This window comes from Chinchilla lanigera, unplaced genomic scaffold (assembly GCF_000276665.1).
Source record: "Chinchilla lanigera isolate Chin_1 unplaced genomic scaffold, ChiLan1.0 scaffold00005, whole genome shotgun sequence".
Taxonomy (NCBI): domain Eukaryota; kingdom Metazoa; phylum Chordata; class Mammalia; order Rodentia; family Chinchillidae; genus Chinchilla; species Chinchilla lanigera.
The window spans coordinates 11226434-11370612 of NW_004955406.1; the positions used below are offsets into that span (position 1 = coordinate 11226434).

The 144179-nt window shown below is 38.7% G+C and overlaps 2 protein-coding genes across 3 annotated transcripts in view; one reads left to right on the forward strand and one right to left on the reverse strand.

The window, feature by feature from the left end:
• Window positions 1-19526: 19526 nt before the first annotated feature.
• Grem2 (gremlin 2, DAN family BMP antagonist) lies at window positions 19527-117244 on the forward strand. Of its 2 annotated transcripts, XM_013520576.1 has the most exons (3): window positions 19527-19880; window positions 22652-22778; window positions 114293-117244. In XM_013520576.1, the coding sequence occupies exons 2-3, from the start codon at window positions 22774-22776 to the stop codon at window positions 114798-114800; spliced, it is 513 nt and encodes a 170-aa protein (XP_013376030.1). In that variant the 5' UTR covers window positions 19527-19880; window positions 22652-22773; the 3' UTR covers window positions 114801-117244. The 2 variants fall into 2 exon arrangements, with proteins under 2 accessions (XP_013376030.1, XP_005374884.1); XM_005374827.2 differs by lacking the exon at window positions 22652-22778 and having other exon boundaries at window positions 19533-19880.
• Window positions 117245-132151: 14907 nt separating this feature from the next.
• Window positions 132152-144179, reverse strand: part of Fmn2 (formin 2) — a 307518-nt gene continuing 295490 nt past the window's right edge. The window contains exons 19-20 of the mRNA XM_005375457.1: window positions 134806-134887; window positions 132152-133674 (exon numbers count right to left, since the gene is read on the reverse strand). Of these exons, the coding sequence (XP_005375514.1) occupies window positions 133648-133674; window positions 134806-134887 (109 nt within the window). The 3' untranslated portion in view covers window positions 132152-133647. The remainder of the gene's footprint in view (window positions 133675-134805; window positions 134888-144179) is intronic.

Here is a 144179-nt window from a genome sequence, read left to right on the forward strand (position 1 = left end):
AAAGGCCTGAAAGTGAGACTGAGAAGTCTAGGGAATTGGGCACATTTGTACAGTAGGCTTTAGCTGTGCCTTGTAATGGGACTTGTGGTTACGTGGTACAACTCATATTCTTCTCTATACTTTTAATACCCAAGAACTTTTTCATAATAATAAAACACAAATGGAAAAATGAGGAAAGTACTGAGTGCCTTTATATAATAAGGATGAGCTATAAAAGAAGAATGAGACATCTGAAAAGAATTTTATGTGCAGCATATCAAGTTGGAAGCTTTAAGACCCAAACATCAGTTATTTTATGGAAACCAAAAGCTTATTTCTCAGCTATTTTTCCCACATTCATTCCCACCCTCCTCCAAGAGATATAATAGTAGCTAATAATGTTAATATAATGCTAATAATATCTACTATGTCAATTACATGTTATGTGTCACAGATTATATAGATAGTGTCACCTACATTTTCTTGCTTAATCAGTATACCAACCTTTAAGGTTACTCTTTTCCCCATTGTACAGATAAGGAAAATAGCAGCAGGATTGTCAGGTAACTTAAGCAAAGTTATGTACCCAGGAATGACAAACAGAGGCAGGGATCAAATTTACAGCTCTTCCCTTAACTTCCAAAGGCTACTGCCTCCCAGAAGACAACGATGAAAGAAGTGATTTACTATTTAATTTGGGCCCTTGTTCTGATAGATCACCTGTGGAGAATGAATGCATTCCACCTTCAGAATCTTTCACACCTGGTCATTAAGGAGTCAGACAGAGATGGCTGTGTTTATAGCCCCTGGGGACTTGGTGAGGGAGAGTCCAGCAGATAGAGGAGATGGGGGAAATCTGGCATATTCTAGACAGTCTGCAAAACTGAGAGACGTTATTAACCAGCCACATATGTCAGGCATATGTGTGGTACAGGCTGCTGTGATAGCAGCTGCAGGGCCTAGACTGGAAGATCCCAGCCCCAGGTTTTACAAGGAGTTGGTAAAGAATTGGAGCAAGTATACAGTAGCAAGTTGTCCTCATGGGACAGCTCCACCCACTGTATTTTTATTTTTCAATTTCTATTACAAAACCACCTACTTCTTTGGCTTTCTACCCCAGTAAAGTAAGAGAACAATTTAATACAGTATCCAAATACCAGAATCTGTAAGAGTCATTCTGGTATAGGGAGAGGTAGTGAGGTTCAGAATGACTTGAAAAGAGCTGTGGAGGAGTTGTGTGAGGGGTGTATCAAGTAGATAAGAACATTAGGTTCGAGCTTTTGGAATCCTTTATCGCCCATGTGTCCTGCAAACACAAGTCTTTAGTGAAATGCACACTTTGTGCACACTAACTTGCAAAGTCACTGGGCAGCAGAGGGGCTGGAGGACATGAGGATCACTATGGTTGGAGTCTGGTTCTCAGAGGGTTCACACTCTGGGTAGTGCATATACTCCTGCCCACATATAGGCCCAGGGAGTGTAGGGTTGGGGAGAAGTGCTTAGGATGAATATCTAGGACTTTCAGTCTCCAAGAGGCACTCACTAATCTAATGAGGAAGCAGTTCACATGTATGAGTTTCTGAGTTCTTCCTCTGATGAGACTTTACTTTTAGTCCTCTACCATGCTTCAGAATTTGTCTCCTTAATGAATAAAATATAAGTAGTGGGGTTTTTTGTTTGTTATGGGATAAATTATGAACTCCATACTCACATGCTGAAGTCCTCACTTGAAGTACCTCATAAAGTGACTGCATTTGGGTTGTAAAAGAGGCAATTACATTAAAATGAAGTCACTAGGATCACAATCCAGCATGACTGATGTCATCGTAGGAAGAAGAAATTAGGACACAGACATGCACAGAGTGGACACTGCGTGAAGATACAAGAAGACAGCCATTTACAAGCCATGAAGAGGGGAAGCAGGCCTGTTGACACCTGGAACTCAGACATCTGCCTCCAGAATTGGGAGAAAATAAATTCCTACCACTTAAACCATTCAGTCTGTAGTATTTTGTTATGGGAGTTCAAGCAAACTAACACATCTCACTCCATTAAGAAATCAGTGTCATCAATAACCAGAGGAGTCCTATTCAGAAAATCATGAAGCTGGATGAATGCTGAGTCACTCCCCCGCCCCGTGTGTTGCAGTAGGCCAAGTACTACTGTAGACACTAAGAAGAGAGATCACAGTAAAGCCTATGGACAGTAATGTTATCCTGGTTTTCCAAGTTAGAAAACAGAGAACCTAACAGCTCATAATGCTTGCTTAGAATTACATGGCTAACAAGTGGTAGAACTAGAATTAGCACCTAGAGGCCTAATCATTGGGAGATTCTCTAGATTCTGCAAGAAAAAAGTGCTCCCCAAAGGTAAGAATAAGAATATATATAAGAATACACATTATATATATATTGTGTGTGTGTGTGTATATATATATATATATATATACACCCTTCCTGTTCATTTCTTACCTATTCAGCCTGCATTAAGATCTTACTACCTTACTAAAACTAGTAAGAATCCAATGCAACCTCTTAACTCCAAAGCATCGGGTAGGGTCCAGTGACACTTGATATACCTTCCTTCTCTCTTCTCCAGTGCCCCCTCAGTATTGCAAGGGATAAAAGGATTAAAATTATAATCTCTAGTATTCATTGCCATTGGGTTCACTTCTTGCTTCCAGCCTTTGAGTGTGTCGCCCAAGTCTCTGACCTTTATTAGTGCCGTGGCTGGGGTGTGATTTATCCCCCAAGGTTTTGTGTGTTACAGACTTGATACCCAGTGTCCTGGTGTTGAGAGGTGGTGGGTGACCTTGATGATGTGGAGTCTAGTAGGACATGGTTAGGTCTTGCTTGGTGGTGCTGCATTTGGGAGGGATTAAGATAATTCACAGGGGCCGCTCAGTTTCTCCGAGATTGCATTGTAAAAGAGCAAGACTGGCCCATCCTTGGTCTCTGGCTTCCACTCTCATCATGCTACTTCTGTCTTTTACAGAAGGTCCTCCCCAAGATTGATACCATGCTATTTGGACTTTCAGCCTCTGAAACTGTGAGCTCTAGTAACCTCTTTTTTTTGTGGTATCCGGAATTGAACTCACAACCTCATGCTTGCCAGGCAGGTGCTGTGCTGCTGAACTGTTTCCCTGGCCAGCCTCTTTTCTCTATAACTTACTCAACCTCTAGTATTTTAACATAGTAACAAAAACCAGGATAATATGGTTATTTTTTCCCCACATCTTCTCTCCCTTGATCTCATCTTCTTCCTTGGCTTCATCCACAAATTTTACATAATTGTTTCTGAGTATTATTCAGGCTCCAAAGTCAAATGTTTGTTATCTGCTGGAAACTCCTACAGACACTGCCATCACCTAAGACCTAACTAATCTCAGCATCTGCCTTTGCCTGCTTCAGCTCAATTTTCCCAACAGTTCTACCTTGCCCCCCATATCCAGGATCACCATTTACATCCATCATATATACTCAAAGGGCCCTTTGGTCCTCTGATTTCTTATTTCCTCTGTATAAATCCTGAACTAGGTCTCCTTTTCCATTGCTACTATTCTTTTGACCCCACTTGTACCTTCATTAACTTACTGAGGATCTCATGTGTTCTACTTGTTCTAAGATTTCTCTTTGCATTCAGTGGACAAACATTTATGGCATAACCACCATAAGTAAAACACAGCAGAAGCAAAAATGGAATCTATAGGATCATGGCCTAAAGGAGCTCATATTGTAGCACGGGAGGCAGTGCATGTGTCTCTGTGAAGTACCCACATTTGAATGTGTACATGGCACAACATGAAGCAAGCTGGCACAAGAGTTCTGTGAGTGAGCTGCCGGGGGACCCACCATAGAGGAGCGACTGACTCAATCTTTGATGACAGAAAAGGATTAAGAGTGGAAATGATACTTGAACAGGACCCTGTTGAATGATGAGGTTTTAGACAGGTGAAAAATTAAAAGCAGGGCATACCAAGCTGAGGGCAGAGGCTGAGGAAGAGGTAGGAGCGATGTGCATGCCTGTATAAGAGGAGGTCAGATTGTTTGGGGGAGCTGGAGAACGGATGGATGTGTGTGGTCAGGATGTGTCAGGAAAAAGAGCTGGAACAGTAAGTTAGGTGATATGGAGAAAAACCTTGGGTATAATATTACAGAAACATATCCCTCACCTGTAAGCAATGACATATTTATTCAATATTTTAAGCTGTGATCATGACATTTTTATACTTGTTTTTTGAACAGACTTGTCAGAGAGCTACGGAACAGAATAAAGCTATAGTATTCTACCTCAATTCCACCAGTCCTGAATAAGGTAATGGACATCAACACTGCAATATATATTTACCTTATGTGATAAGAAAGGGTGAATGCCCACACTGCCCAATAAAAAATATAATGTGAGTCATATGTGTCATCTTTAACTTCCTGTTAGCCATTTAGAAACTAAAACAAAAGGTGGAATTAATTTTAATAACATTTTAATAGCTTGTTGAACCCAATCTATTCAAGGCATCATCATTTCAACATTATTATTTAAAAGTTAATGGCTTGCCTTACACTCTTTTTCCCCCCTTGAAATCAGGGGTGCACACGTCAGTAGACCTCCATTTGGATGAGCCATGGCTCAAAGGCGCTAGAGCCATGTGCCACAAGCAGGGGCCATGTTGAGCAGCTCATGGCTGCCTATGCAGTCAACTCTTCAAGGGGTTCATGGTCACCAAAGGATTAAGAACTGCCGAAGTGGGGGACAGGAGTGGCTGAAAGGATTATTTTTAAAGTGTATGGGAGAGCTAGTCTGAGCTAGAGTAATGGCGCTGAGGACAAAGATTTAAAATGGGACTTAAAATCATCCCAGTTGGACTCAGTCACCAGCTCTACAGGAAGTTAAACTGAGGGCGAAGGAGAAGGCAAAGGTGATGACATTGTAAGGGTTGGTGGGTGGTTGAGAACGCCGTGCCCATCTCTCGCCCAATACATCTGCAGCTTGATCAGAGTTATCATCCAAATGCAGTGGAATTCTGTCGCACATCCCGGCTTCATGGTCATCCCCTGCCTGTTACTGCCTAAAGGTAGTTATTCTTGTTTGTTCCGGGTGGCTGTGCCATTTGTTGCTTTATCCATCGGGTCTCTAATCGGGGTGCTCTGCTCTCCACCTGCAGCCCTCGCTCTTGCGCCCGCTCTCCGTGTCACCCGGGGTGGGCACAGCCCAGGTGGCCCGCGGAGCCTCCTCTGCCTACAGCCATGCAAGCTGCCACTCAGAGGATAAGATGAACTCTTGACTCTGCTTGCCTTCCTGCGTTTATCAGGATGAAGCGCAGCGCCCTCCAAACTCAGGCTGTTCAGCCTGGAAAGGGAACTGAGGCGTCTGCTCCAGACCTGTGCTGAAGGGTACTGAGGTGTCCCGAACTTAACTGCTTTCCTTCAGGCTAAGCCTGCCTCTTGCCAGTTTGGAGAACACTTTTCTCTCCTTCAATGGAAAAACAAATTCTCACATTTTCATGTGTTGTTCCAACTTTATTGTTCACAGGTAAGGTCACTCTAATCCTTTCAGTTTATCTGGAGACAATTCAGGTTTATGCCTGCCATCCCAACACAATTTTTTTGTTTTGTTTTGTTGTGTTGTGTTTTTTTTTTTTTTTTTTTTGAAACAGAGTCTTGCTGTGTAATCCAGGCTAGTTTTGAACTTGCCAGGGACCCCAGGATGACCTTGAACTCAAGGGGATCCTCCTGCCTCAGTCTCCTACATGCTGGAATTTCAGGTGTGTGCCACCAGGCTCATCCCATCATAATTATTATTGTGCCTCCTTTCCTAATCAGAAATGTCTTAATTTAGAAGGCAGATAAAAGTCTAATTTGAAACTCAAAAGCTGAGCACTGAATCAATTCTTTCTCTGTTTAACCTGTTGTTACAACTATATATGAGGAGTATGAGAAAGAGATCATATTGGCTAAGTCTCCAATCTATTTTTTTACCCATGGAAACAGTTTTCCTATAATTGAAAAGTACTACTTGTATTAAACCAATAACCCATTCTACACTAAATGGGAAAACACTATGTAATGGTAATGGATTATTACCATTAAATCAGGAAGAAAATAACCAAAATTGTGTACTAATGTCAATGTTGCTGTGAAAGCCACTGTAGGCAGCAAGATCAGGACTAGAATTTTGTTAATTAAGAGTTGATTAATCCAGAGAATCATGTATGCATGATATGATTATGTATGTATGTATGTATGCATATATAAAGAGATATATATAAAATCTAAATATATGCAAACTCTAACTTAAATCAGTGGTGAAATATTATCCACCATACACCATTTCCTTTACTATATAATAAAATACATCTCATCTAAATTAAATTTAGTCCATGTGTACTTAATGTCATGTAAAATTTACTTTGCATTAAAAATTACTTTTATAAAGTTAAAGTGCTAAATTTTATGGTTTTTACTATTGTTTTTGTTTTGTGTTATTTTTTGATACAAGGTCTTGCTATGTGGTTCAGGCTGGCCTTGAATTCACTATGTAGCCTAAGCTGGCCTTGAACTCACAGTGATCCTCCTGCCTCAGCCTCTTGAGTGTTGGGATTGCATGCACCACCACACCTGGCTTACAATTTTTACTATACTTAATAGAAGAAAATTCAGTAAAAATCAACTCTATGTGTAAATGGAAAATGGATCGGAAATTGTAAAGCTATGGAAAAAGTAAAGAAAAATGTTGATAGATCAATAACATATACTTTAAAACATGAATCTTGTATTTCCCAGATAGTGCAGGTAAGGTTATAGGAAAACAATATACTGAGAAGGTATTTTATGATCAGTGTGACAAAGAGTTAATAGTACAATATCCATAGCTATGAAATTAGACTCAGAACAAATATTAAGATCTTAAAAGTTAAAGAAGTAGGACATATACAAATAAACTGTTTGCAGAATAAGCACAGATAGTTCCAACAAACACAGGAGAAAATATACCAGTCATGCCAATGGAAACACCATCTAACTTGGGGCATCAGTCCAGGATCTCCCGTTGGAGTGTGTGTGCATCTGACCCTCAGAGTCCCACACTCCCCTCCCCGCCAGATGACAAGAGGCAACTGTAACACCTCAAATGGTAGGAAACATCCATAACTTTTCTTTTAAACACACACTCTTAATTGTTCAGTCATTCTCATTAAAAACAGAGAACCATAAACAAACACGAACTCCAGCCTGGGCACAGGAAACTGCCACTCAGTGAAGGGCCCTGCTAAAAAGAAATGTCATCTCCCATGTTATGGAATGGCCATGTGTGAAAATAAGTGCTCTCCGGATCTGTACAAGACTAGCCTTTCACAGCATTGTACCGGAACCTTTCCTTGACATTATCACACATTTTTAAAAACCCACTTAATTGCCAAACATGCAAAGCCTGGCCAGTAGGAAAAATAAGTTTTAAGGGCAGTTACTGTTAGATTATAAAGTGGTTAAGGTTCTTCTGAAGAATTTGCTTCAATGTCATTACATTGCCAGCTGTTATCTCTGGTTGAGGCAGAGAAATTCACCTTATTGAAAAGCTCTCCAGTTTTCTCTGATGCAGACAGGCCAGAGACCACATGTTAACAAACAGTTACAGAGGAAGTTTCTGTTAATTTCATCATTAGATTGCAAAATACCTCCAACTACACTTCAGTTTTTAGATCCTATCTTTTATAATACATTTTCATCATTTCACACATGTGTTTTAATTTCTTCCTTTCTGATTAAGCACAAATAACTGGAACATGGGGAAAGATCAGAATAAGGGCAAAATTTTGCTATTTTGGCTATATTGGATAATTTCCATTTTCTATTTCCCAGCGATCACTATTCATTTCTGTGTATTCTTTTCATTTTAGTAAAATAATTAAGATAAATGTCATAAAATATTTACACTGCTCACAAAACTTCCTGTTATAAAAAAAAATCTCTCGCAGAAATAAGCTTGAGTTTGGAAAATATCTGGAATTTTCTTTTCAGAGCAAAGAAGATGCACAATGGTATAATCACTCAGGCTTGTAGAAAAAAGTATAGATTGAATTAGTTGATTGACAGAAACACGGGGTTTCTCAGTGTATTTGACTCTGTCTTGAGCATTCTTCTGATGTTGATCAGCAATTAATAAGAGAACAGGAAAACAAAGAAATAAATTTTAAACAAGGCATTGCCAAGAATTAGCGCTTGGAAAATTTGTCAGTTGACACATGAAATCCTAAATTTTGTTTACAATAAGTGATGAAGGACCTCAGCGTGAGATAATTAGTACTACCTAAAAGTTGCCTGTGCAACCATCTACAGCCACCTCTCATAATTTACCTTTAAAAATGTCTGTACTATGCATATTTTCCATGGTGAAATATTTTATATATTATTGTGTTAGTCACTTCCTCACTAGGATAAGATACTCAACACCAGAACTAAAAGGAGGAGAAGCTTGTTTTGGTCTCACCGTGATTTCATACTCTGCTGGCTCCAGGGCAGGAACTGGATGGCAGAGGGGCATGGTGGACGGCAAGGTGTTCCACCCGCCTCAGGCAGGAAGCAGAGAAGGGAGGGCATGCCCCGATACCTCCTCACAAACAGCCCGACCCCCTAGCAGCACGTTCAGCTACTGAACTCCTTAGTGGATGACTCCACTGATAAGCATAGAACAACATAATCCAATCACCTTCCAAACACAAGCATCTGGGGGATATTCTATCCGAACCACCACATTCTTAACACCAAAATTATGACGATAATTTAAGTGTCTAATGGGAGGAGTTGGATAAATGTGTCCATGATTTTCCAAATGTGGTGGCACAAGCCTATAATCCTAGCACTGTAGGAGGCTGAGGCAAGAGAATTGCAGTTTCTAGTACCACCTGGGTGAATTAGTGACTTAGAGAGCCACTGACTCAAAAACATTAATTGCTTAATTAAAAAACTGAGGATATACCTCAGTGGGAAGGCCCTGAGTTGAGTCCCCAGTATACCAAAAGAAGGAAAAACTGTATCCATAATTGTATAATCACTAATATATTTATAAATGATTTCATTTACATGTCATTGAAATGTTGTTATATGAAATAAAAAGCAATATGGACATTTTATACATACTATAACCTCAACTAAGCACAAATGAAGAAGCAGCAAAGCTAATACTAGAAAGTTATCAGCGGTGGAATTGTGACTTTAAAATTAAATTTGTCCTCAGCTTAAACCCATACACGGAGTTCCTAGCTAAGAACTACAACTAGTTTTAGTGTGTAAATGCACTGAAAACCTAACAGAGTTATATGAAAACATCTGCATGTCACAAGTAGCCAAGCTTTAGCCCGTGATGGCAACTAGCTGATCATACCCTGTCCAAATGAGGTGAGCACCTTGCTGTAACCAATCAAGCCATTTGGGTTCTTTACTTCCAAGTTCTGTCCGGAAGCATTGTCCATGTGTCAGAGCAAAACTTCCCATACATCTGGCTCTGAGTGTTGGCCAGGTAGCTCTTTGCTCAAATGAACTCTTAACAGAATTTAGTTATTTTTTTTCCTTTTATAAAAGACTGCTGTGGAGGCTGGGGATTTAGCTCAGTGGCACAGCGTCTGCCTGGCAAGCGCAAGGTCGTGAGTTCGATTCCCGGTACCAAGAAAAAAAACAACAACAACAACAAAAAAAGAAAAACAAACTAAAAAAGACTGTTATGCTTTCTTTCAACTTTACATTTCTATATTATCTAGTGCTTAACAGTAAGAATGCCTTATTTTTCTAATAAAAAAGTTTATTGTAAAAGAAAGCATGAATTCCGGAGAATGGAAATCTTGAATCTATAGTTCTTCAACTTATAGTCTGTGTGACTAATTTCTTTACCTATAAAATGGGAAGAATTACATGAAGGCCTATGTGCTGAGCTTAAGTGAGCTCACTGAAAACACATAAGGCTCAATAGACCCTTTTAACACATGCGTTTTTTTCTTAATCGTGTTATTTCTTTCTTTAACTTACTCCCATTCAAGCAACTATGCACTGAGATATTCTTCCATAAATCTCCCTTAACATAAAACTTTAATAGACACTGAGTCCGGGTAAATATCAGCTAGAGTTGGAAATACAAAGTTTGATTCTGTTTTCCAGCTGATAAACTCTAGGTTTAAAGTGCATTTCGTTAACAAAATACCCTGCTGGGCATTTGATATAAGAGTGGTGATGGTGAAAATGCCTGCTAAATATCAAAGTCAAACACACTCACTGAACATCTCCAGCTGTCTATTTGAATGTTTTTGAAACTGGAGAAACTACAAACCGAACACAGATCTCGAGACGTCAGAGAAACACAGTGGAATCAACACAGGGCTGACCAATCTAAAGATAGCATCTTTCGGCACTGCCTTAACAGAAAATAATCTCACACTATAACAGGCTGAGAAGAAAGACAATCTTTGTGTCTTTGCTAATATATTTTTATTAGTGTATATTTGCGGTACATAATGATTATGTTTATTGAGGGGATTTTGTACACATCTTATTTTTGTCCCTTTCCTCTCCTATGTTTCCCTGCTTCCTCCAAATACTAATCCCCTTCACATTTGAAAAAGCTCTACTTTCACGTTTTTTCTTTGATTCTTTTTAAAAACATTTCCTCTTCCTTCCCTCCTCCCTCTCCTTCTCTTTTCCCTTTTCCCCTTGGAAAAAAAGATCTCCCTGCTTCCTATTACATATCCTTTATTTTGCCCTTTCCTTATATTTTGCATTTCTCATATAAAAGAGATGATACGATATTTAAACTCATGTGTCTGGTATATTTTACTTAATATTAATAGTATAGTCTTGAGATGCATCCATTTTCTTACCAATGCCTCAAGTTTATCCTTCTTTACAGCAGGGTAGTACTCCATTGTGTATAAATGCCACATTTTCTTTTTCATTCATCTGTTAATGGACATATAGGCTGCTTCCAAGATTCAGCTATCATAAATTATGCTGCTATAAACATGGACACACGTAATAGGATGACTTTAACCCTCTCAGGAAGACTCTTAGAAGGGGAGTAGCTAATTCAAATGGAATTTCTATTTTTAGTTTTTCAAGGAATCCCCATGCCGATTGTTGTAATGGTGTACTAGTTTATATTCCAACCAACGGTGTAGAAGGGCTACTTTCCCCCTGCAGCACCAGCATTTCTTGCTATTTGATTTCTTGGTGATGGCCGTTCTTTTTGGAGTAGGACAGAGTCTCAGCATTGTTTTTATTTGCATTTCTCCAATAGCCGAGGAAAGACAATCTTTCTCACTGAGAAATGTGTTGTCAGTGGCTCCTTGTGACCATCACGGTGACTATTAGGCCAGGGGTCAGAACTCTTTTCTTCACCTTAATCTTTGCCCCATCCCATCCTACATTGCTAGCCCCACTGGTGGAGTTAACTTTGTTATGGTAATCTACTTTCTCTTCCCAGACATCCTCTAAGATGCATCTTATCAGAGGAAAAACAAGGTCCAGAAACAGCTAGAGGATTTGCATTTCCTAAAGGTCTGGGAGCAGATGCAAGGGAAAGATGGTAGGACACTGGAGAAGGCCTTGGGAAGAGCCAGGGAGACATGGTAACAGAACGGCAGATACTGGCTGGTAGGCTTGAATTACATCCCCACAAACACATGCTGAAGTTCTAACCCCTGGTTACTGTGAATGTGACCTTGTATGGGACCAGGGTCTTTGCAGATGTATCAAGTTAGGAAGAGGTCATTTGAGTGGACCTGAATCTAATATGATTGGTTCTTCAAAGCAGAGGAGAAGACAGGAACATGGGGAGAGCAGCATGCCACATGGCTACAGAGACAGAGAATGAACTGCCAAAGCGGAAACTGAGGAGCATCAAGGATCGACAACCGGCACCTGAATTCAGAAAGAGGCACAGGGGGATTCTGCTGGGGGTTTCAGAAGCAGAGAAGCCCTGCCAGCACCTTGATTTTGGATATCTATTCACCAGAACTGTGAGCAAATAAAGCCTTGTGGTTCAGCCACCCTGTTTGTGTTATTTGCTAGGGAAGCTGGGAAACATCCAACGGAGAAAGGAAGATGGATCCCTGGCGCTGATTTAGTGCTGCCGTACTCAGCGTCCTATGGCAGCTGGTATGGTCTCAAGCTTAGGGAATAGGCTTATTAATTTGTGTCATGGAGACTCCACCTGGCACGCGAGGCCATGGCCTTCTGGGGGTCATTGAATACTGGGATAATAAGGCAGGTGGGGGTTGCATACTAATATCAGGCTTATGCAATAGCAAATATTTAAAAATAAAATAATACCAAGACACAGGAAATAGTAAAATGCCAACTGCATACATATAAACAATGAGTCCAGAGTGGGGAGATCAATAAGGTCTGAAATTTTTAAGAAAATCTGCACAGAAATAAGCCAGGGCTTGGAAAGGAGCTAGAATATTTCGCTATGTTCAAAATGATGCAGAATGGAGAGGGACCAAGGTGCTTGGGCTTCTCATGGGACTGAAATGAAGACTGGAATTTCACCTTAATTTGGACTGGCTTACATCCTTTAAGGCTAATCGTCAATAAGTGCAAATATATCTATGCAAATGAGTAAATTTCAGAGTCTTCTTGAAACTATGAAACCAAAGAAAACTCTGACTTCAGAGCTAGTCAAGGTCACAGGCTGTTTTTCCTGCTTTTGATTTCTTTACCCATGCAAGGTCTCATTCTGCTGCCTGAGTTAGAAACCAATGTTACCTATCAATGTAGTTCACTTTATTAACCGCTAATATGCTGACACTTGGTTAGAGAAGTTTAATCAATATTTTCCTATGGTGAACCACATGCATTTCTTTAATATTCATGAATTTCTGAAATAATCTTATTGTTACCAAATCCCCATGGATCCGTGACTCTGTGACCCTGGCTATGTAACATCGCTTGATGAGAAAAGCCCTGCAAAGGCACCAGCTGGGGAGGAGCCCCTCACCCTTGCTTTTGTAACAGGACAGCCTTGCAGTCCTTATGGGGCCAAGCTCGCTCTGAGGCTGGCCAGCTGTCCCCCTGTCACTGATCCCACAGGGAGATATGTCACTTTCGGAAGTTCGTGCAGGACAGCCTAAGATTCACATTAATAGAAGACAGAGGTCAAATGCTGTTCCGTACTAACTTTTGTTCTCTTCCAAATATATCAGAGCGTTTGCTTTGGGTCCTTCCAGAAGGCAGGAATGTGTGTGTGGGAGAACAGAAGCTGCACTGAGGATTGTTTTATTTTAATTCTGGTTCTGCGCTGGAGGCAGGCAACCTGACCTACTTGATAAATAACCTGGACTGGAGTTTAAGAAATGGTAGCATTATGTGTTATCATTGTTTACAAGAGTTGATTAAAAGTTTACATTTCCTATTATTCAAAAGCACAAATGGTAAAAAATTTTTCTTCAGAGCGTCTTCCCGCATGTCCACAACTGCTTTGAGATATAGTCAGTGCATGTGCCGCAGAGATCAGACAACTTGACTGTTAGAAGAGAGAGGAAAGTAGTGTTTCTCACTGCAGTGGGACCCTCAACCTTTCTTTCACTGAACAAAACCAGTTTTCATACCCATTGCCAAAAACTATGCTGAGTAAAATAGTGGTGCTACTTAAAAAAGCCCGTTCAAACATCCTTAAGAAACCCTGATAATCCTAATTTACAGAAGTACAAACTGAGGCAAAGAGAGGCAGAGACACTGATGGAGTCAAGCTTTGAACCTGGGCCATCTGAGTCTGGAATCCTCTGATTTAATTGCACAGCTACTCTATCTCCCACGGTGATATCAACCCTGTTTCCTAGGGAGCTGACAAACAGGGGGTGGCAAACAGATGAAGTTCCCTGAGAACAACAGGACAAGGGAGAATTTCCCTGCAGAGGGCTGGGGAAAGAGGGAGAGGCTGTCTTACTGGAGACGTGGCAAGGTGCAGGGAATGCTGGTGCTGGTTAAGCCTACAAGGAATGATAAGTATTTTCAAAGAAAAAACTACATCAAAAAAAGAAAGGAAGCGCGTGTAGGAAAACACGGAGGCATAAATACACATAACTGTGTGTGCTGCTGCTCACCATTTTGCTTATGCATTATGACTAATTCCTTAACACAGTTAGATGGTAGATGGTTGTATCCCTGCTCCCATTTTACAGATGTAGAAATTGACTTATGGGAGAAAGCTGAACAGACTGATAAATACGAGTCTACTTTGTTATTGGACTTCCTAGGGGTTAAAAGTCTATTTGGAGAACTCGTCTGAAGAAAGAAAGGGGTGAAGCAAGATACACCCACAGGGATCAAAGGTTGGATGTTCAGCCAGCCACAGGCTCCCTCCACTGTCTCACACCTCGGTGTTATCACCCCAGAGCATCCTCTGTGAGTCCTTTTTGGGAAATTACCTTTAACAACAGTAGCCAAGTGATTACCAGGTGCATATTAATGTTCAGAAAGATCTGGTTCTAAAATGAGGCAAGATTAACCATGGAAGAGAGACTTAGGAGCCCAATTTGAAATATTTTTTGTTTGCATTTGAATGGGAAATTCATTGCATAGTATACTACCCAGTATAACTAAGGTGAATGAATATTTACCTGTTCATTATCAAGTTGGATCTTATCCATGCAAAAGCCCTCTAGTCCCTGACAAGTGATCATAGGAAAGTGTGCTTTCACTCAGCCTAGATGGTGTTGCACGGTAGTCAAGAAATGACCAGAGATCTTCATAGCCCACTCACCCCTCCCATTATACTGTGTCAGTCTCAGAGGGACTACGGCTCTGCTTTATGTGTCCTCATTCGGAGACCTCAGGACTTTCTGAACTCCTGGAAGAGAAGAAGGCGGGATGTGGTAGACCACACAAGGACTCTAAAAGCTTTGCTTTGGAAACACACATGTAAATTTTGGGCTCACTCTCATGGCCAGAGTGAGGCAAACTGCCAACCTCAGTCAGAGGAGGAGGCGGACACAGCTCGGTCTCTGTATTTGAACTCTACATCTGTGGATTCAACCAAAGACTGACGCAAAGTATGTTTTTAAAGATCACGCCTATAATGAGCATGTACAGACATTTCTTCCTTGTCATGACTCCCTACACAATGCACTATAATAACTATTATCATGACGTCTATGTTTTATTCAGTATTACAAGCAATCTAGTGATGATTTGAAGTGTCCAGGAGAATGCAAATGGGTACTCTGCTGATAATATACCGTTTTGCATAAGGGTTTGAGCAGCTTCAGATTTTAGTATCCACAGGGGTCTTGAAATCAATCCTTCACAAAGAGAAAGGGATGATTATAATCCTTTATATTTCTTTTGGCAGTGTTGAGGACTGAATCACCTAGGACCTGCTTCCTGAACTACATCCCCAGTCCTTTTTATATATATTTTTTAAAAAGTTTGAGACAGAGTCTCACTAACTTGCCAGGCTGAGCTCAAATTTGCAGTCCTCCTGCCTCAGCCTCCGAGTACTGAGATTATAGGCTTTGAGTTCTCTCTGCTCTGATTTCACCTTCTTTGCGTCTTTCCATCCATGTCTGAGAGCAGAGGCCTTGCTGACATCTAATAAGCATGGGTTAATGAATCACAAAATCTCACCACCACCTGCTCCCTGGGTCTTAAGGGAAAATATGGGGCTTGCGCTGAATATGTGGTCATTCCCTTTCCTATTAATTTCCCAAGCTCATCTGTGGGTTGTGCTCTCTGCTCCACTGGGGTGACACAAACATGACAGATGGTACTCTTACGGCAAGGAGTTTATTCTGCAATGCAGTAAAGGCCATATTTTTTCCTGTAAAACTCTTATAAATCATTCTTGTACATTTTGAGCAAGACTGCTGTGACACAAGGGAAGTAAATATTATTCCATACAAACAGTTGAAATTTGTGAAGGATAAAAGTATAGATTAATATATATAAGTGAGTCATAAATATTCCATTTTGAGACTCTGGTGTAAATTTAGAACTTTAACAATAAAGTTTCTGACTTTCTGTAAAATAAAGGTTAATAGCTGAAGGAGGAATAATTAATAACCAGTAAATGAAACAAATTTATCCTGTATATATATATCAGAATCATTCAATAATTTTAAATTGAACCTGTTATGATAATCCTAGGAAGACAATGATAGCTATAAAAGGACTAAAATTATAAGTTTTCAACATGTGGATAAGTTAGAGGGGAAACACTTAGATGAGTAAAGAGGCAGCAAAAGGAAGATACTAGCATTAGGATGGCATCTAATTGAGATTGGAAAGAAAATAAATGAAAGGATGCAGACACGATCAAGAAGATGTTGTTATAATGGTGGAAATGCTTATAACAGTTGATCTTCAGCATGCTAGTCACGTGGAGAGAGACAGAATTACAAGCTTTTTTGCTTTTTATTGCAAGTTATATGTACTCACCATGGAAAATGTAGATATGTCAAAACAAGGGCAAAAAATCATCTATAAACACCCTAATGCATACCAAGATCATAACCATGATCTTTTTATGCTTTACTAAAGATTAGTCAATAAAATTAGAAATTCTTTAATCATATTTTAAAGGCCAATAATAAAATCAAAGATGTTTTCACATTTAAATAAATATTGCACCATTTAGTCTAGCCTCTCTATATTACTAGTTTAATAACCTCTTTAGATGATTGTATTTTCTTGACCACTTAGGTAACTTATGTTAAAACTCCAAGTCATCAGTTTGCCAGGAAATTGTTTCAATTGCCAAAAAACTTTAATTGTAAGAAGTCCTTTCCCATGGTGAATTTTTCTCACCTACTTTATCTTCTCCCCCTAAAAGCTCGAGGTTCGGAATCCACTTCTTAGTCTCTCACACTGTGTACGTGACTAAATAAGGTAATGTTATTAGTCAATATTTCTTTATCAATAATGTTAACTCATCAATAATTATAAGAAATAATATTGTCTTTATCAACATTATAATAAATAATATTGCCTTTATTAATATCCTCTGGTTCTCCTACAGCCATTTAAAGATTGAACTGTGACAGTATTGACAAAAATGACCAATGTTTGAAGCATTATATCGATTAAAGCATATTTTCTTCTCCACATTTAATATTTGAGAATATGTAGTGAACTTCACTCCAAATTCTCTTTCCAAGATCAATTTTCCCCAGCAACTCTCAGAAATTATAATATCCAGAATGTGTCTTACCAGCTCCCCTAGATACATACCAATTTGTGACTATTTCCTGTGGAAGTGCTCCATAGAGGTAAATGGGGTGATATCGGTGCGACTGAAGAAGTTAAACATAAGATTGTTTGTCATTAAACTATATTGCAGCCCATTACTATACATTTTTAGATGCAAACGTTTTTATTATTACCAAAATCTATGTTGTTTATGGAGGGCTTAATGAAGTACACATAGCATTTCAGAAATGTCTCTGAAAAAGTATCTTTAAAGTAATAAATGATCAAAAGGATATCAAATATATACCCATGATTTATTTCACCCTAATCATGCAACTGATTGGGTATAAGAAAATGTCTCTTAAATCATCTAGTTTTGCTCTTCATTAACTGGAGGAAAGAACTTGAATTATTACCTAAAACGAAGTTTAAGATTTATCTGTAACTCTAAGTTATTCATGTCTGTACTTACATTGTCCTTCCAAGAGATATGGAGAGCTATAATGAACCCTGAAAATAAGAAACAGAAAATATAATGACCTGGCTGGCTATGCTTTATTTTAACCAGTCGCTGTCTATTTTCTAGAAAGGTAATTCTGAGGCAAATTATTGGTCACTTATCTGAAAATATCATGGCTTGTTCTGAACTACTATTTTAAATGACTATTCGTCAGGTTGAACAGATGATCTAGTGAATTGTTAGCTTTTCTGTGCAAAGGAGGTAGGAATTAAAATCTGCTGCTTTTAACTCTTTTCTTTCCTTTGGTTTGAATAGTTCATATGAAAAAGGTAATCTCTAAAAGATAAAGAGGACAGTCATCCAATCTCCTGGCTTTGTTTGTTGTGTACCGTAAGCAAGTCTCTTTATTTTTCTCTGACTCTTTCTCCACCTGTACAGTGTGGAAAATCTTACCTGTGAATCCTTCCTTCTAGAACTATTGGACTGGTTAGAAGAAGTGTCAAAGACATATGACAGTACCACCAGTTTTTAGCTGCTTCCCTGAAGAGAATGGATGGACTGGAGTTGGTAAGTAATAAGGATTTGCCATTTGAAGTTGTTCTTGGGGAGCAGGAACCACGAGCCAAATACGGTTCTGCTTTGCATTTCTTTTGTCAACTTCAGCTGATTGTAGGTTGATCCATTCTGGAACTAAGACAGCATTTCAGAATTCCTGGAACGAGTTCAAGTAAGAAAAGAAAACAGGTAGTCTGTTTGGTGTTAAGAAATTTCAAAAATTAATTATTATGTCCTGTGATTTTGTAACAAAATGTGCCATGAATTGGCTGGAACCAGAGTATCAAATGAAAAGTAGGGTACAAAAAGAATAACGCTAGGGAAAAAATTCAAGTAAAAAAATCAAAACAGAGCTCTGTGATTTCAGAAGCAATGGCTTCTGCTCAAGAAGAACTGTCATTAAAATTGCCAGGAGCACCAGTGAGATGGATTTGGGGCAGGGTGGACTAAGGGAGGCTCTGTTTTATCAAATACAGTGAGACTTCATTGTATTCTAAATTTTCCCTGCCATGCAGGTAAGATCTTGGAAGATTTTTCTTGGGTCCTTTCCCCACGGAGGAGCGCAGTGTTTATCTCTGTAGATGTGTACAGATGACAGTTTCACATCCAGGAACCCTTATCACGCAGAATATGAACAGTCAGTCCTCTTTGGCTACTGAATAACAATAAGAGTCTCAGTCCGGAGATGGCCAGGGGAGAGTAAAGACCGGAAAATAAGGAAGCAGGGAAGCAAGCAGGCTTCTCTGTGTTCTGATAGAGCACACCAAGCCTGCTGGAACACAAAAACTGGTCTCACGTCATTGTCCCATGTTCTCTGGACACGGAGGAATCTGATTTGCATTAGAACCCTCTGCATTCAATAAACAAAAATAAGGATAATAATGACTGACACGCTATTTGGGGCAGGGGACCAACCTAAGCCATGACTGTTTTGCCCTGAATTCATTCAAGATTTTATTAGCTACACTCTCACTTAGGTTAAGAGGCTCAGCTTGCTTTTAATTTCACTGGTCTCAGTTATTCACAACAAAAGGAACTTGGGGTGTGTGCGTGCGCGCATGTGTGTGTGTGTGTGTGTGTGTGTGTGTGTGTGTGTGTGAGCTCACACACAGGTTTTCCACATTCTGTACATTACAAGCGGTTCTGCAAAAAAGAGGAAGAAGCTCTGAAGGCAGTGAGCGGCTTTTGCGGGTTTAGGAAATGGAGAATTTCTCTACATAAACAAGAAGGTTTGGATTGGAAGTCTGCTAAAAAAAATGTTAAGAGCTGACCACAAGGTTGTAAATCCACAGACTGGAAGGAGGAAAAGAGAAACACTGCGAGCGACTGAAGTGTGTGCGGCTGCAGTGTTTGTGGGTTAGATGAGAACCAAGCGCTGAGTGAAACAGAGAAGGCGGGGGAGGCTGGTGTGATTTGTTTGGTGTTCAGAGCCAATAGAAATCCCAGACCGTGATAATATCCCCATGCAGCGGCCAGAGGAGTCAGAGCGAAGTCTCCCGGGCTGCGCTCGCATCTGCAGGCGCGGCCAGGCTGGGCCCGCGCCTCCCCGCGCCCCGCGCCCCGCGCTTCTCCTATGGGCGTTTGCTGGGGTCCGTCTGCGGTGCCACGGAGCGCGGCCGCGGGGGGCCCAACTTGGAGCCCGCTGTGGACTATATCACCCCGAGGAGAGGCAGAGGGAGAGAGCAGGGACCCGAGGAAGAGGCTCCATCACGTCATTGCAGGTACGAAGCTTGTCAGGACTAATCTGACACAGACACGCTTTCTGATTGCTGCCTTCAGCAGGCGGTTCCACTGAATTGACATTGTTCCCTGGCGGGTCCGGGTAGGAAGCACTGAGTGATGGGCTCCCCGGATTCTCCTCGGGTGATTATACCTGCTAGCGTGTGTTCCGGGGGCCACAAGGTTTATACACCTATTGGATTATGCGTGGGTGGAAAGCAAGGACCTTTAAACTTGACTGTGTGCTCTTTCTTTCCAATAACACCAGTACCTGCGGGAGGTCAGGCGACCCAGAAATACCTCCTGCTGACTCCCGTTAATAATGAGGACCTATAGCAAATCTGACACCATCTGATTGTTAGAAAGCAGTCTTCACACACTTCCCGCTTTCCTAGCAGGATAACGCTTTCCTTTAGGAATGCAGCTACTGTGGACGTGGGCATGGTTTTGATTTTTAAGATATAAGGCCACCGTGGGCCAGTATCGCTGGATCATTTCGCTGTGGTGAAAGCGGACAAGACACGGGAGATAGACACATTTCAACGTGACTGTGGCGATTTTCCCTGTGTACTTTTTTTTTTTTGCCTTTTTTTATGAGTGAAAAATGCATTTCATGATTTACCACCAAACAGGATGAGTTTCTAGCTCTCATATGTAACTCAGTTAAAAAGTTAGGAATTGGAAAACTATGTAGTAAATTTGATGCTTGTAAGGAAATGTCAATTTTTAGTTTGATTTTGTTAAACTGGTAGAGTTCTGCCTGTTGCTTTATTTCTTTTATCTTTGAGGTGAAGATTTTGTTAAAAAATTTTAAAAGGGAAAGAAAAGCAAATCTTTTCCATGGGATTTCACCATGTTCAATGCATAATTTTGAAGTCAGTTATATAACGTTTCTCCCATGATCATTGCTTGTGATTAAATTGATATTGCTTAACGAGTTCGATCTTTCCCTGGGAGAAGCCAGAGGAGACGGAATAAAGCTCAGTTAGAAGATTGGTCTTGCTTTGGGCGATCCCCATATCCTGGCATTCAATTGCTCTGAAACTGTATAAATAGCACTTTTTCTGCAGTGGAGACTGTGCCTAGATTGGGATTCTAGTTCAAGAAGACAATTCTCTGCAGCAGGTGCAGGAGAATCAAGCACAGCATCTTCAGTCTGGATTTATACCATTGCTCTCAGTGGATCAAACCCACACCATTCATTGACTCAGAGTCAACTCACCATTCAGTGCTACCAGATTTCCAGAGCAATTTTGTACCTGGCCAAGGAAGACAAGGTATCACAATGGAAGATTTATGTTGACTTACTTTTTGCCAGTTTAATATGTTCTTTTGTCATTAAGGGAAATGCAAAACAGGTAAAAGTAGCTAGTTCTACTAATGAGGCACAAAAACATCATTTTTTTGCCCATTCTCGGGTGTGAATTATTTTGCAGAGGGTATTTAAAAATTTGTCCAAGACAAGACATGGCAACTACATTATATGTAGGAGAGAGTGTTTTAATTTTATAAAGGAATGCTTTTTTCTTTTTCTAACAGCAAAAAGGAAACTGTTTGTAATGCATTTACCTATTCAAATAAATAAAAATCAATTGACCCTACCAAATTTTATTAGCAGTAACAAGAGTAGTTTTGTATTATTATGAATAGTTGCCAATCTTCTATAAATATCTGAAGTACACTGGAATCCACTTCTCTCTTACCATCCAAACTCTAAAGCAATGTTGGGCATGTTGGTATTGACTGAGTGATTGTAAGGCTAATGTATGTACTTTGTATGGACTACACAGGGCTTTTCAAGGGTAGATATGAACCATGATTATACATTGTATTTTGGTATCATTCTTCATTGGCAGAAGTAGGTTCATTCTCTACATATCTTAGTATAGCCAGCCAGAGCTTTAAGGCTATAAGTTTGGCAATGTTTAAATGCAGTACATGCCTTTAAATCTCCTCTAGGTAAATAACTCTTCCTTAAACCTCTTCTAATGAAAAGGGACAGTGGGAGCCTGAGTCTGGGCCCTGAGTTCTTGTTGATACGGAAAGGACTGCTCTTCCTGGGTCAAGGGCAGACGCTGGGAGATTGCAGAAGGGCAGGCACGCAGCAGATTAGGCCAGCCACATTTGTACTCCAGAAGTTGTGCCAGGCTGGAGACATGATCTCAGTATGAGGGCCCTTGAAGGATTTAGGAGAATAAGTAATGAATTATTTCAACCAGCAAAAGTGTGCCTTGTATTGAGCTTAAGACAAGTCCCAAAAGGACTAACATAAGATAAATTGTTCAGAGGAAAAGATGCACAATTGTAAATCACACCTATGGTGTCATCCAGTTCTTCGGTTAGCTGCTTTTCTTCCTACCTCATAGTTCCCTTGACTTTGTGAATAGAACAGCCTGACCTAATAGTGTGTAGAATTAATTTTGATCAGGCTAAAATAAAGTCTTCAGACCCTTTGTCTCAACACGGATGCACAATTTCAGCGTAACTCCTGTCACCACCATTGCTAGAAGGGAAGATATCTTTGACTGGCCAACACATTATGAGGACCCAGTCCCTGGGGGAGCACTGGTTTGTATAGATGGTTCTCCAGAACAATGGGTTGGTTATGAGAGGTTTGAAGCCCAAAGATCTGAAGTGGGATGGTATTGTGATGGATGGGTATCCGTAAATCCTGGAGCCAAAGGAGTAATGAATTGACTTCCTCAAATTAGCTTCAATTACAAACTTTTGCTGAGATGTCCAGGGTATTTCAAATACATTCCTGTGTTCACAGGTACACGGCACAGAGATGTGGGATTAAAATAAATGCCTTTGCTGTGATGTCACGCTCCTGCACATATCGGCCAGCAGAGGGCAGCATGCAGACTTTGAAAAAGTGATGCCTCCTCATTGACCATGAGGCGAGTCCAATTTTCAAATGACTCAAAAATGTCTGTCCAACTGTCTGTAACCTCCGCTCTGTGCAAAGCAGAGTCCAGGGTTTTAGAAAGGGATACACCATCCAGAAGGATTTACTTCTAGTTTATGCCTGGCAAAATAATGAAAACAGCAACTTACTTAATACTGATGAACTCTACTTCCCTTTCTTTATAATGAGCTTCACTGTTTGACCCCATTCAAGCAGGCTTCATCTTTGTCAGGAGATGGGTGAGAGGGGACATGGAATATAGGGAAAACAAGAAAAGAATGGGGTTTCTTGAGTTGCTTCTCCAGGGGGAATTGTTTATGGGCTACTTTGCCAGTAAATCTAGCCTTGAAGCGTGTCTCAGACGCAAATTTACGGACACCAGAATACATTTTAGCCACCAGCCATCAGTTATACCTTCAGAATCCTAACAAACTGGATGTCAAAAGAGGAGGGCTGGCATAGTTTCTCCTAGTGGTATCTGGAGTCTGAGATGTGCTGAAAAATAAGAATAAAAAGTCTACCTCTTAGGAGCTCAGAGATGATTAAACTTAGTCCATCTTAAATCCAGTCCACCTCTCTTATCATGGCTAATGGGTTGTTTTCTTGTTCTCTTGTGATCTTCAGAGGTGAGTCTCTGAAGTACAAATTGTAGTGTTCACAGAAGTAAGAATTAACACTCTTAAGGGCGAAGTCCTTACAGTGGCAGTGATAGCTTCGGAGAGGTCCATTCTCACTTAGCTGGTTAGACATGCTCGCTTCAGGGGCGCCCTGGTCTCTGCTGTCTTTAGTCCCACTGCCTCACTTCACACTGTGGAATGTGAGGCCCCTAGGAGAATGCTCAGAGCTGGGCTCTGGAAACGACATCTGAGAGACCCAGAGAAACAACTTTCTTGGGGGAGGGAGAGCTGAGGTTACACCTCGAGAGGAAAAGGCAAAAGGGACTTTGGGCTGCGAGTGGTCACTGAGGGGAGAGGGAGACCAGGAGGACTGTGTCAAGAAAAAGAGTGATTTGGGGGTTTATGGAGTAGTGGATTCCAGGGCTCTTAGGGAGCTGCCCCCAGGGGTCAGCGGCTTGTCTGCATGAGTGAGGCCTTCAACACTCTGATCTCTCCTTTCTCTGCTGCTACTGTAGTCTGCTGGGAGGAGTAGTGTCCTTGACTCGAAGAAAAGCGTTTCTTTTCCAGGACAAAGTCAAGATTCTTTGGTGTATGGGAGGAAAGGGAGGCCTGTGTGTCCCCCTCATTTTCGGCCAGATTAGCCTCCTCTGCCCTCCCATTCTCTACTATCTAGGACTACACAGGCCCCAGTGCTGGGAAAGCTGGGGCGAATGTGAGAGATGCACCCAAGGTCACCGCTGAAGCGACACTCTGCTGTAATTGCAAGATTTTAGCAAATAAGAGCGAGAAAAAGAAGTCCTACAGCCTGGAGCAGGGGAGAGTTGGGGCACTGTACAATGTATCACCTAACGTGTAAGGCCAAGCATCTCCTCAGCTAGTTTTCCGTTTTTGTTGTAGTACTTCTGAACTCTTTTCCCATAATCAGAGTAACTTCAGGTTCTATCTACCTTTTTTTGTGTTTGAAGATTTCTTTCCAATTTAAAAAAAAATCTTATAGGTGAAGGAAAACTCCATCGGAAAGTATGTTGCTGATGGAGTATCAAAACAGGGTAAATTAGATCATTGTGTCCCGGCTGATACAATAACTTTTATAAGAAGATAAACTTGAGGTCATGTTTCACTCCCAAGCCATTTTTGAGTTATATGAGTGTGAGAGAATTAGAAACAAAGGAAATAAATGACTTCTGGAAAAGTTCTTTTGGATGGGGAGTTTTGAAGGACATGAGGCTAAGAACACAAACATTCCCAAACAGGACTTTCATGGTATGGGTTAGCAGGAGCTCCCAGCTAAAATTCTCCTCGCGTACAATTTATTTAAACAATGAGAGATGGGGAGGAAGACAGAGGGCTGCACAGGGGAACACTTGGCCAGCTCATGAGAAATGCTAAGTTGACTTCGTCTAGTACAAACATTGTCTGCATTAAAAATATTATTCAACCTGGCTGTACAGCTGGAACTGCAAGGCCAGGGGGAAGCTAATCTTATCATCCATGGAACACTAGCCATGCCTCTTTGCTTGAATGCAATTATAACATGAACGCTGGTTAATGTGCTCTGTGTTCTAATTATAGTAGCCACATTGGGGGAAAGATGACAGATGTGAGACGTAGTATGTAGAGTTAATAAAAATCCAGCAGCTCTATAATGAGATTTCTCTCCCAACTGTCTTTAATAGTAATCTAAGTTTTAGCAAATTTTCAAGTGATCTTTAATTATCTCTTATCAGTTATTTGAAAAGCTAAGATTCATCTAGCTTTCGTTGAATGCATTTCATGCACTAAATTATAGTAGACACTTTTTAATTATTAGTTGCTTCAGTCTTTGCCACAACCCTGAAAGTTTTATTTTGAGACTTTGTTATAACCATAACATCGCATAGCTGAGAATATAACCATTCAACCATACAAGCATATGTTAATATGACTGAGCCTCTTTTTGTGTCATAATAATAAATATCGTGGTTATTTCTAGCATAATATATAAAAATATAGTCATAATCACTCTTACATTTAATTCCAGTGTAATCATCATTCCCATATGCATAAATAATAATAATAATAATAATAATAATAATAATACAGCAACCCATCACAAAATGATTAAAATTATGTATGTAATTTCAGTCCTGATCGATTGAATATTGTTTGACTTAGGTTCATATTCAGAGAAGTATGAATGACCAATTGTTTTTATCCATATGATAGACAATAGACACATAAAAAGGCTTCTTTCTACTTGAGAGCAAAGTGGGTCTGCATCAGCTTTTGCACCACTGATAATGGCATGCTTGATGTCTGGAGCCATATCCACCCCCCAGAGAGACCACCCCCAATTGATCCTTATGAAAATTTTTGAGCAATACAGAAATGTGGAGGTTCAACATACATATTCAAGTCTTCAACCCAAAAAATAATATGGAAAATACATTTAACGTATCTCACTTCTGTCAACTCAGATAATATAAACTTTAGAGGCAGCAGAGTAGAAACGTTGCTTTGCTAGAGACTTAAATACTACTATAATTTTTTTTTTAGCTAGAAGAGTTATCTGATTACTATGGAAAACTCTGAACCTAAAAAACTCAGCCACTTAGGACCTATTTCCATATCTCTCACCCTTCAGGTGCTGCCTTCCCTCCCCAGTTCACTCTTTGCAATGAGAAGCTGGCAACAGGTCACTGTGTTTCATTCCAGCACTAGCATTAGGTCTGCACATTTCCACGTGTGAAAACAGGGGACTCAAGGATGACTACTTGCCAAACACTTATAGTATTATCTAATCTCTACAAAAATCTTAACCGATATCATCATTCTTGTTCCTGCTCTACAGGTGAGGTTACTAAGATTTAGAGTTTTCAAAAAGTCACACAGCCAAGGATGTTGCAGAAATGGGTTTCTTTTCATGTTCTTTCTTTCTTTCTTTCTTTCTTTCTTTCTTTCTTTCTTTCTTTCTTTCTTTCTTTCTTTTTCTCTTTCTTTCTTTCTTTCTTTCTTTCTTTCTTTCTTTCTTTCTTTCTTTCTTTTCTTTCTGTCTTTCTTTCTTTCTTCTTTCTTTCTTTCTCTCTCTGCTTCCTCTTTCTTTCTTTCTTTATCTCTCTCTTTCTTTCTTGTACATGTGGAGTTGGTGAATGTACACAACACATCTTAATTTTTTTCATCCCCCTTTCCTCCCCTCCTACTCCCTCTAATTCTTGACTTTCTCCCTATTTAAGAAAGATCTATCTTCTTACTTCCTATTGTTTATCTTTTATTTTACCCATTATTTATAATTTGGGTTTTTCATATAAGAGAAACTATGTAATATTTAAGCTTGTGTGTCTGATTTATTTAACTTAACATTATGGACTCAAGGTGTATCTATTTTCCAGCAAATGACTCAAGTTTTTCTTTATGGCAGAGTAGTACTCCATAGTGTGTAAACATCACATTTCTTTATCCATTCATCTGTTGCTGGACGCAGTCTGCTTCCAAAAGCTAGCTAATATGAATTATGCTGCTATAAATGTGGATGTGCATGCATCACTGCAATATGATGACTTTAACTATTTCAGGAAGATACCTATAAAGATAATAGCTTGGACAAATAGAATTTCTATTTTTATTTTTTGAGAAATCTCCATACTGATTTCCATAGAGGTTTTACTAGTTTGCATTCCCACCAACAACGTAGAAGAGTTTCTTTTCCCCTGCAGTCTCACTAACATTTGTCATTATTTGAGTTTTCATGATTACCATTCTTTCTGTAGTAAGATAGAAACTTGGTCTTGTTTTAATTTGCATTTCTCTAACGGGCAGGGATGTTGAGCATTTCTTCATGTACTTACTAGCCATTTGTACTTTGTGTTCTGTGAAGTGTCTATTTCACTTGATTAGGAGATCTTTTTTTTTAGTTCTCTATATATTTTAGATATTAGTCCTCTGAGGAATCAGAGGTGAGTTTCAAACCCATTTCCCCTTTCCTTTCTATGACATAGTGTGCCTTCATTCACCTATTCATAAATATTTATTAAGAAAATGTTGTACAATGTGCAAAGTATTGTGCAATATTATAGTTATAATAGTAAAGAGGACAGGCTATCTTAAAGAGCTCAACACTAGCCAGAAACACCAACAATAACCTAATAATTAAACAATGTTGGAAATCTAGATTATCATTTTTACCCTACTGTCACCTACTGTCATTTTACCCTACTGTCACCAGAAGTCTTGGTGACACCATTGTTCATTACAATGGCCAAAATCTTTACATCATTTCATGAACTTCCCCCCTTCAGTTTGGTGTGGTTTTACTCTTCCTTGTCTAATTATTTTTACATTTTTCACTACATTTCACACTTTTCCTTGAGAACAGATTGTTTCATAGTCATATTTTTACTGCTCAGCACAAAATTAGTAGATAATGAACTTTATCATATCTGAATCTGCAGATATCCAGCTATACCTAATTTAGAGCTAAAATTGGAGACTCTTATTACCTGCTGGAGGATATGATCTTCAACAAGCTTTAAACACACACACACTCACACACACCTATCACAGGCTAAACAAATAATGAACTCAATCATTTATCCTAAGAATTTTTTTCTTTTTGCCCTGTATTACTTATCTCTTGGGTCATGTCCCTTCCACTATTTTAAATGGCTGTTTTGGGAATAAAGTCAATTTATTAAAATCAATTCTCTTTTAAAAGTCTTATTGTTTAGGCTTTAAAATACTCAAGCAACTATGTTGACAGATTTTTTTTTTCCCAAGTGAAAGAAAATATATTCATTATTAGAGGATGCCAAGGTGTCTCTGCAAGTTTATTTTTCATTCCTGTGAGATTATGTGGGCTGGTCACAACAATCTGGAATGTATGCTAACCTTATGGGATCATTGAAAATCACCAAATTCCTGCTCATGCAGAGCAAAGTGACAAGGTTATTTGTGAAGCAAGAGAGTTTAACAGGAGTAAAGTTTCCTCTATGTGGTTTTCAGAAGGCAGACTTTTAAAAAATCCCTCTAAAAATTGCTCTTTATTTTGAGGGTGAGATCTATAAGAATTCAGGAGAATCTGTGAATTTAGATGTGGAAAAAAATTGCATGTTGCAGGTTCTAATAACCTGAAACTGAAGTGTCACTTTCCCTGCAGGTATAAATGAAACAAACTAAGTAACATTAGCAGAACTGTGGCTTTGTCATCAATGGAAACTAAAGCTATGTTTGTTTCACATTCCGGTTTATGCAGATATCTCAAAATATCACACTTATTACAACTTCAAAATTATGGCAATTATCATATTGTTTCAAGATGTTATTATTTAGTACATTGAAAACCCCACATAATTCTATATCGTACTTTTCTACACATACATGAAAAATTCTTATTCTTATATATATACATATATGTACATTTATATCTTTGTAATATCATATGCTGTCTAGTTATTTTTTCAAAAAACATTATTTTGAGGGTTGATGATGCAACTCAGTGAAAGAACCCATGCTAGCATGTGCAAGGCCCTGGGAACAATCTCCAATACCGCAAAACTAAACATTAAACATTATTTTGAGAAATCTAGAGTTTTCATCACATCCAGAAGGTGTCCGTCCATGAGGTATAAAATGTAAACAACCTCACTGAACAAGGTAGTAAATTTGGCTTGTTAGATGGCAACCTTTATAATACCTGAGGTTGCCCCGAATGGAATGGGTCACCATGTAAGTCAATAAGGTTTGTGATAGAGAATCAGATGAATGGATCTGGTTGAAGAGAGTCGTCCATCTGTTATAAAGTGGAGCTGTTACAGTACTACCCAACACTGAGGCTCTCTCTGGTCATGACAAGAGAAAAAGAGCTTGAATTTGCATTGGGTTGAGACACATGGCTTCCTAAGGAAGGAAGAATCCCTTGGGGCATACCTTATGCAACACATTTCTGTATTTGTAACCAGTTGGTCTCAAACATCAGTACTTATTGTTGAATCAGTGAATCAGATGGCTGAAGGCAACAGTAGATCAGGTGTAGATGGCATCTTGAAGAGTCAGAACCTGCCTGCATGGGATTTCGTTCATACCTTCATGCTGTATTGGAATTCTCTTTCCACGTTCTTTGCTTCTCTTTTGTGCTGCGAGATCCTTAACATTTGGTGAATCAATGAATGAATGACTTTGTGAAGGCTGCCATTATTAGGAAATCAATGGATTTATGCATTTTCAAACAAATTAAGGAAGAAAGATGTGAGGAATAATAGTTCCGACTTTATTCAGTTTAAATATCATCATGGGGTTGGGTGAAGGACAGCATTAATCCTATGCCATAATGTTGCCTTCCAGACTACCAAGTACGCAAATAAAAACCTCAGAAAAAAATCCCATTGATGATAAAACAAGCAGCCTCTCTCCCATTCAACTTAATGGAAATGTTGACAGCAAACAGCTTTCAGCATTTCTGGAGTCTTGGCAGCCTCTGAAGATTTCTAGGTAGGTAAAGTGTTTTAATTGTGACTTACTCTCACAGGGAGAGAATATCTCCTTATAAAAGGCTGCTAAGAAGTTCCTACAACCGTCTCCTTTATTCTGGTCTCATCATGGAACTTGTTTTGAAAAGCATTGGTTATGCTAGAAGGGAGAGTAAAGTAGGAAGTAAGAGAGGACTTATGATCACCTACTATTAGCATAGATATTTTAATGCATTTTATTATATTTCTCCAACATCTTCAGGACGTAAGTTCTACTATCCACGTTTTACCAACAAAGTGAGGCTCACTGTGGTTCAGTTAAATTTGTAACTTCACACAGCCATTAAGTGGCTTAAAGCTCATGGGAAAGGCAAGACAGCTATGTAAACAATAAGCAAGGGAAACACTCGAGAACAGTGGTAAAAATGTGGACACAGAAGATACTTTGAGTGTGGGAGGAGGAAAGACTTCCAAGGAGGATTCCAACATGCTTCTGTAGGGCCTGGGCAATCGCAATATGCCATTTTTCATGATTTTCTTTCTGGCTTTTGTACCCTCTGACACTTGTTATGTGTTTGATGTCTTCTAACTCCTAGAGTGTTAAAGGTCTAAAGAAGTAATTTATTTAATACCTTCGTTTTACAAAGCAATAGCACAAAAAGCTAGCTGAACTAGTTTATTGAACTAGCATTAGAACCAGGCTTTCTAATTCCTCCTCAAGCCTTTCTGCTGTGCCATGCTCCTTTAAATCATCTGCCCTGAGGCCGAGCCTAAATCAATAATACATAAACTGTTGCAAGACTGATTTCACAAAAGTCCAAGGTGCAGGCTACAGGATATGTACAAATTGGGGGAGAAATCACTTCTCTTTGGGAGAACAGAACAATTGCGTATGAATGCAGCAAAGTTTGTTGTTGTTGTAGTTTAGTTTGAATAATTTTTCCTGTTGCTCACTGCAATGCCAAATTATTGCCCAGCTTGGATGACTGTGACTGAGGTCCATTAAAATAGTCTGAATCACTTCTACAAGGCCAGCATGATCGAGTCTGTGTGACTGATAAAATAGCAGTTGTAGTATTTGATTCTCCTTCCCTGATTTCTAAGTATTGTGGTGCATTTTGACTGATCTATGTAACAGCAATGACTCTCCTTTCCTTCCTTTTGGAACAAGAGATTGGTATGGACTTAAGATGGACCATCGCTGTGATACATGTGCTCAGATTTTTCTCTACCCCCAAACTAGTGTCTCTTCTAGTCCAAATGCCCCATTTGGAGTGGTCCATTTGGTCATGCTTTGAATTCTTTTAATCAGCAAATGCAGCCTTTGGAAAAGATTCAGGGATAGAAATGAGTCTGTATCAGGACACATCCAGAATTTTTCCTCTCCATTTGTCACAGGAAGGTCATTCTTTGGAAACATCCTGCCCCTAGCCAAATCATGTTGGTCTGGTGCTCCTTCTGAACACTGTTTCCTGCTTTTAATTTCTAGAAATATGCATCCACATAACCAGATCTTTTACCTGGGATGATTCCCTCACAAATTGTAGATACATCCTTCAACTACTCTCTATTGGATGGATGGATGGATGGATGGATGGATGGATGTATAGAGGAAGGAGTGGATGGTTGGAGGGATGGATGCATGGGTGACAGTATCTTCACAAATGGTGTCCCTAGAGGACTATGAAAGTTAGTAGCCAGATGGACTATTCACTTTGGAGCAAGTATTATTCCCTACAGAGATAAGCAGACATTTGCCTCCAGAGGAGAAAGCATCAGGGAATAGGGCATACATCAAGCAAAGAGCATCCGTGGCAGAAAAGCTATATTCCATGGGTACTTCATTTTTGCTTGCCAGCCTAGTCCTGTTGAGTTTATGTGTCCCTGGCTTCAAGTGATTGGATGGCAGGGGATAAAAACAACTTCTAATACCAAGTTCTTTTTATCCAAATTCGGAGCAAAAATTCTGATCTCTATTCTTGGAGTTGAATGAAAGAGCACTATTGCTGACTGATGTCTGAATAGGCTCTATACATACACAGACTTGCAGAGAGGGAAGAAAATAATCCTCAATTGCAAAAATATCTTTGGTATTCATAAAGGTGATACATACCCACAGGTGGTTTTACTATAAATGATTATTCTTGGACTAATAGAAAATTTCCTTCTATAGGGATTGTACATTTTCCCAGATTATCAGTGTAGCATGCAAAATCCCATAACTTTACAAATTCAAAAGATCAAAGGCTCAGAGCCCCTTGGGGTCTTTAGACTCACTACATAGTAAAACAATAGTTTGACTACCAGAAGTCCCTTTCATGACAACTGAGAAGTGTACTTTCATTATCTCCAAATTGCACTGTGAAAATTGATGCATATTCCTAATTCTTACACTAGATATTCCTGCTGTTTCTTGATGGCAGTAAACCTCAGATTGCATCCATATGATTAAAACATTGGCTGGCTGAGGCTTGGAGTTGTATAGCTAACATTAAACTGCAGGGGTGTTGAATTGAGTTTTAGTTGCAAATGACAGCCAGAACTATCAAATAAACTCCGAAGTATTTATTGAGGTGGCTTCTGAATATATTAATATGATGCACGACATAGACTCAGCAATAGCACTAGAGGACAGGAAAGATTTTTTTCCATCTATGTAATTCCCTGGGTAGCTGGCACTGAGTAATTGCCTAGAAAATGTTCTGAGGGACACATACACAATCCCAATGATAAATTACAGCATGTAGATTCGAAAATGAGGATCTCTAATTATTTAGATATCACAAAGTCAGAGGTGGTGCCCATGTGTTGGTCATCAGCTTAGAACATGTTTCCTATTTTGTCAGAGTTCTGATTTTTATACGTTCAACAAACTTACTGAGTTTCTACAGTAAACCTGGTACCGGGAATATAAAAAAAAATAAGGTGTAGCCACTTCCTTCCAACAGTTCCCAGACCAGTAGGAGAAATAAACATGTAAACAAGCAACAGCAACATTTAATAGTGAGGTCCACCTCCGAGCAAATGAAGTGAAAACAGGGATCTGAACGGCTCGTTTGATTTTCGCAGGAACTGTGACGCACATGTCGTCCTGGAAGACACGCGGTGCCTGTTATCCTTAGAAATTTACAGCTCTCACACATCATGCTTTCAGCAGTTAGGTGTTTTGGTTGTGACGGTATGGCAGCTCTGCAGTGCAGTTTTCTCCCTCTTCCTTGAAGTATTAGTACATGCATGCGGTAGATGGCAACTAGAATATCCTTCTAACTTGCTTGCCTGGGGCTCAAGAGTTGCCTTTGGCACTGGACCCTGTAAGCTTTGGCTTCTGCGTTTTGTTGCACACCAGAGACTCTGGTCTCATTCCTAGATTTTCCTGAAGGATTGTAACTATAATCATAAAAAGAGATTCTTGGAATCCAGACAAGTCACATTCAGGTGCTGCTCTTTGGAAAAATAGAATCTGAGGGAGGGAATGTGCCGCAGTAGAGCAGTAATACTCTTTGTTTCTGGTCTCGTAGCTGGCATTGGCTGAATTTTAAGGTCACAGGAAGGAATGGCAGAGTAGGCTTGTAGTTCCCAGCCTTTATTTACTTGTGTACCAGCCAGAACACAGGATGGAGAAAGTGACTACCGAAAGGTTAGTCTTTATTTTTCTGATTTTTTTCTCTCCTCCAAATATGCACAAGGAGATAACCAAATGTTTGTTTTCCAACCAGAGCATACGTTTGGGTACATCTACGTGACTAGAGGAGACTGAATTGAAATCCTATTTCACAACAGGGGCTTACTTGAGGGCTTTCCAGTGTGCTCAACAGCCGGAGATGGCATTAAAAATAGGTTATCACCTTGCTATATTGGGCAGGTGACCTTTGCTAAGTAGAAAATGGGACAGTAAAAGTTAAGTTAGCCTCCTATGGTTTTGCATTTTCCTAATTTGCCACTGGGGGAGAAAGGGTATCTCTCAAACATTGACTAATCTTTCCCCACATGACAAATATTATATGAAATGATTGCATTCAGGATTCTACCTGTAATTAAATTTAAAAAGGATCCATCTCCCAAATGAATTCAGGAATGTCACTGATGCAGCAGTAACAATGACAGCAAAAGTAATGCTTATCATCAAGTCAGAGAGAGGAAAACAACCTAATAATAACTGTTGTCATAGTAGCCAAAACATATTTAGTGTCTATGATACCAAGAACTGAGGTAAATCTTTTAAGTGTGTGTAAACCTTAACAACAGTCCTGTGAACAATGCGTTATGATCCCTGCTCTTTAGAACACAGGGTGTCAAGTTATTTCCCCTTAGGCAAAATGAAGTCCTTTGTCTGTCTGCCACCAAAGCTCTTACTCTTCAGCTTCATGCTACCCTGTGACCCGGGCAAGCCACCAGGTGTTTATTGCTTGTTTGTTTTTGTTTTTTTGAGGCAGGGTCTCACTATGTGGCCCAAGCTTGCCTTGAACTCACAGTGATCTTCCTGCCTCAGCCTCCTGAGTGCTGGGATTATAGGCTTGAGCCACCATGTCCAGCCCATTGGGTGTTTTATAGAGATGATCTCATTTAATTCACAAAGCAGGCCTGAGGGTTGGGTATTATTATTACCACCTTCATACAGATGAAAACCCAAAGCCACACTGTCAATAGCGAGAGCCCGAATTCAAGCTCAATTCGGCCTGACTCCAAAGCTTGTGCTTTCCGTCCACCCCATGTGCCACCTCCAGACAATGCCAGGACATTATCCTCATTCCCAGGTTGCCTCCCTAGTGGGCTTTCTGGTGCCTGAAATTCCCTCAGTAAGGAATAAAACCTTCATTCCATACTGTGGAATCTAACCTGAAAAGAACACAATGCTGGGATATTTGAACGCTGGCCCAAAGAGCTTCATGTTGCCAAGATCTGCAGAGGAGGAAGTGGGTGCCAGGAAAAGGGCACACGGAAAAGGAAAGGGCACAGCCTTAGTAAAGGAAGGAAGTTAAGAAGAGGACACTAGAGGTGATGATGAAAGCATCAACGTCACCTTGGTCCAGGGCTAACTCAGTGCATAGTAAAATCCCTTATGTGTGTGGCTAGATAAATAGATTATGCCATATAAACATTATGGACCTATGATATATAATATATATTCTACTTAATCTCATATATATATAATAGGTTATGCCTTATATATGCAATATATACTACAACACACACACACACATGTATATCAGAATCTACATGTAGAATTTTACTGTAGTGTTCCCTGATGATATGATTTATTAGTTACATCGCAAAGAACATATACAATATTTGTTTTTTTCTTGTGCTCTTTCTGTTATACCTTGGTTTGGATTTATTGCTAAATTCTCACCTCTTCTATAATCCAGGATTATTCCAACACTCATTGTAGGTGGGAGGCAGAGTTTTCCATTCGGTTTTCCTATCCTTTTAGACTCATACACAATACTCAACCTTAGCTATTTTCAAGGGAAAAAAGGAAATGAATGACCCACTTTTCCTCTTTTCATTCCTTTATCAGCTGTGTTGATAGAACATTTTCTCTGTACAAAGGCCTTCCATTCCATGCAGAAATTGGCTGCTCCTAGCAGTGCCTGCTGAATGTGGGGTGTGCATTGCCTGGTGAGGAGCTTAATTTCTGGGAATCAAGCTGATGAAACTCCTCTCAAAACCCTGGTGACCATACATTCATCATCCAAACTAGACTGCTTTTCAGAGAGCAAAAGTGAGTGCTATTTATAATTACACTGGAGGGCAGGCAGGGGCTAGGCCGCCTCAGGGCAAACAAGGACACAGAACAAGGGACAAGTCTGGTCATTACAGTAGCATCTGCCCTTTCAGGTAACAGTCTTTATCAAATCACATATGTCACTTAACAGATATCAAGGACAATTACATCTATTCACTTATAAGAGCTCAGAATCCACTGAGCCCCAGGATGAGGTTGAGCTCTGTTAATGATGCCCCAGGGAAGCCCACAGTCCGGTACAAAAAGACGCATAAGTGACGTACATTAATAATAGCAAAAGTGCTAAGCAGCACTCATTGAGAACTTTTCGATAATCGACACACAATTTGCTGACTGATTTTTGTTCATTGTCTCATTCACTGTTCACCAGATCCCACAAATTATACTAGTAGTGTAATTGTGCTGGGTTTTCAAATCACAATACTGAGACTCAGCTAGGTGAGTTTTCCTTGGGTTCAAGTGCCAAAGCTTGGGCTCACAGCACCATACTTTACTGCTTCCAGGGAGAGGAGAACAAGATCTATGCCTGGAAGAAATCAGAGCCAAGCGACAGTGGATCACTAAGAAGCTCCATGCCCTTCCCAGTCATGCATGGGGCGCCCAAGAGGAAGGAAATTTCTTAAAGGAGATGACAATTCAGATGGGCCTTAACAAGTACCCAGAATTTTCTCAGGGAGCTGAGAAGCAGGTAGAAGCATGACAGGCAAAGGGGAGCAAATTTCACCATTGATACACCAATATGTGAGGGACAGCAACGGGGCGGTGTGCTGAAGGCTGCCTGACTTTGCAGTAGGCACCAGGAGAGGGCCCAGGGTGGTCGACATTTTTGAGGCACATAGACAAATGATCATATGCAGAGTTATGCTGCTCTTAGGAAGCAGTTTATATCACTCTTCAGAGTTGTTAATTTTCCATATTGAACATCCATTCAAGGAATACATCAAGAAAGACATTAGCAAATCCTATTTGTCAGATAACATCAAATATTAGAATTCCACATATTTGAGTTTTGAAGATAACAAAAAAGCATACTTTTGACTATTAATGAAGTTTTAATAGTTTTGGTACAAATATTTTCAAAAAGTAGGCAAATGAATCCCCCAAATATCCAAAACTGTTGTTGTAATGATATTGTGTGGCATTCACTGGCACAATAAAAAATTAAAAGACAATTTCTTAAAAAGTGAACCAAGGTGATGAAGTATAATCTCATAGTTCTGACTGTATTTCACGCTAGTAATCATGGGATGTGTTAATTAATAATATTTCATTCATCCTCTGGGTGAAATTGAATTTTAAAAGTTATCTCAAATCAAACCTCCCTAACGGGCTGGGGATTTAGCTCAGCGGCAAAAAGCGCCTGCCTGGCAAGCGCAAGGTCGTGAGTTCGGTTCCTGGTACCGGAGAAAAACCAAAAAAAAAAAAAAAAAAAAAAAAACCTCCCTAACTTTATGCATTAATATTGTATAAATAATTTACACACTATTTAGAGGTATTTTTGGTCCAAATGTTAAAAAGGAGTGTCTCTTGGCTGTAGCCTCAGTCTTTCAAATTCTTTCAGTTGTAGCCTAAGTGGAGGCTCCTACCAGTGGCTTTTATATCATTGGACTAAGACAATAAAATTTTATAGCCAATTGAAGAACCATGGCCTGAAAACCATATTCAAGCATTTCAAATATGAGCTTTATCCTACAGGAGAATTAAGCGACATTTATTTCCCATCAAAAGCATCATGAACAGCACCATACCTTGCAGTAAATCAGGAAACCAGACTGCCAGGAAAGGTACTGGCTTACTAGTTCGGCTGCTAGAGCTGTTTCACAAGCTGCTGGATGACCTCCAAAGGCCCCTTGCACTTCAAAAAACTCCCTCATTTTTCAGCAAATTGTGACTTATGACCAGGTCTTGGGCAACCCAATCCATGACCAACTGCAAAAGAGTAATCCATTTCCAAGTCACTAGGAAAATCACCAAGCCTAACACTTAGTTGAAATAATGGCTAGAAAATGTTGGAGGTAGGAGATGTGGAAAAGAAAAAAACAAATGAACCAAGAAGAAATTCCACCTCAAAATGATGTAGCAACTAATATGAGTAAGTAAAAAATGCCAAAGATGTAAGTTGTTCTATATACACGGACTTGTGGGTTCCAGAGTCCTCAGTCCCAATCTCTGTCAGCAGATGTTGATTATTCAGGTATAGCACTAAGCAATGTAACATCCTTCCAGTTTTCTAAAAAATTATTTCTACTTCATTCAGTTTATTCATTCAAACAAGTACATATTGAGCCCTTATGTGCCGGTCACTGGGCAGACTGCCCAGTGCCAAGCTCTGGGCAGACTGAGAGGATGGGGTCTATGTGATCCATGCTTTTATGGAGCCAATGACAGTGGCAGAGAATGAAAAATAAAGACTTAAATAACCATATTTAATGCTGTTAGTTGCTCGGTAGAGAAGAGTATGCATACATGTCACTTTAGACAGAGTGGGCTGAGAAATCGCCTTGGAGGAACTGTCCAGTAAGGAAATCCATGACAAGAGCCTAGGGGAAGAACAAGCACAAAATCCTTGCTCCAAAAAAGCACAGCACCAGGTGTGTGTTTCAGGAACCTCTAGAAGACAAGTGTACCCAGAGCTTAATGTGCAAATGGCAGTGGGACAATCTGATAACCCACTTGGAGGCCAGAAAGAAGGCAAGGGCTGTATGGTATGTCTGAACCATACCTCTGTGTTACTCTGTCTAAATTCTGTTCTGTAGTAAATGAATGGATGAGTACGGCACAATGAAGAACAGCTAATAATATCTTCAGAAAAAATGTTCTTAAAATGCAGCTGTAATGATGACACTTTTCTGCTCACAGATCATTTTTCATCAAATCGAAGGAACTCCCAGGCATGAAAGGAAAGTCCTTTCCTTCGTAGGCACAGGCGCATCTCTTGCACCTCCACCCACATGCCTGTGAACTAATCCCCTGCACTCTGCTTGAATGTTCTGTGTTTCTATTTTTCTGCAAAAAAAAAAAAAAAAAAAAATTGCATCTTCTGTGCTTGTGCTCCTCCTCCTCCTCCCCCATTATCAACATCCGCCTGTTGAAATCCTACCCACCCTTCCAGACCCAGCTTAAAGGCCACCTGTTCCGGCAAGCCTTCCCTTCTCCCTCTGCCAGAATTTATCTTTCCTTCCTCTGTCCTCCCAAAGGACTTTGCACCTGTCTTAGAGCACTTACCACACTCTGTTTGAACCATACCTGTTTCTGCACATCACTCGCCTCCATAAATTCAACCTACCAAAGTTCCTCTAGCTGGCAATTGTTAAGTTTATAATCCCCTGTAGGGCCTTGCAGAAACAATTGGAAAGTAACAGAAAGAGGGTGAAGGGTGGAAAGTAACATCAGGGAGGAAAGATAGGTATTAAACAAGTAACTGCAGTCCAAAAATAATAGCATTTGTATTTTTTCAAGAGAAGTGACCACATTCACATAAATTTATTGAAGTATATTTTGTAAGTTCTGTTTCACTATTTTTATTATTCTCATTTCTGACTGGCTTATATGTTAAACTTTACTATAGGAATGTATGTATAGAAACATAACATACATAGGGTTTAGTACTGTCTGACTTTTCTGGCAGCCAGTAGGAGTCTTGGAACATATGTCCTGCAGATAAGGAGGGACTATTGTACTCTACATTTTAAAGTTTAGACTTCCTACAATTAATTCAGGTAATGTTTTCATCCCAACTCAACTTCACTTTTGGCACATTCGTGCCATTTTGTAGAGGTCCAGTTATCTAGTCAGAAAGCATCAGTTCTGAGACTGCTGATGTTTCTAATTAGCTTGCGATCTTGCACACAAAAAAAAATCTTAAAAAGTCTCCAATTTTCCCACATGAAAAGTAAAAAGGGCCTGCGATGCTATTTCCATGTGGATGTATAGAGTGCCCTGCTGATGGGAAATGACAACAGTACAGTTGTGGGCTACTTAAACACAGGGGCACCTTTGAGAAGTACATTGTCAAGCGACTTCATCATTGTGACATCGTAGAGAGCACTTTCACAAAGTCAGGTCACGGGCTCCGTGTGGTCCTGATGCAGTCAAGAGATGAGGTGAGCATGAGACGTTGACAGAACCTCAATGTGCTATTTTTAAGCTTTTTTTTTTTTAAAAAACGTAGTACATTCTAAAATGATGAAAAATATAGTAAATACATAAGATAGTGTCACTTATAATCATGATCAAGCATTTTGACTGTACCGGCTGACAGCACAGCAGGTTTGTTGACACCAGCATCACCACAAACGTGAGTGATTTGATATGCTAATAAAGTATGATGGCTACACGCCAGGAAGTAAACACTTTTTAGCTTTATGACCATCTTAGGGTTATAATACATGTGGTCATTGCTCCCCGAGACATTGTTATATGGTAACATGAATGCACTTCCATTTGATGGCGAGATGTTTTTCCACAATGCCTCCATAGCCAGCACAGGCCACACCCTCAGAATCCCTGCTGTCACAGTGACCACAACAGGTGCCAGAGCTTGAGCATCCCCGAAGCAAACACTGAGCCAAAACTTCAGTGCAGGCAGTGTAATGGAAAGTGCAAGCAACAAGGGTAGCTGAAGGAGAAACGATCAAGGAAGGACAGTAGTCAGTAAATGTTGTGTTTGAAGCCGGCAAACAGTTGTCAAATGGGTCGGATCCAGTGGGACTTCACTGAAACACAGGGCATTGGACACTGGACACACCCCTGCCTAGATGTGAAGGAGCGGAGACACTGATCCCCCCCCACCTGTCAGTCATTGGTTAAAGAGTGCTCCTGGGAGGAAATGAGCTCTCACACTCTTCCAGCAACCTGTGGGCACAGGCACCGTGGTTCCAGATGGCTGCTTGACAGCTGTCTTCCAAGGAGGAAGGCGCTGCTCCTAGAGAGCCGGGGCAGAATGCACAGGAAGGGTGAGGAGACGGAAGGAATATGGTGGAAATGACAACTTCCGCTCCAGTGCTTGTGCATGTCAGGCCCAAGACTGATAACTTTCACTCCAGCTCTACCGCAGTGGGTTCAAAATTAAGCACAGGTAGTTTTTCATTCATTATAAAAAGAAAGTCTGGCATTTTGCAACGTATCTGGATTGACAAGGATGCCATTTATGATAGTACATTTCAACCTAATCCAATTAACCCATGGATTATATCTTCACAAAATAGTATAATGCAGATAAGAATACTGTATTTATATAGGAAAAACTTATGAAAGTGAGTTTACACAAACATGCATTTGCATGTTTACACAAACATGCATAAAGTGTAGAAGGAGATATTTACACTTACAGTGCAAATTTTAACAGGGGTTATCTTTGGGTGGTAGGCTTCTCCATGATTTAAATTTCTGCTGATCTATCTTTTCTAATCGTTCTCTAATCAATCTATATAATTAAGAGAGTGTTAGCTTCAGAATAGGAAAAAAATAATCAAACCTGAGCATAGGGTCAGTGAAATAACCCTGTTAGAATGTAAAATGAGTTTGAGCCAGAAATGTCTTTTTGACACATGTTGTCAAGAATTCTCCAGGGATGGCTTTGCCGCCTGACATATATTAAGTCCTTTCTTCGTTTTGCCACTATTGTCTGCCATTTTTCTAGTTTAATGCACTTTCAGTAGAGAAGAAACACTGACTGGAACCCTGGAAAGGCATCTCCAACCGTATAGTTTCCTTCCTAGAGGTATCTTAAGTAGAGATTGGCTAATGAACAGTGAACTGAAAGCAACACTTTTGAACTTTCTTCTGTAAGAACCATCTTATTTACAGCAACATAAATGCCTTTTTAGCTCTCCTGGAGGGAAGCAGCTGAAGGGTAAGAGTGAAACCTAACTGGACACAATTTTGTAACTCTGTATAATCTCCATGTGGGTGTGGAGTGTGGTTATTTGTTGTTTTCTCTTGGGGTTGAGGAGCCTGGCTCATGTATCTTTCCTGGTGTTTCTCCCCAGTGCCAGCTCCTGCCTTACACATCAGCGACAGGTACTAGGTATGTCCTCTGCTGATAAGCTTGTCCTGGATGAGCACCTGCACTTGGAGAATTCACTAACCACCAAAGAAGCATAAAGAAGCAGGACTGTTGCTTTAAGCTCACTCAGTGAGAAGTCTCTCTAAGATCTGTTTGTGCTTCACGGGGAAGGGAGTCAGCATCCATTTCTGCTAAGCAGTGATCAGGAGAAAGTCAAATTAGATTAATTACCTAGAATAAAAATGGACTTGTACTTTTGCTAGTAATGGATTTCTAGTCCAGGCAGCTTTACAAGTATTAATAGCATACTAGTTCTTGGCAAGAGGATAGTCATTAGTGAGCAAGTAACCCTATCCTCTGGAGATGATTTAGCTTTGTCACTGTGGAGTAATCTTTGTCTTAATGTTCTGTTGAGGCACAGAGAAAAAAATTTCCTTTAAATCTGCTTGTGAAGTAGAACTGTTTCTAAAGTAACTTGTAAAAAGGGCTTTTTTGGCTGTAATGTTTTGTGGGTTTTGTTTGCTTTTTTTAGTGTGGGTTCTGAATTAAATATAGTAAACTTCCTTTAAAACTAATTTTGAGGGCCCTAGTGGGAAAATGGTTCTGAGAAGGAGCTCCTTAGATGCAAATTCTTTTTAAATGTACAAATTCCTGGTTCTTCAAGCCAAGGACTGCCCTCTTTCCTAAGAAGAGTAGGTTACTATGTGTCCATTGCAAATTTTGAAGGGGCCCTCCACTAAAAACTTTATTTCTTTAATCTTGAGACTTCAGTCTGTGTGAAGTATAACCACTTTGCGAAAAACAAGAGTATTTTATCGATTTAATGCAGTCCTTCATGCTAAGAATTTAACCCTTTGGTCACAGCTGAGTTGCAGATGACAATTAGTCACAGGCAAAAATGAGAAGCAACCCCTCACACAGCTCTGCACGGGCAAGCCTTTGAAAGTCAAGTATTTGCCTTCTGAAACTTGTCACCCTCATACCTCCCTTGAATCACCCTGGCCCCAGCCCTGACATGTAGGTTAGGCTGACAAAACATTTTACCTATAGTGAATAATTTGAGTCTCACTGCAAACAGGAAATCTTCAAATAAAGATTTGTGGCTCAAAGATGGACTGAGACCCCGAGCTTTTTGGAGGATAAGGCAGGGGGGCAGCTATGGATTAAACCCAGGGCCTCCCTCGTGTGAGACAAACTCCCTACCCCAGAAGAACTATGCTCCTAGCTCCAGAGCTTTATCTAAACGCCATCCTCTGCTCTTTTCTCCAAATGAAAGAAAAACCACACAAATGAGAAGGGATGGTGAGAAAAGAATGACCATCATGACAAACGCCACAGTTCTCAGCAGACATTTCTGTGTGGGGCAGGGAGAAGTCATCGCTCAGAAGGGTGCAAGGCAGAGGTCAGCTTCAAAATGAGCAAGGCACAGAAAAAAAAAATGGAAATGGGAAAGATACAGGGAGAAAGAGAACAGAGGAAAGTCACTTTGAAGGGGGAATTTACAGGGAGTGTACTTGGTCTTCAGGGCTCAGCCATAGAAGAGAATCAAACCGCAGAGGATAATGCAGCTCTGCTTTTAAAAGACGCACTGATACATTTGGTGCCACTGCCCGCAGAGGAAGCCAGCTGCGTGGCTCAGGCAGGGAACCTGGTAATCTGTCATTGGCTATTTGTCATATTTTTATATTTTTCCTAAACCATGGCCGCATTTTTATGTGGTTGGATAACTCTGCTGTGTACCGAGGCTGAAAACATTCTCACTCCTTTTTCCCCCCTCTATTTTCTCTATGAGATTAATGCATATTATACCGGATAAGCAACCTTTTTTTTTGGCAATTAAGAATTATTTCCAAAGTGTCACATTCCAGAAATTGTACTTTCAAATGGTGATGGAATGTAATTATAGATTACAAGGCAAAGTGCAGGTAGATGCAGAAAATGATGTTTCTTAGGGTTCACTCAAGTGAAATGAAATCTTAAAATCTCATAAAAGGAGAATAAGGACAAGAAGAAGGGGTGGTAAGCAGGAGGAGGAATGTGCATGCAGGGGAGCGAGAGACCCAGAAAGAGCTTTTTGAGAAGCACATTTTGTTTGTCTTTTGGATTCTAAAAGTCAAGTACTTTCTGAAAAACTAGTTGTTATATATCAGATTTCTTAATGCAATTTTACTCAGATAAGACACTAACCCATCTCAATAAAATGTGTTAAAATAAGAAAAAGTAAGAAGAAAAGAAGAATGCAATATATTTTACTCATGTAATGAATTCTACAAATGGCTCTCAAACTGTTATTTTATGAATAATATCATGAGCATCACCCAAGCAATGGTTGGAAAGGCAACTAGCTGGGCACAGTGCCACTCATCTGCAGTTCCAAATTCTTAGCTAGGTGTATCACCGAAGTCCAGGAGTTTGACACAACTAGGCAGCATAGTGAGACCCTGCCAGAGAGGGACACACACACACACACACACACACACACACACAGAGAGAGAGAGAGAGAGGGAGAGAGAGAGAGAGAGAGAGATTGATTATTGATGTGACGAGGCTTCCTGTTACAATCATTCTGAAGGTAGAGCCCAGCAGTATGTGATTTAATGAATCTCCAAGTGATTCTGAAGTTTGAGAGTTACTGTTTTCTAGAATCGCCTTACAGGCTTTGAGTGGAAAACTTTGAAGAGTTTACTACATTATTAATGTAAATATAGTTGTGCTCTGGCATCCCTGGTGGATTGTTTCCAGGAACATCCGTTGATACCAAAATCCATAGAGTCTTTACACAGAATGGTATATTGTATACATAGAAACTACACATAGCTTCCCATATACTTTAAATGGTCTCTAGATTATATGTATACTACCTAATACCATGCAAATGCTATATAAGTCATTGTTCTGCACTTTTATCCAGAGAAAAAAGACAAGAAAAGGTCTATACATGTTCAGTACAGATACAATTATTTTCTAGACAGTTTGGAAATGTTTTGGTTGGATCTGCAGATTTGGAACCTGGAACTGCAGAGAACCAACTGTGCTTTATTTTAGAGAACCAACATCAAGGTTTCCATTCCTAATAGTGTATCCCATAATTGAGTCCCCAAAGAGGCAGAAATATCTATTTCTAAACTTTGAGACTAGAACTCACTCAAAACCCAGGTCTCACACATTAGGGAAATGCTTTACCGCTGAGCTACAGCCCCAGACCAATTTTTCCAGTTTCTTAAGTACAAATGTTTCCATAAGGTAGACAATATCTTGAATATGTTACCACTGTGCTACAATTTTGCTCTGAAAGTTATGTTTGCGGTAGCAATTTACAAGTCAAGGCACTCATTTTACAAACCTTTTGTCAAAGCAAGTCTCCAATTATTTAAATAGGAACTTGTATCTTTCAGAGACATGTCAGCAGGTGAAAATATTAGTTGAGATTGTTATTTTAAAACTTGTGAAAATTCAGATCATTTTTATTTTCAACAGACTGAGAATGGAAATTTTAAAGTTCCAACTTAGCTATATACACTTCATTCTAATGTACCTATTACTGTGAAATATTTTAGCATCAACATGTATTTTTTATACTGTTGTAAAGCTACTCCAATTTTAGCATCTTGGAGGAGACTCTATATTTCCAGATATATTCTGGGCTTTAGATTCATAGCAGTATCATTGAAGACAAACAAATATGTATGTCGGCCACAAGTCACTCTACTTTCATGTCTGCGCTTCCACACTGCCGCACGTGTGTATTCTCAATGAAGAGATAACAAAATGACATGCACCCTTCACAAAACACATCTTCCATGTCCTTCTTTCCTCCAGAAATACCTTCTTGTTCTGGTGGAACTTATTAGCTGAAGTCCTAACCAAAGTTCAAAGGCAAACTGGCACGCTGTTATACTGTGCCATAAACCTTTCCTAATGACCCCAAACCGAATCCTTCAGAACTCCTTGAGGGTTTCATCCAGTAGTGACATTCACTAGTTAGTCCTAGAGAGGTCAACACCCTTATGAGATTGCGCATTCACTAAGAGAAGAAACAGTGTCTTCAAGACTTTGCATTTCCATAACCTCTATCACAACACCTTGCATGTGAAAATAAGAATGTTTGTTCTTTCAATGCTCTCATTGCATAGCTCCCTTTATCCTCACATTGACCGTGTGCAGTAGGTACAATTGTGATCATGCTATTCTATGTGAAGAACTGAGAGTAAGCTTAAGAATTGTTCTGCTTGCACAATTTGTCATAGCTAAATCTTGGAAAGAACCCAAATGCCCATCAGTGGAGGAATGGATAAAAAAGATGTGGTATTTTTATGCAATGAAGTATTACTCAGCTATAAAAAAGATAAACTCAAAGCTTTTATGGGAAAATGGGTGCACCTTGAGACCGTACTCATAAGTGAATTAAACCAGACCCACATGTATAAACACTGTATTGTCTCCCTCATGTAAGAACCTGAAAAAGTAAATAAAACCTGAAAGGTACAATAGATATTGAGAAAGGAAAAGAAGTTCTTCAAAGGGAAGGAACAATTGGGATGAGGGAAAGGAGAAAAGAAAGAAAGAAGGAAGAAAAAAATATATGTGGATATACAAGGATAGCTAGGATAATTGTACTGTCTGTTGGTTTATCGTTTTTGTGTTGTTTTTTTTCTTTCTTCTTTAAAATAAAAAAGGATTACTCTGCTTAATGTCACTAGGGTCATCTAATACCAGATCTGTGCTCTCCAATGTGCATCTGTGCTTAAATGTTTGTTCACTAAAGACCACAAATTTAAAGTGAAGTAATCAATTCTAACATTAGTTAGGGACCAGGGATCACACTATAAAGTCAGCATTATAACCTTTCATGGCTTCTCCACAACCTGCTAGACTTTACCTATCTCTAACCTGCTCCACAGACAGTAGGTTTATAATATCACTGCCTCATAGAATCTGACAGATGTGCCCTGAGGAAATCATGTTTCTGCCCTTGAAGGTTTACATGTAATAAGCTGACAATGGGTGTTGAGGGAAAGAGTCTGTTAAGTTAGCAAAAGTGATGCGCGTGAGCACACATACACACACACACACACACACACACACAGAGCAGAAAGGTCTTGTGTTGGTGACAAAATACCTGAGAAAATCAATTTAAAAGAGGAAAGGTTTGCTTTATCTTGTGGTTTCAGATGTCTCAGCCCATGGTGTGTTGGCTTCCTTACTTTGGACCTGAAATGAGGCCAAATATGGTGGCAGGTGTGTGTGCAGAGGAGACTGCTCATCTCATGGCAGCCAGAAAACAAAGAGGGCAAAAAGAGCCAGAAAAAAAGTGCCTGGGAACAAGATATAGTCCCCAGGTGTATGGCCCCATGACTACACCCTTCAACTAGGCTCCCGCTCCTCTCCATGACTTCCTAATAATGCCATCAACTGTGAATTCATTAGTGGATTCAGGCACTGTTGATGTAGTTTGTGACTCATCTCATGATTCCCTTTCCCAGAACCCATGAACTGGCAGGCAAAGCCCCATGGAAACCGTAACGAACCCCTACCTGAGTGTGAGGGATATTTTTGCTCCAATCCCAATCTTTCTCATAGGCTAGGATGCATGCTATTTATTGCATTCTAGAGACCACCACCCCACTAATCCTTTGAAATTATTGTAGTTGGGCATCTCAGCTGAGGACTACAGCTATCCAAATGGGACAGCAAGGTTGCTGACAGAGGAAGTGTGGGAGAGGGCAGTCACACACTCAGCTCCCCAACTCTTGCTTAGGCTGGTCCCCCCATATATCTATGGCATAAAGGGAAACTGACCTATGAAATTCTCAAATCACATTCACCATTCCCCCAGTTTATTAAAATGTATAGATTCCCAACTTTTGCCCTAGGGCTTCTCATTCATTAGAGTCTATTAAAAAGTCAGGATCTACATTTCAAATGAACTCACAGGTAATTCTGATAAGGGTGATTAGTGCCTCCGAATTTTAAGGGTAATGAGGTATCTTGTGCCTCTGTGAGTAAGCAGGGGGAGTATTTGTGTGGCCATTCTCACCCTGCTACTTACTGCCAAGATCTTTTTAATAGATGGTTATCTTATTAACTCTCATAAGCAGCTTTAAAGTCTGCCATACTTTTGGCTGGAGCCCACAGGAATTTATGGCGTCGCATCTGTGAATAATTCAAATTTCCCTTTTTTTTTTTTACACCAACAGTGAGATTGAGGCGTCAGAGCTTGGGTGGAGGTAAGTTGGGTACAAATCAAAACAAAATAATTGGCTGGGAGCTACGACATATTAATCAGGAGGACTGTTCAAAAAAATCCTGTGAGGCAAAATAGTGGAGTGGCAAGTGTTTGTACACCGGTTTTTAAGAAGAACAAGCTAGAGAGAGAGAAGGGCCAGGCCAAAGGTCAGAGCGTGAAGAAGAACGAAGCACATCGCCCAGCAGCTTCCTGTGAGCTGCATGTAGCGCCACATACCACACATTACTCACGAGAAATGAGACTACATTCTTGGATGGTTTGTCTTTTGGAGTAAGTGATTTATTCCGTTCAGTTATTCTAAAATTGTGGATTTGCTTACATAGATTTAGTCTGCACTTGATTCGCTTTCCTTGTGAATTTCCATAAACTTGTTAACTAAAATTCTAAAGCATTTCATGCGGGATACACATATAAGTGACCAAAAGTTATGATTTAGAAATTGTGAATATTGTTAACTAGGCAAAGCGCTAGCTTGTGAATTAACTGAAACATCTATAATCTTGACACTAAGACTATATCCCAAACTCTAATTTCTCAAAAAAAGTTTTATGATCTATTTTCAAATTAAGATCAAATCTGTGTTCAAAAAACATGTGCATAAATAGCTAAATACCCATCTACTTTCCACTGTATTTTATATATATATATATATATATATATATATATTCATTTTTAAATTTCTAAATGGTGGGAACCAAAGCAGAAAAAAGAAATGTCCTCAATACTCAAGAGTGGCACAATATATTTGTGTGTGTCATTTTTGGAGAAAGTTATGTTTATAGTAAAGAAGAGGAATCTAAATTAGGAACACATTAAGATTTTCTTTTTTCCCATTTTTTTCTTGTATGACACATGACAGAAAAAGCATGTTTTTAATTTTAGGACTTCTCTTTGTTGAAATAAGTTGCGACAACATCATTTTTATAGTCGACTCAATTCCATGTTCGTTTTTAGGAATGGAACTTCTATTTATTTTGATATTGACACTGCCAGAAATGTTCTTAAAGCTGTTAAAGAAGATATCCTTGCTTTGCATAAGCCTGTAAAAGAAAATACAAAGATCTACCCTAAATCAAAAACTTATTTTGGCACCTACTGTGACTAGAAACAAATAATAATTTGGAAAATTTGTGTTAATGTTTCAAATATGAATCTCATTGATCTACTTATTAAATACGTAATAGAAATGAGCAAGGAGATCATGTAGCACTTTACTAAGAAATAGACATAGGAAACAGAATTTTAAAATCTGCCCAAGAAAGTTTTTATCAGGTATTGCCTTTTACAATATTGACATATGGCTCTTTAAGAATAAAATATTGTAAACTAATATAAAAACAAATGACAAAGCTTAATAAACCTCAACTCATAAAATTTAAATTTAACTCAGGGCTTAAACTCACTGAGTTTAATTTCATTCTAATTGAAGTATCTGAAATTAAAGGAAAAAGTTGTTTTAATGTCTAATTTTTTTTCTCTATCTGGCTCAAGTATTTAGTTATTTTTACTTCAAAAAATTAATTTATTTTTATTTTTATTTATTTATTGGTACCAGGAAAGAACTCGTGCCCTCGCACTTGCCAGGCAGGCGCTGTGCCTCCAAGCTATAAAACCGATCCCAAAAAACTAATTCACAAAATTTTTACACTGAATAGTTTAGCTAGAATTATGTTCTGTGACTGCGCCCCCTTCCCTATTCTACTCTATTGTTCCATCTCAATAAAAAACAGGTCAACCAGGGTTGCTTGGCAGCCAGCAGGGCTATGGTCAGTGTGGCTGCATGCTTGTTGTTTTGTTTTGTCTTGTGGCTTGTTTGTTTTTGTCAGCAAACCAAATAAAAGCTACATCTGAAGGACTTGTGGCTGGCCTGAAACCCCAACAGGAGTATGACTGATAATACTAAATACTGTGACTAAGTGTCAAAAAGATTTCACTACATTCTTCCAGTAAAACTAGGAAGCTCAGTCAAGAAAGAGAAAGCAGGTTCGTTTACAATATTAGTAAAAATGAAGGAGAGCAGTAACTTAACGTACAAAAGCCAGACAATTCTTCTCTTGGTCCCACTAAATTGAACTGAGTTACCTACGAGCTCAAATTTCTAGGGAAACTGCCGTGCTGTCTCGTGTGCCATTGAGCTTGTGGATTTCCTTTGTTGCCTGTGTTCTCCAGAGAATTTATTTTGTCCAGGGTGTGTGTGATTGTTTGTCACTTGAGGAAGTTAGAAGAAATGTTTTGAAAGTTGTTCTCATAGAGTGCATAGCAATTTGATTAATTAATCTTTTTATTTTGCTCTAATATCCTTTCTCAGATTTTCCCATTTATAATGTTCTGTGACTATTTTTTAGATATAGCTTTGCTCTTTCTTTATTTTCCAACATAACACAGCATAATATCCAAGCTCTGATATTGTTCTTGATTCTCCTATGTAAGATTTTAAAGAAATTTTAATGAACAAGCTTGATGTCATAATATTTGGGGTGAACAGCATACTAACACTAAGTGCAACAACACAAAATAGAACAGAAGAGTTATCCTTTAGAAAATTCCCAGTAAATTATTATTATTATTATTATTTTGTCAAGACAGGGTCTCACTCTGCAGTTCAGGCTGGCCTTGAGCTCACTTTGTAGCCCAGGCTGATCTCAAACTCGCAACGATCCTCCCGCCTCATCCTCCTGGATGCTGGGAATACAGGTGTGCGCCACCACATCCGGCCCCAGTAAATTATTAAAAACTAGATTTTTGTAAAGTAAATGTTAGATTTGTATTCATTTCCACTATGCAATTTCAGATCTATTCCCATTGATGGGATGCTCTCATGGACTTAGTTTGTGTGGGAAAAATGTAGAATAAACATGGAAAATTCTAGACACCATATTTTGGCAGACATAAAGATTTCCCACCCAACAGTACATCTAGCAACATTAGAGCTACTTTTCTTCATTTTCTGGAAGCCAGGAGTAACAGACAGCTTTAATTATGCCAGTATTTCTTTGATTTTAACTATGATCCCTATTATCAGCTTGCTTACCTGTACCTGCCCGATTCTTGGAAACCATTTGGCTCTTTATCTTCCACTTTAGAAAAAGAAGAGATAAAACATGTGGCTGACTTTTAGCTAAAAGATAATGGTTAAGGGAAGATGCAATACTGACCCTGAAATGCCTAGCTAACACAGAGGAGTGAATATTGTTATAGTTAAATTAAAAGAAAAAGAAGACAGGTTGAGGAGTTTTGTAGAAGCATAATGGTCAAACTATTATTTAATTTTGGACATGTCTATTGAGAGACGTTGTATTTAGAGAACTCCTGTCTATGTCCTTATTTTATTGACTAGAGGACACACTGTGTTAGTCACCTTGGTGTTACTATAACAAATAAGTGAGAAAAATAAATATAAAACAAGCAAAGGTTTATTTTTGCTCACAGTTTTGGGGGTTTCAGCCCGTGTTCGCCTGGCCCTAATGGGAGTACATGGTAGAGAGGATGCTCATCTTATGGTCTCTGGGAAGCAAGAAGAGACCCAGGAAGTGACAGGATGTCAATATTCCCTTTGATGCAATGCCTCCGTATGATAGAGGACTTCAAAGTAGGATCCACTATCTTCTAACAGCACCTCAGGCTGGGGACCAAGGAACCAAGCTTTTAATACATGAGGCTTCAGGGGACACTTATCCAAATCACAGTACACAATGCCCACAAAGATTATTACAAAACCATCTGCTCATGTTTTCCCTCTTATCCAGCCTAAATACACACACACACACACACATACACACACACCCTGATGTCCGTCTCAGGGTCCTCCTTCACTGAATTCTGGAATTCTAGGCTCTCCTGTGAGCTCCCTTTTAACCTTTCTACATGTACCCGGAAATACTTGATTACAGTATTCCTTTTTCTGCAAGTAAACATTTCTCCTTACTATGACACATTTCCTTCTCCTTCTGGCCTGGATCAAGGAAAAGTATCACTTCCTCTTCCAAAGCCTATATTTGTATCTCCAGAAGTTTTGATTGTGTCACATAAATAAATAGGTGAAATGCCATGAGAAAAAAGATACATGCTATGAACCTATATCATTAGGTTAGGCAAAAGTGGGTTCCTTTCTGAAAACTTACTCCTTAGATAAATTTGTTTTTGTATTACCAATTCCATTTATCTTGTTGCTTTAGGATTGGATCTTATGCTCAGCAACAAAAAGTGTAAACATATCTCTGATTTGTGGCCCTCAATTCATTCTGGATGTTGGTTAAAGTTTAATGCCAGCTCTGAGATCAGGCCATATGGAAGCCCCAGACTAGAAAGGACCTTTCTCTAGAATTGTTAGATTCCTCAGCCTTTTGGAAAGCATAAGAGCACAATCCTCAAATAAGGGCTTAGTGAGGCCCAGTGCTGAATCCAGACAGCTCCACTCTTATTTTGTGTGACTTTGGAATTTCATTCCTCACCTTAGATATTGAGATTGTGGAAAGTCAGGGTGAGGACAAGAGCAAGACCAGAAATTCTCACATAAGACTTAAAACAGTGCCAGAACTTAAGTAACCAAGATAAATACAATATCAAAAAAGATACAAGCATGTATCTTTTTTCTCATAGCATTTCACCTATTTATTTATGTGACACAATCAAAAATTCTGGAGATACAAATATAGACTTTGGAAGAGGAAGTGATACTTTTCCTTGATCCAGGCCAGAAGGAGATAAATACGCCATATTTTAAAATCAAAATTAATGGAAAACATGCACGGTGAACAAAATATCACAGTTTTAAATAAGGAAAATATCAGCAATAATATCCTAACCTTGAAGGAAAGAAAACCCCAAAACCAGTTTTACTAGTTCTATAATTTTGCTATTTCATTCACCATGAACTTTTTTCCACATTCACTTGATGTGTCCTTTGTCTTTTCCCTCTTCTTTAGTATTTATTATTTAATTAATAAGTATTTTGTGCTCCCACCCAAATATTGAATTGAAGGCTTGTGCCTTATTTGCTTCTCCTTGCCCCAGCTCTTTTAAGCATTGTTTTGACATAGGAGTAATTATAAGATTCAAGAGCTTATTATTTAGGTAAGATAAATATTAATTATCTGTGTTATCACACTGATAAAATGCTTTCCTTTTCCAGAGCATTTTCTTGCACATACCTTACTGACAAGTAGGCAAAAGCGAATGCTTAATCCAATCATACTCTCCAGCTAACTACTTCAATCATTTGTTTGCCTGAGATTTTTTATGCTTTTCCATCAAAAATTTTGAAATGGAAGTTTCTCTTTTGGCTAATTCACTAAGAAAATCAAGACATTTTCTGTAAGACAAAATAATTATGGGTAACACATATCTCAAACTTGGTAAAAAAAATAGTTTGGTTTTAACACTGTATAATCATTAGTTCAAAGGTAAAGTTCGGCAGCAGACAAACAGACTAGATATATGCAATGTTTTCGTTTTGTTGACATGGGAATGTAACTTGTCAGCATACAGGGAAGATTTCATACTCTTTAAGATAATTTGAGTTACTAGTGGTTTATCCAAAATCATAGAATGCAGAAAAATAAAACTTAGAGGTCATTCTATGTCGAATCTGCCAGGTAGTGCCAACTACTTTTATTATTGTTTAAATACTACTGATTCACATTATATCATCGTTAAAATGAGGGGATCAGACCAATAGGATAAATTTGATTTTATGGTTAGCTACTGCTTGAGGCTTTTCTATAAACTACGTACAACATAATTTGCATAGAATTCTGCAAATCACAAGATTTGTTTAAATATCCAAAGGCACAAACATATCTTTTGTAATATAAAAATGCCTAACTTCATTTGTTCCTAATAAATTTGTTGAAATATTCCAGCTGTAATTACAACTAGAGAAGACAGGAGGAAAGGAAGAAGATACACATTTATCATTAGTTCGTGTCAATTACATTTTGGATCCAAAGGTGCCAAAATCCTCCTGGGGCCCTGTGGGTGTAACCAGACTCCTTTCTGGAATCAGCCAATTCCAAGTGGCCATGCTGACGTAGGTGGCTGCTCCTGGCAGTCAGAATGTCTCCACAACGAGAGAACTGATGGAGGGCCCAGTGCTGGCATTTAGCGTCTTTACATTCTACTGTATAAATAAATCAATAACTGCAGACTTCTCTATTTGAAAACTGGGAAGTGATCAGTGGTACCACATGAGGACCCACTTAGCAGCCCTAAAACATTTATCACAAGAATTACCATACATTCCAAAGAAGAAATTGACCTAAATCTTTCTCTATAGATAGTTCAGATCAGACATTTTCACTTGGGAAAAAATCTTAAAAATAAGCCAATTCTAACAGCTCTTGCTTTGCAAAGATGAAGCATGCATAAAATCACCTAATCTTTTAGAATAAGCCCAAATTTGCCTATTCAGTAATTTTTTCTACCACTAGATTTAGCTGTTCATTGAGTTTAGTATAATTAAAATGTCAATAAATAGCACACTTTTTCACATAAAGTTGAGAAAATATTCACATGAATTTTAGATTAAAAATGAGCCTCACTTTTTGTCTTATAGATGCACTGGTTCAGTATCAGAATCATAATAATTTAAAATGTTCTGAATGCTGAAATAGAATATGAATGAATGTGGTGGTATATAGGTATCAAACCTGGATGTTCCAGCTCTGTGACATATGTTCTATTTCCTGCTTAAATTACAGTCAGTTTCTATTCATTATAGCCATAGGGTATGCAGCACTAAGCTCAGAACAGTGATGTAAAAATATAAAAACAAAGCACGGCTGTGTGCAGATTACCACATCTATCTGCATATTTAATTCACGTACTTATTCAAAAAGAATTTGTGATGTGATGTTACCTACAGATTACCAGATTACTTAAATAACACTCTCTTGACACTGTCATGTGTTGGGAATGACTTTATGTAGGTAATGAACAAAAAAGTGAAATTACAAACAGAATCATCCATATCAACTGGGGTCTCTTCTCTGGCAGGATACTTTAAAGACCCTCTGTACAGAGAAGAATTTGATCACTGCACCAGTGATGAATGTGGACAAGAAGTATCTTAGGCCTTTCATTAAAAGGAGTCATATTTGTTCTTTGCTTGTTTCCTGGACTTTCTCAAATTTGTTTACAAAACCACTACATCCTAATTAATTTAGCTTTTAAAAAGTTTTTAGAGTGAGTTGTTCACAAAAATTCCATCTTTTAATTAATTTAGTTTTAAAATGACAATAGCATGGATGCAACAGCAGCAAACTTTCCAGTGAAAGCATTTTAATGCCTGTGAATATCAACTAAATCAATGGCTGTCACTTGAGGCATCCAAAGAATACAAGAGATTCCCAGCTGAATTGTAAACACATAGTGGAATGTATGTCAGTGTACCTGCCATGCATCCAACAGGGAGCAAATAACATCCCATATCAGGAATGACAAAAATTTCAGCTGCAGTTTTTAAAAGCCTTAATGACATATAATTTATAAAGAGAAACTATGCCTCGTTAAGAAGTGCAATTTTGACATACCTCACTGCAGCTAAGACTGTGGACATGGTCATCATCCACAAAAGTTTCCTCTTGCCTATTTGACATCTTCCTACCACAGTCCACTGCCGTTTCTAAAACTGTATAGAAATGGAATCATCCAGTATGTTTGGATTCTTTAACTTAACATGAGTGTTCTGAGGTTCACCTGGATTCATTCCTTTTCCCCCTGAGCATTAGTCCACCAGACGCCTCTATTACAATTTGTTTACCCATTCATCTCCTAAGGACATTTGGATTTTAAAGATCCTACAAGCATGTTGGTACAAATCCCATTAGAAGAATACTCTCTTTTCTCTTGAGTAAATGTCTGGGAGTGGAGAGACAAGATTATATGTTGAGTGTTGGTTTAACTTAAAAAAAAAAACCACTACACAAGTGTTTTCCAAAATGTTCATACCATCTTAACATTTGTATGATGTAAATGAGAAGGAAGAAGTACAATGAAATGATATTATGGTAAGATCTTGGCAAGTTTTAATAATTCAGCCAGGTGTGGTGGTGCATGCCTGTAATTTGAGCACTTGGGAGGCTGAGGCAGGTGAATCTCTGCGAGTTTGAGGCTAACCTGGGCAAAAAAGTGAGTTCAAGATCAGCCTGAATTGTACAGTGAAACCCTGCCTTAAAAAGATAGAAATATTTTAATTATTCATATTGCTAATTTGGTGTTATTATTTCATAAGCATATGACAGTATGGGATTAGATGACATACAACTCCTTAGTAGAGTTTTATCCTATTATTATTTTTTTTTCCGGTACCGGGAATCAAACTCATGACCTTGTGCTTGCCAGGCAGGCGCTGTGCTGCTGAGTTAAATCCCCAGCCCCTAGAGTTTTATCTTGGCCTCCAAAAAGAAAGGTGTGATCATGACAGAAGATTCCATAACACTAATCCCCAAATCCTACAATCATACACTCAACAGAAAGGTCTCATTTACCATGTAGAATAAGATATTAGCATAAGGTAAATATGAAAAGATGTATAAAAAAAGTCAAAGGCAGATTCAGATTTGGTAGAGCCTAAAATTTAAACAATTTGAGGATCCTCTCTAATGAACAGAATACAAAACTGCAAACATATAACTCTGACAAAAAAGAAGTCAACATAGTATTCCTCAAAGGCTTGTGCTAGAAGACAAACTCATCCATGAGCAGGATTGATTGTGAACCAAAGAAATACCCTGTACCAAACCCAAACCAATATATCTCCAACTCAAGTGCAATAGAGACGGAAAATACAAAATGCACACCTGGTCACACAGGGCCAAGGGAAAACATGGGCCAGGGCAAATTTGAGTGGATGGACACTCGGTATTAATCAATTACAATTAATGTACCTTATCTTTACAGCATCTGTTCACGTGTTTGTATTGCTAAGGGCCTAGGGGTCCCTGAGGTACAGTTCCACTAGCTTTATTCTAAGTCCACTAGCTTTATTCTAGATGAAGGAAGGAAGAGAACATAGTGGACGTACAGGTTGACATTAAAATTGTCAAATCTCAAATTTTTCTCCAGATAGGTAACTTTCAAAACATCCACTGGGTACTCATAGGGATCTCGCATTTGATATATCTCTAAACACTGAAAGTTGAAGGGCCATTGAGTATGTCTGCTAATAGGTTTGATTTAACAAGGAGCATGAAAAAGAAACAGGGGTAAAGGAAATAGGGCGATGTGTAAAGGAAAGAAGTGAATCTTTGGGCGATGGAGAGATGGTCTAAAAATATCTTCAAGATGTACAGTCCTGCTGGCACAGAGATTTACAAAATGACTTAAGATCCCAGGGTCTACCTGGTCATGCTAACTCCATCTGTGACTGTCAGTCAACAAGCACCTTGGGCAGTTGCTATGGAAACCACCTAAGATTCACATGGCTCGCCCTTGGCTAACTATCCTGGGAAACTCAGACAAAAGGTAGCAACCCTATCCCATCCCTGGATTAATAGCTAGGCACACAGAACATTTTTTTCTCTCCTCAGCTATTCTGTTCTTGTTTAAATCAATTTGCTATGCCATTATGTTACACAATGTATTTGCGTAGTGATTTTTGTTAACTTTGCACCTTAAAATGCAGTGATAGACAAAAGCCATCCACCGTGAATTTAGCCCGAGAAGCCCTACGCTCTCTAGTCATGAGGCCTCAAACATCTAAGCACATTGCAGTGGGTATGTAAAGAGGCCTCCCATTAAAAACAAATATATTTCTGTGCCTGTAAAGACAGACATACACCGATTCCTGACAGTTCCCCAATTGTCCGGAGAGTAAATCCTAAAAGGAAAGCCCTAAGACAGATTAAATAATTTCCTCTAGTGATATTGGAAATCCCAGGACATTCTCCAGGATTATGTCTCTTGGTGTCTTTCCCATAGAGAAATACTAAACTGAGGGTGTGCATTACACCTACAGTGAGAGGGGAAACTGAACACCAAGCAGCTCCTGGAGGATCAGGTTTTGAGTTCTGACACCACCTGTTAGCGTAGGAGTCGTAATCCTTGGGAGCACAAAATGGCTATGTCTCAGAGGCAGGGCTGCTTCTAACATTTGCAAGTCAGACCTGTCATTTTTTTTATTTCGGTCATTTTATCAGGCTGACAAGGTAAAAGGGCATCTGGTCCCACACCTGTGGATTTGTTGAGTTGAGGTCACGTAGTTTGCAAAAGGAATAGAGAGTTAGGACCATCTGTTTGTAGTTTCCATTGCTGGACATTTCTGAGTCAGCAAAAAGCCAGGGATTGCATCACCTGCCTTCCAAACTACCACCCTCACCCCAAACACACACTCCATCCAGGAGATTCATTTCTTTCCTTTACACTAACGGGAAGGGTCATAGCCCCATACTAGCCCCATACTTGGTGTTCACCTCATAGCTTATTCTGCATTGAATTAGTTAATTTTTCGTCAGACTATTTATCTGACATCTAATGCAATTAGGAAGTTGCCTTATGAAGTAGAGCAAAAATAGTGTGCTTTGAGATTCACACCACAATATTTCCCTACACAGAATCCATAGCTTAGGCTCTGTGATTTTGGATGAGCTTCCTATTCTTCTAAAATATCAATTACTTCTTCTCTAAACAAAGATACTAATATCTGTGCTGAAGATTTAGGGGAAGATGAAATAGTTAAAATTATTCATATATTTGACAATTAATGAACAGCCAATATATTTTTCCACTTCACAGTTCCTGTAGCACTATTTTGTTTTGTTTCATTTTTTAAAGTGAGGATTATTTTATGTGGCTGATGACAGAATTGCCTTGGTTTTCAACAAATATCTCAAAAAATTCTTTCCAGGAAATTTCTAATCAGGGTACTGAGGTGATTAAGCCTGAGATTTGTTATTAGTTCAGGAACTATATAATGTGAAGCCATCTGTTTATGGAACCAAAAGTTTTATTTGCATGAACAGCATTCTGCATTTCTACTTTTCACCTAAACTTATCATGGGACAAATCAAATGCAATGGAAATCATTTGGAAAATTGCAATTCAGCAAACTTTACTTGGCTTTGCTGTTCAAACTTACCACATGGAATCCTTCAGTTTAACTCTTCTGTAAGTAACCATTTTCCTGAATAACAGCCCTTGTTCTCTGCTTTCCATTATCCCACAAGTATTTATTAAAGACCTACACTGAACCTGGACCATTTTAAACAGTGTGGGATCTGCAAGAAAGACATATAACAAGAGATTGTAGAGTAATTGTTAGCCCACAAGACACACACAGAACTCATCTCCTTCCAAAGTATAGTACAACAACTCTTGATAATCTCCTACCTCTTTTGTCTCTAACTCACTATTATTTGTCTATTTGTTTTCCTGAGAAACTATTTTGTAGATAATAATATGTAAAACGATAACCATTGATAAATTCCTACCATTTTGTCTGTAATATGCTAAGTCCCCCCTATTATTATGTTATCCTTGTTTTACTCTTTAAAATTAAAAAAAAAAAAAAGAACTCATCTCCTTATTCCTTAGTGGCACCTTGAAAGAGATAATTTCCAGGGCTGGGGATATCGCTCAGTGGCACAAGCACCTGCCTGACAAGCACAAGATCGAGTTCCATTCCTGGTACCAAAAGAGACAGAGAAAGAGAGAGAGAGAGATACAGAGAGAGATAATTACCACAGTACAAGAAATTAAGATCTAAGGAAATAAATTTATCACATAGGAATCAGTGAGCAAGCAATTGATTCTCTACTTACAAAATGATAAACCATACCACCTAACCTTTCTTAAATAGGTTAGAGAGGGGCTATGTCATTAGGGGGTCAGACCAACTGCATGTGAAGCAAGGGGAAAAATAAGCTATGGAATAGTGAAGGAAGTTACCTGGGGGAGGGGACTGGATCACCAGATTTGTGAAAGAAGGCAGACAGTGAACCTGCATGATATGAATAGAGACATTGATTTGAGCTGGAGGGGAGAGCTGGAATGTGAGGTTCAGCTTTATGCTATGTTATTGTGTGGGACAATCTGGTGACACTGGGGGGAGGCAGGGTGAGTGCAAAAGATGAGTTTTAAGAACAGTACACACAGTCATAATATATAGAAATTTTAGTTTGTTATTCAAAATTATCTTGGTCTTCCATTAATTTACCCACCACTTTGCCACATAAATTATTGTTTGATTTAGCAACCCTTATAGTATTGTTCATTTCATTGTATTTCTTGATGACCTATAAGGTACTAAACACAGTTCTAGAGAAGCAAAATGAGTAAGAATAATTCTCCTTTCATAAGGAGCTTGCAGAATACTCCACAAGTCCCCAGACATGCTCTGAGCATTCACAATTTCATAAACAGTAGGACGTTTTTGGTCTTTTCGTCATGCTGCCAATGACATGGGCACTTAGGAGACATTTTTTTCTTTTTTTGGTTTTGGTTTTTCTCCAATACCAGGAATCGAACTCAGGACCTTGTGCTTGCCAGGCAGGTGCTGTGCAGCTGAGCTAAATCCCCAGCCCCAGGAGACAATTTTTCAAAATTATCAAAACCTATCACTTCAAAAATGCAACTGATAACATTTACAAAAAATTTTCAAGCTTTCAAGAAAAATCTAGAATTTTGAAAACGTGTGTCTGCTACCAGTAGATTAACAGCTTGTTAAAAACTTCTGATGAGACTGGTGGTAATATTAATGACTGATTTTTTCGTATTGTATATGAAATGTGTCAGCATTTTGATATCCGTATGACTCGATGAGACTATCAATGCTGGCAGTTAAAAAATTATACTTCAGTAAAAGATTCATTCAAAGTATGTGAGAGAGCAGTGGATGAAGTTCACTGGTAGTATTTTATATTCTATATTTGAACTCAAACTTAACAAACTACTTTCTGTCAAGTATTGATGTTTTACCAACATTCATAATAATTACTGAAAAGACTAGGTATTATGTATGTGCGAGGCCAGATTAACTAACACAACAGATTGAATTAAACTAACACAACAGATTGAATGCAGAATCAGTTATCACAGGCAACTGTTTTCTATTAGGTCAGATATTAAAAGTGATATGCGAAAATGTTAAAGAATGGCATTATTCTCATGAATTTTTTTGCTGTTTTAAGAAATATAGTTTTCACAAAACATGGGATGAATGTAACTTTTTACAAAGAATTCATGGATATTTCAAATTGTTTTCAACATTAATTTCTAATGAAAAATATGACCACTATAAATGATACAAACAAAAACTCCTGGGGGGGCTCTTTAAAGCAAGAGCAAAATGGCCTCTGAGACAAGCAAGCTTGAAAGCCACTGGCCTCGCCGGTGATGAGGTACCTGCTTCCCACTTTTCAGTTGCCCCCCACTATCCTCTGATAAATGGAATCAGTGTAACTCACTAATTATTACAGGTACAGTTGTAATGCAGAACTCTCTTTCTTCTGTCCATGGGCTTCAAGTCATGTATTGCTTTTCACAGTTGGTAATTTGTGCAACTTAAATGTGGTTGTGCTTTTCAGATTTTTCTTTCTTCTCAAGATTATTTCTTAATGTTTTCAAAGTTGTCCTGGCAGAGTTTACCGACGGCCTTTTCCTACAACTCTTGAAATCAGATCTCCCTTAGCTGCCAATCTATCTTCAAGTGTTCTGCTCCTTAAAACAATTATTCTGTTTCCAGATCGTTCTTTTGGCATTTACTTGTATCTGTCTATATAAGATTTATATTAAGACATTAATTTTTCCAGGGTTTGCATTATTTACTCACTCTCTACTGTGAAAGATGAGAGTTAAACTCTTCACTTCATCTTAGTCAGTGTCACCAGCCAAACACACATACGCTACATATGTCCTCAGACTCTTAATACTGAAATTTTGTTTACATTTATATATTTATGTTATAAATATGTATCACAATTCACAACAAAAGCAAGCTAGTATAGTTATCCATTTTTCTTTCCAGAACAGCTTTTGATATTCCTTGGATTAGTAATTCTCCTCAGTTTTCATTTTTCTATTTTACTACCTTTTTCACCTCAAATTTTCCACTGCATATCTCTTTAGTCACTGGAAAGCTATTCTGTTGTTTTCCCTTCCTGAGATAGTCTCTGTGACACCTTTTGACCTCCAGCATTGTGAATGTTCTCCAGCAGCTGCTTGGCGGCCATCTTGGAGTATCTTCCCCAGTGCTCCCACCACCACTGCCTGGGCTGTGGATCCCCCTACATTTTCTTCCTCTGCATTGTATAACACCTTGCTAGCTTCCCCAGAAAGGGAACATGGAAGATTAAGTTTCCTAGGATGTAAAGGTTTAAACATTATGAATAAAAAATGTACAAATGAATAAATAAATAAGTATATTTAGTATTGAAACAGAATTTCTGCATGAAAATCATTTTGCCTCAAAATTTTGTAGTTTATATGTCATTGTCTGCTGCCTTCAGTATAGCTTTTGACAAGTTCCATGTTGTTTTACTCTTAGCTCCTTATATAAAAACTATTTTTGCGTTTTTGCTTGTTTTTCTTTTCTGGAATAACTTGGGATCTTTTTGATCCCATTTTTGAAGATTAATAACAATGTGCTTTGCAGATGTATTTTTAACTTGCTGTGGTGGATTCCTCTGTGCCTAAACACTCTCTAATGATTTTGGTGATTTCCTTCTTTGTGCTTTCTTGGGTCTTCTCTTTTGTAAGTCCCTTTATTCAAATGTAGGACCTTGAAGTTCTTGGAGTGTCCTTTGAATTCTTTTTTTTTTTTAACTCTACTATCCATCTTTTGTCATCCTTTTTTTCTGTTTTTAGAAATTCTTTCAACATTATTTTCCAATTTATATGATTCTCCCCATTTCTTTTTTTTTTTCTTTTTTTTTTTATATATACCCAAGAACTCTTTTTCACTCTTTGAGTAATGTTCTCAGTATCTTTTTCATTTTCCTCTAAGGCCTACTACTTCTCTATTTGGAGATCCTGAAGTTTTCTGCTCCCTGAATATTGCCCTCTCCCCTTTGAATTGCTTTTGCCTGTTGGTTGGCTTGGTTGAAGCTTCATCTCTAATGTTAGAGGATTTCTCAGTGGTCTGTTAATTGATGCTTGGCAGTTTGTGGCCTGTATTTAAAAGCAGAGCACTAAAACTGGTTCGAAGCACAAATCTAATGGGTAGACTTGTGCTGATGGTGGCCTACCCTGCAGAGTGATCTAATTTGGCTCTTTGTTATGGGCAACTCCAAAGCCAGTATCATTAGGCTTTTTTTCCTCATTGTGCTAGTTGACTTCCCAGGGAAGACTCATTCTCTCTTGGCCTGGGAGTACAAGGCTGGCTGCAGACTTCTGAGAGCTGGGGAAGGAGCCTGGGGATTTCAGTATGAACTTGAACTCAGCTGCACTCTTTTTAGCATAAGGCCACATTGCCTCTCTTTCTGTTTGTTTGTTTATTTGTTTGTTTGGGGTGGGGTCTTGCTAAGTAATACCCCTGTCTTGGCCCCCCAAAGTACTGGGGCTATAAGCATGTGCCAGTGTGTGGGCTGACCTCACTTTTTAACTGTGTCTCATGTTCCAGAGATCTTCTGCTTTGATCACCTCCAAAGAATGAATACACTTATATATGCAAACATACTTAGAAATATATACATACATATATGTGCATGTGTGTAATATATATGAATACATTCAGCAAATAGATATATTTGTTCACTTTGCCTATAATTTTAGTTTTCAAACATCAAACATAACTTAAGGGAATATATTATTTAAAGCTACTAGAGGGTATTGGAAGCAAAAAATGGAGAAGAGTGGCGAGCTCAATAATAACTGACATCTAGCACCAACCTCAGCATTTTCAGTACTTAATGAGGCTACAGTATCAGGATATGCTCTACTAGAAGCATAAACTGTAAGGAGATGTCACAAAGTTAATTTTTATCTATCTTAGAAAAACAAATTCAACAGGAAAAATAAGAACGAAAGGCTATTAAATCAAAGGTGACTAAAACATCCTGGCAATTAAGTTCTGTCTACTCTGTGGGAATTATGAATTAAGCGCAGGTTTTGCATCTGTTTCCAATCATGCTATTCCCCAAGGAGAGCTAGGGTGAGTGGCTAATGGATGACATGCTTTAAATATCTTTCCAGTACAAATTTTTTAAACTCTTCAGTCACTGAAGGCCCATTTTACACTCTCTCTTGATCTGAGAAGTTTCTTCTAACGATACCATCTACACCCAAAGTATGTGTGACACTAGAGTTCCCTGGGGTGTGCCCTTGGTTGCAGTTAATGTAGGGTTTTCATTTTTATCCTCAGAGTCAAAGCGCATGCCAAACACTGTTGGGTTTCACTGCATGTGACTCCACTCTGAGAGGACTTGGTCCTAAGCATTTCAATTTTTTACAAATATGTAAATTATGTAGGTCAGTGGTAGAGACCACATATACCCATTTATTTCCACATTGTCCAAAGTCAAAATTCATATTTTTTGGTCTCATACTTTGTACCAGGTCCCAGGCAAGATGTTTTAGGTATATCAAACATACAGAAACCTTGTAAGAAGCCAATATTACAGGTGTGAAAATAAAGGCCCCAAGGGGAAAAATAACTAGCTCAAGATCATATAATCAGTGAGTAATAAAATCAGGACTTGAACCCATGTCCGTCTGTCCCCAAATCTTGCATTCTTCAACCTCACAAAATAAGCCCTCCCAGTATATTGTAACAATTCCTAAGTAACAGAATATTCTGAGTGTTAGCATTACTGGTAGGGAGAAGTGGGAAAAAGGTAACAAAATATGCCAACCCGAACTCCCAGAGAAGGAAAACATGCCATAATTATTGGAATGAGACAAAAATTGTTGAGAATACATGAAAAATGTTGTGCAAATTGTGAAACTTAAATTCCAGTTCTGGTGATTTTGTGACAAATGTAAAAACAAAAAGTATTTTGTGTCATAATTTCATAATTGCTGGGACACTGCCTATGCAAATGTGTTGACCCATCTCAGCATCCACTCTTGGAAATCATTGCTTACTTAGATAACTTCAGCTGCGGTTGAGAGCTAATTAGATCCAAATGTTGCAGGCTCCACCCCACACAGTTACACGCACACAGTAAATTATACATATGTCTATACCTATGTCCTGGAAAGACTACCCTAGAAAAAATTTAAGGGGGCGGAACTAATCCAACGTTCATCTTCTGCCTAGTCATCTACCTGGGGTTCCTGGGCTGAAGTCTGAACATTCTTACACGTATACCAACTCGACACTGGAAATTGAATAAATAGAACTCACAAACTAAAAATAACTTGAAAATTATAGAACATTGATGCATTCCTTTTTATTTAATCTATTCAATAATCATTTGCAATCTTTTTAAAAAATCAATTAGAGATTTGAAAACCTGAGCTTTAATTTTAGTTGCAGAAAGCTTCTAAATTAAAAAAATATATATCTTTCGACTTCACCTTCTGCATAATTCTACCTCTTGATCACTTTTCTGAGTCAGACAAAAGAGACACATTCAAATTAAAACAATATATATCATATTGTGGTATTTTGTAATATATATTAATACTCATTATACTAGATTAAGACAAATCAGACCTAGTTACTGCTCTACAAAGAACCTGAAATCAAGTGGTGTGGAAGAAAAATCAGATGAAGAGGGGTTAAAATATATGTATCAGTAGTTATAGTAAAAGACACAAGGAAATGAACTTCGTATGATACGTGTGATGTGAGAGAATCGCATCGTGACTGGAAGGAGACAATTGCCTGTGATTTCTTTGTTTTTCCTAGGGCAGAGAAGTTGTTTGTCTTTCTTGGAATTATTTGCCTTCATGTAGACTATGTGCTCGCTGAAGCCGAGACCATGTTTTGTTTCTTTTATTGCAGTTCCAGGGCCTGGCACCATCTTTATACATAGAAAGTGGCAGATAAATACTTTTTATTTAACCAATGAACTTATTCTTTCATTCATCTATTCAAGCTTTCGCATCTTGCTTATTTCTCTTCCAGATCCATTAAATCTTCACTAGTGATTTCTTGATTAATCATATCAGAAAGTATTGGTAAAAATTGCAACAGTACCAGAAAGGGGAAATCACAGTTTATATGAGGACACTTTTTGCAGGGAAAAATGAGCCAGTGGGGCCCAGGAAGTTTCATTTTTATGCAGATAAGATGGAGGAACTTAGGTGTTGTTGGTTTTATTTTTTTTAACCAAATGTTTATGCTCCAAGCAAAAGCACTGCAGAATGCAGCCCTAGCTAACCAACAAATAGCTTTTTTCTGGAAAGGAATCCAGACAGGGACCAGAAGGAAAGAAAGAGAGAGAGAAAGAAAGAAAGAAAGAAAGAAAGAAAGAAAGAAAGAAAGAAAGAAAGAAAGAAAGAAAGAAAGAAAGAAAAAGATGGAACTACCTAAAAAGAACTAACATGTAATTTCTCACTTTGGGTTGTTTCCACGTTTATCATTTCCTCCTAATGAACTCTCTTTACAAATGTACTGAGTATCAATGAAGACTCAAGTTTAGAAGATATTTAAAGGGAAAAATATAATCTTTTGCCCTCTCCATTTGCAAAAAAAAAAAAAAAAAAAAAATCAAACAAAGCCATTCCTTTTTCTCTCTTTCACTTGAATCAAAATCCCTGAACTTCAAAATCTCCCATCCACAGCTCCAATTCGCAGTCTCATCGGGTTTCATTGAATGGGAGCATAGCAGGAGATAGTAGTAGTTCTGTTTGTACGAAGCACCCGTAGCCCTCTGCTCTGGAAGCTACTTTAGCTAGTTACAAAGAACATCAGCTTCCTTCTGGGCCGCAAGAAGTGCTGCAGGATGAGCTGCCAGTTCTAGAGACTTGTCCAAACGACCTCGAAAGTGATGGATCATAGGCCACCGTTTTACTCCACAATGAAATAAAATGCAGTGATGGAAAGCAGAAGGCAACTCTCGAGTGCATGGGGACTCTAAATCAGTAGTCCCTGGCCTGTTAATCCTAGAAGCTGAGGACGTCACGGGGGCTCCTGGATTGAGGTAGGGCCTTCTTGAACCGGTCAGGACTGAACCCAAGGTCTTGGCTATGGGTTCATTCACACATTTGGGATTTGCTTTTCATGTTCATGTTTTCCTTCTTGGTTACTGTATTTTCGCTATAAATCTGTGGAGATTTTTCCCATGGTTTTATGAGGAAAATTATGGAACCAAACCCTATAAAGATAAGAATTCAGACAGTGTCCACTGAGGAATATGAATTGTGCTCTGGACCATATAGACTTTTGCAAAGGATTCCTCATGTATCCCCATACGCATTTAAGTTCAGTTTGTCTCCAAAGTGTTCCTTATATAAATAAATGGTGGCAATCCTGAGACCTTACATTATATCAAACATGCAGTGTTAAAGGTCTGAAGTGTGTGAGCTCACTTAGAATTCCTAATTGGGAGCTTATGCTTCACTAAATGTGGAAACCTATTCAGTTTGGTCAACATCTATATTTCACGCTGAGTGGAATAATTTTGATGCATCTGATTGGTTGGTGGGTATGTGGGTGCCCTCATAAACATATCAAAATAGATTGTTAGAACTTGATTCTTTGGGAGTGAGAAAGTGGCAATGACATGTTCATTTATTATTTGTCCTGTGATCTTGAAACTGCACACACTCCAAATGCAAGAGAACTGAAAAATGACTTAGCCTCCCACATGCAGGCTGTTTTCCCCTTTTAGGCAATAGAAGAGTCAAGATGGGAAGTATCTTTCCTTTTACTTATGCTACGCTGACCAAACCCACTGGGTGTGTACAGCTTTACCTGATGCCGGAGAAGGCCAGTTGTTTCCTTTGTGATTCAGGATCACTTTGGCTCAGCATCAGGACATAGATACTTGGAGGGCTTTATCATATCTGATAGCATTCTGAGGCTTTTTGATATCAAACATTTTGAGATCAGGTGGCCACACATAATTTCCAATAGAGTCTCCCAGAAGTTCCACTGAATTTCTTTCTTAGACGATATTTTCCTGGTACTTAAGGCAAGAAATGCAAAAGATAAAAAGAAATGCTTAAAATGAGCTTAAGAATCTTCAAGTACCTGGAATATAGTCACCAAGCATTATGAATATCCATGAAAAGCCACACAAGAAAAGAGATTAATAATTGAGAGAGGATGTTTTAATATTATATCACCTTACATATGAACTTTTTCAAGAATTTTCAAAGACAGCCTCACAAGAGGCACAACCCTTACATCAAAGTAGGCTAGAAGGACGTTACTGCTCTGCATTTACAAGCTGCAGATCTGAGGTCAGAAAGATTGGATCTTATATCACACAGCCTCTGGATCACAGGTCTAGACAACACCAATTCTTCTGATACTTCGCGCTCTACCATGATCTGCCTTTCTACATTGGAAAACGTGCATTTTTTAAAATAAATGCTCATAAAAACTGGAACTACTTTCAAAGATAAGAGTCAGAAACTCCTTTAGTGATGCACCATAGTTCCACAGGTTTCTTATATCAGAGGACTGAGTTATATACCATTTCATACTCACTTATACCCTAAGATCCTAGTGCTATTAACTTAAAAAAAAAATCTATGCTCTCTACAGAAGGTCATCCAGTTAATGAATTATGAAGGTTAAGAGAAATTTATGAGAGATTCCATAGTATAAGAGAGAGTGAGTTATAGTTCTGTTTTAGTCACTAAATATATATGCAGTCTTAGACAAAGCCTGCTATTTGCATGAGGTCACCATTTTCTTGATATTTGGGACCTGTAAAAAGGTGACATATTCTATAATCATCTTGCTCCACAAAAGTGACCTTCTCATATTGTTTATCCTTTTTTCATCAATTCAATCAATATTTCTCTTCAATATCTTTAGCTAATGCTGGACTCAATATGTAAGAAGCAGGAAAAAAAGGAAACAGATCTTATTCCTGTGATTTTTTTCTTATTATTTTATATTGCATACTACAAGTGCAACTCGTTAACTTACTATTTTTTAAAGTTGACAATTAGATCCCAATACTCAAAATATTATTTCTCATAAACTCAATTTTCAACAAAAATCAGGCTTCCTCCCACAATCATTTCATCCCTAAGAACCAATACTTGATCTAACTGTGAACCCTCATGGAGGAGATCCAAATGCAAAATTCCTTCTAATGCTTAAGAAGACTCTATGCTTGGATTAGCTCCACAGAAAGCATAAAGAAGACAAGAAACAGAATAAATCAAATTTTAAAACATTCAGAACTATTTAGTCCATTTAAGAAGAATTTGAGTGAGTTCTTTTGGCCATGAGAGATTTTTTCCCCCAAATTATTATTCATTTCAAATTCCAAGTTTCCATTCTAATTGATCTTCATGGTTCTGCTATAGTAATTTTAGTTTGTCCATATGTATAAGGATGAAATTTCAGTATGTTGATTGGAGATGTTTGAAGTGTCCATTTATTGCATATGTCAGTGTAATATCTGCTGCGGATCATTCACCACATTGTCTTATGCCATGAAAACTATTTTGAATTAATAAACTCATAACAAAAATATTAAAATATCTTCAATGTGATTCAGCAGATCAGTCTTTCATGTCAATATGGAAAAGGAAATGGCATTATAAAGGAAAGAGTCCATATAAACCATTGAAGATATTTACTGGTCTATTTCCGCTTCTCATTTTTAACCATTTTTAACAGGGTAATCCTGTCTAGCTTTCTATTTAACACTACACTGCGTCCTGTTCCCTTTCCCAATGCCTTCCCAAGTCCTCCCACACAAAATCTCATTATTTGGTCTTTACTTATGCTTTTCCTTATTCTGGGTCAGACCCACATTCATTCACTCTTCTGAGCATTGCTGGAGAAATGTAGGAAATTGTGCTATTAATTTCTTTGCAAATTATGAATGTCAAAACTTGCTTGTGTTTGTATAGCTTTAATTTGTCCCTTAATCCTTCCTGACTTTGCTGACAGGATCTGTCCTATGTGGCTGTCCTCTGAAGGTCTCAGTCCCTTCCGTACATGGCAATGTAGACCTTCTTTGTCGCTTGCCTTTTGTGCATGACTCAGAGTGATGTCTTTCTATCAGCATCTGAGCCATGTATCCATAGCTTCACGAACTGCTCATTCTTGCAACTTATCTGAAGGAGAGAACCATATGTCCTAACTGCCATGGCCAAAACCTCCCCAGTCATCTCAGTCTTACATCTTCTCTTTTGATATTGCCTGATGAACAAGTATCTGCAATCTTGTATCCTGGTTTTAAACTCCTAGGTCTCCCACCCCCATCTTTAAAAAATCTCTTTCTTTAGCCCTGCTATAATTTATTTTTTAGCATCACTGAATAATTGACATATAATCTTCACCCTATTTCTTTCTCCACACACTTCTTGTTTTACTTCTTAACAGTCAGATCTGCATTAATCAGACCCTTGATTTCCCCTTGGATCTCTTTTAGTGGTTGCCAATGACCTCCTAAACACCAAATCCAAAAGTGTGGTGTTTGGTGATTACTCTTCATGGAACTAGTTCTCTTTTTACCTTTAAAGTTTTCCTTCTAAACAATGATCATTCATTTTATCTTTTCCCTTCACTTCATTGTTGAACCTGAGCATTCATTATTCACAGTCATTTTAATTTTCTCTTGAGGATTTTATCCACTCTGATAACCTAAAAAGGCACATTTCCTGAAACTGCAGCCTTAAATTCTTCATTTTTACCTGTTAATTAGATGTCTCTTCCTGAGACTCCTGAAATTACTTCAGCTTGCCTAGATCTTAACCTAGATTCATATATACTTTTTGCCGAAACCATCTTAACATTAAAATGTGTATTATCAGAGACATCATTTCTCCATCAATACTAACCTACAGCTTTTGAGTTCTGCACAAAAATAATAAGAAACAGCACCGGTTCTATATATAGGAAAAAAGAATAGAGTATTGTATTTAAGATACTAAAAGCACATATGTTGAAGCTTCAAGGATCACAAAACAATATGGACCAGTGTGTAAGTGCTTTAAGAAAGTCATATCTAAATTCTATGGAATTTTAATTGGCTGATAAATTAAATCTAAGGAATTAAGAAATATTTGGGAAGTTTAAAAGGAAAATCTTAGATGTTTTCTAAGACTGAAAGGCACGATCCTATTTCTATACCTTTTATATAAACAAAACCAAAAATACATATGTAGTCCTGCCTTTAAATAATGTATTTACCACCAAATCCTGATGAGTATTTACAGTGACTTACCATTCCTATCTCTTTTTCTTTCTTCTCCAGACAAAGCATATTTTGTATTCCCCCATTTATTCAATAGCTGGCAAATTAGCACATTCTGTGCTGGTTCTTAGCCTCTTGTGCGTGTTTTCTAAATACAGTAAATAGATAGTTATGATTTTCTCCCAAAGATCTTTCTGTTCCTAATGTTTCCCCCTGAATTACTATATTAATCTTCCCAGAACACCTCTTCAGGAATATTAGTGCTATGCTAAACAGTTTCTCATTCATGAAGATCAAATCTACATTTCTTTGAGTGTTTGAGATTCTTAAGTCTAATTCCTTCAATTTCTATCTGTACTCCTTCCTTATCTGCATCTTCCTGACCTTCTTTCACTTATTTTTCATCAAGAAACTTTTCCCCATCTATTTTTCATTTTGCAGCTATGCTAGGTACATTCCAGCTTCCACATTCCTGGCCAGGAATACCTGCTCCAGCAGGCTTCTCTTAAATTCCTTCCTTTCTTTTAAGGCTGGACGAATCAGCTGCCCATAGTGCTCTTCAGTGTCAATTCTTTTGTTCCAATTCCTGCAGCACTCATTCTTCCTTTCTTTCTTCAGTTTTCATGATATCCCACACCACTATGTATTTGTATATATGTTTGCATGCATTCTCTCTTCCTAACTATTATAAGCACATGAAAGACAAGTTATCTCTTTGTAATACTGACATGTAAGATGATACTCTAACAAGCAGACGCGGCAGGTGTTTAATACTTATGGGTCGGGAACCTTTTCTTTTAATAAAATGAAAATTTTATTTTATTTCTCACTCCCTCAAAATACCAGGGACTGTACCAATAGCACAGTCCAGTATATTTTAAAAATCTACAGAGAAACATGTACAGTCTGTGACACAGGTAAAAATAGTATCATTTGTAAGCTTTTCTGTAGTCACTACCTCTACTAAGCTGATTGCAATCTAACAATTACTTATGGATTAATTGTTGTGTGCAAAATTTATGGTAAACACTGTGGGAGAGGAGGGGCGAAGAGAAATACAGTAAAGTTCTCCCATTGAAGAGCTCTAGTCTTGGGATGTCATGTTTGAATTCCTACTCTGCAGATCGCTGGATGGAGCTGTAAAGCATGCACAGAGTGGGTAATGCAAATGGCTAAGCAACAAATCGTGCTTAGGGAAGTTAGCGATGTCTGTGGAGTCAGTGGGAGCAGTGAAATTGCTTAGTTTTGTGTTAAACACTGTTGATGCTTACAATGATAACCAATTAATAAGCATCACGTGGTTGCATTTACAACTTTATGGTTCATGCGAAGTTGGCATGCTTAGGATGTACTATGGTGATACATAACATTTAGTCTGACTATCTTTTTATGGAATTATGTGATGTGGATAATGTTGGTTATGAACTCTGAGAACTGTATAACTTTTGGAGGCTTGAGGAATATCCAGAGAGTTCTGATAGTCTAATTCTTTACTATATATATATATCATATAAGAAACAGCACTGGTTCTATATATAGGAAAAAAAGAATAGAGTATTGTATTTAAGATACTAGAAGCACATATATTGAAGCTTCAAGGATCACAAAACAAGTCAAATGAAAGCGATCTGAAAGGGATATAGGTGACCTTGAAATTGGCAAAAAAATATAGGAATGAAATCACTTTGCTTACAATAATGGAAGCCACACAATTTTGTTTGATATAGTTTTAAAAATCATATAACATTTGAATATATGAATCATCTTTAATTATACTCATGTTTCCAAAGAAAAACAAGTGACATACTTTCAAAATTATTATAGTCTGACGTGATCTATGGTATTTCATAGATAGGCACCAAGTCTCAGAAAAAAAAAATGTGAAGCCTGCATATCAATCCCTTTGAAATGTAATTGCTTATTAATTCCTATGAAAGATCAATGTCAGTATAGATGTAATATTATAATAAGTTTTCTTTAATAATATAGTCTGTGCTTGTGTCACACACTTTTTTAAAAAGGTACACTTGGTCCGAAAACTAACATGAATGTTTGTGTGTGATAGTTGCTAGGCTCCTCCACTAACACCTTCTACAGTGCACTGTCCCTGCTCACTGCCTTTGCCTATAGGACACCCCAGGGGGAGCCAAGGCTGGGAAGTAGAATTATAGTGAAATTCTCAGGATGCTGTGATCTACAACTCACTTTGGAAGCCAAAAGGGAAGTAGCCCATAGAAGTATAAGCCAAGTTTTCTGGCAGATTAGCTTGGTTCACAAATTGTCTTATGCTAAATCATCAGATGATCCCAAATGTCTCAAAACAGAGTGAAAAACAATCCAAGAATTATCCAGCATTATAAGAAAAATGCATCAACTCTTTAAAAATTAAAATATTGAATCACTCGTTGTACAGCGGTTGGAGTGGTTGGAGCTCTGAGCTCCACAGATCTCAATAGGCTGCAGATCAGTCAGTCTGACCCATCGTTTCTCAGTCTGGATCCCACTGACAAGGGCTAAGCTGAGTCTTTATTGCTGGAGGACTGTCTGGTGCATTGCAGAATGTTTCACACCATCTCTGGCCTCACCCTTCTAGATCTAATTAGCTGCCACCCTAGTAGTAATAGTTGAAAATGCCTGCAAATATTGACGGATATCCCCTGAGGAACAGGGAAGTGTCATCCCCAACTGAAAACCATAGAGCTAATCAAGACATAATTTTCTCTCTCCACAAAAGGGTAGCCATGTGGAGAATGAGTGCTGAGGACAGTGGCAGCACCAGTCACTGCTAGCTGTGCCCCTGCCCAAGCCCACGTGATCTGCACCAAACCTAGGGCCAGTTCTATGAAAGAGACCCTGGTCCCTCTATGACTTTTGCCTCAGTGGTTTCCTCAGATTTAGAAACTGAATTGCAAACTATCTCCTTGCCCTGTTGGAAAAAATACACCGCATCAGAGCTGGGTGTGGTGGCACGTGCTTGCCAACCCCGCTAATAGGGAGGCTGAGGCGGAAGAATCACTTGAGCTCAGGGGCCTGAGACTAGTTTGTATAACATAGCAAGATCCAGTATCAATAGATAAAACACAAACAAATAAAGCATGCTGCATTACTTCATCAATTTGTATCCAGCTTGAGAATTTATATTTTCTCTAAAAATGAAAAATTCTTACCACGCATAAAGAATGTGTAAAGTGGTAATAAATAAAACAAGATCTCAAGCAAACAAAACCTTTGACTTTTTTGGACCACCAAAAATCAGTTCAACCAAACTGAAAAGTAGTAGAACCTCAAAAGGAAACATAAGTGAAGCAAAACACAGGAATGACATGAAATGCATTGCTTTCACATCCTGGGAAACCAGTCAGTCTTTGAATATGGCAAGTGGAGCAGAGAAAGTTACAGAGTAAGCAGAGGAGGGCTGGAAAATGAGTAAGCCAATCAGGTCTGGGGGATTTGGCTAAAGAGGGTGTCTCATAGGATAAATAGTTCTAACGCCCAAGCCAGTCCCACTGTTCTCACGGCTTTGGTGTGTGGAACCAAAAAGGCAGTTCCGGCAGAGCAGGGTAGACTTGCCCTGTGGTCTTTCAGTTCAAGGCCCACTTCAGAGTTCCTGTTGCTTGTCTTCAGGCCGTGCTATCCAGAAACATCAGAGCTCACATTGCACTCAGGCTTCTAAGAATGGTGAAAATGTAAGTCTGCTCTTATTGAAGTGAATCTGACCCTTTTATCCTGGGAAAGTTTTAAAAGCGTCTATAACTGAGCTACTAAACTTCTCTTAGTGTTCTCTACAAATGCGAGCCAAAGACGGTGTTCCATACAAGCTCATTTTCCTTCACTCAGGAGGGTCGAGTGAGGAAGGTACCACAAAAACAGAGAAGCAAACAGAGAAGAGTTATCGTCATGGGGTGATGTGAAGAGTGCCGAGAGGCAGTGACCTGAGAAGCAGCATTTCCACCCTTAGTCACAGACTCCTTTGGAAAAAAATCTTTATTTTGATATACATTGTTTAATGTGTTCTTTGCTGTTAATATTCTTTGCTGTTAACAATCTTACTAGGTTATAACATCCCAACAGGGCAATTTGAAACCAAGATGTGCTTCAAGAAACAGTCTATTAACCATTTGAAGACAAATCTCTCCCTCCCTCTGTCTCTCTCTCTCTCTCTCTGTTGATTTTTGTTTTGTTTTGCTTTTGGTTCTAGTCATGTTTCTCACCCTTCCTTGCTTGGTAGGAGTGGAAGCGCTAAGGATGTTTCTTTGTCCCCCAGCCCCCTTCTAAAAAAGCAGGCTTTCAATGCAATAAGTTCGTCTAGACAAAGAAAATTAAAATAATTAGTAGAAAGCTTGCAAATGTGCTGTGTAGGAGGCCCTGTCATTACAGACCCTCACCCAGGCTCCTGTGGTTTGGTGTGTGTACAGAATGATAGTTCTGGTTTTCCTCTCATAGAAAGGGATAAAATAATACTGGGTTTCAATTAGAGACATAACTGCAATTTAGTCAGGGGCATAGGAACAGGGTGGCTGTCAGCTCTGCCAAGCTGTCATAAGACATGAAATCCCAGCCTGTAGCAAGGGCTCCTGAGGCATCTGAGTTACCACAGCCCTCATACTCAATAAGACACCAAGACCAGCAATTAGAATGCAGACAGAACAAATATTTACATTTTGAGAAAACAAAAGAAGAGGCATCAACAACGGAATGAATCAAAAGCCACAGGATCTCAGATGTGGTCAAGCAAAGTGTCGCTGTCAGTGTGAAGCAGGAAGGCAGGATTGGTTTCCAGTATTTGCAATTGAGAGATCTAGCTTACTGGAAAATTTACAATAACATTGCAGTCTGAAAAGCTCCACTCCATCAGTGTTACACAGAGTTTAACATGAGGAGCCAGTTGCCCTTTACCTCCTTCCAGTCTCCCCAGCCTTCTGTTAGCTCATTTCTTCACCGTGTGTACATGGATTGTGTGTTCCAGAGAAACTGAATACATTATTCCAAGGGAGTCTTTCAAAGTCCTGGAAGTTCTTGTGCATAGTTTTTAAACTATGAATCAATTCACATATTCATTTTGTTAAGGATCCCCATGTTCTGAACAATCAGAGGATATAGTAAAATCTAATCGTATAAGAAAAGATTAGACTTTGGGAAGGGGTGTTGAAGAAGAGAGGGATGTACAGTTCTTCTCTGCTCTGAAGTAGTATGTAGATATTTTTGTAGTAGTAGCAATAGTAGTAGTAGGAGGAGTAGGAGGAGGAGGAGGAGGAGGAAGGTTCACTCAAACAAGTTCAGAGAGCAGATCTGGAGAACAGGGCCCAAATCCCACGTGATCAGGGACATAGGAAGAAGAAGTATTACCAACAGGAAGGCCCTAAGTTACCCACTGTAACTAGAGTGAGGCATTTGGCTTTGACCAGTTTGACATGCATCAGGCTGTTCTAAGGAATCCAGAGGGGATGGTAAATAAACCTGGAATAACTAGTGCCTGGCGAAGGAGGAAGGGGAAAGAGTGCAGTGCACATAGCTTGGCTTTCTCATGGCAAATGATGCTAACTTTCCCCTTTAGAATGTCTCTAATTCTGAAATTCTATAAGCATGAGATGGTGTTTCCGCCCCTTCTGATCTACATCAACCCATAGTGGACCTCTGCCATGGGCTTGGCATCAGTACTTGGGAAAATGACTTGGCTGCCAATGATCTGATACTGCTATTTCATTTCTAAAATGCAATATCTAAAATAGTTCATTTGAGAGATGTTTCAAAGTATTTTGAACCACCGTGCCAAGTTTGGGGTTCATTTTGGAGAGACACACACATTAAAAGCTCAATTTAACATTTTGTGAATGGCTAATATTAATTGAGTACATTCGTTCTACCAAACACTATTTTTAAAAAAGTTTTTGCAAGTCTTTAATATAAATGCAGGCAAGGGAAATCACTGGATGAGTCTATGGCTTAAAGGTCTTTTTCCAGGTTACCAAACCTAAGAAAGATATTTGATGTTAGTTTGACTTGAAGAGGTTGACATTGTTAGGGGTGTGAGTCCTAATGAAAGAACCAAGGAGAAGCATTTTCAAAGAATTTGAGCATCACGACAGAGCTATGGGAAACAGCATTTAAGGAACACATCTAATTTGATCCCCTGAACTTTTTAGGGACGTTTATATGCAATAAGAGTAAATTTAAATGTCAACACATTAAAGCAATCCTACATTCCAGATGATCGTACTTCAACTTGCTGCTCTATTAACTGACTTCTAGTATTTTGAATTCTGTTGTTTCAAATATATGAAATATATCGAGGTTTAACATTTCACTAGTTTTCATCAAAGTGTTATCTTTTTATGGGGGGTTGGTTTTCTGTTGGTGGCATTGGGGTCCAATGTTTGAATTAAAGTTCAAGAGCATCATGAAAATTGTTCATTAAGTCATGGGAATTTTGCAGGATTTCTATCACTGATGAATTCTACTTCTGTAATAGAGCAACACATCCTCACTTTCTGCAGGGGTTACTGAACTTCCTCTGTTGTGTCTTTAGACAATAGCCTCTTGCCCCTTTTCTTATCAGTACCAGAGTTATCTTTGCTTCTTAAGCATGCAGAGGCTGACCATTTCTCTGCCTGTGTTCTTTTGAGAGATAGCTTCAAAGACAGAGGAGCTTGAATTCCATCATCCTGACAACTTACTGTTTTCTGCAATTATTTTTCTCCTCAGTTTTCATTTCAGAGGATGGGCTAACTAACTTGTCCAACATTTTCTTCCTTCTGCTCATGCTCCCCCTATTTTCTTCCTCGTTTTTTACTTTCTTTCTTTTTCCTCTAAATGTATAAATACATTTAAGTAGCTTGTACTTTCAATTTAAAGTTAGCTGGGTGTAGTGACACACGCCTGTAATCGGGAGGCTGAGGCAGGAGGATCGTTGCAAGTTTGAGACCAGCCTGGGCTACAAAGTGAGCTCAAGTCCAGCTTAAACTGCATAACGAGACCCTGTCTCAGAAAGACAATCAATCAATCAATCAATCAATCAATAAATAAATTTAAAGTTACAAAAGGAAAGAAGGGAAAGGAACAAGGGACAGAAGAAAGAAGGGAGAAAAAGAGGGAGAGAGGGAAGGATGGAGTAAAGGAGGGAAGGGAGGAAAAGAGGAGGAAGGTTACAATTTCTAGCTTCTTGAATAAAACAAAGAAACAAAACCCTATGTTTACTTTCTGTTCCACTGTAGGACCAAAAGTGCTGTAACAAAGGAAATTAATTGGTATGAACGGACTGGTCATTTCAATGCTCTCTTCTTTAACCTGCTGTGGCTTGTCAATTAGTTTAGCACTCCATGCCTTTCTATTCTTGCTTTGCTTGGATTCTCTGGAGCTGCTCCTTTGGTACATTTTCATCTCCTTTGAAAGTTTCCTAAATTCTGTTCCCTTAAAGTATCAGTTCTCCAAGGTTCAGTGCTTAGCTCTGCTAAAATTCACCTTATTCCTAAGATATTTTACCCACATGTACATAGTTACAGATGATTTCCAGATTCATCGCCCCAGTCAACATTTTCTCTTAAATTCCCACCCCCTATTTTCAGCATCTCAAACTCCTCCATCCTACGAAACATCGTCTTACCCTTTCCCAGACTGAGAGCATCAGCTCTTTCACCTGTCTTCATAGCAATTGCCACATGCACTTTTTCATCCCTACACATTTCCTCTAGGGTCAAAGGTAAATTAACCATTGCCCATTTTAAGGTCACCACATCTTCACGTGCACAAGGCTACATGCCCCTTCTTTCTCATTTCATTGTAGACCTTGCTTTAGGATTTGTTTTATACTCTGACTAGCGTATGTTCTTTGTTATATGTTTGTATGATTTGGATTTCACTTTACACTTCCTGATAGTTTTTCCTACTTAGCTTTAAATATGTACTTGAATACACCCCTGCTCAAAGAAGCTGGTAAACAGGTGAATAAATAACAAATGATCTCCCCTGGGGCTGCCTCTCTGTAGTTGAAATCCAAGTTTCTGCCTTTCCTTGTTGATCAGTTTTCTTAAGACTATATCTTGTATTATGGCTTCAGTTCCTCACATTCTTATCTACCCTTGGCTTTTTATAACTCAGCGTTTGAGACACCCACTAAAGCAGCATTGCTGTAAAATCCCTCATACCCTACATGTTTCCAATGTCAGTTCCCTTCAGTCTTTGTCTTACTCTGCTGATAGCTGGACTACAGCTATCACTTACTTGAATTTTTCTTTCTCTTATTTGCAAAGAAGCCTTGAGAAGGCTTTACTTTCAGTCTTTCTCCCTAGAGCTTCTTGGATACATGTTTAACATCCTTTAGACAGTCGTTTCCCCAGGAAGTCATTCTTGGTCCTTTGTTCTACATTTTACAACCCTTCCTTTGTATAATCTTCCTTCCTTATATATTCAAAGAATTGGTATGGTTAAAAAACAAACACAGCGCTAATTTTGGGGACCTAGACATAATCTGAGTTGGAATCCCAGCTCTGATAGTTACTTTTACTAAAATATAGCTCTGGATAAGTCATACCAGCTCAGAGTTTAGTTATCCTCCTTGTAAGGAGAAAAGTTGCTATCTTCTCAGACTAGTGTCACAACCAATAATGGAGATCAAGTGTACATTAACATAAAGAATACAGTAATGTCTGCATGTTATAAATGCTTAGTTTTATTATTATTTTTCTAATGCAGTTAGAAATATTGACCTCAATATATTTTGGTTATAGACTCAAAATTCATTTCAGATAGTCCCTGTCCCTGGCATTGAGGTTGATATCATAAGTGTCAGAGGTCTCTACTCAGGTGTACTGCAGTGTACTGAAGTGAACATGTCACTTTTCCCTTCACACCAAGATGCACTCATGCTGGCACCTTTCCTTCCTCAGCCAACGACTGAATATTGGGATTCACCAGTTTCCAAACACAACATTTCCGCTGTTCTCCTATTGTAAGTTCACTTTGGCCCTTTGTCCCACCCACACATCCCACGGAGGTCCTCATTTCCTCTCAGTTGGGTGATTGGCATAGCTTCCTAACTAGATTCCTTCATTTTAGATTTTCTCCATATCAATTTATCTTCCATATTATTTCACTTTTTAACTGAAAACTTCCCCTTTCGCTTCTTGGGACAAAACACTCTTATGCCTCCTAATGATTCATGGAACATCCTAGCTGTTGAGCGTGGTACATGCAGACCTAGCCATGAGCTAGTCATTTCTTTCCCTTTAATGTTTCCGCATAATGGCTCTTTCATCCTCAGACACTGGGTTTTATGCCCCAGCTCACTATTTATGCTTTCCATCCCACACTGACATCCCTCATCCTTCTTCTATATTATCTAAGATCCTGCTCAGGTTTGCCCTGAGTCTTTGCAACACCATAAGGTTATGCTAATTATCCTTTTCACCTCAGCCCATACATAAATATGTTAGTGAATTTTCCACATTAGATTCCAGCTATCTACATTTACAAATCAATCTTTCCCACAAATACACACTATTAAAGATTAGCATCATCTTATTTGGCATGTGGTAGGAGCATGTCTCCATGTGGACTAAAATTCATGAGCAACACAAGAATGCATGTCCCAGATCAAATTGAGCATCTCTTTAAGGTTTTCACTCTTTCTACAGATCAGCCTGACGAGAATGGAGCCCTCTCATTCAGCCATGTCAAATACCCTGGAGGTACAGCCAAGCATATACCTTCCCCATAGCTATTTTCTGTTCAACCACTAAAACTACTTCTATCCTGCCAATCCATCCTCCAAATAACACTCAAATCCTGCTCCTTCTCCATATCCCAATAGCTGATTCTACTTCAGCTTTTGGGGAGGGGCTACGTATACTGCAATAGAGCCCATTTCTTTTTCCTACTTGTATATAGGCCCATTTACTCCAAAAGCTTCATTTGTATGAGTTCAGTGCTACCAAAAAGACTTCCCTCTTGCACAACTACATTACATTTAAAATTCTCAAAGGACACCCTAACATTTTCAGAATAGAGATCCATAGCTTTGGTGTGGAAACTAAGGACTTCCCAATGACAGATGTCCAAATTCATCTCTAAGTTTTTGTCCTTCTCTGTGCACTTCAGCTCTGAAGCCCACTTCTCCATTCTCTGCACACAGAATGCCCTCACAAGTCCCTCCAGCACCAGTGTTCTTCGTGTAGAATGCCTTTCCCTTTCCCAGCCTCTTCACAGCCAGCTCATTTCCACAAGTTCTCAAAGGGCCAGCTCAGAATTCTCCTCTTATTCCTACTGGAGTAAGAGGAATTTTTAATTTTTAATTCCCTGATGTCTGCTCCCACACACTCCTCTTCTGCACGTCGATCTTTATACATCATGGTGCCTACTATTTCGTAGGTTAAGTCTTACTGGCCATACTCCTCAATAAATCTAGTTCCTCTGGGTGTGTTCTGTGTTGTGATCTTCTCTGCATCATAGTACTGATTGTAGCACCTGCTGCCCATAAGTACTTAGTTGCTACTGGTTGAATAAATGAGTGAATAGAAATAAAGCTCAAAATTTAATGATTTGGAGAGTATTAAGAGAACAGGGATACACCTCAAAGAAAAATGCTGCACAAGGTAAACTGCTTGACCTTAGCATGGCCTTAGAGACTGAAGACCCTACGTTTGACTATTACTTTGCCTACTCACTATTTATATTGAGACAGGCTACTTCTCTATGTAGTCTTTCCTCACTCATAATATGTCACAGTGATGATGATGATGATGATAAAGAATACCTAAGGTGATTCTTGCATGAATAAATCAATATAACATATATAAAGTGGTTATTACAGCACTTGACATAAGACTGGTCCATGGTAAATGTCACGTCATTATTTCTCCCCACATGTGTCACATTGTTTTAAACTGTACTTTTAATTGATTAGTCTTTTATGCAGAGGTCATTGTAAAGAGGAAGACCAACTGTATAACTTGTGCTAACTTTGGAAAATTATCATTATGTTCAAGACTCATTGATTTATAGAGATAGAAGTAACAATAAAGATCACTTACATCAAAGCGCTCATCTTCTACTTAGGGAAATGGTGGCCTAAAATGTTTAAGACATAGGGGAGTTGGTAACCATTGAGAATAGAACTAAAGCTTCTACCCCTGGCTGCCATTTCCAGTTAGTTGGATTGAGGGCTGGGGATATAGCTCAGTGGCAAGCGCAAGGTCTTGAGTTCCATTCCCGATACCACAAAAAACAAAACAAACAAAAAAAAAACACACACAAAAAAAACCAAAAGCAGTTAGTTGGATTGAGATTTTAAGAAAAACAAGAGCATGTGAACCCATCCTAGGGGGCTGTGAGCCCAGGAGAGCAAGCGGGAAGATGAAGCAGTCCTGTCACATAACCACACCCACTGTGTTCTTCTGTTCCTTAATTTCTTTTGTTTGGGAGGTTTTTCATTTCCAAAGAAGGGAGGAAGAGCTCAGTGGAAAATTATGAAATACCATTACATGCAAATCTGATTAAAATGACAGTGAGTGTAAATGCTGAGTTGAGGACGACACAGTTCCCAGGGCTGGCAAGTAGCTGTGATCATGTTTAATCTCACCCATTCTGTCTAGCTTTAGCTATGTTGTCTTTCTCTTACTAAGCGATCTTGCAAAAAAAATTGAAATTTTAATTATATCACCGATTTGTGTGAAGTATTTTTGTGGGCTGGGGTAAAGAAATCTCCACAAATAGAAATGGAGAAAATTAAAAGAACATGAAATAAAAATATCAGTTTGTTCCAGAAAAAGAAGGAAAAATGTTATATGGCTGAGGATAATTCTTCCTCTCCGGGGAATCTGAGCAGCAGTGTCTAAATGAATCTTCTTTGGCTAAGGGAGTTTCCTAGTTTCATGAGTTCCTCGGTAAGAAGTTCAGTTATTCCAATTAACTGTCACCAAATCTGATTGAAGACTTAACAGCCTAAAATATAGCCTTTAATAAGATAGGCTCCTAGAGGTCTGTCATCATTTCAAAGTTTATATAATTGTCTATTTATGCTCTGAAAGTTCTTTTAAACAGCAAGGTTATTGTGTTTTTCCATTCAATTCATTCACTTTTTACTATTGTTCATAAGAATTTTATTGCTAGACAAACTAAATGATTCTCTAAACTTCATGGCCCTATCTCTGTCCATTATATTCAAGGAATATGTGAAATAATAGCATATGACTTGGAGTCTTTTATACATAGTGACCATATTCAGAATTCCTGGGCTTTTTGGTGGTGTACTGTTGCATTAACGTATATACTATTGAACATCTTATTTCCTAAAAGAGTGATTTCACTTAGGAGTATTCTATGTCACAGTACTTAGTGATGAAGTAGTTAGCTGAGTGTAATGTTCCCCCCCAGAACTGCATATTTTACACATTATAATTTTAAGGTATATTTCTTCTCATGCTACATGTGATCCTTTTGCTCTTGACTTGAGTAAAGATACTTATCTTTGAGTGTGGAGAGCTAGGTATATAGAAGTATCTGGAGAATTGTGTGTGTGTGTGTGTGTGTGTGTGTGTGTGTGTGTGTGTGTGTGTGTGTGTGGTCCAAAGATTATTAGAGAATTTAGAACAGAGTCTCAGAAATCATCTTGTCTGGCAGGTCGCAAAGTATGACCTTGGCTTATAACACTAGACTTCTCCATTGTCTGTGAATTCAGGAAATTCTTCTCAGTATATGTTCTTTTAGAGACTCACATACTACATTAGTCACACTTAAATCTTTCAGAAAAGTTTCTATAGCTCTGTTTAACCTTGGTTGACTTAATTTATTTGGTTATAGAACAGTTTACTATTCCGTGAAGCTAGCATACAGAGATTTGTGTTTTTAAAAATGTTGAGCTACTTACTCTCTTTTCTTGAGAAACTTGGAACCCAAGGAGGTTATCAAATGATCAGTGGGCATCTAGGACTAAACCTTGGTCTTCTGACTTCAAATCCAACATTTCTTACATTGACTGAAAAGTGAATTATCATTTAAAGATAACCTGTATCCTAAGAGTATCTTTTCAGAGTTCTCAAGTAGTAAAAATTAGGTTTGCCTGTATTTGCTTATTAAATAAATTTTTCTTATGCAAGCAATGACAATAGTGTCAGTGCCCTATACTGTGTTCAAATAAAACTGGAAAAGAGTATCTAAGGACAAAGGGTACACTGACATCACTTGGGAAGGCTAATAGCAAAGCATCTATTCCCAGAGACTTTGGGGAAGTTTATAGAACCAGTATACCATTTTCCTAAATCATTAAATGCATACTTGTAGGACTTTCTGATAGTGTTTGAATTTCATGAGTAATGGTGTTTTGAGCAAGCTTAGGCTGTTTCCATTCTTTACTTTTAAAATTCATCTGAGACCTCTCTTTGCTTATTATATTGAATAATAGACATGTCCAGGATATACTTACACTTTTTTGCTAGAGGAGAGAACCCCTTGTGGGTTATTCTGCTGGAAAATCATTTCATAAGAGATGGTTGGTTCTTTATCCAAGGCCATGAGAGCAGAATGGGATGGCCCTGATATTTTGTTAATGAGCTGCTACTTTTCTATGCTTCTCTACAGTTCCAACTTTCTATGCCTTGTTGCTATTTCCTAAATTCTTTGATGCAGATGTGCAATCGCCACTTTAGCAAACTCTATTAGGGAAAAAAAAACCATAATCATAGACAGTTTTTAAACATAAAATTATATCTAGTGGTTCAACTGAATCTAGCCAGAGGCTCAAGACCCATTACAGTCACTGGAGCTCATGTCTTTGTCTTTGCACCCTCACCGAGAAGTCCTGCCGAATTCCTACTCAACACCCTTATCTGCCTACTGGACGAAAGCTAGAAGTGTCATGTCATTATTAGAAATGGTCAGATAATAAAGCAAACCAAATCCAAACAGTTTTGATCATATTTTACCTTAGGGAAACTTTGGCTGCTGAATATAGGGATCCATCAAATGCTCCCTTCAAGAAAGTGCCCAGAGCCCTTTCATAGGGATGCAGCAGACAGAGATGGAAAATAATTCAGGTTAAATGATTCTTCTTGATGTGGCTTTGGCAAAGCTTGATGTTAAATCTAAGGCTTGACTTGGATAGAAAGAGCTGTTCTAAGGCTAGAAAGTCATAAAACCCCAGCAGGCAGGCTGTTTATCATGTCTTTGGCAAGGTGCTGGTAGTGCTGGAATCAGAAGCCAGAACACTTGGATGTGCTCGAAGAGGGCGAGTGAGATACTTTTTCAAGTGAAAATTTGTCTCAGTCACTCACTGAACATACTCAGAAAATGCATGGTGTCAATTATTAAATCAACTTGTTTAATTAAATTAACATAGCAGTATAGCACTTAGGTTTATACAAAGAAAATAATTTAACCCATTCCTAAAATACTTCTATTTCAATTTAGTTATAACTTCCTCCTTGCAGCCAACAATATTTTTAAAATACTAGCAGCTGGAGGTAGGTAAATCAAGAATGAAAGTCTGGGGAGAATCATGGCCATTCAGAATTTAGAATGTACTGATTTAAGAAATATTATTGAGCACCTACTTTCACATAGTAAAATCCAATCCCAGAAATTTCAGGTTCTCATGGGAGAACGCTCATTTGAAAGGCAACCTTATCCTTCTGAGTAAAATTTTATATTCATACAGATATTTCACTGGGACTTAAACTTCCATGAGTCACTGTCTCCTCAGACATAGCAAGCGAATAGGAAACTTGCTGCACTTCCTTACTACAGTTAAGCGAGACAGTCTGTGTGAAGATGTTAACACAGTCCCAGACACCTAGCATCAAGGATTAACTATTACAAATGTGTTTTCTTTATCCAGATTTTCTGTATCTCTCTGAAAAATCTTCTCAGGATTTTCCACCCTTTTCTTGTTTTTGTTGCTATAATTCCATATTCCCATGGTGCTAGGAAACCAAAGTGAGGCCATGGTGGTTATTGTAATTTTATATGTTGTGTAATGGAATAAGCAGACTTGGAGTTCACTTTTGGGTTTGAATTTTGTCTCCACATCCGAGAGACTGTGTGATCTTAAACAAATAACTAAAGACTTAGTGTGCTTATCTAAGAAGTAGGGGTAACGGTTTCATGTTTTCGTACTATGATGAAGATTAAAGATCATGGACATTATTCTGTAGCTGTATATCAGAGACTGAGTAAGCGACAATTTGTTCCAGCTGAATTCCTCCTCTTGCCTGCTCTGTTACGCTTGCCTCCTGTGTCCCTCTTCATCCCCAGAATTCTTAGATACACTCCAACACAACACAGTCCAAGCATTTCCTACTGTCAACAGAGGAACAGAAGTCTAAAATATTGCTATTTTCTCCTTTGCTTTCTTTGATGTCTTGAACTAAGTATTTTAGTGAAATGTTGGCACATACACTTAAAGTTGATTCAAAAACAAAGACCCTAAAATTAATACTAATACACTTTGATGGTATAAAATTATCCTATTATCATCATGCAGCACTGAAAACTCCCAGTGAGACTCACAAATTCTTCCAAGTTACAGATAGAGAGTTGCGTATGGTGATAAGCAAGTACGCATCTTATTAAACCCGTTAGGATTACATTTGTTTTCCCTTAGTAAAAAATCAATGGCTTTCCACACTGGACTCTAAAATGAGTAGAAAATACCAATCAATTTAGTACAGCAAGCATGTTGTGGAGACAAGTGAGTATCATCGAAGATGTACTTTTTCCCCAAAATGGACTTAATTCCTCTTTCCTGTTCATTGACTCTTTCTGCTTCTCTTCCCTTATTTCTCAACCACCCTTTAGGGTTGCATTTAGTAAGTATTGCTTAGCTAGTGGAACATCAGCTAATAGGGTTAAAAGGTAACAAGATAGCTGACCCCATTGCAGAGGCTCAAGTTTCTCACGAGCCAGTGCATTTAGGCCGTCTCTTCAAATGCCCAGAAAAGTCATTTAGAAATGCAGCATTTACCCTGGCCTCATCCATTATGCCTTTTGTTTTACTTTGTTCAAATAGTGAAGGACATGCAGTGAAGCACAAACGTTTTTGGAACACTGGAAGAACAATGTTCATCTGTCCGTTAGATGCTCTTGAAGGCACATCCATGTAAGCACAGAGATTTGGAATTGCCTCAAAGACAGATGGGAGTCACAGAGTCCCTGGTAGATCAGTAATAGAATATTTAAATCAAAGTTCTGTTTGGGAGGAAGCCAAGTTAGAGGAGGAGGCAGGAGTAATCTGATCCAGGCCATGGCACTGAGGCCAGCAGCTGCACCAAGGGCCCTTTGGATTGCATGACTGGATGGGCGGGTAAGCCAGGGAGAACATGGCTTTAAAGGATTCCTGGATTAGTGCTAAAGGCAGGGTAAAGATTGAGTTGCTTGATTTCAGCAGAAACCAGCATGTTAAACTCAGGTCTGTTAAGAAAAACTTTAAATTTTGCAAAATAATTATTTCAAAAGGGCCATCTAATGTATTTACTGTCATGATATGATCATAAAATATGGCTCCTAATGTCTTAGGATGAGTTGCACACCACTTGGTTTCCAGAGGCGTGTTAGAGAGGCGTGGCAGATGAAATGTGCCCCTCCAAAGATGCCACATCCTGATCCCTGGAACCTGGGAGTATAGTACCTTCAATGGTGCAAAGGACTTTGCAACTGTGATTAAGTTAAAGACCTTAAGAGAGAAAGGTTGTCCTGGAACTTAAATACATGGGCCCCTTGACAGAGATAATCTTTCCTGGCTGTGCTCAAAGGGAAATGTGGCTATTAAATGGTGGCCATTAGGTCTCAGTTTCAAAAATTATTTTTTTTTTAAAATAGCCAATGATACAGCCTTGCTGGTTTTGATGATGGAAAAAGCAGAACATGAACAATGGATGTAGTCAGCCCCTAGAAGGTAGGAAAGCTAAGAGAAGAATTTTCTCCAAGAACCTCCAGAAAAGACACAGCCTTTTTGAACACCTTGATCTTGGCCCAGTGAAACCCACGTGAGTCTTCTAAGCTACTAAATTTTAAGATAGCAATCTGTGCTGCTTTCAGTGGCCAGCTTTGGCAGTAAAAGGAAGCAAATACAAGAAGATTATGGGTTTTGGAGACAGAGCCTTTTCCATATCCTTTTGTTCTAGAAAATTCCCTCATGGACCAGACCAAGAACAAGCACCTGATGCTTATATCTCCTAAGGAAAGACTCTACAGAGAAGACAAGAAAGAAACCACAGCCCTACATGTGACATATCCTATGTTAAGTTTAGTTACTACAACAAATGCCTAAGATAAGTAACTTTAAAGGAAGAGAAGTTTATTTTGGCTTATGGTTTCAGAGGTCTCAGACCATGGTTGGTTGGCTTCAATACTTTTGGGGCAGTGGTGAGGCAGTACATCATAACAGGGAGTAGTGCACGGTAGAGTTAGCTGCTCACTTCCTGGAGGTTGGGAAGCAAAGAGGGAGGAAAGGTCTGAGGTCGCAGTATCCTCTGCAAAGGCATGCCCCAATGATTTAACTGTCTCCCACTAGGCTCCACCTCCTACAGTTTCCACCACTTCCCAATAGTGCCACAAGTTGGGGACCAACACTTTAACACATGGACTTGGGGGACATTTAAGGGCCACACTATAGCACATCCTTAAATGGAGACTCAATACCAGGACATAAGTAAGGAAAACCAAGGTAAGAAATTACGACAGAACTCTCTGCTCAGATTGTACTTGGAATATATAGGACCTAGTAAAGATTCTGACCTCCAAGTGAGAAGAAAGCGTATTAGTGCTAGTCATTTAATCTACATCTGCTCGGTGCTTCACATCTTTTATCACATCTAACTTAGCTGATGTTTCTAAGAAAGTAGAGAAAATAAAGATGCGGAGCATTGTGTGAACCACCCAAGGTCACAGTGTTGCTTGGTCGCTGGGACAGGAGGTGAGAGCCAGGGTTGCCTGACCCAAAAGGCCGTGCATGGGCTTCCCACAGCTCTGAGCTGTTTCTAGCCTAGCTCTTAACCCTCATTGCTTCAACAGTATTATCAGCAGGTCACTTTGGGCTTGTGCTAAATGGGCTTAGTCCCTGCTGATATGTCTTTTATCTTGGAACTGGTTCAGAAAATTGTGGTAGGAAAAAAGGGTTCAAAAGAAAGGTCATCAAAAAGTAAATATATTTCAATCTAATATTGTTTTTTTGTTTTGTGTCATACTTAAGAAGGCCTTCCCCATAACCAGACTGTTAAAATAATATTTCTTCTAGGGCTTCTTGTTATATTTTTCCTTTATAGTTAAGTCTCAGATCCATGAGAAGTTTATACTGATATAATGAGAGCCATTGCATTGACTCTGTACTTTGCAGATGAATTATCAGTTGTCCCAATACCATTTACTAAATAAGTTATAATTTATCACTTATTTGAAATGCTGCCACATTCATTTCCTAAATTTTCATACACACATATATTTTTCTGAACTCCCTGTTTTGTCTCATATATAAATCAAAAGACAAAAACTAGATTGAAAAAATAATGGTGGAAGTCATAGGGGCTAATATGTAAAAGTCTTCTATATGTCAATTGAAATGAGTAAAAGATATAAACATTACACAAAAAGAGATTCAGAAACTGATCTTAAGCAAAGGAAAAATTTCTTACCTTCTTAATGTAGGAATGAAAATTAGAAGAACACTGAGACACCATTTTTCAACTACAATATTGGCAAAAATCCAAATGTTAATAACATTCTGTGTTGGCAAGAGTGTATTATTACTGAGAATATAAATTGTTATGGCCTCAAAGGAGGCTGTTTGGAAGTACCTATCAAAATGACAAACACATAGCCTTTGACCCAGCAATTTTTCTTCTAAGAATTATATTAAAGGTGAAATTACATATAAGGATATGATCTATATGTAAGATTTTTCTTTGCACCCCTACATGTGACTGCAAAAAAATTAAAGGATCATTAGAAATTTACTGGTTAAATAAATTTTCATAGTACATTCAAGGAATTACACAGCTTACCAACAGTTAGAAAAATCTTTAGGAACTAAGGAGGACTTGTATTTATGATATATATGTTATGTTTTTCCCCAAAAGACATTTAGTAATGTCTAGAGGCGCTTTCTGGTGTCACATCTGGGGAAGGAGGCTATGTAGTGAATAGAAACCAGGACTGTTACTGAACACCCAACTTAAGATGTATAAATGTACATCCCGCCCTGGGGCAAATTATTCTTTTCCAAAATATCAATAGTGTGGAAGTTAAGGAACTTTGGAATGATGATCAGAAACTGATTGTATTACATGTCTGTTGGGCTAACAGGCATGGATAGAAATCTTTCACTTTATTCTAGTTTGTATTCTTTGAGTAGTGTACCGGGATGAACATGTACCATATACTAAAAAGAAATAAACTGCAATGTCTTCTTAAAAAACAAAAGTAGCCAAGCATATGTGCTTGCCTGTAATCCCAGCACTTGGGAGGCTGAGGCAAGAGGATCTATGACTTTGAGGCCAGCCTGGGCTACAAAGTGAATTTAAGTCCAACCTGAATTGCATAGTGAAACTCTGGGGTTTTTTTTTTTGTTGTTGTTTGTTTGTTTGTCTGTTTGTTTAAGCCATTGTTGAATCTTTTTAAGCAAAACCCTTTTCGGGGCTGGGGATTTAGCTCACCGGCAAAGCGCCTGCCTGGCAAGTGCAAGGTCATGAGTTCGGTTCCCGGTATCGGAGAAAAACCAGAAAAACCAAAAACCCTTTTCGGGGGTTGGAAGAAAAGTCTTTGATTTTGTTTATTTTGTTTCCACGATTATGGCCCCTTGTTCTTTTGAAAAGTGATTGTTTCAGCACAGATGAAGCTTTGTATCCTGGAAAGGTTCTCCAAGTGACAGAAGAAAGTAAGAGCATAAGTTGCCATGCATTGTGTCTGATCAAACAGGCTTTGGTATTAGCAAACACCAGAGAAAATTACAACCTAAATTACTAAAAGTTACAAATGTGTAAGTCAATGTTTGCTCAAGGGAAGGCCAAACATTCCTATAAAGGGAACTGATAATGTAGAGGTGACTTTTGATTAGAAAACGACAATGATAACTTTCTCTAAGGACCTTTAAAGATTTCTGCAGAATCATTTCATAAATCTACTGTAAATTGTCATTATGAATGGCTTCTGCTGTGTGTCAGAACTCGATTATCAGCAGAAAGGTTGTAAAATTTCTTTAGAATTGAATCTGTACTCGCTTTCTTAATTGCCAGTATGCCCCAACTGCTTTACCAGGATAAAGCATTCAGCAGAGCCTTTCATGTGCCAGAAGCCAAGTTCATTTGGATTAAAAGAGGACATTGCCTAAGGTTCATTATTCAGGGTTTTCCCTAGCAAAGACATCTCAAGATTTATTGTTTCATGTTAGTATAAGCTTTTTTTTTTTTTTTTTTTAAAAAAATCTCTTTCCACTTGGAAACTTTCTATTACATTTCAGTTGCTGCCTGAGATTTAAAATTATACTTTAAAACCATGCCATGCACAAAATAACATCACCTATGCAAGCACTAGTGTGCATTAAAGATCAGTGGCCTTGGGAATAGAAAATGTTGGCCATTTTCAGCACAAAATGAGATGCCCTAGGAAAACGCTCCTTAATGAATAAACAATATTGTAAAGACTGTCATGAACACTTGACATTTCACCATTTGGTCTTCTTTGGGGTACTTACTACTTCTTCCCATTTCCTATTTAAAATATGTAAAAATGAGACACCAGGGGACAGAGAGAGCACGCTGAAGTCTTTGTGTGTCAACCTTTACAAGTTGCTCCCACCACTCACAGTACAGAACCTAGAGATACCAAAGCCTTTGTAACTTGAAGCACAAGAAAGGGAAGAAAGTGAGGGGTTCATAGTGGAGTCAGTAAGATCAAAATCAAACTTTACCTGAACTTCAGTTTAAAGAGCTTTTTCTGGTATGGCATTTTATTAAGGGTTTTCAGTTTTGCAAAAAAAGTCCAAGGATGGGATACTGAATCAGATTGTTTGCTCTAAGCTAACTTTAGCCAAAAAACAAAAACTAAACAGAAAACATTAACTCTTTTTGGTTAACTAAGACAAAATATTATTTTTTTAGAAAGCTTTTAAAAGGCAATGCATGTTTAAAAAAATGTTGTACATAGTGAAGTCATAATGCGAGTGGGGGGAAAACCATTCAGTGGGAATTTCATGTTATACCTGCTTCTCAGAGCAGCTCATCTGTAAGCTGAGTTCTCGCCACTCAGAGAACTCATCGTGTCCTAAAGTCTGATTCAGCTGTAACTTTTCTGGGAAAACAGACAGTTGCCTTCAAGGTGATTATTTGTCCCACTGTATTCTGCTGCTTTGACCAGTGGGGCCCACACCAGCTCAAAGATGTAGCGAACGCCTACACTCAAAGACTTTAAGAGCTGTCAGAAAAAGGGAGCCCAAGGAAATGCAAATAAGTGGTGTTGAGTCACCAGGAAGAAGAGAGGGGGATGCAGAAGGAGAGAAATTCAAGCAAAGGAGACAAGAAATCAGAACTTAGGATACTTTATACACAAAAGATGTTTCCTGAAGCGAGTGCATTTGTGTGGGTTTTTATAAATGCGAGAGTAATTTTTTAACTACAACTTGATGTCCTTTTAGTGTACATTATTCTTTTTCATTTTTCACTAAGTTCCTTTTGTAAGAAATGGAAATAAGTAGATTATATCATCAAGAGAAAGACTTGTATCTTTCTGTTCCTTGTACTTACTAAATAAACAATAAGGATTAGTTTCAGGAAAACTATGAGAAATAAAAGGAAGAAAAATTAATTCCTACAAATCCATATATAATTTTAGATTTTAAAAAATATGCTTACAGTATATTTAGTGAATGTCATTTGTAATATTATCTAGATTAACTTGACTGACAGTGTAAAAATAAATATAGCAGCTTACTATTATTATTGGTTGGTTTATCCATGAGAATATGATAATTTTATTTTTGGAAAATGGTAGTCATTAAAACTAAGCTCTGTTACCAAGAAAGACTAGAAGCAAGAGAAAATAAAGACAGCAATAAAAATAGTGACATTATCAAGGAGCAATTATTTTGAGGAGACAACGGGAAATTATCAGTTATGTTTACCTGCTCAATCTAAGGACATCCAGAGTATGAGGAAATAACTCTCTCCATACTACTGACTTTTGTTTTACTTAAACTAATGTGTGAAATGTGCATTTAGAAAAATCTCAGGAGTGTTTCCTATCTTTTAAAACTATCTTATTTTTTAAAAAATAATTTATCGTAAGTTTCCTTCACATAGTTACAAGCTTTTAGCCTGATATAGATAAAGAAATCAGTTCCTGAAGTTCCCACTAAGACTATTACCTCTTGCAATTTTGTTCCTTCCCCTAACTCAGGAAACCTGAAAAAGTGACATACCATCAGCAACAAAAATTTAATGTACCCTGAAAGCCTAGGGGAAGAGTTTAGTAACATTCTGTCAAGAAATAAATTCATCAAGAAGTAAAAACATGCTGTCATCCCAAAAGACAGTACGTACTTTAAGAATATTTCTGTCTCAATTAGTGAAGTTTTAGTAGTGCCAAATCATGCACACAAATTGTCATCCAAGCCCTCTTTTGAATAAAAGCACAAATTTTAGGGGTAAGATTAGAGTCAAATTGTTGTCATGAAAAAGGTGTTTCTTTGAGTGAAGTGTATGTTTCTAAACAAGATAGAATTCTTTGATCGAAACATACATTTCAATTAGAGTTATCTTTTCAAATGGATCCGTATAGACAGCAAATCCAGAAATTTAGGCTACAGCTTTCAATTTTGAACTTCAGACATGGAAAGAGTTAGTTGCTAAAGAGGCAAAAAGAATAAAAACACATTTTAACATAATTATGTTTTGATTATAAAAATTCTTCCTGCTATTTGTAGAAAAATTGGAGAATCCAGAAAATATTCTCTGAAATAAATTTCACTGAAATTATTCAATTTTTATTAAAAGTAATCTTGAGTGACTATAATCTAACACATGTGTGTTCAAAGTACTTAACTATTCTATTTAGGTGGCTTCTAATTTTCAGTTTTATAAGTAATACTGCTGTGAACATTTGCATATGTTGATTTTGGATTATCACATTTTTCTTTACATACCATGAGCTGAGGGCATATTTTCTATTGAAATTTTTGTCCATTCCTAAAAGAAAAAAGCAAGCATACATATCAAGAAAAAAGTTACTATCTCTCATACAAATGACTTAGCTTTGTGTCACCAACACATAGTAAATTTGAAAGATGACAGTATTTCAATAGTGTGGTTTCACTTCTACACCAGCAAGTCTAATCCCTTGCTCTTCCCAGAGTATATAGTCCTTTGTGGGTACAGCTTGAATTAATGGGGAGAAACTGGCACCTTTGAGTATGTGAAAACTTGCTTTTTGGCTTCTGTGAAAGGAGTTTACAGATACGTTTTGCAGGAGTCATGAAATTCTGCCCTGACAGAGAAAGTGGAGAGAGAATGTAGATGCTAAAGCCTGTTGCTTCCTCAGGTATTGCCTTTCCTGTCCATGCATCTCCGAGATGCTGTGGCTCATGCCCTGTAGGACTCGAGGTTCTGAAAACTGGGGGATTATGTAGTGACTTCTGTTTACTGCTAGTGCTATGTGTGTTTCTAGCTATAACTTCACGGGTTTTTTTTTTTTTGTTTTCTTTCCAGTACCAGGAATCGAACTCACGATCTTGAGCTTGCCAGGCAAGCGCTGTGCTGCTGAGCTAAATTCCCAGCCCAGCTTCATGTTTCAGAATTATTATTTTCAAGAAATTCATAGTTTTTTAAAATCAAGGAATTTCTATTGAATTCCATGAAAAAATAATTTGTTATCCTCTGTTCCAAGTCACGGAAATGGTCTCCAATAGATTATAAATGTGTTGAACTCAGAAATTCAGGATGGTCAGGAGAGATCCTGCACAGCCAAGCTGCCAGATTCTTTGCTTCCAGGTGTGAGCAGACTCATCCGCTCACCCTCATGAGCTACGTGATCTCTGTATTTGTTTCTGTTTGCACATATACATGTACCATGACCTGAAAAATAGTCAAGAACCACTGCTTTAAAGATATTGTAAACCTCAAGTAAAATGACTTGCTTAATGGATTTAAGAGAATTCTGTTGCTCATTTTATTAAAATAGTATGCTAAGTTATGTGTTACGTCCAATGAGGAGTAAGAACATACACTATAGTTGACATGGTGTCGATTTCATCCCTATACAGAGCTCTGGGGAGTCCAGTTCTTTTTGCATTTGTGAGATAAAGCTTCCAAATAAGGAAGATTCCATGCAGGACCATCTCTGTAATTTGCAGGACCCCGAGAAAACAAAAAAATGAGGCTCCTTGTATAAAATTTATTAAACATTTCAAGAAGGCACAACAAGGGTCAGGGATATAGCTCAATGGCATAAGTGCCTGTCTGGTAAGTGCAAAGTCTTGAGTTTGATTCCCTGTACGAAAAAAAAAAAAAAAAAAAAAGAAAGAAAAAGAAGGCACAACAATGGCTTATTTTGATTTGGAGATTCTGTTTTATAGATTTCCTTAATCACTCAAAAATAATATAATTCAAAAGCAATATTGTTAAATTTAAAAAAGGTAAAGGAAAGTCATTATATATTTGGAAAAAGAAACTTTTTTCTAGAGAGACATAAAGTTGAATTCTGGCTCTTTCTGACAGAGAAAATGGAAATCCATTTCTTCGACAAATATTTATCAAGAAACCTATTTATTGTAAAAGTATTTATATGCATTACATTATTAATTTTTTTAGTTTTAAAGAGAAAAAACAAAATAACAACTAAGGCAAAAACAAAACACAAAGACAGTAAAAATGATACAGAATTTCAAAACAGGTGACAGGAAGTTAACAATGGTTGTTATATTACACGTTGTTATCCTCAATGAAGTTGCTCTGATGACCAGGTGTAAGAATGCAAGATTGATCAAACTATTAAACAGAATAAAAAGTAATAAAAAGAATTAGAGATGATACAGAGTTTCACTAATCAAGATAGTAGGGATTCAGCAATGGCTGTTATATTGCATATTGCTGTCTTCAAATGAGTCATTCAAATTACTACATATAAGCACACAAAACTGGTCAGAAAAAGAAAAATTTAAGCATTACCTGTTCCTTTCAATGAACCAACAGACATCAGCATTACAGTTATCCCAGCTATCCTTGTATATCCATATATATTTTTCCCTTCCTGCTTTCTTTCTTTTGCCACAACATTAAAAGCAGATACCATTCTTTCCCCCAGCTAATAGATGAGGAAACCAAGGGACAAAGAAACTTAACATTTTGCTAAAATGTTCAGTAGGAATTAGTGTTGGAAATGGAGCTGGAGCCCAAGTTGTCTAGCCCATACCCACAGTACTTTGTTTGACCCCCATCTTCTAATAAATGATACATCACTGAAGCACATTGTGGTATTCATAACAGTAATAACAAAAATAACACCCCACAATTCAGGTTTAGAACTGAGGTTCAGTTAGCACATTACAACCCTTGGGCACCCACGGTTTTCTGGATTTCTGACATCAAACCACAAAACATTCTCATAATTGAGAAGAAATATAAATCAAGAGATGATTCACTATTTCTGATGTTCAAATTTAGACAAGAGATTATAATTCAAGAAGGAAATCAAATAACATTCTTCTGGAAAAACACAATATATGGTATCATACTTACTGAACGTTCCTGTGAAAGTAGTTTTCTTTCCAAATGTTTTTAGGGTTTACTCACAAATGCTCTTTTGATAACACTGGTTTTTTAAAAACCTAATGAAATCTCCAAGGAAGACCAAAAAAACGTATGGGAAACAACATAATATAAACAAAATCACCAATATTTATTCAATGCTTCATTTTGGTTCTTTTTTTTTTTTTTTTTTTTTGTTTTTTTTGGTTTTTCTCCGGTACCGGGAACCGAACTCACTACCTTGCGCTTGCCAGGCAGGCGCCTTTGCCGCTGAGCTAAATCCCCAGCCCCTCAATGCTTCATTTTGATAAACACAAAACAGATTAGATTTTCATCCTCAAATCTATTAATCCATTATACAATTCCTTAGAATTGTGAATTTGCAGATTTGACCTGGGAATACTTTGCAGTTTCTAAAGAATTGAAATGAAGAATCGGGTTGGAGCAAACTCCATGACCTTGCTTCTAAACCAAACTTCTCAGAAGTTCTTGGAGCCCACTGGGGGCATGGGCAGGGGGACTGCATGGGAGGTCTCCCAAAAGGCTTAGATCTTTCTCATTAGAAGAAAGATCCATAATTTCAATGACTGAGATCTAGAAACCTTTAGGAGCCAGAGGAGTCATCACCTAGCAATTTAGCATCAACTCTGTGGTTTAGTGGTGGTCCGTTTCATGTTCAAGATGGGGACTGGTTCAAACAATATAGTTGGTTTGAAATATTTCCAGGACCAATGCAAACACCAAGTGGGCTGCCCAGAAACCACACATTGTTTCCTTCAGACAAAAGATAATGATGCACTAATGAGTTTTACCCGTTATTGCCCTCTCTGGAACACAGCCTCGGGAAGAAAACCCACAAAACCAAATTGTTAGTCCCAAAATTTACAATATTTTGCCATGACCCCAATCCCTTTTTCTTTAAGTGCTAGTGCTTGTGTTAAGTATTTGTATTGTTTAACTCATAAAACCTAACCTCATGCAGTCTCAGAAGTGCCCTCCCAGAGAGAGAAAGGAAATGAGTAAATGGGGAAATATAATAAAAGACTCACTGATAGAGAATACCTCTGAGCGTTTGAAAGCGCTCTGAGATATGATCTAACTTTGATGTATTTTGACCTCATTAATAAGGGAAGAGTAACTAACTACTATTACTATTTCAAATTATGGGGAGGAATACTGAGGTTCGATCCATTTCATCAAAAGTATTTAATAGGCAATCAAAACTATGAATGGAGGAAGTTGTTATTGAATTCATTAGACTTTTAAGAGCCTGGTATGTGTTGAGGGCTGCGGAATTTGTTGGAAACATGTGTGGTGTCATTGAAGGACAAAAGTACAACTGCACACCACCTGTGCTGAAATCTTCCATGACTCTTCCTTATCAGCACAATGTGGCCCTTCCGCATCCCAGCTACTGTCTCACTCTCACGGTCACGCACAGCAAATTTTACAAAAAGCACTGCATGTAGCTGCTGTTTCTGCGTTCTCTACTCAGACCAGTTGAATGTAACTTTCCTTTTAAATATTTCTACAGAAACTGCCTCTATGAATGTGGACTGTCACTCCGTGTTGCCAAATTCTTGGAATATTTTTCTTATGGCCTATTTGATCTCAGCAGCTCTCCAAAGTGTTGACTGCTCCTTCTTTAAAAGACCTTCTCTTGGTTTATATGACATCAGTCCTTTCTTATCTACCTTGTTCACTTCTAGCTGCTCCTTCCCTTTCTTTTTCATTGGTTCCTCCTTCTCTGCATGAATTTTTCAGGCTGAAAGTGCAGAGTTCTTCACTTTTCATATAACTTAAGAAAAATGTACAAAAAAGTTTATCAGCAAAGCAAACTATGACTGCGATTATATTACATGAAATAAAAGTAAAAGTAATAAACAGCTGATATTTTACTTGAATTAAACTATATATAAAAGGAAATATCTTAAGCTATTGCATTTATTTTTTAAAAATCAATGTGTCAGGGGAGCCTGAAGGAGTTATAATTAGCAAGGAACAAGTTGCACTCAATTATTAAAATTCATGCAATTAAAATCTTCTGCCAGTAAGCTGTGTAACAGGAAGCTTTGTATTATCTGGAGAGCTTGTTAAAAACACAGATTTATGTGCTGCAAAGCACCCAGCTCTTCCAAAGAGTTTCTGACTTAGCAAGGTCAAGAGGTAGAATGGGTCTCAAAATTTGCATTTTTAACTATGATTCAAGAAACCACACTTGAAGAAATTCTGATCAATGTTAACAAGTAATTAAATCATGAAAAGAGGGAAAGCTCGTGGTAGTAAGAAAATAGGTAGAAATTTTACTTATAACTTCTAGTCAGAATTATTCTACTACATAGCTTGTTATTAATATATACACATAAATTACATTTTCCTTTTACATCTTTTATTTTCTATTAATATTGTGGGAGATTTTCCCTTTCCATGCCCAGTTTTTGCTTATCAATCTATGTTTATTGCACGTGCTCCTAGAAGTTTTCATATGGATGGCTTATTCACATACACTCTTTGTTATTCACATGCAAATTTTTCTGTATTTATTTTGAGAACAACTTCTTCCAAATCATTTTTCTTTGTTCCTCATTACTCTTCTGCACAGAAATAGTGATTGGGTCTTCAGCAACCTATTGTGCTTAGGATAGCCCAAGCAAACAAAAACTACAATGAATGTGGTTTGACATGTGAACTGAGAAGATGGGAAGTGACTCAGTGTTCTTTCCCCGCTTCCCCTCAGATCCACCTATCTGAAGGGTCTTCAGCCCAACCAGGAGTTCCAGGGTATGATTCCCAGTCTCATGCAGCACTTATACCATCCATCTTTGCCTGGACCACAGATATCTGATTTTCTAAACAAATACTCAAACTCATCAACTCTTAGGGTCTCATGGTCCATTGGTGACCCACCATAGTACTGCCAGGTATTTATCTGAATGCATATGCTAGCTTTCCATTACTATAACAAATACCTAAGATAAATCACTTTTAAAAGAGGAAAGATTTATTTTGTCTTGCAGTTTTAAAGATTTCACTTCATGACTGATTGGCCCATTGCTTTGGGCTTGTGGTGAGGTAAACACATCAGGACAGGAGCAAGGAGGCCTGTTCATTTCATGGCCAATAGGAAAAGAGCAAGAGAAAGAGACCAGGATCCCACAGTCTGCTTTTAGAGCTCATCCCCAGTGGCCTGCAGAGGTCCTGCTTGGCCCAGCCTCTAAACACTTCTGCAACTCCACCAAGCCTTTATTGCATGAGCGTTTGTGGGACATAAGATCCAAACTGCAGCAATGTGATGGCTCAGAATTAACAGGTAGCTGGGCATGGTGATGCACGCCTGTAATCCCAGCACTTGGAAGGCTGAAGCAGAAGGATCATTGTGAGTTCGAGACCAGCCTGAGCTACAAAGTGAGCTCAAGGCCAGCCTGAACTGCACAGCCACACCCTGTCTCAAAACAAACAAACACACAAAAAATTAACCTGTATCACTGTTCATAGCCGTAGTTTCTTGTAAAACTGCAAACTGGAAGCAACCTAAATAGAAGAAAAATTAAATACTATCAACACACATGTGTTAGATTACAGCCATTGAAATTACTTTTAATGAAAATTGAATTCAACAAAACAATAATTTCAATGAGAATTATTTCATTCAAAATGTTTTCTGAATCTTCCAAATTTTCTACAAAGAGTGAACTTAATTTGTGTAACAAAACTATAATTAAATAAAACAAGTTTTAAGATTTTTGTAAAAGTGAAGCATGTTAAATTGAATTGTACATAGTGTCACTTCCTGTCTGACATGGAGGTCTCTTTTTTGTCTCCCTGAGGAATAATCACAACATCTTTGTTCACATATTCTTTCAGAGGTAAAGAGCTTAAAGTGCAATGAGTCAGTTCATACACTTTGAGTATTACAATTATATTTGATTTCTATTGATTTTGTTTCTGTTTCATTTCAGAAGTAGGATATAGATTTGTATTTTAACTACAGAATGAAATTTATTCATCAAATAATTTTAAAACAAGTGTGGAGTTTCAAAATTTCCATTTTGGTTAATCCCCCTACCTATTATTTTCCTTTTAATTGAAGTGAAATTCATTCACCAGAAAATTAACCATTGAGATGTGGCCCAATGGATAGTGCCATGTCTTAGCCCAGCTATTCAAGAGACTAAGGCAGGAGGATCACTGGAGCCCAGGAGTTCAAGTCCAGCTCTGCAACCCATCAATCTCTTAAAAAAAAATGAACAACTTCAAGGGCACAACTTACACCAAGTACCTCTGCAAAATTTTGCCACTATCAGATCTATCTAGTTTAAAAACTCTTACTTCTGCAGAAGGAAACCCAGTACGGAGTAACAGATAGCTCACGCTGTTTCTCTCTTCACTTGCAGACACTGGCAAGCACCAACCTGCAGTCTATCTCTCTGAACTCAGGTATTTTGGAAACCATTCAGCTTCTTAAAAGCTGTACTCATGTTTTATGAAAGTATGTATTAACTAAGAAGAATACCCCCTCTCTTGCCTATACGTTCATTGACCCTCATCTTGCCAAGGAGTAGTCCAGGAGGGCTCACCTGAGACTCCCACACATCACAGGAGATATCTCTGGGCTGGGGCTGTACCTTACTGGTAGAACCTTCTACTTAGCATCCACTAGGTGAAGCTCTGGGTTTGAGCCCAGCAATAAAATAACAGCAAAGATCATGGTCTTGTTTCCTATCGCTACCACCACGGGTTCCTGTACCACCATGTACATATGCTCTCATTCATATTAAATAGACATAAATCCTGTGTGGCTCTTTTCCCATGAGAGATAGCTGCACATGGATTCCCTTCAGCTTCCTGAGCTCCCCACCCAAGGTGCGCTGCCTGAAAGAAACCCAGGTGTTGTGGAGAAGTGGAGAGAAATAAAGGCAGGGTAGTGAGCAGCCTCAAATGACAGGTTCCTGTGAGGGGCACTGTGTGTACATGAATGTTAACCTCACACTGTGTTGCAGTGAGCCAAGTTCCTGGTTCCCTGTGCCCTGTGCAGGGATCTCTCCTGATGGCTTTATGGAGGGTCCAGCACACAGGCGTGACAAGACAGGGATCCTAAGTAGAAACACACATCACAGTTACTTGCAAACTGTCTCCCTCACATCATCCTGTCACAAACTGTTAGAGAAGTCCTCTCCTTCAAACGGGAAAATCGCTCAACAAAAGAAGAGGCATTGGATCTAAGTTCCAATTAACTTTAACACTGCTTGCTATATGTCACTGCTTTAGTCTCTCATCTTTATTAATGAGGATACAATTAATGAAGTTTGCCCTGGTTAGTGGATCTGAGGCCAGATAATCACATTTTACACAAGTAATCTGGGTTCTATTTTTCAGAGCACAAGCTGCATGTGAAAAATGTCGTTTCTCAGGTTCGAACTTAGACTTTGAGTATCAGAATTTCCCCAGCATCTCTGCCTGAGGTCTGCATTTCTAACATGTTCTCATATGTAGCTGGTTCATCATGAAGCTTGAGGACCACATATAAAAGAAAAAGGGAGTCCTTCATTGAATTCAAATTGTATACCCATAATAGGTATTATTACTAGAACTTGTTCTATGGAAAAGTTTGCCAATACTTGTGTTTGGAAAAAATCTATTAGAAAATATTTGATAAGCTTGCTTTAAGGTAGAAATGCTTTTGTTTGATGTTAACAAGAAACATTCTCTACAAATACTTCAAAAGTTCAGTAGAAGTCCTTTTTATTTACATTATTTATAATTAGGCTGATCCAGGGAAAGATCTAAACAGAGTTATAAAAAACAGAATGGACACCAAACATCACGAGCACATGTGCGTTCAGTAAATATTTGCTGCATGAACGGTACACTTAAATTTGCTTTATTTCCCAAATAAAAGGCAAAGGAATGATGTCTGAACCTCCCAGGCTTTCCTCTTCTCAAATATCAGTTATACTTTGGCTGTATAACATCTGTAATCTCTCAAAAATATTAGATATTCCTTCATTTATTCAATAAGTATTTATCAGTCATCTACTATGTGTAAATTCTGGGACTATGGTGGTGAACAAAACACATTTGATCCCTACCCTGATGCGGTTTTCCACTGGAGAGAACTATTAAGTTAGACATGTTGGAAAAAGATTGTTTGAGAAACAAAGAAGCAAACAAACCCTCTTAGAAGAACTATAGGGAACTTCAAATCCAGGCACCAACTTGGCACTTGCCTTAGTTTATTCAGTATTTCAGGATGATTTAGTTTGAGTATTTCTCTTATGGTCCAGAGACTGTTAAGAAGTTTAAATGTCCATACAGATAGAGATATAAAGTAGATGAGTGACTGCCTGGGGCTGGGAGAGTTGGGGAGTGGCTACTGATGGATTTGGAGTCTCTTGTGAGCAAGCAAAGAGCATGGGGTTGTATGCCTTAAAGAGGTGAATTGTATGATATGTTTACTACATTTCAATAAATAAAATAAAACAGGTATAGAGGTAGAGGTCCGTGGTAGCACTTGTGCTCAGTCAAACCCTGGGTTTAATCTTTAGCACCAAAAGAAAAGAAAAAGAAAGAAAGAAAACACTTTTTATTTTCCCGTTATTTCACTTACCTCACTCAGAGTATACCCTTAAGTATTTGAAAAACGAAATGAATTAGGGGTTATCGGGAATGTTGCAAAGAATAATATACAGGATTATTCATTACACATTTTCCCATCTTCCCCCACTGCAAACTTACTCCCCAACCCCTGCCCTGCCATACCTGAAACTCCTCCATCAAGTACATCTATCCATCTACGTCTGTCCGGGGAACACTTTCCACACTCAGCCTCACCTGACTCTCGGCAGTCTTTGCTGCCGGAGTTTTACCCTTAGCCCAGTTATCTTCTTACTGTATCTGCAAATGATAATACCAGCCCTGATACCATCATCATCCAACTGGCTGAAGCCAGTATCTAGAATTTCCCCTCTTGTGTTCCTTCAATCACTTCAAGAAGATATAGCCAAAATATCTAAAATGTTCTCTTATTTTCTATCCCTATTATTTGTTAATTCACACCAAAATAACTTCTATCATAGATTACTCTAAGATCCAATTACCAACTCCCTTATCTCCAGGGTTATTGCCAATTTTATTAATCTTTTTAATTTCATTCCTGGGACGAAGTCAGTATTTTATTTCTCTTTGTATCTCAAACTGTAGTGAAGTGCATAGAGTGTGTAGACTGACTGACTGACTGAATGAATGGATGAATGAATGAGTGAATATCACTTTAATACAAGTACTTTCTATTACGGACTCAAATGGGAAGTGCTTTGGGTATTGCTATTCATTTTTAATATGTTTTCAACACTTTTGCCTTCACTTTTTCCATCACTCCATATCCATTGGCATGTTTTAAATCTCCTGGTTGTCTCTCATTATGTTTGTTTTCTTTGGTTAAGAGCCTTGAATTTGCCCTCTAATTTGTCTGAATTCAGCATCAGTTGTCAATAGGAGCTAACTTGGAAAAGGCAGAGAGCCTAAGACTTCACACCAACTGAACTAGACTTCTTGTTTCAATTAAATTACTTAATATGGGATTTTCCAGTCCTCTCTGGACCCATTAGTCAACACAGTGTTTTTGAAAAACTGACAGGAAAGAGAGGTTGCAGAATTTAAGAGACATGAGTGAGTGAATCAGAGAAGGATGAAGCCTCAGGTCTTTCCTCACAACATGTACATGTGGACATAGGACTTTTATGTATTATAGAAGTCAAGATGACTTATTCTTGCCCAGCAGTAGTGAACAATATAATATTCTAAATGTTTTAAAGTATTGCTTTCTAACCATTTTGATCTCTAAGTCTGTATAACTTCTCTTATACTTTTGAGTTGACATCTAAAGTTTGCAGTGATGTCATTTAAAGAATATCACAAATTGGATGTGGCAAAATAAAGTCCTTCTTAATGTTTCTAGAGGGATCCAAATAGCATAGCTATTTGGTGCATGCTATTACATATGTTTAAAAATATATGTAGAAATGCTTTTTAAAGGAAAATTTACAATACAGTGGTACCTTGGTTCATGAACTTAATTCTTTCCACAATTCTGGTCACAAACCAATTTGAATGAGAACTGAATCAAACCATTTGCCCATAAAGTCAACATTGAACCTAACCGTGGAATTTGATTCAGTTCTTATCCAATTCAGTAACCAGAGTCATGCAAAGAATTAAGTTCATGAACCAAGGTAGCAATGTATTTTTTTCTCCTTGCACTCATATTTTATTCTAATTTTCCTAGTATACTTTATATTTGAAAGTCTTTTTTTTTATTCTGTTATTCTTTTCTGTAACAAAAACTATGCTTGTAAATTTAAGTTTTTGTCTGTGTCCCATAAAGTTGAAAATATTCAAATTTTCCATGTGATTGATTATCCATTAGAATAAATAACAGTATTTGATCAAAATAGCATAAATATGTTATAAATGTGGCTAAATAATTACTATATACAGAAACCTAAATTTCAATGACTTATCTGCTTAAGGAGATGCCCTAAAATGTCGAGATACTTTGTAATGTCTGTTTTATTGAATGAATACTATTTATTTCTAGGAAGAAGAATAAGTACAAGCAACACACCGTGAAAATAGAGCCTGGCGAGGGGGGAGCAACCCGTTCAGTGGTGAAGAGGCAGAAGGGAAGGTTCAAAGGGTTAGGGAGGATCATATACTTGACCCACGGTGTAGGTACCTTTACAAGCGGATCTCTTAGAAAAGAGGGAAAAGATGGGGAATGAAGATATTAATATTGATTCCTCTGAAGCTACCCTTGGAAAACCTGTGTGTAACTATCAGGATTACACATATTCCCCTCCAAAGACCATTTTTCAAGAGAGCTGCTGTACTCGTTAAAATAAGAGAAAACAAAGAACATGAGGTCAGTGGTCCAAGGGACAAAGAGGAATAGACAGCATTTTACAATAAAAGGAAGATAGGAAATTGTGAAAATAATTTATTACATTTTTTTCAAATGTCCCATTTTAAGAGTTATGTTTGCTTCTGATTTTGATGGCTAGATATATATTAAATCATTGAGATTAAAGGTAAACAAGGTACCAGTGCTATGAAAAGTTAACCCAGTCTCAAGTTCTTGTTTACAATTTTTAAACATAACTTTTTAGAAAAATACATGTGCCAATGTAGGTAAAATCCAGTCAATCATCAGTCTTTCATTCATACACTAAGAAATATTCAAAACTATTCTCTGGACCCACAATAGGTCACTATGGAAACAAATACTACCCTTTATTTCCAGTGAAGTCCATTCATGTAAGAGAGGAAATCTGCAGACAGTGGTTACACAGTGTCTATTGGTTTTAACAGAGCAGTTAGTATATGACAGAAATAAAGCATTGAACTCTGGCTGATTTCCCAAGGAAATAATATTCCAATGAAACCCCAGTGGTTAACAGCGGTCAGAGAGACAATGTATGAGGCAAAAGAAATATCTGTGCCAATATTTGGAGACGGAAAACACTTTTGCATGGGTAGAACACATTGTTTAGTAGATTGCAAATGTAAGGGGTAAGGTGATGGGCTACTTTGGGACGGGCCAAAGAGGGGACAAAGATCACAGAAAGTTTAGGCACTTTGAATTTGTAAATAATGGGATTTTTAAAGGGTTTAACTTAAAGGAATAATAGAAACAAAGCCAAGTGTTAGAATGTTCATTGTCATAGGAGTCTGAAAGATGGTCTGAGGGCGTGTGAGCTGCAGGCAAGGAAGCCAGTGAAGAGATACTGTAAGAATCAGGTGATGAGAACCTAAACAAAAACAATAACAGTGGGATTTAGAAGTGAGGCATGGAAGACAATGAGGTTTTCTTGAAAAATTTAATATGTGGAAAGAAAAGTCAATAATATCTCCAATAAGGAAAAACAATTTAAACATGAAAGAGTTAACTTACAAATGGAAGAACAGAGGTATGCAATTCCAGGGTTGGTTAATTCAGTGTCTTAACAACATAAACCAGGATGCATTTGCTTTCCATTTTGTTTTGTACACCGTGTGCACGACAAATACCTGACTTTCATCCCATGGAGGCACCTCATGGAGATTGCCACAGCCTCAGGCATCAAATCCCCAACCAAAAGCTAAGAGTAAGAATGTAAGAATGTTTCCTAATATTCTTGGGAAAAAAAGGCTTTCCCCGGAGACTGTACCACGCATCTTACTCAGCACACTTGAATCAATGCCCGAGCTGAGGTCAGCCATATGCAAAGAGAGTATGATAATCAATTGGCTTGGAGCAACCAACTTTCCACTCCATGGTAGGCTCCCCCCAGATTCTAAGCTTTTTTCGCTAAAAGTAAAGGATAAATGTTGTGCTGTGGGAACTGTCAGAGGAGGCGTAGGGGAGTGGGAAAATATGATAAAGCTTGAAATATACAGAATTTGAAGTGCCACAGGACATTTGGGGAATATTTCATAGAGCTGGGTCTGAAAGTCATAACCAGAGTAAAGTCATAGGCATGGATGAAATTCTTAGGAATGTCAGGAATAAAGATAGAATTATGGGAAAATGTTTGGGGGAACTCCAGCCTTTCAGTGGAAAGCAGAGAAAGAAAAATCAAGAAAGGATATTGAAAGACTGAAAAGAAAGAAGAAATACAATCGAGTGAAATCTAGAGGAAGTGAAAAAGATGGCACCCGTTTGTCTGGAACTATACAGGAGTTACCATTTCTAGGAAGTACGATATAACAAGCAAAACAAAGCAAGTTGAAGTAAGAGTGAACAAGAGAAGCTGATAGAGCACATGGATAGGATGTTTTTTATTTTGCTCAAAGCATCTTAGACAGGCCTAATTTTTATGTATACACAGATAGAAAATCGGTACTGTGTTCCCAGGGAAGTGAAATTCTGCTATATTAGTCCTCCTGGAGCACACAGCACCATCCCAGGCTGGGTGGAGGAAGGAAGGTTCTGGAGTCTGGAATCACTGCAGCACCCCTGGTTCCTCAGGCAGCAGTTTAAAATCTATTTGGAAAAAGAAGGAGGAGGAGGAGGAGATAAGAGGAAGAGGAAGAGGAAGAGGAAGAAAAACAGGAAGAAATTAAGAACTGCCTGATAGCTACAGAGAACAATGTCCTAGCTATAAGATCCGAATGAGTCACTCCTAATTTCTTTCTTCTTTTTAAACAAAACTCGTGGTTGTTTTTGCTGAGAGTTCTTGGATTCTGACTTAATTTCAGTCCCACATGCCTCATAATAGCAACTGGGTATGGGGAGCGACAAGTTCCCTTAACACCATTTTACAGGAGGCAATCCAGAGCAGCCTGGAAATGAGTCATGAAGGGTCATAGCATGGGGCAGTCGGGTCTCTGAAACCACATTCTCTTTCCCATCCCCAAGCAGACATGGCCTCGAGAGAGGCAACCCACTGATACGAACTCGACAGCTACCAAAGAGTTTTTCCACCCATTTCCTTCCTGGCTATGATGCTCTGCTGCCATTCTGCCTCGGAGTTACATGTCCTACCCTGAACTTACCCAAGGGTTTCTTCAAAGATTAGGCACTTTGATTACAAATTCCCAAATAATACACTTGCTATCCAGAAGAAGTCAAAGTACATAATGACAGTATCATTTCTTTTTTTGGTTGAAAAAATCTTTTTTCAAAACATAATTTTTCCAGATGAAATTAAACTTCTCCTGGAACAAAATGATAGTCAATGTTCCACTCAGTCAAAATTACTTGGAAAAGCAAATGAATCCATTTGGACTTCAGCCTTCTGAGTCATGTGGGGTGCCCTGATATTTCTGCTTTAAGATTGCTAGCCACTTCCTATTCTTTTCATGATGCTGCAGAAGATTCATAGTTAGTACTTCTGATTTTTTTCCCTAATATTGGAATTTCTTTCACTTCAAATAAGTTGCAATCATTTCTTTTCAGACTTAGAACCACTGCAGTGGAACCTAAGGTACCATTCCCTGTGATCAGAAAGATGCAGATTAAAGTAGTAAGAATGTGATTTCTGCCTTTCAGATACCAGCAAGTAATAAATCTGGTAACACCAAGTATTAGCCAGTACGTGCAGCAGCAGGGACTCACATCTTACCCAGGAGAAAGAATTCTAGTGTGAGGCATTGGAAAACAACTTGGCAAAACTGAGTCAAGTTCAAATTGTACATATCCTATGACCCAGCATTTCCATTTCTCAGTGTCTCTACTAGAAAAACTTTAACAGATGGGCATAAATAAACACACACAGAACTGCTCAGTGCAGTACTGTTGACAACAGTGAAAAAAGTAGAGGCAATCCACCTATTCCTCAGTAAGATGAATGAATAAGCAGTGCTTTAATACTCACCAGTGGAGATGAATAGACTTCTGCAAACATCCATGTGTATAAAAATCTCAAATGTGTAATTAAAAATGCAAAAAAATGTAGAGTGTGATCCTATTTATGGAGAGTGTTTTGTACACACAAAAACTCATCCATAAAACATCATATATATATATATTTACACACACATATATATATATGATAAAGCTTGAAATATACAGAATTTGAAGTGCCGCAGGACATTTGGGGAATATTTCATAGAGCTGGGTCTGAAAGTCATAACCAGAGTAAAGTCATAGGCATGGATGAAATTCTTAGGAATGTGAGGAATAAAGAGATAGAATTATAGGAAAATGTTTACATATATATTATGTTTATATATATATTATACAGGGTAAATATGGGAAATATCAATATTGCTTTCATCTTGGTGATGAATATATAAGGCTATGTTTCCTGGATTGCTTTATGTTTGAACTGTTTCAGAGTTTGAAACTTCTAAATTGAACGACAGCTACTTTTTCTGGCAAAAGAGTTCATCCCTAAAGGGAAGGCAACAACTGAATTGGATAGGAAATTTTGGAGTAGGACTTGGCTACGTTTTTCAGGGAAAAGCCAGATAGTAAATATTTTCCACTTTGTGGGCATTATGGTCACTGTCTCCGCTATTCATTCTTCCCTTATAGCACAAAACAGCCATCCACTAGGAGTAAATGAATGGGCGTGGCAGTGTTCCAGTACAATTTCATTTGCAAAAGCAACCTCAGGTTGGATTTGGCTTGTGTGCCATAGTTTGCCTCAGTTTACAGTTGCCAGGGAGGTAAGTGGTTTTGCAGATAAGCAATCATAGGCTATGAGGATGATCATGAGGCCTTGAAAACCCCACATGTGTCTCTAGAGAGTTAGCTGGGGAGTTAAATCACTACCCTGTCAGCCTAAAAATCAAAATCACACATAAAATACCTTTAGCTGTTGAGGCTGTGGCAGGAGAAAACTCACAAAAATAATTCTTGATGTTTAACATTGTTGGGGGTTTTGGCTTAGATGTTTTTGTTTGGTTTTGAGTCTGTTTTCACTTGGGTGGTGGGAGCAAGTTTATCTCACATGCACCTATGAGTATTTAGCCCTGAATGATTTCCTTCAACCATCTAAGGATGTGCTAGAACCCTTGGGTTACAGAATATTTTCAGTCCCCATCCCATTTACCACTCCTACACAGCTCAGCTCTGTCATACACTGACCTCTGAAAATCTCAACAAGGTCACACTGGAAGTGAGTTCAGGAACTTCATGGCACCCAGGAGCTGTGATCTTTTCTCAATTGCATACACCTGTCGGGATGGCCGACCAGCACTGATATATCCTTTCCTAGAAATGAGAAAGCTTTCCTGGTCCATTGTAGAGCTCCTCTTCAGGTCTTCATGTGTCTAGTAAGGGCTGAGAGAGGAGTGTTGTGACTTTTTAGCTGCCTACATACTTGACTTCTTTGGCCTGGACAGACCTTGTTCTGGTATCTACAAAGGCCAGGCTTAAGGGCGTTCACTTAAGAGGAAAATCCTTCCACTACTTCTCTTTTTGCACAATCAACCTTGGCCAACACAGTCTGCTTAGGCCATCAGCATTTACAGTCCTGGCACCCCTTGCAAACTGACAACAATGTCAGGCCAGAAAGATGGTTAATAAAACCAACAGGATTTATTTACGAGCTTCTTCTGATACAAGCCAAACACAAGATGTGAAAGTAAAATGAAGTATCCTCGCGCTGTCATTCCTGGCAGTCGTGGCAACATTCCTGAGAGGTTAATTGTGTGCCAGCCATTTCTCCAAATAGCGAAGAGGTTCGGGACAGAGCAGGACTCTGAAGTGATAAACTCAAGTCCAGGGAGTCTGTGTGTGCTGGGAGGTTGGCTAAGTGAAGAGAGGCAGGCACATTCCTCCAGGGAAGCCAGCACACGTAAGGGCCAGCAATGCCACTGGCCACAGCTGACTTAACTGCCTGAAGTAAAGAGGACTCATCGTACCAGTTACAAAGCATCTCTTCCCTGCTTACCTGCTGTTGAAAGGTGCAATCCTTGGTGAGCTTATTGTTGCTGTGGGTGAAGGACAAAAGAAATAAGCTGTGAGGCAGGAGAGGGAGAAGAGCCTGACTGGGGCCCTGTCACCTGGATGTCATCCAAATCTCTTCCTTGTCCTGAAAACTGGAGGTTTGCTCTTATTGCCAGGTTCCTGTGAGACATGACTTTTAGAGATGCACGCCACATGTTCTGAAACTGATTTAAAGCACTCAAATAATGCATGCGTTGATCACCACATCTGATGCTGCTGACACGAAGAGTTTTTGTCCCAAATTGATTTGAACATGTTTGAGCTCTGCTCTAACCTGTTGAACCAGAGTGTGCCATCTTGTATGAGGCTGCAGTGGGAACTACGAGCTGAGGACCAGGAAGGACTCACAAACTCTTGGTTGTGTTTATTCAGAATGTTAATAGTGTCAGAATTATTAAAATGGGACTAAAATATTTTTAAGGGTCTTCTGAGGTCACAATCCTTCTACAGATATAATAAACTGAGGACACTGAGCAAATCCAATACTCAGTGCTGTTCATGGGTCTGTTGGAATCATGGTCACTTTTTTGCGACACTTCATGTGTGGAACAAAGGAGGTGTCAGAAAAACCCTTTAAAAACTGGGCCTTAAATTTTCAGTAATTGTGTTGGACAGAGGTTTTTACAGGAAGGGGGAGGGGAAAGAGATGGAGGAAGAAGAGGCAGAGAACAGGAGGGAAAAAGGAGAAAGTGGAAGAGGAAAAAGAGGAGTGAGAAGAGAACAAAGAGAAGGAGGGGAGAAAGTAGAGGAAGAGAGAAAAAAGAGAAAAATATTTCCCCCTCTCTGTCCTTGTTTTTTAATGCCTTTTTCCCAGTGTCATCCACATTACCCAACTCCCATGCTTTTGACAGCATAAGTGCCTGGAAGAATCCTATTTGGATTTTAGAGGACTCATTTAATTGTTTCTTCCTAGGCTCCTCCTGCTCCTTCTCCAAGTGCAAGCCATGCTTTTTCCTTGTAACTTCACATTCCTTGGAGCCACAAGTGCTAGTGTTAGCTTTCCCTTACTGCAGCAAATTACCTGAGATAATCAATTTAGAAAGAGGAAACATTTATTTTGGCTCCAGTCTTGGAGGTTTCAGTTCATGGGTGGTTGGCCCCGTTGCTTCTGGGTCTACTAGGAGAGCAGAAGATCAAGGCAGGAGTGTGTGACAAGGAAGCTGCTCACCCCCTGCTAGATGGGAACCAGAGAAAAAGAGAGAGAAAGGGAGGGGAGTCCAACACTCTCTTTCAAGAGTACCCCCTTGATGACTAAGTCCCCCTGTTAGGCTCCACCCCTTAAAGTTTTTACCACCTTCCAACAATGCCAAGCCAGGGACCAAGTCTTTAGCACCTAGGACTTTGGGGGCATTTAAGATCCAAAGAATATCAGGGAGATACTGGAATTCAGAAAGCCTATCACAGTGCTCACTCTTGAATTAATACTTCACAGAAAGTTGATGTGCAAAGCCTCTTGCTGCTTTGACCTAGACTAGCAACAGTGACACCAAAAATAATCTAGCATAGCTATGCCACACTCATGGGCTTCCCAGAGTCCAGAGCTGGGATCCTTGGATTCAAATATTTCAAATGGTTTTGTGAGCTTGAGCCTGTCATTGCCTCAGTTTCTCCATCTATAAATGAAAGTAACAGGGCTTATCTCATGGAACTCTGATGACCAACCCTATTCCACTGAAATATGTGTATTCATGCCTGATGAGTTTTGAGGACCAATAAATATTAGCAACTGTAATGTTAATATCTCTACTACCTTAGAATTTGAAGAATTTCTTATAATTAGCATTAAATTTTCAGTCATTTCTATATGATTATTTCTAGCAAATGCAATATAACTGATGCATAGTATATTATATAACCAAATAATGATATTTTATTGATATGCCTATTTGAGAGTGTGCATGCTAAGGAAGTGGAATTCGTGTAGTTTTTTCTATGAGTAGTAAAATACAGAGAATGAATGAAGGGGACAAAATGATGCTGCTGATGATGATAAGGGTCATGCTGGCAGTTACAGTTGCAAAATGACATGGGAGTCATCTCTTTTCCTAAGTATCACTGGTGCTTGATTATTCATGAAAATGTAAAAATTAAAAATGTGACTTGAACTGTGAAGTCCGTCTTTCACTTCAGTCGGAATTTGATTTTCCTCTAACAAGACGTGTTTTAGGTGGCATTCTCTCTAATTCCCATTTCTGTTGAACTGATGTCATAATCTCCTAATATCCAGAACTGGGGAAAACCCTTTGCAATGGCATTAGACAATTTTAATGTGGCCTTGGAGATTTCTTAATTCACATCTGGGAATTGCTTTCCACTATAGGATTCTAGTTTAGGATTCGTTGGAGTGAGCTGAACTGCTATGGGAAGATGTTAAATGTGGAGTGCTATTTACCCTTTAAGTCTAATAATAAGCAGAGATGAAATTATTAGATTTCTTAGGCATGTGCATTTCTATCTTTGGTGCACATTCTTAAAAACCTTGTGAACTTTCCATTTACTTTTAATTTATTAATTTTTCTAAGCCCATCTGTATCTAGTGGTTACTTTTGATGGCCCAGAGGTGGGTGCCAGGTACCAAATCCTAGGTCCCTCCTCAGTGGTTATTGCAAACCTGGCCAAATGACCCGTATTCTGTGGGTCTCAATTCACTTTACCATGAAGAGGACACTAGTACTACTGCACCTGAGGGTCAAAAGAAATGTGCATGAAAATCCCATTAGGCCTGGACTGGCCTGTATTAGAACACAATACTTGTTAAGTCGTACATAACCTTTACTGGTACTTCTTCCAACGGGCCTTGCTTTAATTTCTTTTCCTGTTAATTGTTCGAATTGTATGTTTTCTAACAGTGTTATGAATTGCTCCCTGACCTCTCTGCCTTCTGGGCGCTATTTAGGGTAGCGTCATAACTGTCGCCAAGTGTACAATTTAATCCTTTCTCACTTCTGCTGCTCCCAGGCATTCGGCAGTCAGCCAGCCCCACCTGACTGCGCCTCCTAATGAAACCAAAACGCGTTAAAAGGGAGCGGTGGACGCTGCGCTCCGTCGCCCTCCCCACCCACCCACTGACTCTCTGCGCTCTCGTTGCAGGATGTTCTGGAAGCTTTCTCTCTCCTTCTTCCTGCTGGCCTTGCTGGTGAAAGTGGCTGAAGCCCGAAAGAACCGGCCGGCGGGCGCCATCCCCTCTCCTTACAAGGACGGCAGCAGCAACAACTCGGAGAGATGGCAGCACCAGATCAAAGAGGTGCTGGCCTCCAGCCAGGAGGCGCTGGTGGTGACCGAGCGCAAGTACCTCAAGAGTGACTGGTGCAAGACGCAGCCGCTGCGGCAGACGGTGAGCGAGGAGGGCTGCCGCAGCCGCACGATCCTCAACCGCTTCTGCTACGGCCAGTGCAACTCCTTCTACATCCCGCGGCACGTGAAGAAGGAGGAGGAGTCCTTCCAGTCCTGCGCCTTCTGCAAGCCCCAGCGTGTCACCTCGGTCCTCGTGGAGCTCGAGTGCCCCGGGCTCGACCCGCCCTTCCGACTCAAAAAGATCCAGAAGGTGAAGCAGTGCCGGTGCATGTCCGTGAACCTGAGCGACTCCGACAAGCAGTGAGCTCCCGCCGGACGCAGCTCAGCCCTGCGCGCCGGGAGCTGGGGCTCGCCGCCGCCGCCGCGTCCTCTGAGCTGTCTGGCGTCCCCCCCGCAGCCGGCACGTCGCTCGGGGCTGACGGTGTCCTTGCCCCGAACGTGGACCCCAAGTGGAGCTTGGCCGAGTGTTCCTGACCGCCTTGGGGCCCCACCTGCGCGTCCAAACCTGGCCGTGGCTCAGGCGCCATGGAAGATGCTAGGACCCCAGCACCACCCCGCGCAGTCAGACAGGACTCTCCTTCCGGCGATGCTCTGCCAAGCCGGCCTGGATGCTTCCACCGTGTGGAAGCGAGTATTTCTCTGGCCTCGCTTGACATTCAGCTCGCTTCTTCCCGTGGGATGGAGGCATCGCCCTTGTGAGGAGCCCCTCAAACTTCCCCTGCTGGTCCCTGGACCTCTGGGAGGTGGGGCGCATTCATTCTTGAGACTTCAGCGCTGCCCGGGGCTGCTGCTGAGATGCTGATGTGGACAACGTCCATAAAAGGGGTGTCCGTGGGCGGGAGTCGCCTAACAAACCTGACAGCGAGAAGACACCGTGAGCCACTTGGGTCCTCACTCTCTCTCTCGGCAGGCCACGCCCTCCTCACCTGCAAACACCTCCACCTCTTCTTCCTTCCTCCCCCATCCGTCTCCACCTGTGGACTCAAGATGAACTCTGGTGTGCATGCTATTATCGCTGCAGTTAGAATATTATCACACACAAGGTCTCTATATTAACGCTGGTTTTATAATTGACCTATATTGTAAAGAACTGTCGTTTTTTTTAAAAGTATTCTAGATCTATCCATGTATTGTTTCACGTGTTTTGACCCTGGCTTTGCAGGATCCTTCTGAGTAGGGTGGAGCGTGGGTGACGATCTGCCCAGAAAGTATTGTACTCAGAAGTACTGCCTGGCCAGTAATTCACTGCCGTGCACCTATTATAGATTGGGTAGGGAGATGGAGGGAAGTCGTGATTTTACTTTGAATATTGCATCACTGAAGGTACTAAAAGCATTGCAGCACATGTAGAAATTGGGTTGGGATGAATGAGTGCGGGGAGGGAGATTTACTGGGAAGTTTTTAATGCAAACCCCTTATAATATTTAGTGTGCATATGTGGGGGGAGGTGGTACTGCTTTTACTGCCATGATACTAAGAAAAACACCATTTACTGTTCAAATAAGAGATATTTAAGAATATAAGGAATCAGGTCACTTTGTGATGCAGGAGGAAATAAAAGATAACTATATAGAAAATAGTAATCTAGTTGAACAGTCCTAGAGAAAGTAACTAGTATCCTTTCCAAAGGATAGACTTTAAAAACCTTGAGCAAACATTAGGTCACCTTTCATTACGCTAATGGATCGTTGAAGTTCCTGTATTGTAGTCCCTTGGTATAAGGAAGTTGACATAATTTATTTTCCTGCAAAATTATGCCCACTTTGAGTCCCTTTGCTAAGCTGACTCAGCAAGGCATCCTGTGAGGGATGGTGGTGAGGTCTAGTAAATGTGAGTGAGATGTCACTGGTAGGAGTCCACATACTCTTAGAAACCTTTCTCCGGCAATTTCCAAGCAAGTGCTCCTGCCCACGGGGTTGGTTCCCTAGTAAATGAGAGAGATCCTCTACAAGCTGCTCTAGGGACTGAGCTTCCTGACACTACACAGTCCGAGCAGATCTAGAGTCTGTCACCTGGAGAGCGGGGATGGGGGTGAGGTGTGGCATGTTGGTAATTATTTCCTGCTGCTGTACTGCATGTTTTATATTTTTGTTACTTCTTTACTACCATTTAAAAGAGAACCTGAGCACAGTCTGTACTCTTGTGAAGGGAATCTTGGCTTCAGAAATGCATATATACAACCTGAAATTAGAAAGCAGAAATGAAAAAAAAAAAAATCACTGAGGGCTGGAACGTGAGGATGGAGACAAGTACAGAGGGTATACAAGGTCAGAATGGATTTTTACATTTAGCAGAAAACTTCAAGTCAGGCTCAGTGCAGAACAAGCAGCAGAAAAGCTGTGAAGGAAGGAAATCCATGTGTTCCTAACGGAAGTTGACGGAGGAAGGAGAGTGGGAAGGCAGGGGAGGAGTCTCTGACTCAACTGCAAGGTCAGCCCTATCATTCTATTAACACACAACCCACATAGATAGGGGAAGGATTGAGCTAGGTACTCACAGAATACAAGCCTGAGCCCTCTCTTGGAACCCAGTCGTGGGTGTAGCAACGAAAGCAATATGATATGCTGCAGGGTGAAGCTCCTTTGGGGGGTTATTGTATGTATAAAGTTTACCTTATAATGGCTCAAAATGTATTTAATTGTTTTCTGTTTTGTTTATAAATGAAAAATCTATAAGTATAATGTAATTATTTTATAGGTATACTATTAAATTATAGAACAAATAAAGATACTCTAGGATTATATGTGATCCTGGTGTGCTGTGCCATAAAAGTGGAATTCTAAACTTGTTTCAGTGGGTGGCAAAGGAGTTCTGTGTGTTCAGAGGGCGTCTATCCAGCCACAGTGAGTTCAACCCTGGCCCCCATCACATGATCTCCTGGGGGGCCTGACATCGCCAAGGAGAATCAGAATCAGATGTTGAAAGAGAGGAGGTGGTGGGTGCGGCTTTTAGTCCTGGTTTGGGAAGCATCCTGCTTCTACCTTATTCCCCACCAGCTGAAGACAGAACTTTCTCACTGTGTTCTCTGGATAGGAAATACTGGGTGAAGAGGCCCGGAGAAACTGCAGCAAGCAGAAGCCCGCTGTAAGCCTCCTCTTCCCTTTCGCAGCCAATACGCTGCTCTGTCTCCTGCGCAGGCTAGAAACCGGCATGAGTTTTGTTCATTTTCACACTTCTCACGGGTTTTGATGTTTCTTAATTTAAACACTTCTTAGTTTCACAGTGTTGCTATTTTTCTACTAATCAAACTGTCTGCCCCTCGAGAAACTCAATGATCAATAAAAAGTAAAATCCTTAATAAAACTGCACATGGTTGATTCACTGTATGAAATCTGAAAGAATGAAATTCAACTTACTGAGAAATAATTCATCTTACTTTATTAAATGGGATCAAATATTCTGCTTTGGCTTAACGTATTCCAGTTTGCTTGGCTGGCTGATTTTAAAGTCATGAAGTCAATGAAAATGAATTTTTGCTGCTAAGTGAACAACTTAGAATGTATTCCTAGAAAGTTCATTAATAATTGATCAATCACTATTGATTACAAATGTCTGCCTGAGAGATGAAAATAAGAGCAAATCAAAAACAATGCTATTAAAACTTGCTGATCATCAGGTTATCTTTAGAATACTCCTGAACCTCTGCCTTGCCTCAGTCCTCTTTTAGTTTCTTGGGAACTACTTCTTAAGCACAGCAGGCTATCCATCCACTTTACCAAAAGCAAAATATGGAAAACTCCTGTTTTGTAGTTAGGGCTGTATCCACGGATGTTTCTGGGTTGCTAGCTTCTCTGGTATTTAGTCTAGAAAATGCAATAAAACAAATAAAATCAGGGAATTCATTATGATAATAGCCTCTGAGTCCTAAGATCCCTATCTGGCCTACCTTTCTTTGTCTACTTTTTTAAATGGATGGAGGATTGAACCCAGAGCCTTTGTACTGAACTTCTTTATTATTTCATTTCATTTTTGAGACTGCTAAATGGCTAAATGGCTGAAATTGAACTCGAGATCTTTCTTTCTTGGGCTCCAAGAGTTCTGATATTATAGCTATGCACCCTTGTACCAGGCTCCTTCAGCTATAGATAGATGATAGATAGATAGACAGATAGATAGATAAATGATAGATAGATAGATAGACGGACAGATAGATAGATAGATAGATTAATACCTAGAGATTTTAGTGGGAGAGACAGGAAAAATATGTCTGTTCTACCTTATTGGGAGTCAGAAGTTTCCTGAATGTTTATAAGGTTAATCACCCACTCTAAGGTATATAGTGTAGATGCCTACCAAAGCATCCAACATACTTGTCCCATATTTCTCAACTGGCCCTATTATATCATATCAATCATAAGGTAGATCAGTGTAGTGTTTTACAGAATGTCCATATAATCCAGGTATTTTTAATTTATATTTTGACACAGGATAATAAAATCTTAAATAGGCCAGAGGCAAGATCATAAATATCAACTGTTGTCTATCTCAAAGAAAAGTGCATCTGGCTTTCCTTCATGATAGGTATAGAAAAAAAATTAAGTCAATATGGTGACATAAATTGGAATATATAGTTGCCACCATAATAATCAGGTATTGGAGAGTTTCGCTGATTTTCCCCATTCCTTCTGGAGTTCAGCACTGCTTTCCATTTACTCTTTGCTGGGGTAGTAAGCAGCTTCAGAGCTTCTACTTGCTCCTCCTCACTACAGTAGTCCTTGTCTAAGAGGTCAGAGAATCAGTGTGTGTGAGTTTCAAACTGCCAAGAGCATCCTTTACCATTCTGTATTTGGAAATGAGTGAAAGTCCTTTACCATTCTGTATTTGGAAATTCAGTTGGCCCATGCAGTGGTGGGCCCACTGAGAGCCAGATGTTAGCTGGGACTCTAGTAGTCCAGCTGTGCCTCTGCTATAGTAGGGAGTCATGGTGATTCATTTGATCTCCAGGTATTAGAGTTAATTAAGACCCGGTATTCAGTAATCTCAAAAGTGCTAAGTATTCTTTTCTTCATAGCACATATACCTGAATAACTGGTCCAGAGTTTTCAGGGTAATGACTGTGGAAGTACCCTATGGGTAGATTTGTCCCCATACTGCAAAGGCTTTACTCATAGGGAAGCAGCTTCACTTTAAGCCAGTTGGTTCTATGTCTGATCTGGAAGTCAGACAAGGAATCACAATTTTTTTTTTTTTTTAGGTTTTTTTATTTTAAAGATAAAAGAACCAAAATATATTAACAAGCACACAGGCACAAAAACAGCATAAGAACAATAAAAGCAATACAGAATGTCAGACAAGGTGATAGGAAATTAACAATGGCTGTTGTATTACATATTGTTATCTTCAAAGTGGTTACTCAGGTAAAGAAATATAGGCATGTAACATTGATAAAAAAATTAAACATTAACTGTTCCTTTCAATAAAGCAATAGAAATTAGTAGAATGATTATCTTAGCTATCGTGTGTGTGTATATATGTATATTCATATTTTCCCTTCTATCTTTCTTTTCTCTTTTCCCTCATCCCAGTCATTCTTTCCTTTTGAGCAGTTTCTTTCCCTTTTACGATATCTATTGTACCTTTTAGATTTTATTTACTCTTTCAGCTTCTTACACGAGGGAGGCAATATGATGTTTACACATGTGGGTCTGATTTATTTCACTTATGAGTATGGTCTCTAGATGCATCCATTTACCTATAAAAGTTTCGTGTTTATCTTTCTTTATAGCTGAGTAATGTTCCAATATATAAAAGTACCAAATTTTTTTTATCCATTCCTCAGTTGATGGGCATTTGAGTTGTTGCCACAATTTAGCTATTACAAATTGTGCTGCTATAAACATGGGTGCACATATATCTCTGTGCTGTGGTGTTTTCAGTTCTTCTGGAAAAATACCCAAAAGAAAAATAGCTGGGTTTAATGGGACCTCTAGTCTTAGTTTACTGAGGAATCTCCGGAACGATCTCCACAGTGTTTGCACCAGTCTATACTCCCACCAACAGTGGAGGAGGGTTCCTTTTCCCCCACAGCCCCTCCAGCATTTGTTATTGGTTGATTTCTTGATAATAGCCATTCTTTCTGGGGTGAGATGGGATCTCAGTGTTGTTTTAATTTGCATTTCTCAAATAACTAATGATGTTGAACATTTTTTTCATGTATTTTTTTGCCTTTTGTGTTTCTTTATCTGAGAAGTGTGTATTCATCTCAGATGCCCATTTTTGAATTGGGTCTTTGAATTTTGGGGGCCTGATTGTTTTCAACTCTATGTTCAAGATAGAAGTCCTTTATCTGAGGGACAATTGGCTAAAATTTTTTCCCAGTTTATGGGTATTTTTACTCTGTTGGTGATTTCTTTAGATGTGCAAAAGCTTTTCAATAGATGAGATCCCAGTCATCGATTCTTTGAAGAATTTCCCATGCAGTTTGGATTTTGTCCATGAGCTCTGTGCCTATACCCACGTCTTCAAGATTTTTACCTACTTTCCCTTCCAGTAGATTTAGTGTTTCTGCTTTAATTTTTAAATCTTGGGGCCATTCTGACTTTAGTTTGATTTGTGGTGATAGAGATGGGCCTAGTTTCAGTCTTCAGCATATGGCAAGGCAGTTTTTCCAGTACTATGTATTAAAGAGGCTATCTTTCTTCCACTAAACTTGTTTGGCCCCTTTGCCAAAGATAAGGTGGCTGAGTGTGTTTGGAATTGTGTCTTCATCTTCCAGTCTGTTTCACTGATCCTCAGGTCAAGTTTTTTTTTGCCAATACCATGCTGATTTCATCACAGTAGCTTTGTGGTATAATTTCAAGTCAGAGATTGTGATACCTCCTGCCTTGCCTTTGTTGCCCAGGATTGCTTTTGCTATTCTGGGTCTCTTCTGGTTCCATACCAAAACCAGAGAAAGACCCAACCAAAAAAGAGAACTACAGGTCAACCTCCCTAGCAAATATAGATACAAAGAAACTCAATAAAATACTAGCAAACAGAATGCAGCAAATCATCAAGAGGATTATACATCATAACCAAGTGTGATTCCTCCCAGGGATGCAGGAATGGTTCACCATACACAAACCAATAAATGTAATATACCGTATCAACAGAGCTAAAGACAAAAACCATATGATCATCTCAACAGATGTAGAAAAAGCTTTTGACAAAGCCCTAAACCCATTCATGATAAAAACTCCAAAGAAAATTGGAATAGATGATCAATCTATGACAAACCAACAGTCAACATCATAGTAAATGGAAAAAAACCTGAAAGCTTCCACTTTGAAATCAGGAACAAAACAAAGATGTCCACTATCACCACTCCTATTCAGTATAGTTCTGGAAACATTAACCAGAGCAATTAGACAAAGGGAGAGAAATAAAAAGAATAAGGATAGGAAAGGAAGAAGTAAAACTATCATTATTTGCAGATGACATGATACTCTACATAGAAGACCCCAAAAACTCCACCAAAGGACTTCTAGAATTAATAAACAAATTCAGTAGCATAGCTGGATACAAAGTCAACACACTAAACTCAGTAACATTCCTATACACAACAAACACACTGAGAAATTAAGGAAACCATACCTTTCACAATAGCACCCCAAAAATTAAAATACTTAAGAATCAATCTAACAAAAGAAGCAAAAGGTCTATACAGTGAAAAGTGCACTACTCTGAAAAAAGAGATCTAAGAGGATTTCAGAAAACAGAAAGGCATTCCTTGCTCATGGATAGGAAGAACCAACATTGTGAAAATGGCCATACTCCAAAAATTGTTATGCAGAATCAATGCAATCCCAATCAAAATACCACTAGTGTACCTCACAGAATTAAACAGTACTCTTGTTGGCAGGACCTTTAGAAACACCGGATTCCATTAACCTTCCTCCAAACTGGATCTTTGAGTGCGAGTACAGCACCACTGTAATTTGGAACAAATGCGCCCACATTATTTCTGAGAGCTGTGCATTACAACAAACTGAAATTATCTTTACATCTTTCTATTTGCCTATCCATTAAAGAGCCTTGTTTTACAACAACATCCTTTTATACAGTTAGCCCTGGTATACAGATAACAGGCAGTACCAACTTCTCTGCAAAATTGCTTCTTCTCTCAGAAGAACAGACATCCTGGCAATGTAGTTGGCTGAGTCTTTTGTTTGTTTTGTTTCATTGTTAACTTTACATAGCCAGTCCACTTTATCATGCATATTTCTCTGTATCTTTGGAGGTTCTTCTGCACTATACACCATGACACTTTCTGTATTTTTACTTCACTGAATGTGGATCACAGCTTTTGGCATTCTCTAAGAATCATCTTGGAAGCTCATTACTATAATTCCTGGCATTTGTCACAGAGTGAAGTCTTGAATCATGGGAGATGTGTTCCCTGATGGTAACTATCCCTTATCCAACGCAATGTTCCCCCACCTTTGCCTTCACAGCTGCTGGACACATTCTCTTTTTTTTGTTTTGTTTTGTTTTGTTTTTTTCTCCGGTACCAGGAACCGAACTCACGACCTTGCACATGCCAGGCAGGCGCTTTTGCTGCTGAGCTAAATCCCCAGCCCCTGCTGGACACATTCTCTATGCTCCCTGCAGTAACTTCACAGTATACTCCTCTTACCACCTAGCCAAACTAGCACTTCCCCATCAGGCTATGAGCCTAACCACAGGTCTATGAGTTTCAGGGAAACTTGAAGCTTCAGATTTTCAACTCCTTCCATCCAGACATACCTTTGTCAATTTCAGGGGCCCCATTCCTTCCCTGGGATGACCTTAGTCTTTCCACAGAAGACTTGTAAGACCTGACAAGGCAAACTTTTCTGCAGCAACACTCCTATAGCCAGAGTCTTCCTTTGACCGCAGGAACTGGAACTTAAAGAGAAAATCAAGGGAAACACTACCTAATACTTTCACATTTTGCTTGAATTGGTCATTATCTCTTCAACAACCAATTGGAAATAAGTATCCAGTACCAGCATCCTTATAGGCACTGGGTCTCTCCTAACTTTTAAGCATTGAAATGTTATACCAGTAAGTCCCTTCACTAGTGGCTTGGTGGGAAAAGCCGTAACAATGGCCCAGGAAAGCCTGGCTGGGGCTGGCAAGGAGCCCTCTCTAAATCTCTTGCTACAGTGTTCCTCCCTGAGTTGCTTCTGGAACTACCTACTCAGACTGGTTTTCTAAACTCTGAGAGTTCTGAGGTTATTAGGTTTATTGGAAATATCTACAGGACATCGACTAGACCAGTAAAAAAGTGAAGCAAATCAGACCGTGTAAAGGGTAAAGCAATTTGCTTGCAAGTGAAGCCTTGCCGATCCAATTGGGAGTTCTGGAGCTAGGGTGGCATTTTATTTATTTATTTTTTGTTTTGTTTTGTTTTGTTTTGTTTTGGTTTTTCTCTGGTACCGGGAACTGAACTCACGACCTTGCCCTTGCCAGGCAGGTGCTTTGCCGCTGAGCTAAATCCCCAGCCCCCTGCGGTGGCATTTTAAATTGACTCAAGCAGGGGCTGGGGATTTAGCTCAGCGGCACAGCACCTGCCTGGCAAGAGCAAAGTCATGAGTTTGAATCCTGGTACCAGAAGAAAAAATCATAATAAATTGACTCAAGGGGACAGGCCTTTGTAACTGACAGTCATTGTCTATTCAATAGCTCTTCCCCAGGATGCGGGCATGCATTTCCCTCCATTAAGGACAACTCAGTGAGGAGAGGAATCCAACTACGTGCTTCTGGACATGGTATTTGCAGTAGGAATCAGAAGATGGAATGAGATGAGACGCGTGTATCAGCTTTAAAGAGAATGTCTGAGCAGAGCTCTGAATATTGTCCTTGAAGTATGTGTTGGGGGGAAAGGCATGGGAGGCGGGAAGAGACAGAGAGTAGAGAATATGGAGGTCCTTGGAATAGGCAGAGGAAGTTTCACCTCATCTCACAGGATGTACAAATCACTGACAGATTTGATCAAGGTTATCTGAGATATGCAAGGCAATTGAAAAGGACAGAATCTGGGTCTGGATAAATCAATTCATTGGCTCCTGGAGGAACATAGACTGATGACTAGGACAGATCTGGTTATAGCATTGGATCTGGGAGGAAGAGCAAGAGAGGAAAGTCTGTGGACTACAGGGACAAAAGTGGAGTGTGTCAAAAGATTAGGAGCCGACTGTAAGTGAGGGCCTGATATTAGATGAAGGTGATGTGGATTTAATGGATGTTGGGTCTGCAGTGATGGTGAAATCATCTAAAGGGAACTCTCACCCCAATTTGAAGAAATAGGACTGGGATTTGAGTGAGACGCTAGATATAGAGAAACACATCATAGAAGCAAATGACCTGTGAATGTAGATGCATCATCTAATAGAGAGGAAAATAGAGGAGTGAAGGGCAGAGTAACCTGAAAAATACTCCTTTCAGAGCAGGAAGAGAAGACAGCCCAGGGGAGGAGTTGCATCCCTCAGGTAAGGTCTGCTTGTGACCTGATTCAACAGCGGAACCTTTTATTCTGTGTGCACTGGTTTGCCTCTTGCTATGCATAGTGTTTTCAGCCCTACGTGCAACTCTCTGCTGCAGCACAACATTCCAGTTCCTAAGTCAGCTTCCTAACCACCACCTTCATCTGTAAAATTCTCTTGCCAGGGCATTCTTCAGAGGGATAAGACTGTAGCTATTCAAAAGGATGCAGTTGCTTATTTGTGAGGAGGAGGAGGTACTGGATAGTCAGGTGAGTGGAGACTTCAAACTATGTTTGAAACTTTAGCAAGAAAAATTTGAGACTTACACTAATATTTACATCTAAAATACCTTGCTTTTTGTTTTTGTTGCAGTACATTTATATTTTTAAATTTTGTTTTTATTTTATTTTATGTTAGGAGCCTAAGAATATACAATTTTTGTTACCAGAGGCATCCCACATCTGTTTCTTCATGTGCTGGAAAGTGCTCTGTTAATGCCGTGTATTTTTGTATCTATCATGGTACTATGTAAGTTAACTATTAAAACTTGATTCTCACCTTTTGCTTGAAGAATTTGAGCTCCCTATATTTCATATGGATATGAAATAATGAATGTTATGATGAGGTTCAAGTTAGAGAAAGTGAAGCCATTATACATGGCTTTGCTTTGAAGTAGTTTAAACTTATTACCTATTTCTGGCCCCAAGAGGCTAACACCAACAGATAATTTTCATCATTGTTCAGTCTGTAAGATGTAAATTAGTGCTATGATCCATGTATAATGGCTTCACTTTCTCTAACTTGAACCTCATCATGACATTCATTATTTCCTTTGCACTGACTGCCCTCATGCACTCTCTGGGAGGGCTTTAATTCACAGCTATGCTCCTATCATACACGTTAGTGACTTCTAGAGAGCTCATGCATGAGCCCTCCCAGAGAGTGCATGAGGGCAGTCAGTGCAAAGGAACTCCAAGATATAGGTAGGAAGGTTGGCAGGAGCTATGCCAAATGGACCTATTTTAAAGTAAAAACCCTAATGGTACTGTGCAATCAGACCAGTGGGGGAGAAAAAAATGTGCTTACAGATCACTCGGGCTTTTATTTATCTTTTTTTCATTCTTGCCATAAAAAAAATCCCCCGGGATTGGCTTTCCACCTTCCCAAAGAGCTCTGTGTGGTGGGCTAGCGAGAGAAGTTTCCTGGGAGAGGACTTCTTATGGAGTTGTTATGGTAACATGGAGAACCATAAACCACCCCAAACATACTGTTTTCTTGAATCAACATAATGACTGGATGGGTATCACTTAATATTCGAAATGAGATACAAATGAGGTTCGGAAAAGTGAATTATAAAATATTTCTGTACTGCTTTACTCTTCACATTGTACCAAATCCAGAAGAATCAGAGGAAATCACTGTGAGGAACCTACCCTCTCCTTCCTCCCTGCTCCCAAATCCGTTTTGCAGCTCCCCCAGGATTAACCAATATTTTCAGTTTCTTGTAGCGCCTCCAGAGAAATTCTATGTTTACTCATTTGTGGACATTCAATGATTACCTTTCAGTAATTACCAGTTTTACACAAACAACAGTGCACTATCTATACTTTTGTGCTATATATACCAGTGGTGGCTAACCTATGGCATGCAGGCCCTGTGGGCTGTTTGTATCACTCAAAGCTCTAATAGGTTCGCCATCACTGATATATACTTTAAAAAATTTTTTTCACACCAAAATGACAAAGATATAAATTTTTAAATGAATTTCCCCTTTAACAAAACGTTGCCCCTCTTCTGTACCATACACAAGATGTTCCTCATTTTTCTTTTCGAAGCCTGCAGATTACCTCATTATTTAGAACTTTCCAATGTTTTGCTATTACAAACACTCACTTTTAAATATATTCAATACACAAGACCCAGTTCATCCTCCAATGTCTTTTTCACCACAAACTCCTACGTTTGAGGCCAACTTAATTCTTTCCCTTTCTCCACTTCTCTTCACTCCTCTCCAAAAAGCCATTCTGTTGGTATTATTACTTAGATTGCATTAATTTCATACATTTGTGTATGGAGTGCTGACATTGTTAGTGTCTTTTAATTTTTGCCTGTCTCTCAATTATTTGCATATAGATCTTATAGACCTCTTGTATTTCTTAAGTTTTTCCATGCTGTTCAGCTTCTTCTTCTTCTTCTTCTTCTTCTTCTTCTTTTTTTTTTTGATACTGGGATCAAACCCAGCATCTCACACATGCTAAGCACATGCTAAGCACATGCTAAGCACAAGCTGTACCACTGAGCTACACCCTCGGCGCTGGTTTCTGTTTTAAGTGTGAGAGTGTAGGGAGGGGAGGTTTCCAATTTTTTCTTGCTAGTAAATATTATTTGCATACATAAAAGTTCTTGATTTTTGTACATTAAGTTTTGGTCTAGTCAGTTTATAACATCTTCTTATTTTCTACAACAGTTATTTTCTGTTTCCTGAGTATATAATCTAATAAATAACAAATAGAAATTATCTCATCCATTTCAATCATATGCCTTTAATTGTGTTCATTCATCACCAGAGCAGTGATAAATAGCAATGGTAGAAGCAGACATTCTGGTTTTGTTCCTATTCTTTAATGAGAATACTTCTTTTTGTTTGTTTGTGGTGCTAGGCAAGCCCTGTACTGAGCTATGCCCCCCAGCTCTGATGGGAATACTTCAAATACTTCTCCATAATGCTAAGGACTGACTTTACCTTGAGGTATTTGCTCATTTAAGAACATAATCATATCGTTCAGACTTTTGTTTTCCTCAAAAATGATGCTGAATTGTCTAAATTTTTTTTAGCACTTGGAGGGACTGAATTCATATGTACGCTACTTTTAAAAACACACATCATAGCCAGTGGCCATCTGTGGGTGAGCACCCTGGACTTCCTGGCCCTCCTGATGTTTGCTACCATTGTGCAATGTATTTTCAAGATGAGTGTGTCTACGGTGTTCTTTTTGCATAGTCTTTGTTGGTTTTGTAGTCACCAGTTAGTTGCAGGTGGTGTGGGCTGCGGGGAGGGCAGCTCGTTTCAAACTAGCAAACATTTCAGTATCAAGCAAGGTGAAGAGTACAACAGAGTTCAGCTTTTATTACTTGAAGGTGTTCTGGTTTGAGTAAGTTATTGGTCACACTACTTAAATATCATAGTCCCTGACATTATTTTACATCATTGTTTTGCTCTCCCCTATTAGAATGTGAGTTTCATGAGGACAGGACATTTCCTGTGTGTCCATTATTTTCAAAGCGTGCAGCAGTTTTGGGCACACACTAACAACTCTACTAAATTTTATTGAATTAAATAAATGCATAGAAGAAGCCGAGACTTTCAGCATGTTTGATTTTGAATTCTTCCCATCTTTTAGTATTCTGTGACAGTGGTATACTTTGTAAATATGTTACAGTCATTAGTTTTATAATCTAGGGTTTGTTTATTCTACCAACATCTGTACTTTCTGTGATTTCTCATATCCCAGTCCTTCACTTTGTTTTCATTATTGAAATGCACCCTTTCATAGACCTTCCAGTGAGGGTTTTGAATAGTAAACTCTTTCCATTTTTAAGTGTGTGAAAACATTCATCTCCGCTTCCTTCTGAACACTATTTAAACTGGGTACAAGTGTATTGATTCAGTGTTTTCCTTCCACAACTCGAAGACATTATTTACTACTTTCTGACATATACTGTTGCTGAAGACAAATGTGGTTTCAGGACAGCTGTGATTTCATTGTAGGTGATGTGTTCTGTCTTCTCAGAGGCTTTGAAATTTTTTCTTTACCTAAATGGAGATTCGGTATGGCCTCTCTAAGTGCAAATTTGTTATTTATTTCATCTGGCATTTATTGTACACATTCAAGCATAGCATGGGTCTTTCTTTGATTTTAGAAAATTCTCAGTCAGTGTATCTTCAATCTACTATGTGTGCTGACATTTCTCTTAATTTCTTCTCAATGGATCCATAAGTTGGAGCCTTTCTATCTCGTATCTCTTGTAATTTCTCTTGTTCATTTAAAAACAATTTCTCGGGGCTGGGGGTTTAGCTCAGCGGCAAAAGCGCCTGCCTGGCAAGCGCAAGGTCGTGAGTTCGGTTCCCGGTACCGGAGAAAAACCAAAAAAATAAAAAAATAAAAATAAAAACAATTTCTCTGTGGAATTATTCTAGTGAATTCTTTAGTGTAGTCTTGCAGGTCACCAACTGTCTCTTCACTTGCATCAGTCTAGAATCCATTCAGCTTATTTATGAATCGGCTTCCCAATTGCTGGACATGATAACCAACACACACACCTTAAAGAAGGAGAAGTTTAATTTGGCTTATATTTTGAAGGTATTCAGTTCACGGTAGGAGGATCCAAGGCAGGAACATCATGGCCAAAGGGCATGGTGGAACAAAGGTGCTTAGTTCATGGTGCCTGGGAAGCACAGGGTTGGGTGCCAAAGCAAATAGAGGAAGGGACTAGACATAGACCACAGGGCCATGCCTTGATGACCCACTCAGAAGTATGGTCCCTCGACTCTTGGACTCATCCCACAGCCAGTCAAGTTGACCTGCTACCCTAACTGCCACAGCATTCATGATATTTTTGGTCTCAATAAGGTTTTCCAAATTTCACTGCAGACCCTAAACATAGTATTTATTAAACAGTTTACATTTTGCTCTCTTACTTGCCTTTGTGAAAGTGAATTCATTTTTCCATTTACTGAGATACTGTTCTTACTGACAATTTTTCTGAAAGCACGTTTTGAAGACTTCTCTTGACAGGGAATATACGCTCTTTTCCCTCTTACCCTTCAAAATCTAGCCACCCATGTCATGTCCACTCATTCACTCAGATTCAGCTCAATTGCACTGGGTTCCTGTGTGGCAGTGACAGGTCTTACAGTGCAGATGAGATTCGGTTTGGCTCGTTTGTCCTACCGTCAGACCTATGCTGCTTTGTGTCTGCCTAATACTATGGTATTCAACAAAGCTACTGTCACTCAACTCCTACTGGTAGGTAAGTTGCACTGCAGTCTCACATCCCTGGTAGTGAGTGTGGGTTGGTTTCCCTCCATTAATGGGGGCATACTGGTTCTTTTTACTGTGCAGAGGGACTCCTTTTGCTCATGCACTGTGACTTCCTGCTTCATCCCCTCCACCAGTTTTATCCATACTTGTCAAATTATATTTTACCTTGTTTTTCTATTTGTAAACAGAGGGAAAATTCAAATTTCAAACTCACAGCCTTATACTTCTTCAGCAGCAAAAAATTCTCCCACCCTTGGAGCTACTTAAATACCATAATTATGATATAATTTAATCTACATCGACCCTTTTCTTTCTACTTCCTTCTTTAATACTACTACAGTCTTTACTACTATCTTTTCTCAACAGTGGACTTCAGTCCTCAACTCACCTGCTTCAAAGCATTTGGCACCGGTAACATCTCATCTTGCTTTAATTAATAAATGTACTGCATATCTGCTACGCTCATGTAACTGGAGAGACAAGAGTCTACAGATATTCCAGAGCAAGTTATTACTAAAGTCAGATATTATAATGTGAGATAAACAGGTGGAAAATGTTTCAAGCTGAGGGAGAGCACAGAGAAAGACTTCTTGGTTAGGTTAGTCCCTGTTGTGCCACCATCACAGTATACCAGAGTCTGGGTGCTTTATAAACAATAGAAATTTGTGTTGTTTTTGGTTCTGGAGGCTGGGAATTTCAAGTTCAATTGGTTACATGTAGTGAGGGCCTTCCCGCTGTATCTTGACATGGCAAAAGGGAGCCATGCACAGGGAAAGAGAGTGTGCATACACTGGAGCTTTTGTAAGAAACTCATTTCCTCGATAATGACATTATAACACTCACAACCCAAGCACCTACCATTAGGATCTATCATCTAATGCTTGCACTTGGGATTAGGCTTCCATGCTTGAACTTTGGAGGATACATTCAAACCACAGCAGGTGAGAAACAGTATGACGTAAAAGGACTGAACATATTGTAGTCTGGTTGGAGGCTGGCATTCAAGACAGACCAAATCAAGAGAAGTGACTCAAGATGTCAGGTAGGTACCAGGTCACTCTTTCAGCCACAGTAAAGGTTTGGGATAACATTTTGAGGTTACATATCTTGGTGTATGTTTCTGCTAATATATTTTAAACAAGAAATTCAGACTAGCAGATTTGTATTTTAGAACAAAATTGTGTTCACTGTAGAGCAAAACATTGGTGCAAAGAAAATCTTGGAATTTGAGAAGAATTAGTGGCTTATTAAGGCAATTCATGAGGGTTCTGAACTAGAACTTTAATGAGAGAACTGGAGGGAAATGGATGCATTGCAGAAACATTAAGCATGCAATACCAACAGGACCTGGCAATCAAATCAGTGGCAACAAAAGGGAAAGTAAGATGTAGAAACTGACTCAGGTTATGAGTGGGTGGTGGCTTTATTCACTGAGATATGTGACACAGAACAATGGTCAAATTTGGAGGGACAAAAGTACAAGCTAAGTTTTGCTTTGGATACCATGAATTGTAAGGCATTATGAGATACCCATCTGGAAAGGTACAGAAGTTCTTTGCAAGCTCAGGGTGGAAATCCTAGTTTCAGCACAAAGAAGTAAATATTTCATCCTGATTTTTTACTTCAATATCACTTAAGTTTTTGGATCCATGCAATAGTGTGCAGGTATCCTGCATATGTGAATCTGCAGACTAATTTGGTTTCACTCCTCTTTCAATCCTCCTGCAAATGTTGAGTATGATGGCTGTCATCCGAGATATCCCCACAAGTCTCGTGTGTTTGGAAGGTGATTTGAACAAAGGAGCACCACACTCATTGGTGGATTGACCCACTTGTGAGTTTAATTTATAGGAGGTAAGGCCTTGTCAGAAAAGGCAGGTCCCTGAGGGCATGGCCTAGGAGAATGTACTATCCCTACCTGGCTTCTCCCTTCTTTCTCTACTTCCAAGCTGCCCTGATATAAGCAGGATTTATTCCTCTATGCCCCTCTGCTGTGTAGTTTCTGTCTTGGAGCCAGCTGACCATGAACTGCTACCATGAGCCCAAATCAGCTTCTCTCCCTCTAAATTGAGGTGTTGGGTATTTCGTCCCAGCACCAAGAAAAGTGACTAAGACAGCTGTGATCTTCCAAGTATCCTTATGCAATGTGCACAGGACAGACACAAAAATATTTTATTATTCATTTTATTTTCATATAAATTAACATCCTAAAAAATTGAAATAGAAACACTACATACAGTATTGCACAGAGCGATCTTTGTTAAATGCCCTATTACTTTGTTGAAGACTGGTAATATACACATTGAAGGGACTGAGGGGACAGGAAGACTACAAAACAACAATAGAAGAAAAAAAAAACACTGCTGTTTCTTTGCACTTAAACTACAAACTAAAAGGTAAGATACCATACTTTACATAAATACAAACATAGTTATGATTTAGAACATCACTTTACCTTTTTCAAATTGCTTTCCATTATTGATTTGCAAAAGCAATAAATCCTTTCCTTTTCTACAACCATAACTCTCAACTAATATCATTAATAGCAATAAAAACATAAAAATAACTATTACTGTTAGATATAAACATCAAAATGTATCATGAGCTGATTGTAAAATACTCTCAGAATAAGTGGGAGATTTACATATTTTTCCTTAAAGTAAAATAAAATCTTTTCCTGACTTCTTTTGATACTGAATCATTATATCTTCATTTTATAGCTTTAATAACGTCGTAACCCACCATGATAATCCCAGTCATGTAAAAATACACAAGCATGTTTTCTTAACAGTTTCTAAATAGAACCAGTTCATCCCCCAATTTTCCCCTTATTTCTGTTTTTTTTTTTTTTTTTTATGGTAGTCATGTTTGGCAATATTATCAGTATCATTTGTTTAAATTCCTTCAAACTACTGAGTGAAAATTTCTTTTCGAAGTGTTAAGTAAAGGTACTGGAGGCACATCTCTGACTTAATTTACCTCTGCTGCAGATAAGCTTTTCATAAGCTCTCATTAAACTTAAAACTCTGATTCCTTCTGTACTAAATAACTTATAGGAAACTATTTTTTCTTTTGCTATGTGATTTTTTATTCTTTACCTGACGAGTTAAAAAAATGATACTCTTCTTTCACAAATATATAGCTATGGAGAGCAACCCAAGAGCTGGGAAAGCACTGATTATGATATATCAATGGTACTCAGGTTTTTAAAATAGAAAATTTATAAGTAGACATGAAACAGATACAAACAATTCACTAGAAATAACATTTATCCATGAATCTAAATGCAGTGATGCCGAGTCCTGGTGGTCTGTAGAAAGCAAAGTGTTTTCGCCATGACAAGAAGAATCTCACAAAAGGATACTGGAGGTTGCTGCTCAGCATGTGCAGAGCTAGTACAGACTGCTGTGCACACGTGCTGCTAGGGCTGTCAGTGTGATGCCGTGAACAATTACACAAAGAAAAGGTTTCTACTTCTCCACAGGTCTCCACTGATCAACATACACTAAAATTCAACAATTGGTGAACTGTCTAGAAAACGCAGATTATGCAAGAGGCTAAGAAGAAAAATGATCAGAACGCTGTAGTTTCCTTCCCACCCTTAGGTCAGCTGAATTTTGTGGAAGTTGTTGCAGTGCCTCGTTTTCAGCCTCCTGTTTCTTGTTCAGGTTTTCATGCTTATCTTTGCTTTCTGAAAATAAACATGTCAGAGACGAGGGAAAGTTAGAATTTTTTTTTTTTAAAGTATGGAGTTTAGGGGCTGGGGATTTAGCTCAGTGGCACAGCGCCTGCCTGGCAAGCGCAAGGTCATGAGTTCGGTTCCCGGTACCAGAAAAAAAAAAAAAAAAAAGTATGGAGTTTAGAGTAGATCAAATAAGATCTTTTTGTCAAATTCTCTGTGAAAAAATTAAAGTCCCAGCAATCCATGCAGGAAAAAATGTCAGTAGAGATTAATTTATCTTTTTGAATTTTACCAAGACAACCCATTATATATTTCTGAGGAAAAGAAAAGCTCTTAAAGTTTAATTTCTGACTGGTGTGAAGGAGTGCTATAAGATCTTTCTCATGCTTGATCCTACATTCAAACATATAAATATGAAAATGTAATTAGTTCTTCATGTCATGGTTAATGTGCTTTAATTCCCCTGTAATCTTATAGTAAGATGATTGAGGTTAACTAATAACTATTCCTCCTTACTAAATACAGCTTTAAAACTGAACTTTAATCAGATTAAACCTGTCCTTAGATAAGATTAATTTTGATACACCAAAAACTGAAGGGAAAATAAGATTATAAATAAAGATACAATTCCTACCTTTCTTCTCTAATTGGGGCTACTTAATAACATCTCAGTATGAGTTATCTTGCTGTCTTTTCCATTTAGACTACATTACAGCAATCTAATTAAAGATGTCCCTGTTTAAAGGCCTACGCCCACTTTTCATTTAAAACACCATTTACATACACTGACACCAAGTGAAGGTCCCTTCAAAACATTACACAAAGCACATACAGTATCACAAAGAAAATGTCATTTTAACCGAGCTCTTCTTTCCAAGAGTATATAATCTGGCATTTCACTTTAAAGGAGGAAGCGAGCATGCTCACTGTATTCATCTTAAGTTTTGAATACTGCATACTCAGACTCCCTTAACTTTCTGAGTCTGATCAAAGGCATAAAGAAAAGGACATTCTGGAATTTAGAAGCTTCTTACTTATTCAAGTTTAGGAGGAAAATTATTGAACTTGTGCATATTGTGAAGACAAGGTTCAAAGCCAAGGAAAATCACAAGTCAAAAACAAGAAAAGTTAAATACTTACGATTCCAGAGTCATGTCTTGGTTTTATTTTATAAAGTGATTTTCCTTTTTTCTGCCTACATACCTCTTCAGCTTCTTTTACTCTGAGTGGGGAGAAGAAAATGGCTTTAAACAGAAAACTACATAGATCACTGGGGTACACTCTATAATGAGTGAGCAAGTCACAACACACTAAAGAGTTGAGTTACTGGAGAAGTACCATGTGGTACCTGATAATAACATAAAATACAGACAGTTAGAGCTATCAAGTCCTATCCATGCAGAGGCTCTCAACCTCTGGATGATGTTGAGTCCAGAAATTGACTCTACGATGTACATGGGATTGGCACCGTTACATAAATCAGAAATATTCAAGCACAAGATCGTGAGTTCAATTCCCGGTACCCAAGAAAAACTAAATCAGAAATATTAACATAATTCCAGAACCATGAACACAATTAAAGAGTATCATACAAAATTTATATGTTTATTTAAAATATTGTCAGCTTCACTTTCTGCACTAAACTATGCATAAAAGTCATTTGTAACAAATACTTGGGCATTTTCTAAAACTTGAGGTTCATCAAGCATAGGAACCAGTCATTTAATTGAAAACAGAAAAGAACGAGCAGTACAACATCTCTTCCTTTCTACACAGGCCAAGGAAAATAGCATTAGATTCACCAGAGATATAGTTAGAGAGGATGTTGTTTGGAGATAGATCCTATATTGCTTGACAATGATAATGCACAAATAGCTCTGAAGTGCCGTACTCCTTCACATAATAAAAGGACTCAGTTACACGGAAAGTATGATATTTTATTACTCACACTTGTTGCAAAGACTGAGTACAATTTCATTTAAAAATTTCTTCATAAATTGTAAAGTATTACACAATGCTATCATTATTAAAATTAAACACATAGCAAGAAACCTTGTAATCTGGGACTCTCTTAGCAGAAAAATGGCACTATAAGAAGGAAAATAACCTGTCAGGTTAATTTGTTTTCATTCTTGTGATTCTCCCCCACCCCACCCAGGGAATTAAAAGTGAAGCATTTCTAGAAAAACTAAACAGATTGTGGCTTGATATTATGAAAATACATTTCATGTACATTTTGTAGTCCAACTTTCTGAAAGAGATAAATTATAGATCTATTTCTTGAGTTCTGTAGCAAATGATCTAATGACAGAATTCATCTTCCCTACAACTGCCTCAATCCCTCATCTTAAACAATAGAGTGACACAATCCAGGTTAGCAGCTCAAGATTGATGTCATAGTTTACCTTAAAGCATGACAAATGAACATAATTCCTTTTAGATGTAAAATGCCTGCGGGGTTGATATTGTTAGTAATTCCAGAAAATGACAATTTAGAAGACACTGCATTGTCACCGCTTTTATGACTTTCTGTTCGAGCTGTAAATTGCCTTTAATCCTTCCTATAAACATTTGAAGACAAAAACATTTTCTTTATAACAAACTGAGGATTGCAGAGTCCCCATCTTCCTCTGAAATAGCTACCAGTAAATTTAAGCTGAAGTATTTGGATAGGGAATTAAGGAAACTTTTTTTCAGCACTTAGCCAAAATCCAGTAGATCCTCTCTTAAATTTACTTGAAGCTCTTTAAAGCATTTTTGTGGCATTAAAAAAATGTACTTCACAAGTGTTTAGATCCCCTAAAGCACCCCAGTTTTCTCCTTTTCCCATTTGTTTGGTTCTCAAAACACATTTTTGTAAGAATCGCAGGAAGCTGATTCTAATACAAACATATTTCATTTTACACACAAGTTAATCCAGTCATTCCTTATGGCAGGCGATACAAACTGAGGGGAATGTGCGTCAAGGGGCCTCACAAGACCTTCTGGCTCATCTGTTCACTTGACAAGCATTTATAGAGCATGATTCCGGCTCAGGCCCTGGACGTAGCTCAGTTATATAAGGACAATTACACTCGATGTCTAACAGGAAAGAGAGACACAAGCAAGAAACTGACAATGTTGTACTAAGGAAAGCACCTAAATCTGTATAAGGTATGACTGTGTGCTGGATGAGGTTCCCGGGGTGGTGGGCAGGAGTTGTGAAAATCTTTCTGGGTTTGGTGATAGCTGAGCCATGGAGAATTGAGAAATATTAATTATTCATACTTAGCTTAGAAAGCAAAAATGGGGTTGAGAAATAGGAGGTCCAGAAGAAGGCTGAGCCACATGAGCTTCAAGAACTGTGGATCGTTTTCCCCTTGGAGGTCATAGGAGCCCCATACTACTACAGGCAAAAGCTCAAACTGGCTTGCTGGTTTCTGTCTCAGATGCTTACATGCCTGAAGTGAGTGAGTTATGGCTTCCTAAGCATCTCTAGATATGCATACCTGAGTAATTCCAGGGAGCTGTTGAGCAGAGAACCAGAATGTCAAACAGGGTGCTCTTCTAATTTAGGAGAAGAAGATTTGTGGAGAATTTGTTAAAATGTAGCTCTCTGGGTTCACTCTTATATATTCTGATTTAGTGTCTTTTGAACGCATTTATAATACAGACCCAGGAGAATCTGATGTCGATGGCCTGCTGGCCTCACTCTGAGGTACAGCATTCTGTAACTGATAGAGTAACACTTTCAGAAGTCCAGCCTGACTGACCTCTTAGGACAACTCTTCCTCACCTCCTCATTTCATCAGATCACAGCCTGGCCCACCAAAAACTTGCTCACTTCAGCACTTGTGATTCTCACCACCCCTGAGCTTCCAGACACTGTTTCTGCCAAAGGCCAATTTTATTTCAACACAACTCTGACAACAAGACGTTTTTCACACTTGAGACAGGAAAAAAAGAATGTGTCCCTGGAGGTCAGAGAATTTGCCAGAATTGGCAACAATAAGAAAAACACAGAGGGAGAAGGTGATATAGAGAGATAGAGCCAGCTCTTGGTAGCTGTGTCTTCTCACAGAAGACTAGGGCAGTCGCACGGTGAGGCTTGCTGAGAACCACTCATAACCTTCCATTTCCTTCCCCTCCTACCTCACCCCTCATTCAGCAACGCCTAATGCTTTGGAAATCGAGCTCAAGAAAGGTGTTCATTTCACAGAAAGGTACCAAAGACTTTAAGTGACAGGACATGGTAGAGACAGTGTTTAAAACTATAAATAAAAAATGACCAATGTGTCCCATTTGGGAAGGAGGACAGAAGCAAAAAGAGGGACAACACTTGGTTTATAAAGAGGAACAGTGGTCACCAGCAACCGAGAGAGAAAACTGAGAGATGAAACTATGGCTGGCTTGAGGAAGGCAGGCCAAATTTTGCCTGTGCTTGAGATGAACCTCCAGACTTAGTGGAGTCTGTTGGTATTGTACAGGGACACAGCTCTTGTTTATGATTTATGAAGATCTATTGTTCTCAACATGGATGTATTTACCCAGAGGAGACCTGCTTATGCATTTGTTAATCAAGATTTTGCCCTATTAGAGACTTAAAGAAGGAAGTAACAATTTGTGCCATCTGTGATAGGCTCATTTTAACAGCTACGATTTCCAATCAGCAATCTAGATAGGAGAAGGAAAATATGAGCAAGATCAAATCATATGATAATGAAAAGAAATTCTTCATTCATCACTTTTAGTGATTTCCAAAAAATGAAACAAAACAAAATACTATGGCAAGAATGAGAGACTACAAAACAGGAAATGTAGAATTATCTTTTAGAAGGAGGAAAAAGATATTAAAATGGTAGATAATGGTCATAAAATTTTATGATAATATTTTTCTATAATATCTTTGTCTATGAACCCATACAAAGCAAACTGCTGAACAGATTTCAAATGGATGCTGTTATCCCTTAAACTTGTCCTTCTGTTTACCCCATAGAAGGGGAACTAAGAGTAATCAAAGAGAATAAGGCATTCTCTTTCTTTTAAGGGAAACTTTAATGATGAGAAAGGAATGAAAGGGCATACGGAATGACATTAGACAAAGAGGAGGTGACAAATTGAAGGAAAGTGATTTTTGCCTAAAGTAGTTTCACTCTGGCAAATGAATTCATGATTTCCAGACAGTGAAAACGTGTTTCCTTTCAAGGAACAATCTTTATATAATCAACTTGGAATAAAGTCATTGTTAAATGATTAAATTGTCCTTTTTCCATAAGTAGACTGAATTTTTACTTGGTAGCCCATGCCACACTGGACCAATCACTGCAGAATGAGCTGACAGAGGGCCAGCCCTCTAAGATAACCAAGGTACCGAAGCTGGACCAGCAGTTTGCACTTTGCTAGCTAGCTTTGCTACTTACATTTTCTGTTTCTTCCTAGGATGCTAGGTTGCCTAGAATGCCAGGTTGTGCTCACTCTCACTACTGCGAGCATGCTTGCCTTAAGTAGAAGCTCCTTATAAGAGTCTCTACCTTATCCATAGGAGGAAAGCAGATAATTAAGTTGTTTTAAATGGTGCCTCAAATTAGAACAGTAAGACTGAATTTAGTTCTAGCTAAATTAATAGAGTTCTTGAACTTGAAGGTGGGAATTTTAGCTGTCACCTCTGCCCTACCCCCCAACTCCTACATACCTTGGGATGTAGAAGTGTACCTGGGTGGCCAGGGGTGGGGTGCAGGAGGCTGACTTATGTGGGGCCATCAAAGCTATGAGTTATTAAGAGTATTACTTTCTAAGATATTGCATACCTGGTTATGTGACACTACCCAACCTGTGGCATCAGTAGTTTGTCCATAGGGACAGAAAAAAATTCTGGGATGAATGTAGAAACCTGAAATTCAAGCTTATCAAGGTAAAGAAATGTGATACATTGATTGATAATGGTGGAGGCTGCAGCACTACCAAGACTCATCAACAGCCGCAGTAGCAAAACTTTCAGTGAGGATTGTGACTGATGTTCTCCCCTCGCTGAAACTGTTTTCTTGGTCCCGAGAAAAAACAAACACAACATCTTTAATTATTAAAGTATAAACTGAAAAGATCCTTAGTTTAAAAATTTCCTTATAAAAAAGAAAGTTGTCTGTGTCACCTAAAGAGAAGTGAAAAGGAATCAAAATATATATACATGGAGGTTGAGTCTTTTCATAGAAATAGGCTAAGCGGTAATAGTGTCATTCAGTTTTAGGACATTGCGCTTAGAAGTTATTAAGCAAAGAAAATTTGAGTCCAAGAGAATTAGAATATTTTTAAAGTTTATAAGATAATAGAGAAGACAGATGTAGGTAAGAAAATAAAAAAAATAGTTCTCTTTTAGAGTTTGTTAAAACTAGTTTTATATTTCCATTATTTTTTCTTTTCAAATTGTGTACTTATTCTAACTAGATTCATTTACAATAAGGATTTTATTCAAACAGAGGAGTTTGTCATTTCTCTCCTAATAAAGACGTATTCTTCTCCTTATGCTCCCTGCCTAGTCCCAGACCCATTTATTGTCAGGCAAACATATACAAAAAGTTTAGCGTGATTAAGTTTAAAAACAGTTTGTGAGATGCGTAAGGGAGATATGCCCTGGCACAGACACAGAGAAGGGAAACCAGATGTCCCTGCAGCCTGCAGGCAGAACCATCTCTTCTCCCTTCTAGAGCAAATGCCAAGCTGGCTGCAGTCTTATCAAGGAAACAGATATGCTCATCATTCAGCTGAATGAGAGAAAGGGAGCCACTTTCCTGCTACCACATAATCAGGTCTCATCAAGTACTGTGTGGCAGACTGTAATCTACTGCCTGCTGGTTTGGGCTCAGCACGCCAGGAGTCACCACCTTTGTCCCTGGAGACATTTGGGGACAGCACGGAGCAAAGATGCCACAAGTCTAGGATTCTTGACAGAGTGGAGACAGATGTTCCATAGTAAGCTAAGAGCAGACAGAGTTATCATTACTACCATTCACAATGTACTTCGCTGAAACATAACACCATCAAGTCTGCCTACAAGTTTTAATTTTTCTTACCCAAAAGAGTGGGAAGAGCCAGAGGCAGACTCTCAACACGGAGGAAGGTTATGGCTTTTAATCCAGACAAACATGGGTATTAGATGCTTTGATGAATTAAAGGTGATTTGTGGAAGTTTCTTTCTGGCTCTATCTTCTTTATAATCATACTCCCTTAAAACACACACACACACACACACACACACACACACACACACACACAGCACACACCACAAAATCTCTGAAATACTATGAAAACAAAATCAACCAAACTGTCATTTCTGATTACTACAAACAAAACAAACTTAAGTTTTCTTCAGAGATATTTTTCTGGAAGTCATTTCTGAGAGTTTTCACTTTTTCAGAGAAAACACTGCCTTTGTAGCGCTAGCAGTAACAGATAAGAACTGGAACGAGCCTATCATAGCCCCTGATGGGAAGAGAATCAATCTCAAACTTTCACCCTGCTTGAAGCAAGTGGTAGGGTGGCAGGAATGTGAGTCAGTGATGACAGCCTCGCAGAAGGATGTGTGGCTCTGTGGCCCAGATGGGTCAAGCCTGGCTCCCAGGGGCTCCAGCCAGCATGGGGGCCTCTCACACATCATGTTCCACTCTCTTCCCAGAGACATGCAGGCAAGCCAGCCCCTTCAGTCAATAAGAGGAGCTAAAGTCTGAAGAATACTTGTAACCCAAAGTGTATGATTCTATGACAGTTAGATATGCATGATCTATGCTTTTGTTCCAAAAACTGCAAATGGATTCCTTTAATATATAGAGAGAGCCAAAAAGCAGAAGATTACCATACCAGTGTTTCCTGAAGCTGTTTGTATGGGATATGGAGGTGTGATGAGATAAAAGAATCATTCATTCACAGGAAAACACATCAAACCAACCTAATGGATTTTCTATAGCTTGAATCTCTTTAATGACTAAGATTATATTAAGACCCAGAACATTATAGCTCATGGAGGAGCCACCTCAGACATGACACCTCTTCCGTATAATTTTAAAATGGCTACGGAGACATTAAAACAGACCAACGTTGCTGTGTCCTCATTAAAATAATTCACACACACACACACCATCATCACCATCATCATCATTCGTATCTACTTCTTGTTTTTTCATATAGCTGACAAAAGTCTTCCTAACAAGTTAATCCATCAGCCACTTTCTAGTTTTCACCCTTTTCCACCATACTAATTATTCTGCAGTGGTTTATACGACTCTAATTCCTTTAATTCTCTTATCCTTTGAACTTCATGAAATTCTACATTTTCCAACTATCGTTCTGGATGTGGTTCCTTAATTTCCTTTGCTGTTTCTTATTATTTGAGCTGCCCTCATATATTATTTTACCCCAGGACTTTAATATTGACTCTACAGTATCTGTACTAAATCTCAATTTTGTATTACACTTATTTTCTCTGTGCCAAAGGTTTTTAGATGCATGCCTCTAATGTGGACCTTGAACCCAAGCTCCAGGTCCCCATGGACATTCTCCTCTCTCTCACACAGCTGGGCCCTGGTTAAGGGTATAAGTATTCATAATTATTCATAAGTTCCTAGATAAACTTCAATCTTTTTTTTCATGTTTACCACTCCCTCCATGTGTGCACAAATGATTAACAAGTTCTATTATTAATTATTCATTAGCAATGGTTTTAAAACCTGTCCCAACCCCTGTAATTCCAGTCCCTAATTGTTTGTCAAGCCTCCTTATAGCACCTGAACCATTGCTATATTTTCCTTTGCTGTCTGCAGTGTTCCCTGGGTTCTATCAGCACACAGCCATCCCCCACTGGAGGAGACATCTTTGCTAAATCTGCTCCCCTGGGACAGCCCAATCTCTTTGTCTGTTCCCGTGTTCTTCTGCAGGTCATTCAAGGTCAAATTTAGCTTTCTATTCAAAGTGTCTCTAGGCAGGGTTACATATGAAATATTCTATATTGTTATATAATCTTGTTCAGATTCTTACTTTAAGGAAGACCTATGGCTATTTATTTACCCATCTTTCCCCTCTCTGAATAGTAATTTCCTCAAGTTGAGTGACCATGTGTAGCTGTTTATCTTCCCAGAGTTTAATGTTAAGGCTCACGCAGCTAAATGTTCACTAGATGTTTGAAAAATAATCAACTCAGTGAATGAACGGTGATGCAAGACAAATTACGATTGAGCTAAAAAAGATCACAGGGATAAGTTTTGGTAAACAAGGAGATTTGATGCAAATATTTTGTTTTTTATATCTCTCTAGCAAAGCAGCTGGATGTCCCATTCACAGTTTGTTTAAACTAGCCAGGATTTTATTTGACTTGATTTTTGAGTTGCTGCTATAATTCTACCTGCAAATGACAATTTTGTTGGCATGAATGTACATAAATTTTAAATTCATGCAATAGATTAGAGTATTATATACTTTTCTTCCATTTTGACAGGAAATGATTCTGTGTTCAATATGAATATAGGGAGACTGTAAGAATTCAACATGAAATTATGTCGAACTATCCTCAGTAACTTCTAGGCTAATGGAAAAGATAAATAACACATTTGTAATGCTTTCTTCATTTCATATATTTAAAGACTCTCTCATGGGATGTGGGCAGATGAGACAGTGAAATGTCAGCTCTGTGGGAGCATACTTAGTGAATTTACAGTAAGTAACTATGTTTAAAGGAGATATAGGGTAACTTTATAGGCAGATTTACTGTTGTTAAATTTTTGCAGATGAGGAAACTAAAATTGTAAATAAGGAGAGGGAGAAGAGGAGAGGAGGTTGAAGTGGCGAAGGGACTGGGGAAAAAGAAGATTTAAGATCTATCATATACAGGTACAAATTCCCTATGATGAATGTTATTATGCATATCTAAAATGTACCAATGAAGTTAATTTAAAAAATGAACTATGGGTTTAACAAAATACAATGATTGCATTGTACAGCACTGATTTTTAAATCTCTGATTTAGAAAAAGATGAATGAGTTTTTCTTGTGGATATTTTAATTGCATATTAGACTCAGATTTCCATGCAATTTACAAAAGTAGCGGAGTTGATGTGGCTTTCTCTAAGTCCTATAAGAATGACCATAACCATTTTGTATACACTGAGGATATTTTAGATTTCCTCAACATGGTAAAACAATAATCACTGGCACCACAAACTTATGATAGCAAACACAACAAATTCCTGCCACACATGCTGGTCAAAACCATTACAAAATCATATTTGACAGCAAAGTTCATCTTTTAGTATAGAAGAGCATTGCTGTTTACTACATTTGATATTTTTCATGCAAACAACTTTTTACTCTTTCCACTCCTACTAAGGTATTTTCATAATCTCAGGGTTTTCTTTTCTTTCTGCAAGTTGCTCAGAAAAATTCTGATAATAGGTGGTGCAATACAAAGTTAAACTCTGTGGAACTTATACTGCGGTTTTCATTTTGATACTTCTCTAGCAAGGAGGATACATTTAGATCATTTGTATCCAATT